General features: G+C 40.9%; 5 protein-coding genes across 12 annotated transcripts; 1 reads left to right on the top strand and 4 right to left on the bottom strand.

The window, feature by feature from the left end:
- Positions 1-2,340: 2,340 nt before the first annotated feature.
- On the bottom strand, positions 2,341-7,967 carry plvapa (plasmalemma vesicle associated protein a). 2 transcript variants are annotated; one of them, XM_040144514.1, is made up of 7 exons: positions 7,262-7,967; positions 6,697-6,766; positions 5,830-6,542; positions 4,633-4,910; positions 4,106-4,539; positions 3,335-3,392; positions 2,341-2,698 (listed from the first exon to the last, which is right to left on the bottom strand). In XM_040144514.1, the coding sequence occupies exons 1-7, from the start codon at positions 7,655-7,657 to the stop codon at positions 2,665-2,667; spliced, it is 1,983 nt and encodes a 660-aa protein (XP_040000448.1). In that variant the 5' UTR covers positions 7,658-7,967; the 3' UTR covers positions 2,341-2,664. The 2 variants fall into 2 exon arrangements, with proteins under 2 accessions (XP_040000448.1, XP_040000447.1); XM_040144513.1 differs by having other exon boundaries at positions 4,106-4,910.
- A 13,471-nt stretch (positions 7,968-21,438) lies between these two features.
- On the top strand, positions 21,439-29,376 carry nr2f6a (nuclear receptor subfamily 2, group F, member 6a). 2 transcript variants are annotated; one of them, XM_040144204.1, is made up of 5 exons: positions 21,439-21,905; positions 23,474-23,568; positions 25,031-25,365; positions 25,598-25,844; positions 26,843-29,376. In XM_040144204.1, the coding sequence occupies exons 1-5, from the start codon at positions 21,637-21,639 to the stop codon at positions 27,115-27,117; spliced, it is 1,221 nt and encodes a 406-aa protein (XP_040000138.1). In that variant the 5' UTR covers positions 21,439-21,636; the 3' UTR covers positions 27,118-29,376. The 2 variants fall into 2 exon arrangements, with proteins under 2 accessions (XP_040000138.1, XP_040000139.1); XM_040144205.1 differs by having other exon boundaries at positions 25,034-25,365.
- A 101-nt stretch (positions 29,377-29,477) lies between these two features.
- zgc:154006 (uncharacterized protein LOC563016 homolog) lies at positions 29,478-40,566 on the bottom strand. Its single transcript, XM_040144155.1, has 9 exons — positions 40,519-40,566; positions 38,933-39,489; positions 37,184-37,387; positions 36,944-37,105; positions 32,481-32,635; positions 31,353-31,613; positions 30,538-30,709; positions 30,200-30,241; positions 29,478-29,957 (listed from the first exon to the last, which is right to left on the bottom strand). The coding sequence occupies exons 2-9, from the start codon at positions 39,464-39,466 to the stop codon at positions 29,856-29,858; spliced, it is 1,632 nt and encodes a 543-aa protein (XP_040000089.1). The 5' UTR covers positions 39,467-39,489; positions 40,519-40,566; the 3' UTR covers positions 29,478-29,855.
- A 1,749-nt stretch (positions 40,567-42,315) lies between these two features.
- ocel1 (occludin/ELL domain containing 1) lies at positions 42,316-48,146 on the bottom strand. 6 transcript variants are annotated; one of them, XM_040142719.1, is made up of 6 exons: positions 47,963-48,146; positions 45,355-46,484; positions 43,493-43,680; positions 43,151-43,322; positions 42,858-42,908; positions 42,316-42,537 (listed from the first exon to the last, which is right to left on the bottom strand). In XM_040142719.1, exons 2-6 carry the CDS (start codon positions 46,474-46,476, stop codon positions 42,388-42,390), a joined length of 1,683 nt encoding a protein of 560 aa, XP_039998653.1. In that variant the 5' UTR covers positions 46,477-46,484; positions 47,963-48,146; the 3' UTR covers positions 42,316-42,387. The 6 variants fall into 6 exon arrangements, with proteins under 6 accessions (XP_039998653.1, XP_039998652.1, XP_039998649.1 ...); XM_040142718.1 differs by having other exon boundaries at positions 45,355-46,551; XM_040142715.1 differs by having other exon boundaries at positions 45,355-46,902.
- A 5,942-nt stretch (positions 48,147-54,088) lies between these two features.
- On the bottom strand, positions 54,089-95,743 carry kcnn1a (potassium intermediate/small conductance calcium-activated channel, subfamily N, member 1a). The gene is made up of 9 exons (XM_040144654.1): positions 95,672-95,743; positions 79,916-80,389; positions 76,842-76,937; positions 75,460-75,878; positions 63,385-63,526; positions 62,492-62,602; positions 61,585-61,712; positions 58,805-58,874; positions 54,089-56,305 (listed from the first exon to the last, which is right to left on the bottom strand). The coding sequence occupies exons 1-9, from the start codon at positions 95,720-95,722 to the stop codon at positions 56,000-56,002; spliced, it is 1,797 nt and encodes a 598-aa protein (XP_040000588.1). The 5' UTR covers positions 95,723-95,743; the 3' UTR covers positions 54,089-55,999.
- Positions 95,744-125,372: the final 29,629 nt, after the last annotated feature.

Genomic DNA, 125,372 nt, shown 5'->3' on the forward strand with positions numbered 1-125,372 from the left:
TTTACAGCTTTGGACCATAAAATAAAAACTACAAGGTCACCTTTGATATATGGTTTAATATCAGGCTCTGGGTACTGCAGTAAGCCCAAGAAAAGTTTTGTTATGTTTTGTTATAATGACATCACGTGCATCCCTGCAGCATTGTCCATAAAACTGAGGCTACATTAGGTATAGTTGCTCAAACAAAGGTTACATGAAGTCAAGCTCATCCTATTAAAGCAACTAAACTGACCCATGCTTTCCTTTCCATAACTCTTCTGCTGAAAGAGGTCAAGGTAAAAGTCAGGGTTGCGCGGAGGAACTTTAAAACAAAAGGACACCAAGAGCTGGGGGAAATATTGCCCCCCCCCACACACACACACAAACAAATCTAGTGTCTGCACAAGAGAAAGGGTTTTGCCCTCTGATGTCTTTACCAGCTTGGGCAGCCATGGGACTGTGAGGGAGGCCAGGCAGGTAGGAAATGCAATTAGAAGTCACAGTAAAAAGGGGACATCAACAGCCACAGACAAAAGAGGTCACAGTCCTGTAACCCCAGGTGAGGAAGGAGGTCGTAATCATGAGCACCCGTTCCTTTTCCTGCATTGGGAGGGGGAGGGAGGTGGCAGGGCAGGCTGTGACACAATGGCCCCAACTTTTTGTCAGAGGCCTCAGTGCTGTCCAGAAAGCCGAAGGTCAGGATCCCTGAGGAACAGCTGGAGATGGGTCTGAAACCAAAGCAATTTCATACCATATAGAGCACTTAACCCAGTGCTAGTTTTTAAAAAATGTTCAAAAAAAGTTCTCCTCCCTAGGTACACAAACTTTAGAATGAGATCCACTTTGTATTTGGGTCAAAACTTTTACATCAACCAACTTCTTGAATACCATTAAAATTCTTAGCACTTATTAAAAATGTCTCATTAGCCACCGAATGCATACTTACTTATTTTCCCCCTTATTTTAAAGGTTGGTATTACTGTTGTAATTTCATATATTTTTCTGCAGTAAAACAGTTTATCATTATTGTTGCTATTCAACCCTGTTGAAGTCAGGGATACCTTACTGTATAATTTATGTCTGTAGTTTAGTCTGCTGTATATTGTAGGGTCAAAAAACTGTATGTACAAATGAAATAATTCTTCATTCAATAATTATTTTCTACTGTGTCAGTTGAAAGAATGGTCGACTGCGTCATTCGGTTATGAGCAATACAGAAATGACATGAGTTGAAGGGATAGCGTGTTGAGATGACAGGAAACAAATTTGCACAGACCAGTATGGTCATCATGATTTTCCAGTAAAGTAGTTTTAGCACATCCTGTGTCTTAGTTAGTCTAATAAAGGGATTCCCAAAGACATCCAACCATCTGACCTTTAATGTCCTCACAGCTACTCCTGCAGTAAGCTGCACATCCCAAATGTGGAAAAACACTTTATGTTAAACAAAGGAAATCCTTTAGACGGGAAAGAGCTCTCCCTTCGGTCAAGTTTAAGTGATGTATTTATTAATTGGCAACAACACAATACACTTTTGGTTCTTGAATTAACAGCATGTTCCTGTCCTTTCACAGGGAAACGAACAGGATGTTTGTCTATTCTCATGATGGTTTGTTTCCCTGCTCCATTTTGGCTCCATAGTAATGTTGTTGTGGTCTAAATGAAATTACATTTGCATTTAGCTCTTCTATTGTCCAATATGTCAGTAACAGAATATAACACTCAATTACAGTGATGTAAGGAAAATGTCCCATTCATATCTCACGATTGTTCAAATGGGGGGGGGGGTATTTCTCCACATAAACAAACAGCCCTGTTTATATTTTGTCTATATTAATTTCCATTTCTTTTTTTTTTATTAACCAAGCAATCACCAAAGAGTAAGAATAAAATTTAGCTACTGTTGCTGTTTTTAGGCTTGTTTTGGGAAAGGTCAGAACACTCATCAGATAACAATACAAGCCCCATATTTCCCCCTTCATGTGTTCTTTATAAGAGATATATTAGGATTTAATTTTGGCTATGGATATCCGTGTTCTCTGCGGTTAAGTGACTCAGCATTGTTTTTAACAACAGCATGTATACAAGAGCGTTTCCAAAGGTTACTCCCATCTGCCTCCACCGGCCTGGTGACAGGTTAGCAGGTAAACATAAACATGCTGGATGGATTAAATGGCGTTGCCAGTAACTCTTGCCTGAAACATCACAGGAGGGGTCGGAAGAGTCATTTGTAGACAATTAGCCACACAATAGGTGACGCACACAGGGACAAACAGTTATTTCCGGGTCTGAATAGGGTTATATCTTAAATAGCTTTGTTTATAAAGAAGAGACAGCCACAGTTGATGCGCTTACATTTAAACAAAGCTTTTATTTTTATGTATTTACATTGTAAGTAATACAGATGCTTATCCATGATAAGTTTCTTACTGTGTTGATACAAATCATTAACACACAAACTTCACATTTTACATTCAAAAGTTAGCAAAGCAAAGGTTATTCAAATTAATCTTATAAATGCATATTGAAGTATAAACTGTCATTTAATAATGTATATTATATGCAACATTTATTGATATACAATACATGAACTCAATATGATGAGCTTGCATTTAGCTGTGTGTAATAGATGAAATTGAGGCTAAATCTCTTGATTTTTCATTGGGCTCATAAAGATAAGATGGACTAACCCAACATCCTAGAGAGATCTTGTTTCTCCCTGGAGAGAGAGAGAAAGAAAGAGAGAAAGAAAGAAAGAAAGAAAGAAAAAAGGAAAGAAAAAAATTAGTACATTGTTTCTTGCTAAAAAATACATGATTGAGCCACATTGTTGCACTGGATGATAATGTTCCTTCATTGCAAAGTCCATGGGCACGGTAGTTTAGTTTGATTCAGTCCCACATACACCATCCTGCTGCCAGAAATACTCAGTATAGAGCACCAAATGTGTGTTAATCCACGGCTGAAAATAGTTCCCAACAAATGCACTACTTGTGTTTGACTTGTCATTTGATTAAAACTGCAGTGCCCAGCTGTTTTATTACATTATTTTTGCCTTTTAAAAAAAAAAAAGTATATATTTGTGACCTGATTTTAAAATTTAGATCTCCAGTAAAAAACAATGCACTTTGCGATGTGAGCCACAAAGAGTGTAGGGAAGTCATATTACAGAGAGATAGATTACTATCTGTCTACTCTCTATTGTTTTGTCGGTTTCGTTTTTTTGTAGGATTTATTGACAATGGCAAAATATAGAATATCGCCTCTGAGCACACAATGTTCAGACTGAAATAAAAACAGGAGCAACACTTCCATATTCACTGTAAACCTAAAGCTGAGGATACTTCATACTCACTCTGGGCCAGAGGGATTGATGATGCGCTGCAGATCTTGAAGGTGCTGAGTGACGCTGACTGTTGGTTAAACATAAGAAAACAGTGATTTGTCATTACCTAGCCAATTGAGCTGCTTTTTAAGTTTTACAATATTAAAGAACTGCTAACATTTAACATTCCTACTGAGGTCCTACAGACGTTGCAAATCAGAGCCATTCATTCAAAGTTAGAAGAGCTTGAGGAATTATTAATTATTAATATGTGCAGTATGTACTGTCCTGGTTTGTGCATGTATGTTGCATTACTCATGATGTTTCTTTAAAGGGCCAGTTCAACCAGATTATCGGTTTGTTCCTTCATATAATTTGGGTTTTATTTACCAAGGATTGGATATTTCCATCGTGCCTGAGAATGGGGGTCAATGGACTTTTTTTTGTGCTCTCGGAAGCACTGAAAAATGAGATTTAAAAAATTCAACAGCTACTTGTCCAGTGACTCTGGGTAATCCATAGGCTTCCCTGTCAACTATCCAGGAGAAACCCTGTTTCTAGAAAGAATTTACTACAAAATCTTTGTTATTTTATGTTTTCAAAGCTTTGAGCAGCACAAATAAATTTCCATTCAGAAATTTACAAAATTATCTCCATGTTTGGATTCCACCAGAGGCATGTGAGATACAACTTGTTTTTGTAATCTGGGTAAGACAAACTTTATTTAAAAAAATTGTCACAGAATGGGAATAATAAACTACAGGTAGTCCCACTCCAGATCCTGCATTTATGTATTCTTACCTCGGCCACCTCCCTGTCCAGTTGTCCTATCTGCGCCAAATGCAAATCCAGTTCCACCGAAACTATTCCCACTTGATGTTCCTTTCCCTGTTCCACTTCCTGGCTTACTTTGTCCCGAGTTACTGCTCCCAAGGCCAAACCAAGAAAATCCGGACCCAGTTTTGCTTGTTGATCCTGTTGAGGAGCTTTTCAAACTTGATGTTGGCTTATTTGATCCTATCCCACTAGAGCTAAGGTTCGGATTTGACACAGTTGACCCAGAGGATGACCCAATGGTTGATGAGCCTCTTGCATTCATTGCTGGTTTATTTGAGCCTATCCCACTTGAGCTAAGACTTGGACTTGAGCCCACTGGACCAAAGCTTGAGGCAGCTCCCCCAGTTGATCCTGGCTTATTGAAACCTGACCCAGTGGAGCTCAGGCTTGGAACTGACCCAAGTGACGGGAAAGATGAGCTTGAAGAGCCAGTCCCAGTTGATCCTGGCTTATTGAATCCTGACCCAGTGGAGCTAAGGCTTGGAATTGACCCAAGTGACGGGAAAGATGAGCTTGAAGAGCCAGTCCCAGTTGATCCTTGCCTATTGAATCCTGACCCAGTGGAGCTAAGGCTTGGAATTGACCCAAGTGACGGGAAAGATGAGCTTGAAGAGCCAGTCCCAGTTGATCCTGGCTTATTGGACATTGATCCAGATGAGCCAACACTCAAACCCAGCCCACCTGACCCTATCCTACGCTGACCCCCAGCAGCAGAGCTGGATCCACCACCACCAAACAACCCCCATCCAGGCTGACTCTGTGTGCCTGTCTGGAATTAAATGATAACAATGTTAATATGGGAAAAACTGATTCTAAACCATGGAATTTATTAACATCATAGGTATTAACATCATACACTAACATCATATGATGCAGTAAACACACAAAACATGATTATATTGAATGATATTTTCTGTTTTAAGACACAAACCCCTGATTCCTTGATTAGGAGTACATCATAGAGCTTCATGTCAAGATTCCAAATTTGTCCTTATGAAACAGCAGACGCTTCACATGACAGACAGTTATTGCCCAGATCTCACCCTTCTGCCCTCTGTCTCTTTACTGTCAGACATTTCCTTCCTCCACCTCCTCCTCTGGACTGTATAATTTCCAATAATCTATCAGGCTGCTTTGATCTGATACATATTAAGTAAGACCTTAAGATCTATAAGAAGTTAGATATTCCCCTTGTTTGTACTTTAGTATTTCTGTAGGTGTTATACAAGCAAATTCCTGACACTGCAACCTGAAATATGTGCAAAAAATGATGCAATTGCAACACAAATGTATGCAGATCATTACATATAACGGGTTTGTTAGTTAGATTGAACAATTATGTGATGACAACCTTTAGACCTGTATATTAGAGCATTTCCACCAGCATTACTTTCCCTGAATGCAATATCTGCTGCGGCTGTCTAAAACTTGCAGTTAGTTCCCTGAGTGAAACTCAACAAAATCACTATTTTTATACTCATTTTTTCCCTTCTATCTGCTTTCATTGGCAAACAGCTTCAAATTTAAATATTTTATCTTAGTAATCGGAATGTCTCTTTGGTAATTAAAGGCTGATCGAAGAATACAAAAGAGCTCAGAAAGCCCAGTTTGTGGCCCCAAGGGGCCATGCGGCTGCTTACACCCCTGCAGAGCTGTTCATGTAATCAGTCATGGTACTTTTTTCTTACCTTAGACAAACAGGACATGTTGAGATGCTGGATTTGCTCCATGAGATGATCAACCTCTTTAGTTTTATATTTGACATTGTTGTCCAGGACTTCTATTTGTCCATTCAGCTTCATCTTATCAATCAGGAGTCTCTCCTTGTCCTGATCATGTTTCCGCTGAAGCTTGTCTAAGTTCTGTTTGTGCTCCTGGATCAGGCCTGAGCGGTTCTGGGTGCACCAGCGGTAGTCCTCAGACAGTCGCCAGTTCTCTGCCTTCAAGCGGCTGTTCTCAGCCTGGATGTCTGACACCTGGTTTCCCACATTGTTCAGGTAATGCTGGAGCTTGTCCTCCACTTCTCTGGACAGGCTGGTGCAATTGGTGCGGATCTGCTCCAGGTGTTCCCTCTGTTTTGGACAGGTGAGCTGGAAGGCAATGTGTGCAGGGAAGAGTGATTCAATCTTCTGTAGGAAAGCCTTGGAGACATTGGACACACTGCTCAAGGACTGGGAAAAGTCATCTTTACATTTTTGTCTATTGTACTGCAACTCCTTTTCTTGTGTGGATTTGTCCCTCCGCAGACGGATGGCCTCCAAGTTAATGTAGTCCCTCTCTTTGGCAATCTGGTCCATTTCCATCCTCGTTCTCTGCATTGTTTGGGTGAAGTTGGACTCCACCAACTCAAGCCTGGCTTTTATACTTGCAATAGCAAAGTCACAGTTACCGTTACCTGGAGCTGTTAATAAAAAAAATAAAATAAAATAAAAAATAAAAATAAAAGTTAATATCTTTCTCTAAAGTGTATCGACAGTTTAAACAAGGTTATGGATAATAAGTCAAATGTTTCATTTACTGTTGAATTATTTTTGAGTTTGAAATATCATACTTACTTTTTGGAAAGCAGGGAGGAGAAATACGTGTTGGGCCCTTGCACATGTACAATTCGTTATTGCACTGTTGCTGTTGATATTGGTAAAAGAAAAGTCAATGGTGTTTTAGTGATTTGTTCTAGACCAGTTTTGAAATATAAAGAAACAGGCAGAGCAATTGATATTTCATTAAAGTTGTTTTGATGTTAACACTGTCTTACAAATATGGGTGATACTTTGACTCATAACAATTATAACAAAAAATATCTGTTGTGTTGCATCTTGTTCTGAAAACAATAGAATAAGAGAACTACATTTTACAATCCTTTTCACTGAAAAACAACAAAATTACACTTAGACAGTAATCAGCAGTGTAAATATATTCAGTTTTTGAAACCTGACTGCAGATAATGAAACATGCTGACCCAAACATATCCACATCTTAATTTCTATAGTAGCTGAAAGGTTATGAGTTGGTTTCCAAAATAAGACATAGAAGTTAAATTGAACATTAAAATACTCAGTCATACTAGAGACAGAAACTTGCATATTAGATATAATGAAAAGGCTTGGCTCAATTTCTCACCAGTTTTCCGTTGAGGTCATGGATAATGAGTATTGAGATGTTGATGTAGTGGCGCAAATTGATCAGGTCATAGTCGTTACGGGCCTTATCAGTCAGGGTGGCATTGAGTAAGTTGGTCAGGTTCTTTCTCTGCTGCCTGAGTGCGACATTGTCTATGGAGAGTCGACTGAAGCTCTCCTCCAGGTCCTGGATACGTGCTGTGGAGGCTGAGTCCTGCTTCTTCCCGTAGACCAGAAAGAGCACAAGGCTAACTATGATAAGAGACTGAATGAGGGATGAGAAGAAGAAGACAATACGCATGTAGTAGCCACAGCTCTTGCCTTTTGAGCGGTATTGCGTTTTCTTTTGGGCCTCCAGTGTGCGCTTGGAGACCTGGGAGTAGCCACTGCTGTACATGGTTTCTGATGGCCAAAGAAGGATGAGAGAGAAGTAGTATAGTACAGTCCAAGGCTTGAGGATTACTATGAGCGGCCAGCTGAGTTCAAACAAGGTCCATCTCTATATCAGGGGACAGACACGTTCCTCCTCAGCCCTCTGCAAGCCACATGAACAGATATGACAATACTGAATTTTTTCAGACCAGCCAGAAGATTTCACGTTCCATTTCATGCTAAGCTTGTGCCCCTTCCTCTAAAAAAAAAGCCCAACACACCACAGATGTGGGCCAGACGTTTCCTCTCTGCAGCGTTGATAACAAGAGAAATGATCAGACTGTGGGCAAGGTGTAAACATGGGTAGGAATTTATAAACTCCTCCAGCCTCACACTTCCTATAATGGGAAGTTGTCCTGGCCTCAGTCTCCTCCCTCCATTGGCTATCTCCCTGCAGTATTGACTGCCCCTTATGCAGAGGTTATTAACAAACACACATGGCAAGTTGGGAAGCATGTACAGAACAAGCCTACCCTCTCACTCACGCAGACACACACACGCACCGTTGATTGAGGTCACTTTTGGGCACATTACATAGACTTGCATTAATTTCCCAGAGACTTACCCTACCCCTAGCCTTAACCACATACCCAAAAATCAGCTTTTTCCCAATTGCGGATACAGCTTTTGTCCCCAATTGGTCAAGCCATCCCAAATTAACTGGTTTTTATTCTGAAATTTGTCCCCAAAAGTAGCCTATGAAAGAAACACAAACACACACACACACACACATTTAAATCATTAAGGCATTTCAGTATTTTCTTGGAAATGTCATGCTCCCAGTAAAAGCAAAAAAAACATGAATTTAATTTTTCAGAATTCCCTCCCTCCCCTCATCTAATTTCATAAGCATTTAGTGTTGAGTAAATTATTTTGAAGCTTCAAAGCAGGTATGCAAAATAGACAAGTCGAATTTTTGTGTTATTGATTAGAAGACATTTACACTGACAACACCTTTTTTTTAAAATGTTCTTACTGTCCAAAATGGGCTTACTTGACACAGTGTGTGCAGCTTCTCCATAAATGTGCCAAAACCATTTTTTATGGGATCATGAGCAGTGTTTTCCTGTGCAGAGCCGGCTAAGAGGACAATGGCTCATGTTGTTCTGACGTTCTCATTCAGTGGCTCTTTGATGCCTTGAGTCTCAGTCCAACATGATGACGTGGGTAAGCTGCCCTCTGTCTCTTTGGAGAGACACACACGGAGACACTTAATTTAAAATGAAACTCCAAAGTCTGACAGCTACAGTCCCAACTTTTTCCTGCCAGGCATTGTTGACGTGCCAGGCCTCATCTTGTACGGAAACAGTAATTCATAGAGGAACTGTTGATGGCCAAACCTGCGGCAACTTTTAGGACAAGATTCCAGATAAAAGGCGTCAGCTAACACAGTATATCAGAGACATAAACAAAGCATAAACAGTCAGTGTTTATTTTAGGTTAATCAATTATATCTTCATGTCTAAACAAGGGTATGGGAGGTTTTTTTTTTTTTTTAAATTGGCTGCAATGCATTCAGACCCCCTCACTTTTTTTCACATTGTTATTTTACATTGCAGCCTATGCTTAAATCATTTAAAAACAAATTGCATATTTATGTTAAAAAAAAAAAACAAACAAATATCAGATTGACATAAGTATTCAGACCCTTTCCTCAGTAATTAGCTGAAGCACCTTTAGCCGTGATCATAGCTTCAAGTCTTCTTGGGTATGACTCGACAAGCTTTGCACACCTGGATTTTGGGATTTTCTACAACTCTTCTCTGCAGATCCTCTCAAGGTATCAAGTTGGATGGGGAACGTTTCTGAAAAACCATTTCAGGTCTCTTAGATATCCCTGTACCTTGCTATGTTTGCTCTGTATTACAGAGTTATCCTTTACTAAGGATATCTGTACTTTGCTCCATTCAGCTTTCCCTCATTCCCTACCAGTCCCCCTGTCCTTGCCGCTAAAAAAAAACACCCGCATGATGCTGCCCCCACTGTGCTTTACAGTTGGGATGGTATTGTGCCGGTTATGAGCAGTGCCTGGTTTCCTCCAGACATCATGAACTGACGCCAAACAATTCAATCTTGGTTTCATCAGACCAGAGTGTTTTGTTTCTCACAGTCTGAGAGTCCTTTGGTTGCTTTTGTGAACTCCTAGCGGGCTTTCATGTGTGTTTCACTGAGGAGAGGCTTTCATCTGGCCGCGCTGCCATAAAGATCGAGAGAGCGGTACAGTGACGGTTGTCCTTCTGGAAGTTTCTCCCATCTTTATCTCACATCTTCCTGGTTGATCCAAACGTCTTCCATTTAAGAATTGTGGATGCCACTGTGCTCTTGGGAACCTTCAATGCAGCAGAATTTTTTTCTGTGGTCTCCCCCAGATCTGTCCCCTTACACAATTGCGTCTCTGCTCTCTACAGGCAGTTCCTTCGACCTCATGGCTTGGTTTTTGCCCTGATATGCATTGTTAGCTGTGAGACCTTATATAGAAAGGTGTGTGCCTTTCCAAATCATGTCCGATCACCTGAATTTACCCCAGGTGGACTCCAATCAAGGAGTAGAAACATCTCAAAGATCATCAAGAGAAATGGGAGGCACCGAAGTGTGAGTGTCATACAGAAGTGTCTGAATACTTATGTCAATGTGATATTTCAGTTTTTCCTTTTTAATGAATTTGCAAACACTTCTCAAAATTGTGTTTTCATTTTGTCATTGAGTATAGATTGATGAGGGAAAAAATGAATGCAAATAATTTATCATAAGGCTGCAATATAACAAATGTGAAAAAAAAAGGGAAGGGGTCTGAATAATTTCTGAATGCACTGTGTATTTGCCTTTGGGTCCATTAATGGGATGTTGCCAACCTGACTGACACAGTGTTCTCAAATCAGTAAGAAAGGCTTTTTGCATAATTTATATGCCTCACTAATGTCTTTTATAAGTTAAAGAGTTCTCATGCAATAAAAGTATTATTTTAATAAAAGACTGAGGACAGTCCACTCAGCTCTACTACTTTATTGATTCCCCAGCAGACTTAAAAACTGAGCATGAAATAAAAATAATTTAAGTTTAGCATGTGTCTGTGTTATGCTTTTTAACAGACCTTCACTCTACACATGAATTTACAAATCCTACATTTTGTTGTGTGAACTGTTTGACTTTAATTGTAGTCCAAAATCTTCAGTGCACAGTTTGACCAGGAGTTGACTGTCAGATATTGAAACACACTAATTAAACCAGAACTTGTCATTTCTACATTTCTACCAGTATTTTACGCTAAACTAAGCTAAGCTAATCGCCTGCTGGCTATAATGTTAGCTTATGAGCTATTTAACAGACAGACATTAGAGTTGTATCAATCGACTCATCTAACTCTCAGCATAAAAGTGAATAAGCGCATTTCCAAAAATGTCAAACTATTCTTAAAAAATTATTACTGGCTATATTGTTAGTTTATTAAAAAAATAAAGAAAAGAAAAGAACAAATGTAGGCTTGTTACATTATGAAGAGCAAACGTTTGCAATTTTAACATCTCAAAGAAGCTGCGCTTCAGTCTATCCAGTCATTAAATCAATAAATCTATGCAACATGGAGCATGTTATGCCTTGTAATTGCCTTTCTTATTCTCTGAGCTACTGAGTAAAAGTATGGTCAAAGGTTTAGTGGTGTGTGCGTCTGGAATGGTTATATCCAGTGTGGAAGGACATACAGTTAGTGTATCCTGTGTAAAGGGTGGCAGCACTATAATTCTGCAGAACACCAGCTGAGTTCTCCTACACTCTGAGATGGAAGCTTGTAACAGTGTGTGTGCCACTACAAGTGTGAGATCAAATAGTCACATACACTGTTGCTCTTAAAAGGTCAGTTCACTCAAATGACCAAAATAACATATTTACATACCTACTCCAAGTGATGCTGAGCCATGCACGTAGCTTTATTTTAACCTGCTGGGGTTTTGTGATATTTCCCCCAGTTAAATGAACGGAGTTCTGTGTGAGACGCTCAAAGCACTGTCAAATGATGTGTAAAACTCAACAGCAAACAGTCTTTCCAGAGACAATGTCTAAATTACGCTGGATAATCCCAGACACCACTTTCAACAACTCTCATTAGGACGTTTGGTCCCTCTATATAAAAGCACACAGTTCAATGTGAAAGATACCAAACAACACAAAACACAGAAAGTACAATATACGATAAAAATTCCATTAAAAAAACTAATGAAAAGCATGTGATCATCCAACTCTACAAGTTTTCTTCATTTTAAATTTAAAATGATCCTATTTATTATTCATTTCAATCTCTGAGTTCCAAAGATTCTCTGTGTGTATATATACATATAATAGTTCCAGTGAAAACTGTTTATCTAAGCCAAATGTTTCCAAACCACCCAAATACTCTTATCAGAATCTCAATATGCGTGAGAAACAGCCTCATTTCACAGCACCTCACTGGAGAACAAGCAAGAGCTGTTCCCCTCCCAAACACCACCAGCGGCTGTAGGTGTGCAGCATCTGGTGCTGTAGCTGACGCTACCAGGAATGTACAGTTTGTAAAGCTCTGAGTGTCACCCATTACACCCTCAGTGGTTCAGGTAGTGAGGGAACAGAGCACTATTGTGTTGGTGGTGCTTAAGACATGAAATATTCTGTTAGACACATAGCAAACTGGAAGAGTGTTTAGAGGGATGGTTTCCTGTCAGCTGTGGGAGTCTATTAAGATTTTCTTGACCTGGTTCGGGCGCTCTGTGTTAGGCATGAACTATGTGCTTGACATCACTGAGAAGAATTCTTTTAATTTAACTGAAAAATAAAATGATCACAATTTACATGCTTTAACAAGACCATAAAATTCACAAGTTGGTTATCTTTCAAACTGACTAGGGGGTATGAAGTGGACAAGAAGGAGGTACTGCAGTGTTTGTTAATGTGTTTGTTATTGAAACTTGAAGACAAACCGAGTGCAAAGTCACCCAAGTGAACCCTGCGCTCCCCTCCATTATGCGCATGTTTCTTGCATTTGAATACAACATATACCCACACAACATCCACTGAGGTTCCACTGAGATCTGCTTGTGTTGGCTTAAAATGCACAATACTACTGCTTTAAATGGCCAGCTTAAAACAGGGAATTTTAGTTCTAAAACCGTCATTGACACAAGTAAACCTTAATGCCATAAAGGACTGACCTACACACAACTATACTCGTAATTCATTAGAATTTTACCAAGAATTCCATCAACAGACAAGAGGGGAAAAAAAACCCTGATAAATCTCATTAGGTGTCCAATCGTTTGTTACTGGCGAAGTATACACAGATACTAAATATAATTTCAGATATTTGGCATTCTTTTTTTAGTCTTCTAGTATATATTGGAACATATTAGATAATAATTTTTCAACTTTGCACTAAAAACTGAACTGATCTACAAGCAGCTGATGTATTATACAGCTACGGCAATAGACTTATACAGGCATTACAGCTACGGCAATAGACTTATACAGGCTTATACAGGCTGTAATGCCGTAGCTGTATAAGATAGATCAGTTCAGTATTTAGACTAAAATACCGATTTATATATCTATATAGAAACTATGCTTACATGCACACAAGAAACTCCATCATTTGGTTAAGACAGGATATTAGTGTTTAAATTCACTTTAATTGTAACCTGGTATCTATAAAACATGTTTACATGCAGCTTGTCGTGGAGGACACTGCCCCTTAGTGGGCACATAATGCTACAGCAGCTGAGGACTGTCTACTGAACAATGTAGTGGATGAACGTTTGGGAATGAGCCACCAGATTTCAGAAGTCAACGACCCTTAAATAAAGCAGTAAAAATATGCGATACATGGGAGACAAGATAAAGAGCTGTACAGGATAGATAATGTTAAAAAACTGTATTTTATTTATTCATGGGCTTTACTGTTTAGATCTGATTTTTCGTATTCAATATTTGATGGACTGAGTCTCCCATACAGTCTATGCTCCTGAATAGTTAAACTTATAACTACGATGCAAGTATTAAAAGTGGAAACTAACCCAGAATCTGTCCGAAATGTGCATTTATTGTTACTGATTTGAACACAGCTTTACTTAAACATTATTATCAAATATAACTCTTTATATTGTATGTTGTTTTGGTTGTTTTTTTTTAACATATTAGGCATAACAGGCTAAGGTCAACGAATGTTTATCAAAGTAAATTCTGTTTCTAGAGGGAATAGTTTGAGAAATTGTTTGGGGAAAAAACTAATGCAAGTTCTTGTCCTCAGAGTAAGATGGGAAGATCAGTAACGCTGGAGCCAGCAGCAAGTTAGCTTAGCTTCATACATGGACCGGAAACAGGTAAACACAGTTAGCCTGGCTCTGTCCAAAAGTTACAAATTCTACCTACCAGCACTTCTAAACCTCACAAATTAACACGACATAGCTTGGTTGTTTAAACAACCCAAAAACCAAAGCGTAAATGATAGATTTATGGTGGATATTGTGCCAAACTGTTTCTTGGCTGCAGCTACTTCCGGTGGTCTTTTTTGGTACCTCTGGACAGAGCAAGAGCAGCGACTTCCCCCTGTTAATAGTTTTTATGCTAATATAAGCCAAGCTAAGTGTCTCCTGGCTATAGCTTCACATACGCTTCAGATCACAGATATGACACTGGTATTGCTTTTCTCATCTAACTCTTGTCTCTCACTAATTACTGCATTTATTTAATCTTTAAAGTATAAAAATGACAATTCGCCATTTTAGCTTCTAAATAAGCAAACAGATAGAAAACTAATGGGAAAATAATCTAATTTTTATGTTCACTTTTCTCTCCAGCACTTCTCACTCCACCCACCTGCCATATTATTTTACCTTCCCTAACAAACCAGATACAACCAGCGGATCTTCCTTATGACGAAGTCTGAGTAACACAAAGAATCACACCATGAGGTTTCCCTCCAGAGACGCTTGGCTAATTGGTAACTTGCTCTGAAGGATCTGGTTACCCATATCACAGCCCTGTGCTATATCAGATGACCAGCCTGAAGAAACAGGTCTGCGTTACTGAGAGATACAGAGTTGGCAGAGGGGAAGTGGTAAATACCTTGGCTGACCATCAGACTGAACAGAGACAAATAAACAATGCGGTGCTAAATAATTGCATGTGCACAGTTTTTGTTCAGGGGAGAAAGAGAGTGGAAATGCTTTCTTTTGTTGTCTATGCTCCAGCTAGTGAGTGGGCAACATCCCATTGGCCGCGTTTAAATGATAATAATGACACTGTATAATTTATAATAATACTGTACTGCTTCAGCGGGGTTAAAAAAAATCCAGACACTCATTTATCATGACAATGCACGATGATATCAAAGCCAGAATTGTTCAAATGAATTTTCTCAACAGGCGCTGTGATGTGCAATTTAATTTAAAAATGAAAGACTGGCTGTGACCGGTTGCTCCTGTGGTGATGTGATAAGAAACACAGCAGCATTCATATCAAAGAAATTCCCCCTCATATTGTATTTATCTGCGTTTTTTTTTTTTTTTTTTAAATCAATTTTTCCCGCTGAGCCAAGGAGGCAGCTGAGGCGTTAATGGGTGAAATGAGGATAATTTGGGTCATAATGGTGTGGAGTACAGTGGCTTTCTGCCGGTTGCCATCAGGCACCTCTCATCAGGGTTGGCTGAAAGACGAAATGATGGCTACCCGGGAGTTAATCCCCCCTCTTCTCTCTGTGTCTTCAGCCCAGCAGCTGTTTTCCCTTCGACCTGCACAAAAGGCCTCTGTTTTTGTTTCCAGGCTTGTCCATTCCTTGAAGGTCACAGGTCACTCTGGTCTCAGGGTGAAGCTGTCGCTGCAAGTCTAAACATTTGACGGCCAACAGACCGTGATGAAAACGCCATTCCCGCAAGAAGGCTGCACAGACGCCTAATGATTACTTAAGTAAAGACCTGCTTTCCATATGCCTATGCGGTTGAGAGCACACTGCTAACACCCTGAGATTGAATTACAGTAGTTGCTGGGGATGCCTCTGGGAGAGGGTTGGCCTAACTTTAGTCATTACATTGGGGGACCGTATTTGTTATGTGATGGTCCTCTGTAACAGACCCTAAAGGTTAACTTAAATGGTTGAAACGTTAACCGAATCAATAGCTGAGCGACTCTCGTTTGGACCTGCCCAAAAATGCTGAAGGGTGGGGTTTAGGGACCCACCTTGTAATCTTAGCTTTAAAAGAAGTCTAACAACTTAAAGCCAAAGAAAACTTAGGATCATTTTAAATTTGACTGATAGGGCAACTGATAGGGTTTTCGGAACAGGGTTACAGGTTCTAAAAAGGGCTGATCTCACAAAATGTCACCAAATAGAGGCATTACAATGTAATGTTATTCATGTTTTTTGATGCTGTAAAATGTGCAACTACACACGAGGCCAACTGGAGTCTGTTCCAGGAAACCGATTTACTGTAATCTGGATTACTCTCCTGAGTAAAACCGAGAACCCCTCCCCTGAACTGAAAGATAGACAGATACAAAAATATACAGCATTTATCTGGTCGAACAAAGTAAGAATTGTGAAGAAATTATGAATTAAATATGAAAGCTCTAAGACAAGTGTGTTATCTCTGCACTTCTTAGATAAAACAATTGAGTGCACATAAAAATTTGAAATATTTGAATGACATATGAAGTTAGAAATGTAAAACTAGTGTATGGGTGGCTGATTTTAGAGCAAACAAAGGCCTCCATGAAAGAATGGCTTTGTCATCTTAGGGGTTGGACAGTTGACTAAAGGTTTTTACACAGCAAGGTTACAAAAAGACAATTTATACATATACCAGCTATGACAGAACAGTAGTTCACGTACTATTATCCCAATCAGGCATGCTCAACCTCAAAGAAAGGTTTCAAATTACAACCATTACTTGTTAATTATCTTCCTCCGATTATAAAACGAACTCGGAGACCTTTCACCCCAATAAAGCAAGTAACAGGCAGCTGAACAAAGACACAAAGTTTGGACAATGTCAAGCTAAGCTGCGTCTTCTGCGTGCTCTGAATACATCACAATGTTGGTGTTGCTCCAGTCACAGTATGTTGGCAACAAAAGCATTAGCCACAAAAAAAGATTATCATCAAGAAAACACCAGTGGAGGTGGTGCACAAACGATAACATAAAATCTTCTGGAAGAGACATGGACAAACATTGCAGTGCATGCGAATGTGTGTCTACCTGTGTGAATGTGTGTCTACACCCACTGCTGGTGGTGCATGAAGACTCAACAGGTGTGTGTAACCCTGGGAAACCAGAAAAAGAACTGTCTGAAAATGGCGGCAGTAAAAGAAGCCACCAAGGCTGTATCAGGATTTAATTAGTCGTTTAAAATAACAGGAACCAAAGCTAGCTCAAGATAAACACATTTATTTTTAAGGGGTTAATTACAGTATGAGATGGGTTTTTTAGTAATTTTAGTCTATCCATATTACTTTACATTGAGTGAAATTTAAAATTGTTTCAACAAAGCTAAACATTACACTCTTCATCAAGGCAGGATATGGCTGTTGTATTAGCACACAACACTGTTTTCTTAGACATTAATGTACTTTGGGGTATAAGTTGTTTATTTGACGGGAACTAAACAACTAATGTGTGTAAAGGAGCTATTCAATTTTGCGCTCAAATTATTCCTTTACTGAGAATTCAGTAATGTAAAAAATTGTAAGGGGCGGGGGTCAGCCACTTTTACCATTTTTTCTAGCGGACAACTGTGGTACTGCAGCTAAGATGAAAATAAATGTGGCCCAGAACATTTTTCATGCACAACCATTATAGTCTTAAAATTGTTGATTCTCCATAAATGGCCACATGCTCAATTATTACTATCAGTTATGTGATTTGGGTAATACACTATGTTTGGGCTAAAGACAGTCTCTGAACTGTCTGTCTGTCTGTCTGAACTGTTAAGCTATCTCGGTATCGGTGTCCATAACATATTGTATATTTGTCATGTTGGCAGATTGGCAGATATCTTTTGCAGTCTTGCATTTCTGGATTCCTCGCTCTGAGCCACCACATTCCTGACTGTCGGTTCAAAGGTCACGTCACGCCTGCCCCAAGTGGTATCTCTGACCCACACACATTGAAGTGGAAATGACAGACATTCACAGCATCTCTTTGAAGTTTATCATACTTTTTCCCCCTCACGTGAAATTTTCAGTCTATCAAATGCTATCTTAGGTATTTAAATAAATGACAAATTGTCAATATTCTTGTGGTTGTGTATATTTTTGCACTTTTGCACACAAATTTTTTGCAAAGGCAAGTTTCATTTCAGAAAAATCTGTTGTTGAAAATGTTCAATTTAGTATCTACAAGAAAGCTAAGAACAGTCTTTTTTAGGTGATGGTTAAGACAGAAAGTTCAGGAATGTGCCACGCTCATGTCATGATGTCAACCTGTTCTCAAACTACTGCGGTTTGATGAGCCTAAGCTGAATGAAAATCTACAGAAACACTGAGGTAGCTAGGACACGATTAAGTAAGCCTAGACTTGACTGTAATAAATGTCAGTGTGAATGCAACCCTCTGACAGCGATTGCTTTTGACACAGTTTCACCAATGACTGTGCTAAAATTGATTAATATATTCAAATATTACAGAAAATAAACACTAAATGTTAGAAATAAATTCTAAAATGTATTTATTTTTTTAAAATCATCCTTCAAAATGGTCTCGGAGATGTTCCTGTGAAGCTCTAATCAAACAATGCCACTTTGTATGATATCCACTCTAAAATTCCAATAAAAAGAACTAATACTCAAATGTACTGTTTTTCGGGTACACAAGTATTGATCAGCAGCTCTGTTGGCCATCCCATCTACTTATACACACACCGACACACACAGTCCTTTTACAAGCCCCCTTTATTTGACAAGCCTAATCTTTCCCAACACAAGAAGTGACAATAAGCAGGCACAGTGGCCTAATTAAAGGGATTTTCATTCAAATTAACACACACTCTCTCACACACACAAACCCCTGTGATGACCCATTAGATGCACAATGGCCAGAACAATGCTGCTCTGTCACACACACACACACACATTTCTGTCCCCCAGGGGTTAAAGCTGGGTTTAGATGTAGGAGTGCCATAAAAGTGTCTGTGGGGGGAAAGAATGCCTCTAAAATCTCTGCAAACGCTCCGAAGATAAGACAACAGGTTGCATATAGTGAATCTCTAAGGGCACTGACACTTTCATCTCTCCATATCTGCCAATGCAACCCCCAACCCCAAGGAGCCGCACAATTACAGGCAGATTCATCACTTATCTCTTAAAGCTCTTATCCAGGGTTGTTGTGCGTCCTCTCCTCTCCTTTATCTGCATTTGACCCTGGGCTTTTTAGCGTGGCAGGGGTGTGAAAGTCAGTTTGACCTCTTGGGGTAACCTCGAACACAAATCACGGTGTGCTCCACAAAGCGCTGAGACAGAGGCCCTTTGAGAAATGAGCAATGACCACAAAATGGTAACCTTTATTTCCAGCACAATAAGCTGTGCAGAAGCGGGCCGCTGGCTCGTATGCAGGATCAAAGTGTTTCTATCCAAGAGGGAGAGAAACCCTTTCGCTTTGAAAAATGAAGTTCACCTCGTTGCTGTTTTGCTCGGCTTCTTAAATTGTGCGCTGCCATGTGAAACTTTCAGATGCCTGCCCTTTGTCTTTTAGAAAGCTATCATTCGATTGCTTTCTAAAAGACAAAGGGCAGGCAGCAGATCGGCTTGCTTGTATTTGTTGCAGGGCTTTGGGGTAATCTGGTATTGTGATGGTGGTTTTCGAGGCCTTGGGGTCATGCTCTCTGCATCTCTGAGAAAGATCCTCCACATTCTCCCTGTGTGTATGTGTGTTTGTTTGTGTGTGTGTGTGTGTATGTGTGTGTGTGCGCGTATGCTGCCCCACACAGCCCACTCTCTTTGCTCTTTGACTCCAATGGCCATATAAGGCAGCCGGCACCATGGTAACCGCAGGGCTTGAATAGCAGTGTCAAATCCCTGGGAGCGCGCGCGTGCGCGCACACACACACACACACACACACACACACACACACACACACACTGCCCCCTCCCCCTCTGCACACACTCCCTCTCTCTCTCTCCCTCTCCCTTGCTTTGCTTATCTCTCCCTCACTTTCAAACACACACAAATGGGTTGGAGGAAGACAGACAGATACGAGGAAAGATGGTCGAGGAGGGAAAAAAGCAAATGGTGAGAAATCCAGCCTGTCTCCGGCTCTGGCCATTTTCTTGAATCATAATTTGATTTGTGGACTCTGAAGCTGGAGGGAGAGAGAGGGGGAAGAGGAGCACCCATCCCTTCGACCCCCACCTCCTGTTCGCCTGAGCCACAGGGAAAGGCTTCTCACACACACACACACACACACACACACACGCGGATGGAAAGCAGCACACAGGGCTAGGCTGCAAGTCATTAGTTCTCGGTGGGCAAGCACTGACAAAGGGCTGGAGGGAGAAGCCCGCATGAGTGCCTGGAGAGGAACCACAGGAACTATGGAGAGCTGAGCAGGCGGACGCTCTCTCCTGCTTTCTTGATTTTTTTTTTTTTTTTTTTTCCCGAAAGGAGGCAGCACAGAGGGTACTGTCACAGCTCTCGTGCTACAACAAGCAGGGAAGTGAGAGCACTTCCTTACGTTGAGGATCTACTTGTGTATTTTGGAAGCTAGCACAGGCGGTCCACGTCGCCTCGTCTGCTGCTGCCGCTGCAGCTGGCGGTGCCCTGAAGAAGCCCACGACCGCACGAAACTGATGTTCTTGTTGTTGTTGTCGTTGCTGTTGTTGTTGTGTGGACGTCGTCGATTTTGCTTGATCTGGAGAGTCTTCATCGTGGATGACGATGCTGCCGCGGCCGCTGAGAGGATCACAGCCGAATCGGAGAGCCGTGCCTGCGCTCTCATCCTCCGTGGATGGAAGGGAGATCTAGAGCGAGAGAAGGATTTGTTTTCCAGAGAAGGAAGCCGTAGACACGGCACGTTGATGCTCGCTCCGAGGTAAGCCCGGCATCATTTCTGCGAGGGTTAAGAGGTGAATATTTAGCTAGACGGCCGCCTTATGTGGGGAATAACTGGCGCGAGCAAAGACAAATTCGGTGTAAGGGCTACTTTAAGAGGGGTGGTCAGATCCTCTCCAGGCATGTGCTAAGGCGAGCTCCACCGGGGTCTTTTTTCGGCCATTGCTGTTGCTACAGAGACGGAGCTGAGGGCGTGAGAGTGAAACGAGAGCGCGTGGAGCTTTGCGGTACAAGCTTTTTCAACTCGTGTGGTTTGCTTGCAAATGCATTTTGCTCTTTTTTTTGTTGTTGGAGAATCTGAGCTGTACGTGTGACTCATTGTTTCCTGTGAAAGGTTCCCAGGCTGAATCCGTTCGACCGGGCAGCACCGGAGCAGGCTCCTCTTCAAAACCACCCAAGGGACTGGTCCAAAGAAAAGGGCAGAACGCAACACACGGTGGCTACGAGTCGGATAAGGGAAGAAGGAGAAAAAGGGTGTGTGTGTGTGTGAGAGAGGGACACTGAAATCCACAAGCTTGCTAAACTAAAAGTTGCAACAGCGAAGACTGTTTCCAGGTCATAGTGGAGTGGGAGGAGACTGAACTGCTCTTGTTTTTGCTACCAAGCACCCTTCTCCTCAGTGCTCTAGCCTTTTTTTTTTTTCTTTTCTCAGTGACATCTGCTCGTTCAGTCCGAGGACTGTTTTTTTTTTTTTCCCTCCCTGCTCTAAAAATAACCAAGAGACTCAATCAACAAATGAGAGCACAGGCAGGCCGAGAATAGCGACTCTCTCCAGGTGAAGGGAAACACACATTCGAGACTTTTGATATTTATGTTAACTTGACAGCAACCAGAAATCTTGGCTGGCTGTCCCATTTTCCTCGGCGGTGGTTCGGTAACCAAGCGATGGCCATGGTGAGTGGGGGCTGGGGAGATCCCAATGGGGGCACCAACGGGCTGGGGGACAAGGGCTACCTGAGGGGGGAGGAGGAGGACGGCTCTCCCCAGGCGGGGGGCAGCGACATGGAAGCCGGAGACGACGACAAGGCGTGCGTGGTGGACTGCGTGGTGTGCGGGGACAAGTCCAGCGGGAAACATTACGGCGTGTTCACCTGCGAGGGCTGCAAGAGTTTCTTCAAGAGGAGCGTCAGGCGCAACCTCAGCTACACTTGCAGGTGAGCGGGGCATTGTGGGCAATGTATTTCAAATGATGATGGCCCGAGAATTATAAACCGCCTGCTGAAACCTGCCAACGCACCACGTTGCTATGTAAGCGACACACGGTAATGAATTGATTGATGATAGTAAACACACGATGGCGGTTATGAGTCTTGTAATGCGCCGCAGTGTCTGGTTTTTCTGTCTTTCCATGTAGACGAGCCTCGTGTCGGTGCCAAAGAACAAACTGATGCCAGATGATTTTTTGAACGAAAATTTCTATAAACTGATGATTGAAATATACATTAAAATGATCTGACTTTGGGGAAACGGTGGTACAGTGACAAGGAGTAATGTGTCCCTGCTATAGAGCAGCAACAATTAGTCCAAATAATTTACCAACTATTTTGACAATCATTTTAGTCATTTCTCAAGCAAAAATGGAAAACACTTTCCTGGTTTCATCCTCTCAAATGTGAGGATCTTCTGCTTTGCTTTGTCCTGTGTGATAGTAAACTGAATGTCGTTGCATTTTGGACACAGTCAGATAAAACGAGTGGACTGAATATGAAACCTTCACCTCTTTGAAACTGTGATAGCCATGTTTCACCATTAAAAAAGATGAACAATAATAGGAACAATTGTAAGTTGCAGCCCTACTTTGCTACAGTGTTTGTCAGGCATGTCATACACAGATCTACTTACATAACATTCATACTAATAAAGATGAATGTAATCTAAACCTATCCATATCCAGTATTTCAGAGTTAAACAAAGACCTCTGTTGTCATTCATTTCCCTATAGACAGATAAATTGTCATATTTACTACGTACATTTTTTCCAATGTATTAACTGTGAATGACTCACCACTCACTACTATTTTAGTTCCATAATTACAGTCTTAGGGCTGCTGCAACTAATGAACATTTTCATAATCAATTAATCTACAGATTATTTTTACTGATTTCAACTGATTAATCATTTAGTCCATGAAATGGGGAAAAAGGGAAATACTGCCCGTCACAGTTTCTCAGAGCCCAATGGGATTTTTTCCAATTGCTTGTTTTGTCTTGCCAAAAGTCCAAAACCCAAGGATATTAAATTATTAATGGAGAGATAATCACAAAATCATATCTCTGACAAAGACAAGCAGCAAATCCTCACATTTGTGAAGCTGGAACCAGAGAATGTTTGACATTTTTGCTTGAAAAATTGAATAATTAGTATCAAAATAATTAACAATGATAAGACAATTGTCGGTATCAGGCTGTAGACACTTCTTTTGTGTGAAATCACGTTCATCACTCGCTTTCCTTTGTCACATTTACATTAGCCTTAGACTTGCACCAGTTACACATTTGTCATATGGTTTACCCTTACTGAAACTGAATCAAAGCCAGAAAACCACTTGTTGAAGTGAAAGCAGATGAGAGCCCACAGCCTGACACCTGCAATTAATGAGACTGTTGTTGCATTGGTGCAGAATGATTATTTACAAAAAAGAAGAGTTGCCAAAAATCACGATTGTGGGCTAGGAATTCTTTTATAAATCATGAATCCATCATCATTTGTATGTGTCCTCAGGTCAAACAGAGAGTGTCAGATTGACCAGCACCACAGGAACCAGTGCCAGTACTGTCGCCTGAAGAAATGTTTCCGTGTAGGCATGCGCAAAGAAGGTATCTGTCTATCCTGATCCATACATCCTTCATCCATTCTGATCCTTTGGAAAGGGTGGGAGACACTGTGGGACACACTGGGATCGTACATGTGCCATCTTGGAAATACTGCAGTGGAACTCTTGGGGAAAAAAAAGATATTTAGTTCAGTGAAGAGCCTAAGTGAGTCTTCTCATTACTTCCATCAGCTGCTCTTAGTCATTATCTTGCCTCCTCTGCACCATGAGCTCCAAAGAGCAGAGAAAATGCCACACATGGGTGTTTAGGTCCTATCATGGCTAAGCTAGCCATGTGTGTCAGCTCAATGCCATGTACTAAGTGGCTTAATCTAGTGCCTGTTTAAGAGTGACTGAGAGGGTTACAGTGCTAAGACACCTGCGTCCTGGAGCCTTAAGCCTCCAGTCAGAGCTGAAGCAGAAACCTGCTGACTTGATGGCTCCATCAAGAAGAATCCAATATGGGGATTTCACCTGAAGTGGTTTAGCCCAGGCGACACATCATTCAACATCCTGCCAATAGATACACGAAGAGACAAATAATGAATTAATACTTTCTTTATAGATACAGATAGAAAATGTTTCTTACCATTAATGTTTTTTTGATAGTAGTTAGATGTAGTTTGGAGGTTTGTGATCTTAAGTCGCTGAGTTGTTTTCCCCTCATACTCAAGGATCATAAAGCATTCTAATGAAACTCCCTACAGAGAAATTCCATTTGCGTGAGCACCTCGAGAGGGAGGTCAGAGGTCAGGGTCAGATACAGAGGAGGATTCCTCTGCCTGGATGGGATTCAGTGTCTCGCTCAAGGACACTGAAGCAGGACAGAAGCTTACCACATGAATTCATATCCCCAAATGAATGAGTCTCTATTCAGCAGGCTGCTCTGCTTTCTCAGTTTTGGCAGTAATGCTGTCTGTCACAGCTATGCTACTTTCTCTGCGCTAAGTGTTTCTCTTAGGGTGGTTCTGAGTGCAGAAGCACTCTTCTGTGTATAAAGATGAAGATATACTATGGTTACTGCAACAGCATGTTGTAATCCTCCCACAGAATTAATATTGAAGAGGTTTAAAATTTTAATGGAAAATAAATTCTTGCCTCAAAGTCTTTTCAATTCAGGCTAGATGAAGGTCATCTGCAGATGACATTCATCTAGCCTGACGAGAATAACATTATTTCTCCTCACTTTCACACTCTTGTTGAGGAATCGGTCTGGGCTCAACTGTGCATCCTTTTATTCTCGAAGAATAGTTTCCTAATCAAGTCAAACCTGTCTGCTGATAAACTCCACCACTGGATGAATTCAGTTTTAACTTTTCGTCCTCTCCGTTTTCATCTCCAAATCCCCTCCCCCTTTGTCCGTCACAATTTTCTCCTCTCGTCATCTTCTCTACTTCATTACCTCTCCTCTCCTCTCCTCTCCTCTCCTCTCCTCTCCTCCCCTTTGTCCCCCAACCAAACTACAGCAGTTCAACGCGGTCGCATCCCACCTCAGCCGAGCCTCAGCCCCTCCATCACGCCCATAGGTGGCGCCAGCGGCCTTGGAGGTGGTGAGTTTTACAATAACAACAACAATGGAGGAAGTGGCGGAGGTCAGCCGGTGTCAGAGCTCATATCTCAGCTGCTGCGAGCCGAGCCTTACCCCAGCAGTCGGTATGGGCACCAGTACAACCAACAGGCCGGTCCAGATAACGCCATGGGCATTGATAATATCTGTGAGCTGGCTGCCCGGCTACTCTTTAGTACCGTGGAGTGGGCCAGAAACATCCCTTATTTCCCTGAGCTGCCTGTTTCAGACCAGGTCAGTAGATTAAATTTCATTTAAACGTAAAACAAAAATAATGGTTTGATGTCGATGAGTTTTTCCCTTGTTATCAGAAAGCAAATATAGGATAGAAAGTATAGGAAAAAAAGGAAAGAGAGTGGAAAAATCATGTTGACATCAAATATAAATATACAATGAATGCTGTGAACATTAAAAATTGATGATAACAGTGTAGGGGTATCTGATTAACACTCTAACAAATCTACAGGTGGCCCTGCTGAGGCTGAGCTGGAGCGAGCTGTTCATCCTCAATGCGGCCCAGTCGGCTCTGCCGCTCCACATGGCTCCCTTGTTGGCCGCGGCCGGCTTCCACTCCTCACCCATGTCTGCCGAGCGTGTGGTGTCCTTCATGGACCAGGTTAGGGTGTTCCAGGACCAGGTGGACAAGCTGACCAGGCTGCAGGTGGACTCGGCCGAGTACAGCTGTCTCAAGGCCATCGCACTGTTCTCACCAGGTGATTGCCATTGCTCATCTGCTTTATCTGCTTTTATTGTAACACAGCGTACTGCAGAAACACCCCAGGCAGCCACTTTAAAAAGGTTTCTCCAGCGATTTAATGCTGCCCTTCTCCAAAGTTTGTAAGACACAAACTAAAACCAGAGCCAAAGTAGCTTGACTTTTAATCTCTAGTGTGGGTCAATCTACAAAGACACCGGATTCTACACTTCCCATAACGCAACGCAATTCAACAGTTTATTTCATCAGACCCTCCCTGCCTGGTGAACATCCATGTCTTCCAAGCTTCACTCTTCCAGTTTTTAACACAGGCTTTCTGTTTTGTAGTCTCCTTCCAGAGCCACAGAAGACATTAACCAACTGTTTTCACAGGCTGAGTGGGACTAGTAAACAGTTGTTAATGTGAAAAACCTTTCGAAGTGCCCCTATCATAGATAACCATGAATAGGAATTGAACATACAAGAAGTAAGAGTGTAAATGCGGAAGACTGAACAAACTAAACAAAATGTGAAAATGCTATAGGTAGGAGTGATTGGAGAACTATAGTGAAGTTATCTGCATTAATCTGGGAATTTACCTACTATGGCACCATCTCTTGGCTTATTAATGAAAATGCAGTAATGTTTTATGTGCTGTCCAATTAGTTCTGCAATTGATCATCAATTTGACTTTTAAGTCTTGTAAAGTGGCAACCTAAGAGAAATTGCTTATTGTGAGTGCCACCTCTAAAAGCTTTCAAATGTTTTTTTTAAGATAAATGACCATATCCTGGTAATAGTTTTAAGTTATATTTGGGGTTTGTAGTGTAATGCTTGAATAATGTGTTTTTTTCCCAGCACATACATATGATGAGGCACTATATTTGTATGTGTTCCCCTCAGGGGCATTTTATCATGTTATTTGCTGTGATTTAAACCTTCCTCTCAGCTCATCACGACTCTTTATGTAACCATCCCACACTATTAAGTAACTGCCTCCTCCTCATTCCCTCCCAGACGCCTGTGGTCTAACAGACCCAGTCCACGTGGAGTCTCTGCAGGAGAAGGCTCAGGTGGCTCTGACAGAGTACGAGAGGATGCAGTACCCGAGTCAGCCTCAGCGCTTTGGCCGCCTGCTCCTGCGCCTCCCTGCCCTGCGCGCAGTTCCCGCAAACCTCATCTCCCAGCTCTTTTTCATGCGCCTGGTAGGAAAGACACCCATCGAGACGCTGATCCGTGACATGCAGCTCTCCGGAAGCTCGATCAGCTGGCCGTATGTCCCAGGACAGTAGCCCCCCCCCCCCCCCCCCTTACGGACGAGGTCTCCGTCTGGGATTAGTGACGACAAGGACCCACAGGAAACCTCCTGACTCATCACTATCCATCTGTGTGGTTATTAAACTGCAGTGCCAGCTGGCCGTCATACGTACTGTACTGTAACCGCTCTATTCCCCCCCTCATGAAACGAGCCCTCTGTCTCCACACGATCCTCCAGAGAAGAGAGAGGAGCCAGTGCCAGGCTGGATATGTCTTTTTTGCCAGCCAAGTTGTTCTGATGCCAGGTCTCAGGTCAGAGACCAGCTCTACACGCTGGGCTCCGATATGGCCACCACAGCCAGTCATGTCACCACCCACATGCCATAGTGACTCAAAACACGACAGTTTCATGTAGAGGGCAGCAGCACCCTGCTACAAATACATCAAGAGGACAAAACTGTTCCGCCACTGAAAGTCAGCGGAGTAATTTTTCCCACACGGGGCTCATTTTCCATGACTCACCATTTGTGATACGCTGACCTTTTTATCACACAACTGAGTTAGAAACATTAGAATCATGGATATAATGACTCTAATTGAACAGTCTAAAGCATCAGAAAGCTTTGGTTGCGCTGTGAACTGCACGTAAGACACAGTAAGGGCCTCACTGTTGAAAAGAGAATTCTGAATTCACCACTCTCTTACCTCAACACTTGAGGAGGAAGCCAAGGGACTGCTCAAAAGCAACAGAAATGAAAATAAAACCAAGGAAAACGCACCAAAGTCTACCACATCATCCTCAGATGATTTTTTTAAAAATAAAATAAGTACACAAAGCAGAGAGGAGACGAACGGACTCTCGTGACTGCCTGACCATCAAGTGAACAATGCACTTAACTTCATTCACAGGGCTCACTGTTGCTGTAGTTAGAGAAGATTTAAAAACAAGAAGCCACAGTTATATGAGAACGGACTAATACCTCACTAGACATCAGAATGCTTTAGTCTGATATTTCCTAAACACAAACCTCTGTAAATGTCGTTCACCAGAAACCGCCTTCTTTTTGACAACTGCCTTGCTATTCAGCATGAATTTGGGGCACCTATGAAATTTGAAATCAGTCTTACGAGCGTCACAAACACTTGTCTTGTATCTTTTTTAAAAATCCCCAAAGTGATTTTCACTTCTTTTTTGAATGAGTTTGACTGCCTGAATCTGGTGAATTCAGCTATTAAACACTGCTTGGATCATTTTTGTTGTTGTTGTTGTTGTTGTTTTTTGTTTTTGTTTTTAAATTGAGAAATGGCCGGCTGACACGTAAATTTAACTCGGGTTCAGGTGCAACAAACAATTGAAGATAATAACAAATATAGTTGGTGATTAGACAGTTTATAACCAACACTACCAGTCAATCAGTGCTATTTCTGGAGGTAATGATCCCTTGAACCGTATTGAAATGTGTATATATATTGCAGCCAACTTCGTCTTTTTGCATGTTCAAATGTTGTTTTGGATCTCTGCTAAGTTGACTGTTTCCCTCTTTTACATTATGTGATTCAAGATTCATTTGAAGTATTGCTTTCTCTGTTAGCTCCTAAATGTTTTTTTTTCTATATGTAATTACATGAAGAATACCTCTGTCATCTGTTCAGATGTCAAAAAAGAAGCTTATCTTCATGCCATTACAGCGGATATGACAGAGATGTTCCTGCTCTCATCTCTAAGCATTTGAGTGAGTTTCTACTGTTGTGAGTGATTTGAGATGGTATTGTAGTGAACGAGGATGCACTTGGAGGATATTCAATGCCAAAACATCACACTGTCGGAGATGAGTTGAAAGAAGATGGGCCCTGATTTGCTGGTCCACCAGGATTTACCTCACACGGGTATTTCAAGTGGCGAGTTTACAAAATCAAAAGTATTTTAGGTATTTTAAAGTAAAGAATAAAATCAACTCTAAATACAACTTATTTCAGCATTTATTGATGAAAACCACAAAATCAAAGGATTTAACTCTGCTTCTTGACCTGCCACCAGGGTTTTTGAAAGTTATTTGTTCTTTTAGGCAGCAACTCACACAACCATGTCATGGAGAAAAAAAGTAAATATACTATTAATGTTTTCTTATCTTTGTGTTACTGAATTCTTAAGTTTTTAAAATTTCATGTGTATGGCAACGTTATAAAAAAAAAAAAAAAAAATCAAAAGATAATGTCTTTTATGTTTTTGTTTTTTCAAACTACTTGAAAAAGTGTTGTAATTTACATCTGTATGAAGAATGCCAAATAAACACTGCAACATGTACCATAAATGTATGTGTATTCATGTTAAAGTATTCATATTTCAACAACTGAGGTGTTTTGTTACTTTATTTACATGATTTAGTCTTGTCTTACATTATCTCCATATAAAAACTGACATTCATTATTTCCCAAAAAAAACAATATTCTTTCATTAAACATTGAACCAAAATTCCTTTACCAAGGAAAATCTTACACAAGTTACAACAAATTCGAACGTGAACAGTGCCAGTTGTCAAGCAGTTTACTACAAGTACAACTTGTCACTCACTAGATCTATTCAGGCAGCTGTGGGAGTAATACAGTAGTTGTTAACATTAGTGTCACAACCAGAGTTGAGGTATGAGGGCGGCGTTGGTAGGGACTGAACTGTTAGAATTCAAACAGTGGAAGTGTTATGACTGAAAGGAAATGCAGGTCACACCCTGTCAGTGTTTCATCCTCAGCTCTTTGGACAGATGACTGAGACGCACTAACAGAGACCTTGGTCATAGATTTTTACCAAACGTTTGATGTGGAAAAGCTTTTGCCGCAGTTGTTTGCTCTGCCTCCTCTTTGCTTGATAGTCTTGCGTCTAGAGGAAAGAGAAATTTAAGCAAGCAGATATTACTAGTAGAGGTAATACTAGCAGTACAATAGCTCGGCTTTTTGAGAAATATGCTTATTCACTTCTTTGCTTCACAGTTATTGTACAAGCATTAGAGTCATATCAATCTCCTCATCTAAATCGTGGCAAGAAAACAAATAAGAATGTTTCCCAAAATGTCAAACTACTCCTTCAATTTCACATCAGGGTACAGATTTAATTGCACTCACCCTTTTAAGTTCTTTCAGTCGGTTATACTCCTCTGCCATGCCCTGAGAACGGAAATCCAAATTCTATCACTTAATTGTGCTGACGTTAAAGTACATTCTGAAAATGTAGCACAACAATATATGATGTTGACCATCTTTAATTCTAATGAACAAAAACACACAAAGAATAGATAAATAAATAAATTACCTATACATAAAATCGAGTGAAATCTGGCTTGGTTTATCTTCACTACTTAACCTTTCTATGGCAGTCCAACAGACTGGGTATAATTAAAAGCCACGGCTATGACTGCCCCAAGTTTGTCCACTCTGCAATCCTCCCTCCTGTTTTTCCCTACCTGGTACTTCATGGAGCCTTCGTCCAATGTGTCCAGTTTTCGGCTCAGCCTGTGCATCTGGTCGCTGATGTCATCCATTTCGGCACAGAGGCTCTTATAGCGGGCCAGATCAGAGTCAAACTCCTTTTTGTACTGCTGGCGCTGCTCGTCTGAAGTTATCTCCGGATACAACCTGGAGTGGGAAATGAATATGAAGACATGATTGATTATTAAATTGAAACAGTTATTCAGGCAGTGGCAAATACACAGGGGCAGGAGCTTTTTGTCAGTCTTCTTACCAGCATTAAATTGAAATCATTTCAACAGTTTGCCAACTTGCCTTAGACACTGGTGACGATTGCCAGCGTTTGTGGTATTACAGACTTTTTCTTCTGAAATAGTATGAACACTGTCTGTTTCAGGGCAGGGCATATTCAACCAGTCTTACTGTCAGATTGGTCTTAAATACTTTAATTTGGGTTCGACCAACAGAGATTTGTAAATACTGACAATGACCCTGATTTTTCTTGCCTCAAGATACTGAATCAACATTTATGCTGATATTCACAGGCTTTAAATTCTAGCATTTTGCTGCCTAAAATTACAGAAATTATATAATAAAAATTATACTCAATTATTTTTAAAAGAGAGAGAGCCTTGGAATGAACAAGCAGACAATACAGCTCTTTAGTGAAACTCATTAATAACATTGTACAGCACGGGGAAAATTGACTTCACTTGCATTTTATGCCCATATGTCTTTTTTTTTCCCTCTACGTTTATGTTTTGAAATTTTAAACAGCTTCTACCTAACTGGCAGCAGAGTAGAGGCCCACCTGTAAAGGTAATCTGTGTGGTCCCGGTCCAGCTCATTGCCAGTGTCTCCGGTGGTGTAACCAGTTTCATACTGGGACTCCACCATCTCCTGAGCAGCAGGTCGGGGCTCTCGGTCCTTCCTCTGTTCCCGCTCCACGGGATAAGGGGGAGGTTTCCGGATTCTGTCAGTCTCATCTGAGGAGCTGCTAGAGTAAACTGTTACGCTGCCGTTCTGGTACAGGGGCTCCGCACCCCGACCATTATTGTTGTCAGCAGAGAAACTATGGAAGATACACGATGTTTGTTTGTGTATATGTACATACTCTATATGCTTGGACATCTACAAACACAATAATATATATTGGTTTTATTAGGAGCTTGAGCTGCAAACTCAGGAAAAAACGTCTGGTGGCTCTGGTATCGCCTAGTTGCTGTAATGAATTGCAGATGCATGTCTACACGGGCCACATATATGACATGCTAGTGCTCCAGTGTCGGCAGGTTGAGGTAAATGCAATTCTGACCTGTTGGTGGCGCCAGAGGGAAATTCACGGAATCAACAATGTCATAAGGTTTCATCCTCTGGGCACTATGAATGTTTGTACAAAATTTCATGACAATCCATCCAGTAGCTGTCGAGATATCTCAGTATGGACCAAAGTAGTGGACAGACAGCCAAACAACAGGCGAGCATTGCTATTCGCCGCTAGCATGGCTAAAATACCCATGTTACTTTATCCAAGTATCTGCATATTCTAAAGTGATTTTATCCCCAAGTGGGTGCACTGAGTTTAACAAATGAAAGTTTCCAAGCCCATTTTCAAGTATGAAACAATATTATGACATATTGTTTCACTTGCCCTCAGAGCTTCAAAATCAAAAAACAGATCACAGTGAGTGATGACTGATGATGTGTTTGATGATGTGATTACAGTATGTGTTTCTCTTTTATATGGATTTAATCATTGTCTGGAGAACAAATTAACAGCCAAACATTAGGCATCAATCTTTTTCCTCACAGGAAGTAAGATGTGTGCGTTTCAAGGTTCGGGACTGGAACGTGTTTTCTAATGTGTCCTGTTGTTTGAGCACAGATCATACTGTGGTGTTCTTGCATCATGGACTCATCAGCTGCGATCTCCGCTCACCTGTTGCTTTTGTCGTTTCCGTCGCTGTGGATGCTGACTGTTCCGTTGCCATAGGAGACCACGCTGTTCCCCGCCCTGAGGTCAAGTGCTGCTCTCTGTGATACAACAACAGTTGGTGCCTGCTGTGTGCTGCGCACCTCTCCAACGTGGCTCACCTAGGACAAGGTCAGGGAACTGGGATCAGAATCCCTTCATTTGATTTCAGGGTTTGTGGTTTCTTGATCACATAGATGCAGAATTTCCGTTTTGTTTTGTTTTTTTAATTTTTAAATGTTCCATCATGGTGCAGATGATTTGATTCTGTGTATGTGGAGATGCACAAAATAGAAAATGAACAGTAACAGAAAATACTAATGATGTGCTCTGTATGTCTTTCAGCATTCTGAAACATAATGCCTTATTTCACATTATGACAAGAAAGTCCTTTGGACTAATCAAAGGCATTTTTTAATGCTGGAATGAAAGACCCTTTTCTGTAGTAAATCTGTCACCTAAGCAGCAAACTGGAGAGTGATGTGATCAAAAACACTCTGATGAGAGAGGCTGTGTCACTGCCAGACATGTACTTATGTAGCCAGCCAGATACAAGGACAGACAACCACACACACACACACACACACACACACACACACACACACACACACACACACACACACACACACACACACACACACACACACACACACACACACACAATAAAACACACACACACACAATAGCAGGCCACAATGTGACACGCTGCAGTAAAATGAATAGCAGCTCTAACATTCATCAACCCCAGAGAGCAGAAGTCTCTTCCTCCAGGTTTCCAGGATGATCAGTATCTCACCTCAAATCCTTTCTTTCAACGACTATCAGAGCCAATAAATTGGAAGGAAACACACTAAAGCAATTTTCTGAACTGTTTCTGACATGAAACACATGTTACCAGTGGAAGATCGTCTGTATCATTGTTAGCACACTGGCAAAGGTTGAGACAGGAGTGAAATCAGTGGAACAAACATTTCTTGCTGTTCCATCTTTCTAAACTATCAGGTAAACATGCAGCGGAAGACCAGCGCTCTTTTCTCTTTCAGTAAAGACAAAAAAAAAGAAAAGCACAGTGTGCTTATCAAAAAGAAAATGTTAACACATGTTATGGCCCTTAACTGCCGCAGAAAGTGGAAAAATATTTAAGTACGGCACCACAAAAAAAAAAATTAAAAAAAAAATTGCATGGCCAAAAGAAAACACCCTCGAATGAGACACAGTATTTCAAACACTAAAACTGCATTATGACTCATGTAATCTGCTGTCATACTGTATAATGCATCATTAATGACTTCTAGTCTTCAACCTATTTCTGGATCGGACTGTAGTCACACAGGATGAGGATCTAGTGAGCTGATGCGAGTGTCTGGAAAAAGCAGCCTGTGAAATAGATCTCATGAATGTGCAGTCGGAGGATGATCCTCTATGTGGCAAAACTCCCAGAAACTGCAGGGAATCTGATACAGTGCAGTGGAAAGGCTATGTAAAATTCAAGTGTTATTATTTGCTGTGCTGTTCAGTCCAGTCAGTATATGTGAAATTGACAATTTCTGCAAAAGCTAAAATTCAGAGAACTGAGACAAGGAAATCTGGAAGTGCTGTAAATGGTTGAAGAAAATATTTATTCTGCTGATCATCAGGTTGACTCATCATGTCAGCCTTTTTTTTAAGTTTTAAGTTCTGCAACATAAAATAAATCCATATACAAAATATCTCTCTGTGTTTTTGCATACACCATCTTGAGATATTTATTCTCTTTGAAGGAGCTACATACTTGCAACCTCATCACTTCATGTTTATAGTCTTAGCTCTGTTCTCCTCTTTGACTTAGCTCATGGTGATAAATATTAATTGTGATGTCCTATTCAATGCAAGCAACGTAGAATTTTCAAAAATTGTTTGTCTTTAATCTAGTTATCCTACATTCTTCTCTCAGTTAACACAGTTTCCCCTTGTGTTAAATGAAAATGTAGCACAAAACACAGGGAAATTAATTCTTTGCCAGGAGTCTAATCTGCAGCAGAGTGTAGCAGCCCCTTCGCAAACTGAATCATTTAGCGCCACCATGCTCTGTAGGGATTCACACAGCAACACATACGCAACTCTTCCCTTTTCATACATTATACATGCCACATACATTATATATGCCTCCCTGCAAGGCAACCATCTTCACTGCGATACAATGGCACCCCAGAATAGGGCCTGCATCTCGATTAAGTGACTTGCAACGCGCTTTACGGTGATAGACAGTATGTAGGCCAGGGCCTCACTGGATAAACTGGCTGAATACGTCTCTTCCCTTTCCATAATGAGTCATGGTTGACATGATACATTCATAGTACACTACTACTCTAGTAGATTAATCACTGCTAAATACCACATGAGGCTACTGCTGGGAAGTACAAACAGCACAGCTTTCGCTGGGCTCTACAACCATGAATACCCACTAAAGGCTGGAGCACTGATGCTCTGGGACAGTAGTTCCCAAACTGGGAATCCAATTTGAAATGACAAGGTATTTCTGGCACACAGAGTCATGCATATTTCTTCCTCAAAATGGAGCTTTTTTCTTGGGAAATATTGGATAGCTTAACCTCTTCAGGCTGCAAAAAATGCTTCAAATGAAACAGCCAGTGAAGGGAAATCCTTCTTTGGTTAAACTACTCACAACGCATGTCCACAGTAAGGCCATAATCTGTGAGGATGGGTCAGAAATAAAATGAAATGAACTGCGGTCTATGGACTCAAAGTTGGACACTTTGACCACCCATATCGGTTGACAGAATAACAGATACTATCATTTTTTCCTTCTGAACATTAACATATGTTGTTTAATCAAACGACCAAAGATGTTTTCTGTAAAGAAAAGTCATTATTCACACTGCTGCAAGAGGTTGCTCATCAGAAGAATATAAACATGGGTCATTTTAAGCATCTCAACAACGACTAGTCCTCTCAGTGTATGGTGAAGAGTCCTCTGGTGAAGAAGTCTCTTTTTTTAAAGCCACACTTGCCGGTACCTGCAGGATTTTTCTTTACTTTGACCCACTCCCAAGATTTTTGAAACTGTAATGAGTTGCTATAGCTGTGTTACTCTCTCATTTTCCTAAATGATTTTTCAGTCCTAAATGATAATTTATGTAATATACTCCCACAAATGTTGTTTTGATGTTATAAATACATAGCTCTGATATACTGTATATGGTTTATCTAAGCCACAATGTGACCACAGGGGGAAAAAAGTAAACTGAGAAATTGCAGCAGGTTCCTAACCAATATACAGATGCTCATCTGGACCCTCTCGATGTATTGTGGTATAACTACGGCACCACCCTGCTGCTCAACGGGGATGAAATTCCAAAAAATACCAGACAAATCAAATACAGAGACAACTGCAAATGTGCTGTACTGTATGTGTGTAAGGTATAAAAATCTGTCAGGCTAAAATCCTTAGGTGTATACTGTACTTTACGGATGTTTTTGGTTAATTTTTGGTCAGCATGTTATGTTAACATGCTGACGTTTAGCAGGTATAATGCTTACCATGTTCACAAATACAGCTGAGTCTGATGAGAGTTTAGTAATGACTGTCTTTGCTGAAATATATGTTACAACGTGTCTCAAACCTGCATGGATCTGTGTTCAGAAAAAAACTGGTTTTGCAAGCAATGCTTGAGTGGGAAAAACTGACAACTAGATGACGTTTTAGTTTCTTTGTTAATTTGAAACTCCTACAGGATTTTCTAAGCTGGTTTCATCATATAGTGCTTATTTCATTTAAGAACAACTGTTTCTTCTTTGGTTGAGAACACAATGAGCCATTTACAGAGCACTTTACCATCATTTAAAATAATGCGTGATCATGACTGTGTACAGGGAATGTGTGAGTGATAATGTCTTTTCAAACAACCTAAAACTTGGCTCTTAACCATGAGTTGAATTTCTTTGGAAGAGTCTCCTGACCTCTTTCCTTTCACAGGAGATCCTATTATGTTGCTTGTCAGTCATTTTCAAACGGTTTCTGTGCAGGTGTTATCACTAGTGAGGTTAATGATTAGTCAGAGTGAAACTTGGGTTTGCCAAAGATAAACACCAACATTCTCTGATTCAACAGCAGCAAGTAATGTGAGCCGGTGAAACGTAACAGTCACAAACAAGAAATGAGTATCGTAACGATGTGTCTATATCAGCCCTGAGACGTCACGCTTACAGGAACCTAGGAAAGACCAAACATGAGATTGTAAGCAGCGATGTTGCTCTGGTTTCTGTTTCCATATCTGTCAGCACCAATATTGCACAAATAAACATAAGCCACATGGCTTCCAGGTTTTTTATCCACTCGTTGTTAGTTAAAATTTTGGGTCAACCGATTTGTCCTCTGTTAAAATAAAACAAGAAGAAATAAATAATGAAGAGAGACAGATTTTACTAACCCAGTCCTGCACATCGTGCCCCTCTGATGGCCTGAGCAGCGGCTCGTCCCAGTAGATGTTAGCTTTGCCGTGGCGCCAAATCTTGCTGCGGGTCTTGTAGGCGTAGTAAGCTGACAGGGAAAGGGCCAACACCACCATCAGACCCAACACTAATGCTACCGCCTGAGGAGAGAAAGTAATTATAAATCAGAATGGAACAGAACACACAAGACTAGAATAAAACAGAATAATCCAACTAACCTCTTCAGGGTCCATGTAGCAGTAGTGGTGCAGGTATTGATTGTACATGGGGAACCCTCCAGGAAAACCGGCCCCCACGCTGCCGCTGAGGCTGGGGCTGCCCTGGATGTTCTGGCACATCATCAGCATGGGGTTGTACAGCATGCTCTGTGAGCTCTGAGACATTGGGTTCACCCCAATCACAAAGATAATGTCGATGATGCCCTAAAAAAGAGAGGTAGGCTCAATCGCACTATTGATTTGATTTGATTTTGTATATTCTCACATAACATTACTTTAATTCATACAGTGTAGCAGATACTAGTTCATACCCCCATCTCACCAGTCAGTTGTAACATTTTCCTGCCTTAACGTCTGAACTTTAAAGCTCCCATAAAATAGTATCATTACGTCTCTGTGATGTACAGTAATGCAGTAGCCGAGTGATGAATCAAGCTTTAGTGTCAACCCATGGGATATTACTTATGGACAGAAAAGCAGTGTGATTTGAAGGGATTGACAGAAAGTTGGGATTGTTGACCTAGTTATTTTGACTCTTCTGGCTGAACCTGAAGTTCATAAGGCCATTGCATGGGACAGTTAAAGCAGATATTATCTATATTTTTACATCAACAATGGGTAACATGACTACTTGTATGTAAAAGGGGTCACTCGTAATGATGAACCCAAACAGAATTATCACCTGGGTCTGCAGATCCACTCAGCTCAGCGGAGTGTTTTATCTTTCAGCCCACTGTTTTGCTTCTTACAACCCACAACTTTACATTTTTTGTTCATTCTCACCGCTCCCGAAACATCATTTTTGGCCCCAGTATGCAGCTGTTTTCTGTGAAAACCTTTAAAAACTGACTGTACATGACCTATCCAGCACCAGATAGTTAAGCTAATGAGCTAATGAATATAGTGGAGCATGTAGCAGCTAATGAGTCAGATAGTTCCTTTGAGTTGATGGAGACCAAAGGCTAAATGGAGAGTGAATGTCGGACGTACATTCATCAGATGACCAGAAACACAATTCCAAATGAATGATAATGTTGCTCTGTATTTTCTGGAGGTGTAACTGGGCGACTGTTTGCAATGTTGTTCGTCATATCAATTTAAGAGACTATAATATGTCAATGTTGTGTCCAAATCTTGTTTCTTCTGCCCCCAAATGGTGGAAAAATAAATTCTTTTATGTTTAAAGCTCCAAAAATCACTCAATGAAATGACTTCCTTAATAGAACTGCTAATCTTACTGACATCACCTCCAAACACTATACAGCTTTTAGTTCCTGTCAGCTCATAGTTTAGCCTTGCTGCTCTTTATAGCTGACACATCTTTTTGACTGGTGTCTGACAGAGTCACAGTATTCTTTTTAAACCAACCATTTTGTCTAATCATACAAAGCAAAACAATCATGCAAAAAATTCATCCTAGAGGGGGCAGAGATTGGGCACAATAGACCAGAATACAATACAGCTACATAATGGCCACAAGGTGTTTTGAGTAAGGATTAATACTCTAGAAACTAGAAAGACTGGAAATACCTTATATTTCTCCCTTTTATTACTACTTTTTACATCACCACTATTTCAAATGACATGTATAACCTGTGAGTGCTATTGAAAGTCAGTCTGGGAAGTGGAGGAAATCGTTATTTTACTGATGATACCACAGTGTAAGTTTATCCAAGTGGAGACTCTTTATAAAAATAATGATTACATGACTTGATGGTCCTACATTTTATGCATTGTGAGCAGACTCACCTGAAGGAAAGCTAAGATGATATCACAGATGAACACAGTCAGGTAAAATCTGCATCCCCTCATTATACGGGACCGAGAGAAACTCCCCACCAGGAAGCCCAGTGAAACCAGGAAGTTGATGGCTGCCATGGAGATCATAGCCGACTTGGCAGACTGTGGTGTCATATAGGAGCTCCCATAGCCGTAGCTGCCCCCATAATATCCTGACCCCATCCCTGCGACGCCCCCTTCAGCTCCAACACCGTAACCCCCGTACCCAAATCCGTTCATGTCCCACACCAGGGTTGAAGCCACGCAGGCGAAGATGAGGAAACACATGAGCACGGTGGCTCCCTGGAAGGTTTTGACAAAACCAGGGGGAGAAAACCAGCGGTAGAAGTGTTGAGGTTTCTCCTCCATGTAGTAGGAGTCCGGAGGGAGATTGTAGGTGTGAGAGACATTCTGGCTCTGAGGGGAATGGACGCTCCTCTGGGGATAGAAGCTTTGGGAGGTGGTGCTGTAAGGCGGACTGTACACAGGGGGGCTATCATACATAGTGGATGTTACTGCAGTTTTAACTGGAGGAGGAAGGAAACATAAGATTAAATTAATTTGGGGTAAAAGCAATGCCTTCGTTACGTGCGGTGATTTCACCATGTCATTTAATATTTGCATTAAACAGCAGCTTTGAAGGTGCCAAATAGTCAGATTCTAGCCTCATGTTGTCTCAATCCTCTGATGCCTTGATGAGTAAACTGACTCTTAACATTAAAGACGTGAAAGCACAAAACGAGACAACCTTCCTCCAAATGCCCGTTCCTTAGTCCGCTCAGGGCTTTTGTTAACATGCTGTAACTCAGTTTTAGCTTTTAAACACTCCGGTCTGCCCTTCGTTCACCTCAGCCCATCCCTGAACTTCTCCACCCGGTATCGCTGACCCACTCTTCATCGCCCCGGAGGAACTCAACCCAGCAGGCGTCAATAATTCAGAGCGACGGCAGATTAGAGGCGAGCCGGGGCGGCCATGCGTGGTGTTTACTGCGGGGGGAGAAGCACAGACCTGCCTCCCTCCCTGTGCTGCGTCTACTGTGTTCTACCTGTGAACACCTGCTGAGTGTCACACGCACGCTGAGAGAGGGGGCATTGGGATGCTTCAAAATAAGCCCGGTCAGGCGTGGAAGAGCTGTTTGCCTTAACGAGCAACTGTATAGTTTATTTAACTTTGCAAATCTAAATGAGAACATGAGAAAAACAACAACAAAACAAGATCACACCTCACTTTCTTTCCTTATTGTGTCTCCTCGCTCTCTCCGCTTCATTCATACTGTTACACGTGAAAACAAACTGAGATGAAATGCAGCCTCAGTATTTAGCCCCTGTCCGCTTTCCACTCGAAGTGTAAGATCTGACCACTTTATTCGGAAATGGTCGTGAACGTGTAAGTCCCTGCCGAAAGCTTTCAAAGTCCATTATAAATGCTTGAAAGTCTTCTCTAAGCATCCAGCAGCCCGGATTATGAACAAATACGATAAGAAAATATTCATTCAAATGTTCCCGAAAACTTCAAATAAGCAACCAATAAGAGCCTGTATGTTACATAAACTTACCCAGACACTACAGACACCGCTCTTCAACTTTGCGCCAGTGCGTCTCGGCGGCCCTCATATTGCGCCTTTCACGTGACTCTCCTTTTTATCAACACGGTGCCCGCTTTACAGGCCCATCGCGTGTCCACGAGAGATACTTTGGCCTCGGGAAAAGGGAACGGAGCTTCCCTGAGTCAGCGTGGGCCCTGCGGAGCGGCTGCGTGTCTCCGCGGGGACACAGTTCACCTGCTACTCACCTGCTGCTCCCACATGCTCTCCGAGAGACGGCTTATAGGCTGCGGGCTACAGCTACGTTCAGGTTCCAGACGAAAGTCTCCATAACAAAGGTACTTGAGTTGATTGGGTACAGACCAGTTCATGCCACACACTGGAACTTTTTATAGTTTATGACTGCTTAGATAAACAATAACATATACTAGGATATTTAAATGATGACCTACAGCTTCATGGTAGTCTACACCACATCGCCTCATAATATCCAATAATAATAATAATAATAATAATAATAATAATAAGTTATTTTTCAACCAAAAAAATGAAAAAAATGACAAACAATACCAAGCTCTACCTTCTCAACCGTGAGGATTTGCTTCCCCTTTGTCTCGTTTAAAAGTATACAGAATATTTTTGGATTGTTTAAACAAAACAAAAAATCATACTGTACTGTACTGGTTTTTTTCATAGAGATTAGATCCAGATAACTTTACACAGCTTTCAGTCTGCAACAAACACCATTGTCCTTAATGCTGCTGCACTAGAACGTCCAAACGACCAGAAGACCTGGTATCACTTCCCACACAACAGAGCGGGAAGGAGGGGGAAAGCACTTTGATAATGTTATCTTGATAGGCATTGATGTATGAGGGCAGCTGGCTGTCACTGCTATATCCACATAGTGAGGAGTCAGCAGAAAGCTTTGATGACAATGTTCACAAAGGTGTTTTTATAGAGGGGACACAGCAAATGGTAATAGTCAGTCAATGTGGGCGACTTTGGACTGATAGCAGGTAATTCCATAAGATAAACAAGATAGACTATTGTTATGTCACCATATTACCAAGATGTTTTCTGTCAGTGTCTGTAACAAATCCAGTCTGAGACATATCAGACAAATCCATGACTCTGTTGTATGTTGTTTAGATAAAAGAAAACACAAACCACGTGCATTCTTCAAAAATTCAAGTCAGTTAGTTGTGGGAGGGTTTTGACACGTAACCGAAGACTCGTTTTGAATTCTCCAATACTCAAACCCAAACAGTGATCAAAACACATCTTTAGTGTTTTTCTACTACAAAGTTGCTTTCTGTTTGCTTTGCATTAAGCAATTTACCAGAGAAACCAGATTTATACTGTCTGTGTACTGAGCTTTATACAGTTTTAAATTAACAGTAACAACCTAAATACTTAACTAAGTGCTGAGAATTGCAGCTTTCAACACGCAGTCTTCACTTAATTCTGCAACCACATGTTGTTTATCCTCCTGCTGTTTGAGGAAATATATTTTGTGCTAATGTCTATAGAGAAAATTACAAAGCAAAAGGACAACGTTAAAAAAAAAACAGTGCTTACCTAATGACCATTTAACAGGAAATCGAGAACAAAAAAAAAGTAGCTCACATGGGTAGTAGGTTATACCAACTGTCAACACAGGATCAAAAAGAAGTTGTGAAAAGAAAAAAAGAAAACACAAAATGGAAGTGAAAATAACAAACAGTAGACAATGAATTTAAGTAAAAAAAACTTTATTGTGCAAATTTTCACAGCATTTTTTTGTAAAAAATTGCAATCTTTGGCAGCTTTTAAAATTTAAATTGTACACTGACATCAACAATGAACATATGGCAAAAGCTGATTTGTTCTGACTGCTTATCAGCTGCTGCAGATGTTTCCATCTGGTCTTCTTCGTGTCTGACCATTTCCCATGGTCTCTTGGTCAAAAGTGCGGATTCTGTTTTTGATGTGGCTTAATTTGGCTTTCAAATAGTCACAACGTTCCTTTTTATCCAGGAAGGCAGGGTCCTGTAAAACACAGACACACAAAATAATCTAATGATTAGCGGCTGCAAACTATATAGCCTAAATCTGTCTTCTCTTTTTCTCTTTCTCTTTCCCTCTGCTAGCTGTTGTCTTTCCTGATTCATTCTGTAATGTAGCTGCGTTAAATGAGAATTTCCAGAGTTACCCACTTTTCATGATGGAAACAGTGGAAAAAAGCAAATATTACCTGGATGTTTACACAACAGTAGCTATTCTAAGAACTGCCAAATCTTTTTTCAGTTGTTTCATAGCGAGCAGAGAGAAAGAGGGGACCTCCCTTTTTAACAAAGTCAGTCACTTACACTTTTTTTCTGCTGATACTCTGTCAAAATGCTTTGAATCCTCTGTTGATCCTAAAAGGAAAACAGAATAATATCCATGTGGTCTACACAGAATATCACATAAAACATACAAGAGTCTGTGTCATAATTTCATCATGAAAAAACAAATGTGTAATCACAGACCATATTTCTGTATAATTTGGAGACCAAATATGACCTTTTGACCTTAAATTAATTCCTAGAGGCTTGTCACAGAAATGGTTTATATGGTATATGGTAATAGTTAAATACAGTTCATTATATATCCATCTCACCTCCTGGCTTTTTCCATCTCTGAGGAGTCGTGCCATCCTGGCATCCAGCTCTCTGAACTTATTGAGGGTGGTGCTGATGTCTCGGTGAAGGTCTTTGTATTCCTGATACTGGTCATTGAAAACAGCTTTGTACTTTTCCCGCTCTTCCACACAGGTGATCTCTGGATACTTCCTACAGAGAGAAGTGGCATGACATGGTGAAAAGAAACTTATTCTCCCCTTTGTTCCTGTAGAGTTGTCAGTATGTGTCAAGTATGTGTAGATCGTATCTACATTAGTACAATGTTTCTAATGTGGATAGAGAGATCTTCCTCAACATGTATCATCTAAATGTTCACTCACATGATGTAGTCTGCAATGATGTGTGTTTTGGGGGTGTATTCGGATGCTGTGTGTCTGTTCAGACTGACTGGGTTCTTATAGTTCCAGGTATAATCTTTACTCAGAGACTTATCCATTTCATCCCTGAAGGAGATGCGTTTTGTTTTGGGGGGGTTTAGTGGGATGGACTGGTGAAACTCCTCCTGGGGCTAAAGGTCAAAGAGAAAGAGTATTATTCAGAAAATATAAACCAACAAATGAATGGTGTGTGTGGGTTGGTGTCATCATTACAAGAAATTCTCTAAAAAAAAAGCCTAGGGGCAAATTTTAGGTTAAACGGAGCATCAGAGAAATTAAAAAAAAAAAAAAACATAGCCAGAGGAAGGAACTGCCCCATTCTTTTGCTTTGACAAGCTAAATCTCTGAAGCTGCCTTCCCTCGGCTGGGAGATGGCATTATTATGTTCACTCCTGGCCTCTCACCCTTTCTTATTTGACATCAAATATATTACCTGACCGTGCTGTTTCTCGCCCATAGGTGGTGGCTATGATGCTCGATAACATGGAATCTATTTGCAGACAGTAATTAGCTTGGTAGCGGTTGAAGGGAATAATCAAGAGTACCTGAAGCGTAACAACAATACCATGTCTGTTTTACGTGCTAGTTCAGTACACTGTAGAAATCAACTGGAGTGAAAAAAATAATGGAAAAACATTCATAACTCTCGTTATGTGTGCCAAAGCCACTTTTGTTACACGTGTAGGCAGAAAAAACAGCTTTTACCAGCAGCTGACGCAACCATAAATAGACATCTGTCTAGATGAATGCTTTAAAATATTGTATTGGATGTGTACTGGATTACTTATTTGGCATAATGTGCTAATTAAATTGGATAAGATGCCAGTGGCCTCTGCCATGTAATCCCCATTGTTAGCTATTTGTTTTAAGCCATGCTAGTGGTTCTAGGGATATCAATGTTAAATGCAAACTTCTCACTGAAGATACCAGCGGTAGTGCCAGCATTTAGGGTTGCAACTGTGTTCCTCATAATTCAGTATCCGTACAATACTGCCAGACCTTTTAAATGCTATGTTTGTTTGGTGGCATTAGCAATGATCCTGTTGACAAAGATTTTTGAAATTATTATAAAAGCTACATTCACAAAGCATCAAACGGCAGAACAAAGAAGTCTACTTCACCTTTAACTTAGTTATCTCTGGCACGTTCATACAAAGAGGACTAAATGGCCAATAAAGTCAAGAAAAACAGAGTTTGCAGCTTTGGGACAAATCCTGGCTGACTGCCATGGCATCAAACAGCAGACAAAGCTGACATATCAATACTGACAACCAGCATGCTCACATCAGATTGTCTTGACTGACTTTAAATTTCATTGGATTTGGTTTTGCCACTGTTGTTTTAGCGCTGTTGCAGGTGCAATTGCAATCAATTATAGTATCCCATACTTTTGGCTACAATAAATGTGGTATTTGATATGACATGAATACTTATAATAACCCCAAAAGATAACAAAAACAGGGCCGAGTGATGCCCAAGCTTCATTTTGACAGCTTCCTGTCTCACACCTAAAAGGCAAGCAACAAAGACAGTAAAAAGAGCCCACAAGAAAAGGAATAAAGCATGGGCCGAATATATACAGAAGCTGGGAGAATAACCTGTCAGAGTGAACACTTTAAAGGTGAAATTTTCACGTTTTCCATACGCCCTATATAGTGAATCGAACCATACTTCTATACTATTCATACTATTCAAAAGGAGCACTTCCCATATCCAGCTTTGAAATTTATTTCCCTCCTACTTTGAATGTAGAAGTGATGAGCTTGTTTTTCATCTAAAAATTCCATAATATTAATGAACTATACCTTGTTCTCAAAGTACTCCCTCTCCCTACGTGCAGCCTCATGCCTCCACATCTTCAGACATACCAGGAAGCTTCCCAGATACATTGTCATGTTGATGAAGATGAAAGCTGTTCCCGCCATCTGGCCCCCATCAACCCGACACAGATTGGCCATGATGGGGTTAACACCTATTGTTATGTAGCACAGCCCCCCGCGGTTCAAGTCATTCAGGTATACGACCCCTGCTGCCATGTAGAGCAGGAACAGCGCCACGTTAATGAAGGCCTCCGCCAGAGGCCACCAGGGCGAGTCGAGGAGGATGGTGCGATAATACATAGTCATTCCCATCACCAAAAGACACAAGGTAATGATCCAGGAGACTCCAGCTACAGCCAGAATGAAGGGAGTCATAGGGCCTCTGTAGCTGTATCCAGACATGCCAAACCCATTGTTATAATTACTATTATAGAGTCCGTAAACGTTGGACCACTCACTGTCTTTCTGGATGTAGGCGATGATACAGGCAAAGACCATGCCCCCAAACAGGAGCTGAAGTCCAGCAAGAAGTCTGAGCAGGCCTGGCCAGGATTTCAAATAGGAGTACTTCTGGTTATAAACTTCAAGCTTCTCTGCGTAGTACTCTGCGGGGTGGATGCTGGTGAGTAGAGATTCCTCTCCTGGGCCTTGAAGAAACAGCTCATCAGTGGGGCTCTCCCTTAAATAAGGCTTATGGGAGTTCTGGTTGGAGTTGCCCAGTGACTCTTCCCGGTTCTTACGCTCCAGCAGGGGACTTACAGGAGGGCTCACCCTGGTCCCATTGGGAAGGATCTGGATCCGACTGGTGCTAGGTTCAGAGTCATTAAAACTGTCACTTCTCCATTTAGGGATGATGCCCCCCCATGATTGAGGGATGAGGCATTTCAGTCTGTCCTTAATGCTCCCTTTCTTGTCTTCATCCTCATTCTCTGCATACGGTGGAGTGCTGGATGTGCGGCCAGTAGAGTTTTCATCATCCTCCGTGATATTATCTGGCGTGGGTGTGTGAGTAACCCACACAGGCACTGGTGGATCACTCTTGCTAGACGAAGACCCGACCACACTGTCAGACTCTCGTCTCTTGAATTTCCTGCTCCAGCTTTTCATGCTGTGTGCTGATTTTGGTAATTCATTGAAAAAGAAGTAATCACAGAAGCCTTATGAGACATTGAGAGGGAGAAACTGTGCAGCGAGAAAAGATAAATCATTAGTTTTGTATATGTTTTGTAATGTTTCTCATTTGATTAAAATCAAAATAACTGTGCAAGAGTCAGATTCAGATCTTTACCTGTATATTACCTTCCATAAACCTGTCAGTTGTACAAAAACAAACTGAGACATGAATCTCTGGATTTTACTTTCTTCTCTAAATTAAAAATAAAAAAATATAAAATATAAAAATTATAGAAATCATCTCCTTTTTTTGGCAATCTAAACTTAAAGAGCCATATCTGTGTGTTTGCAGTTTGCACATTTGTAATGACCATTTTCAATATAGTTTCCCAATCATTCCAGGTAGATTTCCTTTAATTTCTGAAAGATATGAAAAACAATTAGTGGACACTTTTATCTGGCAGTAACTTTTTTTTGGCCCCCGGGGTGCTGCAGAAAAAAGCTGGCAAAAACAACACTGACATATTATCACTTCTTAAATTGATATGGCAAACTAGTTGGCAAACAGTTACCTATTTACAATCCAGCAGATCTAATTAGAGTTTTATTTGTGTCCACCTTATCAAAGTCCAGTATTCCCTTTCTTTTTTTTAATCTTTGTTTTAGTTTCCAGTGACTACTGAGGGTTCTGGCTGAGCAGATTGCAGTGAGAGTGAAGCAAAACATTAACGTTGTGGGCCATAAAACCAGAACAAAGACACTAAAACACTGCGTGGAGCTGAGGCAAACTTTGGCATTGTTGCTATGAGAGAGCCCTTTCACATAAATGCAGTCATTTGATCCATTGTTTGACTAACACTATTATTTATAGCAGCTTTAAGTTGTATACTCGAAAAATCTGTTACTATAGAAACAAAGACCCCTTACTTTTTAGACAATCTTCCATGGTAAAGCAGTTGAAGTGCAGATTGATTCAAGTCTTAATAGTCTGCTAAAAGATTTTCATATTGAATGGAAATAAAGGGAAACTGATGGATGCGTGGAATGGAAGAAAAAAGTAAAAATTTCTAAAACACGCCTGCACTGTTTGTAAGCTGGTTAACCGCAATGTAAAGCGTGCACTGTGTGATTTTCAGCACACACACCTAAAGAGTGCAGAACCCCTAGATGGATCCTCTAAAAACATTTTGCTCACAGAGTTTGGAACAGCATCTGAAATAGGTCAGATTGTCCCAGCTACAGAACAACTCAGAGAGGGACCACAACATGGCTACAGTACAGCTCCGACTCCGACTTTGACTAATAACAGAGGAGTTTAAACTGAGCTGTGACTCACACCAAACTGCTGCACAAGCTCTTCACACACAGCAACTGTCATGGCAGTGCCACAGTATATCAAAGGGGAAACACATTACTAACATACAGCATTTTTGTTTTCAAGACAATAAATAAAATCTCAAAAACCAACAGCTTTCCTTACCTGTTTGACCCCGACTTGTCTGTCTGGTCAGGTGGGTGTTAGTTTCTCATAGGAGTGACTGTCTTTAAGGGAACAGGGACTGATAACTACTGTAAAATGGCCACCGTCTCCAACAGGCCCACTCGGCTCACCCTCTTCAGTCTCTCAGGTGACTCATTCCTGGTACTGGACGCTCAGTTCCGCATACGCAGGGCGACTGGGCAGTGTGTGTGTGTGTGGAGGGGGGAGTTAAAGCTTAAACATTAAACCTGAACCGCCCCTGTGCTGGTGCTCAATGGCACTACTAGGTTAATCTGTGGGGGAGTTTGAGTGAGAGAGAAATGAAACTGCTGACATTCATAAAACCTGAAACGATGGCCGTTTAGGCTGCTTGGGCTTCAAATTATTGATAAGAAATGTGTGAAAAGAACTCATTAATATTGCTTCAGGGGCTCTTGTGAACATATACCAGCCTGGCATTGTCTAGTGGTACTTAAGGTATTAAGGATATCACTTTAGACTATCAAAAACATGCAGCAGATAACATTTATTTTTAGAGACAAGCATGTGTTTGATATCAGCCCTACATGATCAATTACATCTCATATCTAAGATATGCAAAATCCTGCTTTATCATCCCGTCATTTATGAATAATTCATTCTCATCCCGGCTGTGTCACATTGTTTTGAAGCCACAGAAGGAGCTGGAGTGTTTGGCACTAGAGGGCAGCAAGCTCCTGCGCTTCTCACTGGCAGCTCATTGCCACCTCTCTCTCTCTCTCTCTCTCTCTCTCTCTCTCTCTCTCTCTCACTGAGTTCGGTGTGCCTCTCTTTCCCACTTACTGTACCTCTTCTCTTTTGCATTGTTTTCATTCCTGGCCTGCCCCTGTGAACATCAACTAAAATCTGTGTTCTAATGTCTTTTGACCATGTTTCTTCAGTCACGTGAAAAGAACAGAATAAAATAACAGCTAAATTTATAAGATGCACACTGATTTTGAGATATTACGTTTATTATGTTTCCAAGGAGCAAATTTAATGGAACCAGTATCCAGCCTTACTGCAGCACTTACCCTTTAGCGTCGACAGTCATGGCTTCTCCTCAGCTAAGATTTAACCCTCCACATCTGACTCCAGGAATCATTCCTGCTCTATTATGTGACGTCAATCTGTGCCAGTGATTCTTCCAGAGCAGCGCTGATTTTCATGTAGAGAAAGCTCAGGGCAAGGACATCTGTAGCCCCCCCCCCCCAACCACCACCACCACCACCAGCGCCCTCACCCCTTTCTTTCCACTCCCACATACACACACTCTGCAGTACTTACAGCCAATACAGTACAGTAAACACATAATGCAACCCACTCTCTCGAGTGAGTAGTGAGTCCCACAAGTGGCCTTGGCCCGGGGCTACGTCATCTGGTGCTGCCGAGCATGTCCCCTACGGCCGGCACAGGTGCCCGCTCAGCTGCAAATAATATGTGGAAAAAATGCAAAAGTCATGTAGAAGGAGGGTATAGATTATATATACAGTATATATAAAGCAAAAGCCCAATATTGTATGTAAAAGTTACATAAATGAGCAGGAATACACAGGTCTCGCAGTTCTGTGTAACATAAATTGAATGTTTGAAATAAGTAATGAATCAAATGTTTAAATTTATTTCAAACATCTCCTCTATTAAAAATAAATAAGTAAATATAGCACAGATTAAATGATGATATTTTTACACCTGTTATCAAACATTGTTATATGTAACTGCATGTATGAATTGTTGGAGGTTTTGGGAAATACATTTATTTACTCTCTTGCTGAGAGTGAGACGAGCAGACTGATACACTCTCATGTCTGTAGGGTAAACATGAAGCTATGCTTAGTTTAGCATTTACAGTGTTTTGCTTTTGCTAACACTGTGTGTGGGGTTATGGCAAGAAATCCTTTAAATTCCTTTCAAAGGTGACACTCTCATATCAATCAATAGCCTGACTCTGAGTGTCTCATTAAATGGTGACGTACTGGATGATCAAGCATTAACAGATGAGGCAGTGATGAGTGACATCGTTCTTCAGTACAAGTCTCAGTTGCTGTGTAGAGAAACTTAATGTGTATAACTGATAAAAACTATGCTTGATGTGAGATGTGATCATAGATCTGAATTTCTATCCTTGCCTGAAATGTTTCTGTCAAGTGGAGGACACATGGTAGGCTACATGTATACGTTATGTGTGTGTATCTGAGTGTGCAGATGCACATACACACTGTGGATACACACTGTGGATACAGACACGTACACTTTCATGCTTGAAGTCCTGACACATGGCTTGAGGGCTCTGAAAAGGGCTTTTTTTCTTCCTCCGCAGCTAAATGAGGCAGGGAAGCAACGGCAGCCTCCAACAGACAGCCTCATTTGTATCAGTTCATTCTGCCTCAGATCTCTCAGAGAGAGAAATGGCCAGCAGAGGTAGAGATACAGACAGACAGAGATAGAAAGACAGAAAGAGGAAGAGAGAAATGATGGATGCTGAAATAAATGATACTCGAAAAAACATTTGATGGAATGAAAAGGCCCTTCACACCCACTCTCCACCACTACAACACAGTGCATTAAAAAAAGGACAAAAACTAAGATCAATACTCCTATTCCCTCTGATTTCCCAAAGTGTATACCAAACCATGTTAGCTGAAAGTGATAGGGGGTGCATTAAGCATAATGCAGCTGCTAGCTATTAGCTCCCAAGGAAGAAAGGGAGAAAAGTGGGGCCTGTAATAAATTCAATAAATGACTTCCCCGCCTGCCGCAAGCTGTCCCTGAAGAACTTTTTTGCACTGTGAGATGATCTTCAGCATCCTGCAAGCTGATTCCTCCCCGTGTCCTTCCCCAGTCTGAGGGTCATCTTCAGTCCTCTGCAACCTGCCTCCCTCTCTTTTCTTTTCTCACCACGGGCTGATCTTCTGTACCCCCTATGGGAGATCCCTGCCTCTTGCCTTTCTGACTTAAGTGCAAGAATAAGTTGTAAAATTAAGTGTGAATTAAGTGAATTAAGTGTGCTCATTTAGAGCCTGACATTGTTGCAGAGGGAATAATGGAAGGCTTACCTGCTCAGGAGATTATCTTAACTTGGTATCTGTAACTAACCTGGGGTGCAGTTTTTGCTCTGGCTTGCACTATGAAACAAGATTTTGATCTATTAGTGCATGCTTGAAATTGTAGGTGATCATTATCATATTACAGGATCAAAAACAATCTCATTTAACTATTCTATACTCATGGGAGGGAGACGAGGTGTGCCCTGTTTCCACTGTTGCATGTCTTTGGGGTTGTGTGACAACAACTACAGGGTGACTGACTCTGCCACTCTTGCAGGATATCGGTCTGTTGCCAAGTCCCTCCTGATTTGGCTGTAATTAACCAGGCTGAGCCTTGTTTGTGCATGTGGACATGAATAGTAGCTTGTTATTTGACCATTAATGGCTGTGTTTGTGTGTGTGTGTGTGTGTGTGTGTGTGTGTGTTGTGTACAGCCCACAGTTCACCTTGGAACAGCGCCTCAGCAGCTGTGTGTCCTCTGGAGCGGTGTTTATGCTTGTATCAATACGTCCTCCTGTAATCATGTTTCAGGTCGTCCCTGCCTCACAGTTTTAAAGGAAGAGACATGTGATGTCTGTATCTGTCAACACATTTGCCAACCTACCTTTCAGTGTCACAGTTGGCTTTAGACTGCTGCCATTTCCCTTTTCTTAAGGCTGGACACTGTGTGAAAAAGCTCCAGATCGGAGGACATGCATGGCAGGAGTTTAGACTAATTTTGTTGATTTAATGGGAAAAATAAAACATGCAAAATTATTTAAAATTAAAGGTTTTGTCTACAGCTGCCACAAAAAAGAAGAGAATGATGTCATAGCTGAAGATAGTCTTTAATGATTTCACCTTGGTGTCTCTCCTTGCTAGGACAAAAGTTCACCTGCAAAATGAAGGAACAGCGAACAGTATACAGAGAATATGTTAAACCCATTTGCCATCCATTAAAAGTTGATTTATTCCAGTGCTACTACGTACATTATGCATCATGTGGCAGTGTACACAGAACAATGATTGGGTTACATTTGTTCACTTTTTGGGGTTTTTCATTCTGTTATTGTTCAGTAGAAGTGTGTTCTGATGCCTGCTCTATGAGGAAAGCCTACTTTTTCTGGATAATAAAAGACTTTCGGATGCATTTATCACTTTGACTCATCTACCATCATCAGAATAACATCATGAATGTCCCTCACTTCACTACGAAATACTGTGTATTTTTTTTTTTCTAATGGAGAAAATCAGGTCACTATTAAATATTGGAGTGGTGTTTTGGCAGGTCTTCGTTGGTGACAGGTTAAGGACTGAAGAAAACAAAACCTTTACAGCTGGATAAAAAAACAACAGAACCTGATCAGAACGCCATCAGCAGAAGAAAGAAAACATGTGAAAGTGATAAAATGGTATCCTATTAATTTGCCAAAGTTTCAAACCCTTCATATCCTTTCTAATATTTCTACTGCATACCTGCAACATGCTGTGCATTGCACCCAGCTACCTTTACCCCTGTGGTTCACCATTTGTCCCGTTTACTTGGCGACATCTACAATGAGGTCATATTTACAGGACACCCACTCTTGCTGTTCCAAAGCCCCTGAGCCAAAACAGACGTCTGTCAGTAAATGAGCTATGGCTCTCATTTTTCACTTCTCTTCAATCTATTCTTTCTTGCTGCCTGATGAAGGATGAAGTCCTTAACACCAGCACTGTCGTCTCTTTCTGGGAAAGACATTCCAGCATCTGTGATCCATTCTGGTGTAACTGAATATTACACACTGAGTGCAACATGCAAAATGACCTGGGGGTTCCCCTGCTTCTTCCTTTCTTTTTCTCTGTGTGTTTTTTGTTTGTTTTTGTTTTTTTCCTTTGAAACCAATCAAAGGTCTTTGCTGCAGGCCATTTGGGAAGCCTCTTTGTGTGGGAGGACTGATGCTCTTAATGATGACAGATGACAAACGCAAAAGCTCCGATGTAATGAAGAGGTGGAAACCTTAGATACGAACAGGCAGGTGAGGTCGTAATCAAGCATTTAGTCTTCCATTATCCGTCCTGACTCATTGGATGACACTGATTGAAACAGAGACTCTAATGGCATGATAGATCCCCTCATACTCAAAGGGTGGAGTGTAGCAATGTACGAGAAGTGGCTAGAGGTGGGGGCAGTAAAGAGTCATGCTTCATCAACTCAAGTTGAAAAGGAGAAAAGCTAATATTCATGCTTGATTAAGTTCCGCTTGTAGAAGACTCTGTATGTTCTTGAATGAAGTGCTCTCTGGCCAGTCCGGAGCCTGTGGGAGAGTGGACTTAGACCCAGCTCAGCCCGAAGCAGCTTGGAAATAATTAAGATCCAAGAAATAATAATCATCCTATATGTCTGTTATCTTAAGGGGCCATAAAGATGATTTTTAGCACTAACACCCTTTCAGGACTCAGATTTTCTACCATTCAAACTACTTTAGGACAGCATGCTAGCCTTTCAACCCACTGACTTCCTGATCTGCCTATTATATGTGCTTCTGAAAAAACACTTTCAAAATCCTGAATATTTCTTTTCAGATCAAGAATTTACTACTCAATACAACTCTAGGATGCATCATACACCATGCCTTTGAAATTTAAAATTTTCTAATTTCTCCTTTGTCACAGTGAATGTGTTTTAGTGTCATTTATAAACATACCTGACATTGTAATGTTAAAGGAATAGTTTGATATTTTGGGAAATGCACTTATTCGTTTTCTTGCCAAGATTTAGATGAGAAAATCGATAACACTCTCAAATCTGTCCAGTAAATATGAAGCTACCCCTAGTAGCCAGCTAGCTTACCTTAGCATAAAGACAGAAAAAAGGGAGAAACAGCTTCTCTAAAGTTCACTTATTAACATGTTATACTACTTTGTTCAATCCGTACAAAAAAGTGTATAAACAAGCTAACTATTTCTTGGGGTCTTGTTGTCACCATGAAGTGACTGCACTATTTACATTTCAGCTTATGTACGGTTTAAATAAACAATATGTCATGTTAATTTTGGACAGAGCCAAGATAACTGTTTCTCTGTTTCCAGTCTGTATGCTAAGCTAAGCTAACCAGCTGCTAGCAGTAGCTGCATTTTTACCTTACAGATATGAGAGTGGTATTGATCTTTTAAGCTAGAAAGTGAATAGGCATAAGTCCCCAAAATGTCTAACCTTTCCTTTACACTTGCTGAGGGAACAATTCACTGTTCTGTAACCATCAAAGCTTCTTCAGCACTTTTATTTGTATCCTTTAAGGATTCTTTTGTAATATCGGTTTTTATTCACCTCATATTTTAGACAGGAAATGCACTACAGAATCACAATACTGCAACTCTCTAGGTTCTGCAACTCTAAAAACCCTAGGTATCCTAGTTAATAAAAGGAAATTTTAGTAAAAAAACAAAAGAAAGAAAGGCAACAAACAAACAAAAGTAAACATAACAAAATCAAAATCATGAAAATCATCATCAAGCCATCCACGGAAGATTGTGTTCCATTGTCATTTTTGCACAGAACCATGCAAAGGGGCAGGGTTGGTTTCTCAGTTCAACCAGTGATGTGTGCCTGTGTGGCCGTATATACCAGCAGACCCCAAGCCATGCCATTTTCTGAGGACCACAGGAAGCTCTAATTAGTGGTGGTGTGGAAGGTAGACTACTACATATTTCATTGTTGTGTGTATGAGTGTGCAGCATTGAGCTAAAAGTGAACTCGTTCTCTGACAAACACACTCACAAATATTCCCTCAGCCTGTCTCACTTTCACTTACCCTCTGAACATTTTTCTTTTTTCATGGTGTTAGTAGAAATAGAAAAAAAAGGTTTATGAAACATTTAGAGTTGCTGTATAATGGAGGCAATGTTATGCATTACATTAAGACATTTTCTTTAAATTTTTGGAGAGGAATGTATCTGAAAAAGGAATGCAATGCTGTATTCAGACTGTTAACATCGTAAAAAAGCTCTGAAATTAGTAATTAAATAACCCTCTACTATTTATACATTCAGGCACTGAAAAATCACATGTCAATATGTAACTAAAAAAGATAGTCGCTCTCATTTTTTCCTTGGTAAGAACAAGGAAGCTGAAACCTTGAAGTTGGCAATTGTGTAAATTTTTCCTACCCAGTAGTAATGCCAAATGCATCCCCTTTGCTCTTCTTTTGTGTGACAGTTTCCCATCCCCCTTAAGTGCATTTTAAAACACTGACCTGAAGTCAGAGCTTTCATAACCTCTCCTAAAGCTTTCACCCTAACCTATGGGAAAGAATCCATGACACTAGTCTTTTGAAAGGGAAATCCAATGGTTTGTCTCGCTCCCCTCACCGGACAAACAGATAGACGGACGAATGGTTGGACGGATGTTGTCCATGGCCTCAGAGGGCCAGCAGGTGAGCCGAGGCCCTCAGCTCCACAGACCAACATTTCCCCCCTCATGGTTAAGGACTCTCCGGTGTGATAGCCAGCTCTCACCCCAGTGACCCTGAACTCAGTCATTTTTTAACTATACAAGGGCTTTTACAAAAAAGCTAACTTGAACAGCCATACAATGGCTAAAACATAAACCATATCTCTACTTTATCTCGGTTTTTCAGTCATTTTTAAATTTTTTTTCTCTTTTTCTGTTTTTGGATGCATTTGTGTTTTTATTTGATTTAAGTCTTCATTTGCCTTTCTTTGTTCTTTTGAAGTAGCTCTGATCCAGTCCTGTGCTGAGAAGCTCAGTCACAGAGGAATTGGATTTTGGGTTTGATGTTGGGCGTGGAGGAAGGAGAGAAGGGATGGATTGGGTGGGAGGGTTGGGGGGTTGGGGCAAGGATTAGGTCAAGGGTCAAGATATGGATTCTTTATTAGTCCAGACATGGACTCTCCAGCAGTTACAGGGATGGGTTTGGATGGGACAGAAGGCTGTGACGAGTTGGTTTGGGAGAGGTGGGGCTCGAACGTGACTGCAGAGGGTTTGTCAAGGTTATCCGCTATCAGAGGAGGTGTGTGGTGCTGTGGAGGGTGAGCGTCGCCTACGGGCGGTGGAAGTCCAGGATCGCTCAGAGCGTTCAGAGCGCTCTGAGGCTAGCGAGGCGGGCCGAAAGCGGTGAACAAAGCCGTCCAGGAAGTCCTGCTGCTGCTGGGTTATGGCTTGGGAGATGAGGCAGGGCAGCGCCTGCAGGCTGCCCGTCACCGAGTCCAGCTTGTCCTCCAATGTGCCGATGCGCTTGTCCAGCTCCTCACTGCGCTCCTGCAGCTCTGACACCAGGTCATACATCACATTCTGGGTCTAATAATGGAGAGGGGAGGTGCAAGAACAGGAGGACAGAGAAGGAATAGTAGGACGGGACAAGAGAAAGAAAAAAAAAAGCTGATTTACAACTTAATATCCATATGGAGAGATGCAACAAATGAAATTAACATAAGATACAATGTGTATGCATTGCAAAGGAAAAAGCCTTTCATGTAACAGTCCATCATAGATTACATAAGTAGACAGTTTAAATCCCAGCTACTCGGTCTGAAGAGAAAGAAATGATGACAGGAAGCAGTATGCAGGGGAGTTGTACAGTTTCAGCAACTCAGCAGAGATTTTATCTTCCCACCGATTTAACAGCCAGCTTCTCCAGTCCATTTATAGCCAGAGAAGGTCTTTAATGCTTTATGCATTTGCTTGACATAACTCATTCACATCAATAAAAGTGTTTTTTATTATCTGGGCATTTATTGTTCCAACTGCAGATGCAATGGAGCCAGTGTTAATGTATGTAGTAACTACATGTAGCTCTTCTATTCACTCTATGACAATTTTATGTATTATAAAATAAAATGTAATATATTCTATTCAATTCTTTATTTTGACATTGTGATTCTCATGTGACACACGATTTAATGGGAATACAGTGCCATAAAAGTCACAAAATATAATCATACCCACTTAGGGCCTTTTTCAGGCATTTGTGCACCTAAGAAATCAAAGGATTTCTGTCTTGTGTAGTGGACAGAAATCAAAGGGTTACTTCTCTATAGAGCTTGAAAAAGAGACATTGAGCCGTTGAACTACCGAAGGGTGTACACAGATAGATCTGACCATCAAGCAGAATAAGGGCAAGTAAACATACATTAAAGGAGCTGGCCTTAAAACCTTTTAAAATACACACTGGAGTGCAAATGCCAACCACATCACATGAGGCTGCAGTCATGCACCTCCCTTTGAACCCCCTCTCTGCTGTGCTCTGGTGGGTCAGCTGACGTCTGCACAGCGGGACAGAAGCTGCTGAGGCATGACTGTAGTTACCCAGCTCTTATAGCCAGACATTGTTTACAATGTGTGGCTAGGTTCAGGTTCCTCAGACTTTTCAAAGTGAGTAGATAGTCTTGCACCAGGACCCAGGCTCAGCTGAGTTAGCTTAGATGTTAACAAAAACAGGTTTTCAGTCCATGCGTACATTTGGTATCAACAAAAACCTGAAGATGCAATCTTCGGGGATAGAACAGTAATGCCTCTGACTGCTCCAATATTAGCTCTGGTGATCTCAGGGCTCAAACAGGCCTACCAAGAATGAGACTGTTGATCTACCTTGAACATTGAGACATTCTTAAAGACTACATAATTTAGACTATGTATCTAGTTCTGGTTTAACATACCTAAAACTTTAAAGGTCATGGTAGCATGAGGACTTTGCCATGACAAATTTGACTCTAAGGGTAATGTTCAATTTAGACCACTAGAAGAGCTATGGAGTAATGATTGGGTCCCAATTTTTTTTTAGGAGCTTAGGCATACATACAAGGATGTGATTCAGAGTCTTGCCAATGGTTTTGTGTTGGTTGAGGTAACTTGCCAAGAAATGTAAGAATGTGCTAACCAAGGCAAGGAAGAAGAAGACTGCCAGCTAGAGAACATGGAAGTAAAGCAGGTCTCAAATTCCTCCAAATTCGGCTTTGCAGATGTTTAATAGGGAATTAAAAGGGTTCATTAGGGTCAAGGATACATGTTGGTGAGAAAAAGTGAATGTAAAAATAACTTACTTCACAGGGTACCTTTAATCTACATTGAGCTTCACACAAAATAGATTCTTTCTTGCCTAAATGGGCCTACTTTCGAATCTTTATGTTACTTACTTTTTAAAAATTATTTCCGGTATCTTTGATTATATGTGACACCAGAATGGCTGGATCATCAGCATACCAGTACAAGGAATTATATAAGCAGCATTCCTGTTATTTATGTAGATAGCATAAAGTCCAAAGGTCCCAGCATAAAACCTTAGGGAACCACACATCTTACATATGTGCATACCAGAAGCCTCTGAGACAAACCTTCCACCTGCTGGGACCTTCCTGATAAATGAATATCCAGTCATTTAAAGGCTGTTCCTCCAGCCCTAATGGCCTTCAATTTAGATAAAAGAAGAATACTGATGCTCATACAGTCCACATCAAACCCTCCAAAGAATATATAGACCTGTAGCTATTTGGATTTAAATCACATCACTGAATTCCTTAATTCAAGTAAATGATTTAAATTTAAACCTGAAATAATTAATTTTGGCATTGACGTGTTATGCGTATTAGCAAACAGTGGCTTATTTACACATCAAACGTCATTGATTTGGAGTCATAAAACAGAGGCAAAAGATGCTAAAACGCTCCATAGTAATTATTCTCTGTGGGGTCATCACTAAAAATGACCCCTTTCCTTTAGCTTTAAAGTAAGTAATACACTTTAAGTAATAGTTAAAAAGATATAAGATTTTGAGATATAAGATTTTTTCTTTAGACTTGCCTTTGCCAGGTCCACCAAGGTGTTGGCCTGATCATTGAGTTTCCTCTGCTCCATCTTCACACTGCGCAGTCTGGGCGGAGGCAAAGAGAGGGGGAAACACGAAGAGGAGGGAAGGAGGTAGTGGACAAAGGAGAGAGGGGAGGAGGTGAGGAAGAGTGGAATAAGGCAAGAGGGGGGAGGAGGGTGGTTTGCAGGAAGGAGCATATAGAGACAGGTTGTTTGGGGTCATGAAGGGGCAGAAAGGGCCAATAGGGAAGAAAGGAGGAGGAGGAACAAAACATTTTTTATCAGGAGTGTTCTCTCACTGATGACATTGAAAAGAGTGAGGACAGCCTGCATGCATCATAAATGTATGTAATTCACATATCTATATATATACATATATAGAAATACATATGTATATATATACATATATATGAGCATTCCTGGTCTTGGTCAATGCAATACCAACCAAAACATGCAAAATTGTGGGAGCATACTACGCTCATTTTGGAAAAAAAAAGACTGTGTTTATGATGCTTTATCAGGTTCTTTTTCTTGTAATAACAAGATCTTTTTCTCATAATGGTGCAATTCTTTCAGCAGCAATTTTTACCATAAATAATTATATATTTTTCACTGCAGTGAGGAACAGTCTTGATACTGAGAGATGATCTTGTTACAACCCAAAAAGAATCTGTTTTTGAATAGGAGGGGCGAAATCAAACACGATGTTTTTTCCAGCAAGAGTGCAATATGCTTCCATACCAGAAAACCCCTGAATCTATTTTTGAAATTAAAACATTCCCATTTCTCTCCATCCAAAAGTTAGACATTAAGAAAAGGAAAAAAATGACATGCCCTTTGTCAGTGCTACACACAGCTCAGTGGTTGGACTTCATATATACACACTGGTCATTCGGTAAGCGTGCAGTGACTGTGATTGACTTTGTGCACAATGAAACATGAGTCTTTCAGTGCTCGATTTTGTGTGTGTCTGTGTGTGTTTTTTTGCTTTTGTGTCTGTGTGTGTGTTTGTGGCAATGCTGATGGGCGGGTGTATATGTGTGTGGATGCCACAGATAAAAGATGAAGCTTGCCAGAAATAAGCTGTCTAATGACACCATTGAACAAACTGCAACATAGACATTTCAAATAACTTGCGCAATGATACATTGGACATGTTTTGTGATGCCTCAACATTATGCCTCCTTATCTCTAATCAAATACATTTTGGCAATGTAAGAACTGTTAACGCTGATGTGAATAATGTGTCATTGTTAGCAGTGGCATCACACAGCCATCATCTGGATGTGTGAGAGGAAGAATTTCCCTGTTCAGCAAATTATGAGACAGGATGACATTCAAGGGCATTTATTCATGTGCAAATCAGTATATCACAGCAGAGTGAGACTGCTCGCTTACGGCTCTATCTCTGTGGGAAACCGTTTCAACTCCTATGTGTCTGTTTGCTCGGCTTTGTTATCCCTTATGGCTGTTGAAGAATTGGGGCTAAAAGCCTAACGTGCTACTTATTAGTGTAACACATTATAGTGCAATTTTATTCTACAAAACCCCAGCCTATATCTTGTGTCTTGTCTTTTTGTCCTACTGTATGTCATTAATGTCAGGTGCAAGCTTTGGTGTTTGATCTCATATAAGAAAGGGGAAAAAAAAGAAATCAAAAATCAATATTAGAACAACAGCAAACATTTCAACCTCAATAGAACTACAGTACATTACAGTGTGTGTGTTCACGTCGGACAAAACCATCAGGAGTGTAGGATGGGTTCTGTTGATGCAGGTTAATATAGCCTCCAGAGCAGCTATATTAATCATGGGCAACATTATACAGTACATCGTAGATGATTATGAACCGCTGGCAAGGCCAGCAAAGCTTCAAGCTCATTCTGTGCAAGATGCTTTTTCTTTCACACGTTCTCGCCAGACAACCCTCCACTATTGACACCGGTGGCAAAATGTTGATGCTTGTTTTTGTTTCATTCCATTCAAGGGGGGATGGGAGGGAGAGGGAAGTAAATGGAACACTGAAGTAAAGAAAAACCAAAAACAATTCAGCATTCAGCTTTTTTTTTTTTTTTCGTATCAAACGCTTTTTTTTTCATGCATGTCAAACGCAGACATGGAGAGACGAGAGTTGGAGGATGTTGAGGAAACAGTAGGAGGAGGATACATAGAAGACTCAACTTACTTCTGAGCTCTGCAGTGATAGAGCAAAACAAAGACAGAACACAGTACAGAGTTTTAAACCCACAACATTCACGAAACGAGTGAAACCATTACACTTCTCACTGTAAGCACAGGGTAAAAGGGGATCGGAGGAAGAGGGGGACGGGAAGGGGAAAAGGAAGGACCATTACACTAAATTGCAGTGTGTTTGCTTGTGTGTGTGTGTGTGTGTGTGTGTGTGTGTGCATGTGTGTTTGAGAGTCTACATGTGTGTCAACATAACAATCAAAGGAAATGGTACTCTAGGAGGACATTGTAACAAACGCTAGAGGTGATACCACCAAATACTCACAGCTACGACTACTTTTCATCAGTTCAATAGCAATACAACCATTGATAATACAGCCAACATATCTTGTACCACAAACAACATTAAAGACAATCACATGGATTGAATATCTTAAGAACTATTTTTCAGTAACATACTCTAGTTTTAGTTTTTGGGCATGCTGAGAGAACCCCCTTGGTGGTTGTACGTGAACAAGCCATATATCTGTCAAATATTTTATTTTACATTAGATAACATAAGACAAACACAGTGCAGGACTTACTGGTGAATGGCTTGGAGAAACTTGCGCTGGTGTTTCCGCACCTTGGCATGATCTATCTTTTTGACCAACTTGGTGTGTTTGTAGATGAGCCATGTTTCCCTGAGTACATTGGCAGCTGTGTTCTTTACCTGTGAGCCAAGGCGTAAAATGACGATCGGTGTTAACAGTACGATAACACGGTATGGCAATATACAAGCTAACAATACGATACCATGAAATACAACAAGAATTTCATGAAATGGTCAAAAATAGTGAAATTAAACATAAGTAAGAAATAAAACAAAACAAAAATTATCAACATGATGCCAATGGAGTGGTAGTTTATAAACAATGCCAACCTATACAAATCTTTAAAATGTTTAAAAAGTGTAACAGAACCTAAGTGGATCGGACACTGACGGGGAGTTTACAAGTTTACAGCACTGACATTATAAAATAATAGGATTAGTGTCACCGTTGGACATTCGCACTGAGGACACTGTGTAAACCAGTGGCTCCCTAAGCTGGGGTTCAGGACACCAAAGAGATTGCAAAATAAATCTAAAAAATAATAATGGAGGAAAAAATGTTTCTGTTCTGTCTGTTCTCAGTCTTTATTTTCTATCTAATTTTCTCACAGTCACATTTTACCTCTGGATAGTTTTAGATTTTCTTAAAGCCTCTGTTTTGAGTGCTTGTACCCCTGTATACCTGGTTGCAGGTCTAGGTTTAGTGTACTAAGTTTAGTACTTGTTTATGCATCTAAAAACTGGTCAAATTACATTGCAAAAAATGGAAAATCACTCTTTGGTTGAACTTTTGACCACACATACAGCATCCTCATGCAGCCTGTTCTGAGGGGTCCTTGTTGTAAAAATACATCGTAATATATTGGTTACTCAAAATGCAGTAATATGAAGTGACTCACTCGTTTGCAGAGTTGTGTGTCCATCATGAAGTTGTGGACGTGCTTCTCAGCCTTGGTCAGCTCCAGCTTCCTGGCTACCACTGCAACTACCAGTGCAGTGCAACCAGCTCCCTGTTGCACAAAGACACGGTCAAACAACATGGCAATATTTTGCTTGTGAGTTTTTAAGATGCAATTTGTTAACTTTACTACATTGATAATTAAAAGAAACTGAGATCCAATAAAGAGAGTAAACAAAGCTGCTCATGTCGGACAACCTATGTCGAACAAGAAATGTGTCCCCTTCTCCTGGAACAGTGAGTTGCATTTGGCTGGTTTCACTTAAATTTTTAGTGAAACACCAGCTAAAAGAGCAGTGAAATTGTGAAGTGCTTTCAATATAAACAACTATGTATCAAGCAATTTCAGGTTGTTTTTTAGTTAAGTAGAACAAAATAACTAAAAGAAGCCGTGTTTGAGTTCTTCAACCAGAAATTGTCCAGGCAGTAACAAGTTGAATCTGAATGGTAATAACTTTGTTCCTTATAAAACTGTCGAGAAGACTAAGGTGAGTTCAAACACCATGATTTCTTTACAATTTTACATTAAATTAATTCGGGTTGGACAACTTATGTGGTCTTTGGTTCTTCAGTTACATAACATTCAGTCATACACTGTCATGACTGTCATCACAAATTGTTCAAAATCTTCACATATTGAGAAACTCTATTAAACATTCCAAAAGAAAAAATTAGCTCAGACTTGTGTTTCTTTTTGCAGTAAGTTTAATCATGGAGTGTACATGGGAGTGAGTGTAGAGTGTGGAGCTGAGGTTTGGTTTTGTAACTGTTCCAGTTAGAGTTGTCCTATGAGAATGTTATGTATTTATCTGAGTGAAGAAGAGAGAGGCATACCATAATCCCTGTAAGCAGACACACGCCTTTCCCACAGTACGTGTGAGGTACCATGTCCCCGTAGCCAATGGAAAGGAAGGTAATCGAAATGAGCCACATGGCTCCTAGGAAGTTACTGGTCACTTCCTGTTTGTCATGATACCTGAAGTAATGAAGATAAGCAGAAGTCGGAGACACACAGTCAGAAAAACGGCACACAGTTACTTGAATGTAAGCATGCTGGAGAATGATGTGGTTCAGTGTGAACAAAACAGGGGTGGTTGGTGGAGGAGGTGGAGGTGGTGAAGATCGACAAGGAGGAGGAAGAAATCATGGCGCAAGTTTTTACACCTGTTTCGTAAAGCAAGTTTGGCACATGGTCTTCAAAAGGCATCAATGTCCATTGTGAGTAAGAAAAATGAAGAAAAATATATATTCAATGGATTTGAGACACTATACTTAATTTCTATTGTTTTTTGCCTTTAAGTCATTTCTATCTTAAACGGTTTAATGGAGAAACATGTTTAATGGTAGGAAACTTAAACTGACATGTAGGCAGAAAAAAGCAAATAGTGTCAGTTTTTTTATAGAATTTGATGGAATGATTTCAAACTGAGAGCAAAACCACTGGACAAGTGTTTCATGTTCAGTGTCTGTCCATACAAAAATTAACCATTTGGTGAGATGAATGATATGGAGCATTAAAATATTGATCTGAGGCCAAATCACTTACTCTTGTCGTACATTGGCATAGAAATTACAATTTCAGAAAACATGTTTCAAAGGACAAAGAGACAGGCCAAGTCGCTGTAAGTGACTGGATAAATAGTACCGCAGGTCAGACTTGATTTGATTCTGACAACCCAACAAATGTAATGTCAGTGCATCCAAAAATGCATATACTGCTGCAATTAAATCAAGCTAACAATTGGTTCATTGGACACGGTTTGCTGCAAATCTTCCTCCATAGAGTTTACGCTGCCCCCCAGAAAAGGTTTGGCAATGCAAATCATCACTTCAAACATGTTGTTTGCTTAAAATAGCTGACAGCCATGCTTGAATTGTCGGTCCAAGGGCCTGCAGTGCATATGCAAAGATATTTCTACAAAAAAACACATTGTACAAAGCTCGATTGATGATGACATTCCCATACCTTTTGCAGCAAGACAAAAGTCCATCACAGAGGCAAATCTGCCTTATCCACCCACCCTCATTCAACTCGCCTGATTATTCCCAATGGGCTGTCTAGGAGGAGATCAGATAAGATTTAATTTTGGAGTTAAAATCAAATATTCATTAAACACTTCGAGACAACATCTTGCTAACATCTTTCTGACAAGACAACGGAGATGGAGTCTAATTTCTTGGGATTTTGTCAAGGCTTTTCTAAAGGGGATTCTCACTGGGCCAATCATTAATTGTTAACGACTTCGAACTCTCCAGCAGTGACCCAGCATGTGGACTCAAAATGGATGGAACAATCACCTCTAATTAGAGCACAAGTACAGACTGGAGCACTTGGGGCCAGACTATGAAATTCTTAAGTTTTTCTCTCTACTAGAAAAAAAAAAAAAAACAACCCTGAGCTGGTTTTGCAGAAATGCCTGCTCCTCCTTCTCCTCCAAGACAGTTCATTGTTATCGAATATCATAAATGAACTAATCATGCCCTCTGCAGTTCTTAAAACTCCCACTCTCAAGTTTCTATTCATGCTCAAAGTCCGGGGGAAAAATAACTATGAGCACTTATTTTCCCTCAGAATGACAAAAAAAAATGTGCGGTCTGTGGGATTCAAGCTTCTTAAATGACATGCAGAGAAGCAGTCTGTACAATACCATGCAGGAATAAAAAAGATCTGCAACCTGCATGCTTCAAAGCCAGTATATTGAGAGCAGGGGAGCGATGGGCAAACCTAGGGTCCATTTACAGATGAGAACCACCTGACAAATACTGCAGTATCACCAGGTGGAGGGGGACTGTACGTCTTCTCAGACAGGCTTTCATTTGTAAACGGTGGGGTAGGACTGGATGAGTAACAAAGGAAGAAGCTCATCGAATTTGACACCCCTGTCTCTTTTACCTGCATCCCAACACTTCAGCAGCTGCCCTTTGATAGCTGCCAGGGGACTAAACTTGATCAGCTGGCTAAATATTGTAATTACAAGTGACTAGTATGTTAATTTCATTCATCTTGTCATCAAGGCGTGATTCATGTCTTAAAGGCAGGCAAAAACGTGCTGCACCTTTTAGCACAGTGAACAGAGTTCTACATTGTATTACAGTGGCCTTCTCTCTGTTGTAAACATAACCCTTAAATACACTTGACAATAATGCAGGGCTTCATTTTGTAGCCGTAAAATGCTTCAGAGAATGCTTCCTGTTTTATGATATGTTTTTCTAATGGTGAATGTGGCAATATTTTCCACGCACATATTTCAATACTTCTCTACTCTGAAAAAGAGTAGAAGACAGCAATACGGGAACAGAGACAGAGGCTGAATGGGGAGCTAATCAATAGCATTTTAAGGCTCTCAATATACTGTGTCAAGTTTTGGAATAGCATGGAGAAGAGCTGGCACCACTTTCAACCTATTCCAGGACAAGAGTTATACAGTGTCTAGAGCAGATAGTTTTATCCCCCACTGTTAAATTCTCCCTGACAGACACTCTGCAGCAAAAGCAATACCCTGGCATCACGTCCTCAAATATTTCAGAAAGGACATTATTTGCCCATGCTGTATAAAATAATACAGTAATTTACGTCCAAATGAGCTCTGAAACTTTGCGTCTGTGGTGGGTCAGAGGAGTACAGCACAATTCACACAACATAAGACAAATAAGGAAACGTCTCCATGGTTAAGTTTGCCTCTATAAGTTTGCTTCTTTATCAGTTTATTCAAATGATCACCAATTTATGAAACTGAACTAGTCTAGTCAGCCCTGCTCATTAGGAAAACTTATAACCATCACTGGGATGTTTTCTGTTTTCGCTGCCATTGTGTATAGGTGTGTTTATGATACATAGGAAGAGTCCCGAGGAAATACAGCAGCCAAAAGCTAACAAACCAACCTCTGAACAAACAGAATAGTAATGATGGATCCAGTGTGAAAGAGCCACACACTTCCCTCTGCCAAAATACACACACACACACACACACACACACACACACACACACACACACACACACACACACACACACACACACACACACACACTCACATAAACCGCCAGGAATATTGGAAATATTTGATTTAAAACACTACAATATAGACTATTCTGATTTAAGAACAAAAGGAAAGGCTTTGTAGACACAGTACTTGATAATTAATACCAACGTATCTACTTTCAGTCTCAATTCTGTTAAACAGAAAGTGTCAAGTACTTGCTAGCTATCATTTTAAAGATTTAGGTGTCATTTTTAGATTCTTATTATCTTGGTTTTAAGTGAATCCCCTCACATACATAAAATCTGAGAAAGCATCAGGCCTTTGCTTCAGTATAAAATATATCTGGTAAAAAGTAAGAAACAAATACATGTGAAACCTGATTCTACAGCAAACTGTATTTTCAAACTTCCTGCAGGAGAGCCACAGCCTTGCTTCTGTTTCTACTTTCCTCCACTGGTCAGTTGCAACAGCAAAGCAAATGACTTCCTCCACATTCAAGAGATACTGTTTAACATTCTGCAGCTATCGCCTGCGCACAATAACAGCACTTTCCCTCCTCCTCCTGCATTTTGGTTTCACATCATCAAAAACAAATTGAAAGGATTTTTCGATGAGTGCAAGTCTTGTTGATATAAAGGAATTTGAGCTCTGGCTGAGATAACTTGGGGACAAATATGTTGGGATGCTCCTCGGGGAGTGTGTTAGTTGCAGTAAACATGAGCAGATTAAACTCAAAGTGATGATGACCTAATTAAAAAACTGCAAACCTAACAGTGTTTTTTCAGTGCAGCCAATATGCAAAGCAAGCAAGCAAGCAGCAGTAGCACATTCAAAGTGGACTGTGCACATATCATAAATTGAATGGACAATTGTATGATTTGTGCATTTTTATAATATGTTTCCTTGTCTAAAAGAAATAAAAAGAAACAAAATACAAAATCGATCCAGTTAGTCAGTTATTTTATCAAACTATTTTTTATAATATTTTAATTTCAGTACACTTTAGATAAAATGATATTGTATTATACCAAAATTACGATATATAAAACTCACAATTTATTAAAAGGATGAGTCCTCTATCTAACCCTGACTTTTCCAATAGCACGACCATGAGGTTCACATTTGTGGTTTTGAGTAAAATGTCTCAACAACTACTGGAAAGGTTAGCCATGAATTTGGAACACATGTTAATTTTCTCCTTCAGATGAACTGTAATAACTTTGGTGATGCCTTTTCATCTAGTGCCATTATCAGGTCAAAATTTCCAGTGATTTTCTATTGCTATTACTTTGTTTTTTTGGTTAAATACTCAAAAAACTATGGTTAAACAGTCGCAAAACTAATGACAATCCCATCAGTTTCAGCTGTACTAACCCTTACCCTGATTAGCAAATGTTAGTGTGCTAACACGCTAAACCAAGATGATGAACATGATAAACATTATACTTGCTAACCAGCAGTATGTAAACGCTGTCATTGTGAGCGTGTTAGCATCCTGGCCTTAGCATTTAGCTCAAAGCACTGTGCCTAAGTACAGCCTCACAGAGCTGCTAGCATGGCTGTAGTCTCTTAGTCTTGTCACAACTGATATTTCATCTTTCAGGAACCTGTAGTCTAAACATAAGTACACAAGGAACTGTTTAGAAAGTTACACAACGCGCTTTCTAGCTTGAAAAAAAACCAAAACATTTCTACTTAGAAAAACACAGACTTTGAGTCACCCCACATCTTATTTGCATGTGTACTCTTTCCCTGGTTTCCCTGTAATGTGTTAACCAAAAAGCTTAACTATACTGTAAGGAAGGTTTCATTATATATATGTGAAGTATCATTGCACTTGTTTTCCATTAACTGCAATTCAAACATATAAGCAGGGGACCGGAAGTAGTATCTGCAGCCATCTTCACCTCTTGGCTTCGTGCCTGAACTTGAATGATAACCTGACCAGGCGAGGGCCTCAATGTCACAGGAAATCAAACATGGGGGAGTAGCAGTCTTACAAGGTGTGTTGTAATTGTATATTAGCCAATCAGCATAAAATATAAACCAAAAGAGAGGCCTGCTGTGTGGCAGAAACCAGACGCCAGCTTTCCATTAAGTGTGATTCAATGAGCCCTCAGCTCTGTAGGATGATATCACTCTCTGTTACACCAACTGTGTAATTGTTGCCAGGAACTAAATTATTTTGTTTTACCAATGGTAACATGATTGGACTTTATTAATAAACTATGCTTAATGTTATGCTGTCAACCAACTAAGATGTGAATCCAGACGTAAAGACCTGCCTGGATTTGCTGACTTGAAGTTTAGGCAGCGAGGCAAGCTTCAGGCTTTAGTTGCAAGAAATGATCAAATGTGTGTTTGTGAATCTCAATCAGACTTATTAAACTTCCAAAGTGTACACCACAATGGTGTAACTGGTTAGATATCTTGCAAGTCATTCTATTACAAATGATGAAGTAAAAGATGTCAGCTAAAGTAAGCCCCTGACACAATCTTGTGGCACTACCCTCTCAAACTTTCATATTTAAACTGAACACTTCAGTCAGGCCCTTTCTTTGACCTGCTGCAAGTGTCCTTCTTAATCTGCAAGGCCACTAGACAGGAAGCGTTGTTCACAAAGCCCCTTAATCTTAATGTTTCAAGGCTGGAGTCCAGTTATGTCTCTAGGGTTATCAGATAGCGAGTATTGTATTACAGATGTTCCACTGAATTAGGCTGGAGACACCTGCAAAAAAAACTCAGCAGTAAGTAAGAATCCCAGCCCCTGCCAATCTCAATACTAAAGACAAATGTAAACAAACCTGTGCTCGTGCTCAAGCTGAAAATAAATTCACGATAGTCCCCATGTAATTTTTAAAAAGTTATTTTGCTCCCAGAAGTAATGTGTTCAATGGAATTCATCATATACCCCGTAGTGTTAAGGTTTACTTTGCTGAGAACCATCCAACCTTCAGGGGAGATTTTGATACACCACCACTCCACCTCCACTGCCAACTCAGTGCATTTAAACATTTTCTTTTATGTTCCCAGTCTTCCCAATGCACTGTGCACTACACAAAATATCTTATTTGCTCTTCTTTTGCCCATAAAACCAAGTCTGGCTTTAAGGTTGTGCTTGCACCTGTGGGATTACCAACTGACTTCTTCAAATGAGCCCCCATACAGGTGCCCCATAAAATACTTGCCCAAAACATTTTAAGGTTTTCAATTTTTTAATTCCTTCCTTTCAATTCCTTGACCCAACACTGTCTGATAAACTGTTGGGGGTATATAAAGGTTTTATAGCACTGATTTAGTCTAATTGCCCGGTATCACATAAGGTGTCTTGCACATAGCAGCATTACAGCATATATAGGAAACCAAGCATTTCAATAATAACGGTATAGAAATGAGTCCTGTGTCTGACTACCATTGTCTGATCTATTTCTCTGTTCCCCCCGACTCACAAGAACTGTCAGCACATTTTGTGACATTTATGGGCTTTTCAGCTTGTACATATTAACAAAACAAAAGAGTCAGAGATACTGTAAATGCAGGAAAGTGTATTTGGTATTATAAAACTTTACTGTATCTGCATGGAAGTGAAGGTCTGAGGCCGATGAAACAATTTTGATATGATGTTATCAGCAATGGCAAGATTTTAGTTGGTTTTGTTACAGTTTGTCAACGAGGGCATCTTCTAAGGTATAAAAAGACAAGGAGAGTTGACTCTGCAAAGGCATTTGACATACTTTATGGCTTAGTTGAATTTTTTTTTTTGAATTTAACTTGGGCTAAAAGTTTTATTGTCACTCAAAAGTTAATAGATAATAGATTTTACCTAAAGTAAAGCTTGCAGGGATTCAGTAATCAAAAGTAAGCTATCAAAAACACTGTAGTCATGCAGTTTAAAGGCATGCATTGAAATCAGATGTTTAGAGCTACTCTTGGTATTACCATATTTGCTTGTTAATAACACCTACACCATTAAACATCTTTTCTTCTCTGCCATCGCTCAAATTTCACATGAAAACAAATCTAGAGAGCATGAGACCCCGCATTAAGTCAATTTCTGCCGTGAGACATCAACAGGAAAATTAAAGCCTTCTTTCAAATCTCAGACTAGTTTAGAAAATGCTAAATTTGAAACAAATTCTAAAGTAGTTATGCTCACAAGTAGATGAGCACAACTACCTACCTAGCAACTGATACATTAGGCAGATGGTAGCACTTCATAGTCACAGCAGCTACGTCAGAGTCATGATTCTCTTAAACTGGTAGGAATAATGTTCTCACTGCTAGTATGGCTTTCAGAACACTTTTTGTAACTTTCAGAAACAAAAAAATACTATTGCTGAAACTTAATGTTGTGCTAAGTGTCGTTTATCTCTAAACCAGACTAAAAAAATAATAATAGTAACATATAGAGGAACCTTTTATTTTAAGCTACCACTACCTGTCTTTTAAGCAAAGAACAGCACTGGTTCGGCTCATGATCCTCAGTGCATATTCTGATCATATCTTGGGATGTTTATCACTTTCACATTCCTTGTTATGCAAACATGCTTTGTGGGCTATATATGACTTTGCCATAGGCTGCAATCAATACTATGCCTGCTTAGCATGCATAGTTAAGACCACATTATCAGATCAAGTCATCAAACCATAGAGAATCCCCCTGTCATTGAGGTTGCAACAGTTTGCATAGGATCTGTCTGTCTTTGTGGAAGAGATGCACATTTTAAAGATAATCTTGTGAACGAGGGTAAAAGTATATTAGAAACTTAGTCTGACAGTGAATAAGGTACTATATGTATATATAGACAGTTAACTTTGTGAGCCTTGGGGTTCTGTCTTGTTTTTGATCGTCTTTTAATGGGGAGTGTGTTTGTTCTGCAAACAGATTTGTTGGTATTTGTTGACAGAAATGCTTGGAGAGACTCAACTTCTTGGAACTAATGGATACATTTCAGAGTTGTCATCATCCGTTAAGCCGGTATAATCAAGGTGGCACTTTCTGTTGCCACGAAGGAATGTAATGTTGTTGCATTACATTCTAAATATGAATCTACTATAATAACCAACTAACACTATCACTGTCAGATTTGTGTCCGTTCAGTGACAGATCAGTGTGTTTGCACTGGATGTGTGTTAGCCTGGAAATCGCAAAGTTGTAAAATTTACCTGAATATTTAATGTAAACCTGGGGTTGGTGTGAGAAAGTTCAAGTTGCACTGGTGTGTGTTTCCCTGGTTGGACATTTGGACAGTCTGTTCTTGGCTGGCACTGTTTGTATCTTGTGGCTAAGCGAAGACACAATCTGGGTGTCAGACCTTGGTTGTGGGTTTAGCTGACTAGTAGCTCAAGCCTGATAGTCTGGTGCAGCGCTCTGAGGGAAAGTTAGCTAAACTTTCTGAGAGCTTGTCTTTTACATAGCCTACGGGTCCTCACTGGAAAAGCGAGGTGAGAAACAGCAGTCTCATATCGCCTTGAAATAGAGCGTTTTGTTGCAGATAACAGAGTTAAGACAGGAGAGAAAGAAAATTAGATAACAGTTAAAGAGAAAAAGGAGCGAGAAACCAGGGAGGCAGGCAAGGCATGCATGCACATGTGTAACTGAGTTCTGGTCGGATTGGGCCTGTTTCTTATGGATAAGGGAAGGCAAAGGGACAGGGATTCAGTAGTAGGGAGAGATGAGGAAAAACTGCAAAGCATGCCACGTAAGATGGGTACAGTAGGAGATCTTCAAAGGATCAGTCAGGAGTGAGAGAGAGAGGGAGGGAGCCTTATGTTAGTGAGGAAGAAACCAAAAGAGCTTAGTTAAGGAGCTTAGTTGAGGTAGGTTAGCTCTGAAGATGGGCTGTATCAAGAAAGAAGGAAAAGGCGGCCAGTGACCAGCGTTTAATCCATCTACTATAATATTAGCATCCTCCCAACTCCATCCTCCCTCTACCCCTCCATCCCTCTCTGTTCCACTGGTTATGTGTCTTTCATTCCCCCCATCTACGCATTTTCCAGGTAGACTCCGTGCTCGTCCAATCTCACATCGTACTGCCTTTTGATTGGCTCAGGAGCGTGGTCAATGTGACAGTGTAACGGCGCATTTAAAAGAAGACACAAAAGTCACACACAGCACTTTGGGAAACAAGCGCCTCTTTTTTCCCCTTTTATTTTACTTGAAATGATGGGATTAGATAAGTAAACATGGAAACCTGCATGCTGTTTCGATGTTTGCAAAAGGAGAGGACGAAGGGGGATGGGGACATTCGATTCATGGATGTAAACAAAAACTGGAGACACTGCTTTCAGCACAGAAGGAACTCCTCCTTCAGTAGTGTCTCCATTAAAGAAACTGCAACAATGAAAAGCAATGCCTTCATTTACCTGACTAGCTTTGAAGTGTGTAACATTAGTCATACTTAGTTGGTGACCAAAATCATGCTGTGCTAGATAGTAAGACTCACCCCAGACCAAAATGACACTAACTAGTACGCAAAATGATTTGACATTTGTCCTCTACTTGGATATCAGACCTTCTTTTTTGCTACAGGAGATCATTTCTAGAGCAAACCTTCGCAGTAGAAGCAACAAAAGTCTGTGGAAAACGCTACAACACTCTTCAATTAATTTTGTGAAGGGAGACACATAATGGGATGGTAATGCGTGAACACAAAGAACAGAAAGGCTTTTGCTCCTCGGCAAATCTTTGGAGTTGCTGTTAAAGACTTTTTGTGCAGTATAGATCTATAACAATTGCATAAGGAGAGGGAGAGAAAAAATGAGAAAAGACAAATTGCCCTCTGGCAGACTCATGAAGGTGACTTAAAGGAGCTGCTCCGTTTTAGCACAAATTTTCTCTTCCTCCTCCTCCTCCTCCTCCTCCTCCTCCTCCTCCTCCACTCCCTACTGGCCTAACATACAACAGTTAGCAAAGAGACGCTTGCTTCAAAGTGCTGCTCACACCGTTGGTCTTTGCTGTCCTCCTATAGCAACTAAAAGCCTGTTTTCTTAGCAGAAGGATGGTGCCATTTTCATGCCAACTAGATGGCCTACTTAATCCTCCTTTGCCATACTGAGTTTGGAAAGGATCCTCGGTTAATTGTTGTAGAGGGGCTGCCCCTTCTCCCCACTACCACCCCCACCCTCCAAACCCCACTCGGGGCAGCAGTGGCGCCAGCTCGGTGCAAAATGATAAGTTGGTTTTTCCACGGCTGGAGAACGAGGACTCACATGGTATCCCTATGGAGCAGCATAGTGGGGAAATAGAAAGTACAACAAAACATTATACAAACACACACACACACACACACACACACACACACACACACACACACACACACACACATGCACACACACACATGCACGCACACATGTGCATGCTTGCACCCATCCGTAGTAACACACGTAGACATACGTACACAAATCCACCCATCTGAACACACGTTAATCTGAAACTGAAACCAAGGGACTAACGGCATGCACTGCTCATGGAAAGTGAGTGTCAAAGAATGTGTGGATGTGTGTGTGATCAAACCAATCTACCAAGACTCTATCAGAGATTCTGTGGTTCTCATCTAATCATCTATTAAAATCCAAATTTCCAAATTGACACCAGCGTACTGTGATGTGCAGTGTCATATGTCCCCTGTGGTAGTTTTTCCTAGTGTAAATCATATGGAATTCCTGTCTTATATAATGAGGTACTAGAGAATGAATGTTGGCAATATGATCAATTGGGAATAATAAAGAGAGATAGTGAAAGAGAGTGTGTAGCAATAGCCATGAACGGGACTGTATAGAGACACTACTTAAAGTATTAAAAATGGCCATTGTGTTGTTTTGAAAGGATGCAGATATCAAGTTTATTGTGAACTCTGGTGTCTGTTACACCTCACTGTCCTGCCTCAGCCTTCCAGTGGAGCTGGTGTCAAAGATCAGCCGATTGGGCTCCCCCAGTGAGGTTTAAACCCACCAGCCAACAGTTAGAGGTGCTGAGGGTCAGAGAGGATCCAGGGTCGGGCGTGCGAGGGGGGATGGTTAGTGACAGGTGTTAAAACGGGAGGGGGAAGTTAAGAAGAGAGGCAGAGGAAGGGAGGGGAGGTACTTAGTAAAAGCAGGCGAGGCAAGCTGCAGGAGGACACTGAGCATCTGTAGACAGGGCCTGGCTGAAAGACTGAGAGCAAAGCCTTCCTCTGAGCTGAGGCTTAACTTTTACAGTGCAGCACATGTACAGTATCACATTGGGTCTGACAAGAACTGCTGCTATAGATTTTCCACTCTCCACCCACCCCACTCAAGTCCCCTTTCCAATCCAACTATGCAAAAATGACTTTAAAACATCAAAGCTGGCATTAACGTCTCATTTCCCTATGCAAATCCAAAACGAGAAAGGAAAAAAAAAGCTTTTCATTCCTCCCTGCCTCTTTCATTTTCAGTGAGAATTGTTGCTGCCCCCTTGAGACGAAGCCCGATGCGCAGTTTTGGGAGAAAACGGGTTAGGGGATCCTGGGGGCTGCTCTGCATTACTAAAACAAACCATTCAGCAAACAAACAATTAGACACTCATGAATTATGGACAAGCCATCTAAAATAGCAATAAAAACAAGGAGTGGGGAGTTGTGGAGCAATTGCTGAGCTAATGAAACACATGTCAGGGTGTTTTTAAACACTCAGGCAGTGAAATAGTATTTGGGTGTATCTGTGTATGCCTTTCTGTACACGTGTACAGTATTAACATGTAAACTATCCTGATGATTCCACACATTTCTGTGGACCAGTGCAGATGAGCGACAGAAACAAAGGTAACACTGAGAAGCGTGGGACAAAACGGTGACAAGAGTGAAGGAAGAAAAGGTTTCTAGTAATCCACAACGTGTGATTGTGCATCAGCCATTTAGTTTTTCAATTTGGCCATTATTTGGCCATTATTGACAACCCTGTGTTTACCTCTCACAGACGCGCACAGTCCATGCAGCAATGATCCAGGAGGATATACTGAACACCAGCAGAACAGTTCCTGGACAAATGGTCATGAGGGTCTTCATGACAAAGCGTGTGTTGAAGTTGATCTTGTTGAGGGCGCCAATGCTGCGAGACGAAGCGTCCGTGAACAGCTTGCTGTGGAGTAACATGACCCTGCCAATCAGGTAGAGTCTCAGGAACATGGGGATGGAGAGGATGATGTCCACGTCAGCGTCAGCCACCGACGGAGTGTAGGTAAAGGCCAGTCGCGCCGTCCAGGTGAACACGTACTGGCCAGGGATGGGATGGATGGCACACACCAGCAGCTCTAGCACGATGAAGAAGATCCGCTCATACGTCATGGCTATCCTCCAATCGTCCGCACCATTGTCGACCATAAACAGCTGAAGAAAAACAAACATACACCAAAGACTTGTATTTGTATTTGTACGTTCTTCCATATGCAAAAATTTTGTTTGTTGTTTGAGATATTGGATTTTTTTATAGCATTTCCCCAATTTTTATATCCTCTACAACTGCACTGACGTGTGTTTATCGTAACAAAGTCATGTTGGGAGACCAGTGCTTTTTGGACCAAATCAACAGATTTTATTTAAAATTCTAGTCAAGCTCTCCTGGGGTCATGCTGAAATTGGATAAAATGTGTATAAACGATGGAGTAGACATCTAGAAAAATATCATTTTGTATAATTTAACCATAAAAAGTGGCATCCAAGATTTGGATCTTTTAATTAAATGTGATAAGTTTGACGCAGCTCAGATCAAGCAATAAAGATTTATACTGAATATGGCATGTAAACCAGAGTAACTTTAAACCAAGCTTAACAACAAAACATAAAATGAGATGCAGTAAAATGCTGGAAAGAAAACAATCCTCATAGCATAGCATATGAATCTGGTCCACAGACTCATTGCTTGTGTGTTTTACTACTTAAATAAATAGATTTATATTTTAAGTAACAGAAAAGGAGATGCTGGTCTATAAACAGTGCTTTCTAATAATTGAACAAAATGCCCCTAATGTTGTCACTGTGTCATCACAGTCAATCAAATAAATGCATTTAGACGGGTAAGATCCTTTTTTTGTACATCATAGATGCATTATTATCCTCTCCTCTATTATTATAGTTCATTATAATAATTAATTCATTTTTATAGCGTTTCCTTTTTAGCATAACAAAAATAATATTTCAATTAAAACTGTTTTTAGTTAGGCTCAGTTGCCAAATCAGAAATCCTCTTCCTCCTTCTTATCATTATTGCTATCATCATTATCACCACACTGATCCCAAAAGCTGCTGGTATAATGAATAAAATGAAGTTATTTTTTTCTGTGGTGGACTCACCTGGATTTCCCGGGCATGGTACATTATTATAAGACCAAGCAATATAACAGTGGAAAGGCTGATAAGGCATTTCAGTGCAAATGAGTATGAAGATTCCTATGGTGAGAGAAGAAAAACAGGAAAAAATATTAGAAATAGCCATGTTAAATTAAAGCAGTCAAGACATTTTTTATTACAATATACAATCTAGTCTTAAATATAGGAATAGAAAGATAAACTGTTATTTGCATTCACTGACAATGTGCATTTTCCATATTTTCAGATTCTATATTTAGCCTCAACAGATGGCAATAGTGACCGGTTTCTGATGTTTCTTTTGTATGGTACTGCAAGAAGGTGAAATGAGTAGTTCAGCAAAATAGGTAGAATTCAAGTGAAAGCTGAGCGAATATACTGTAACTCAACATTTCATATTCGATAGGTTTAAAAAAAAAATATAAACGTGTAGCATAAATGTCCCCAAATAAACATGCATACACATAAGCACATTTATGCAAAAGTACACACAAAAAGACACACACACATGCACACACACTACTTATTAGTCTAGTCTAACAGAGACCATATAATGGGGTTTTACACACAAACAGTGCAGTCAGGATAACACTAAACAATGCATCTGCAGGTGTAGGTGCAGGCTGATATTATCAATGGACGTCCCCCACCATCTAAACAACCAATTAATCAAAGCCCAGCACTAACAGGGGGACTTTCCATTTAATGGAAGGTGCAGAAAAGGCAAGTGTGGCATTAAAAGGGGGGCCACCACGATAAGTGTTGCCGGTGATAAATAGGCCAGCCGGATGCTAATGCTGCAGTGTGCGTGTATGTGTATACATGGGGGCCATAGATCTAGGAAATGAGAACCTGTACTACTCAAGTCTCCCCATCTATGTTGCTAAAGTGCCATTTGATAAATCAATTTATCAACTATCGTGTAAAAATGCCGCTCTGCAGCAGGCTAATGATCATAGGGTTGTTATTATAATAACAACACCAACAAACAAATGACTAAAACAACACGTGGAAGTATCGTTCATAATCGTCAGTGTGATGACAGTGAGAGCTGCTCGGTATTACTCTGTCCTTTGGTGGTCCATATTACAGAATGTATTTTTAGCAATCAACTAGATTGCTTTGCCCCTCAGGTCGATGACATGTTCACAAGACATTCTAATGTCTGAAATTGTTTTGAGAAGTCCCTGGTGAAATAACACCGAGTAAACCAATTAATCTACCTGCCATAGGTTCAAGGATTTTTCAGTCCCAGTGCTCACTGCCTCTTAACATGTTTCCCTCCTTCAGGACTCAGAAAATCTTCGCAGAGCCTCAAGTGTCTCCTGTCTGATGTGACCATCCGCAGCACATGCTACCTGTCTGATATGGGCGGCGTTGCTGTGCCACTCAGAGATGGGAGGTAATTTCCATTTCAGCTAAAGTCAACTTGATGAATGGACTGAACCCCACTTAGTAACAGTCACAGACAAACCTATTGACTTGCTTAAAACCCCATAAATCATCCTATAGATTACGACACCGACTTGCTATATTATGCCGACTCACACACACCAATGTGTAATCGAAAACACATTTGAAAATTCAAATACATCTGACAGACACAACTGGAGAAAAAATATATGCCTCATGAAAGGAACTTACCAGTGGTTTTCTATGTTTTAGCCCTACCCTACAACTCACATACATAAATTAATGCTCAAAATTTTCTACAGCTCACCAAAAGCTTTTATTTGCCCCAATATTTGAGATGTCAGCTGACATACAACATTTTTGACAGTATAGATCATGAATTAAAAGCTTTTTGGCAGGTTACTCTCAAATTATGGATGTTAAAGCATCCTTGAAAGCACCAGAGTTTTGAAACTGGCTCCTTCTCACAGCTGCAGCACCACGTGATAATAATATAACAGACAACTGTTTGCTAACATGTTAGTCATATCGACTTTATAATTCCATGATTCGTGAAATGTGTGTGATGATATTTCAACCCCAGGCGATCAATAGTTCTTAAAAAATACACAATTTGTAGTTAATGGGCTCACGCATGCAAAACCACCATTGAGATCCTCAGTTCAGTTTCTACTCATATATGGATTGTGCCAATAACGAAAAAGATGGTCTTATTTCCAGAGATGAAAGACAGCTGTTCTGTGACCTATCATATACTGCAGTGTACTGCAATGTCAGCTCCCAAGTAAAGAGCCCAGTAAATGCTGTAGTAGAAGCTGCTCTGAGTGCACTGAGTCAAAGATATTCTGCCATAAATACCCTGACACAACAGACCTGATTGACTGACAAAAAAGGACAATAACAGGACAAGGGTTGGTGACCTGGTCACCATTACTCTGAATCCAAACTGCTTGCTAGTGTCCTTGCTCAAGAGTCCAACTTGTTCCTATAGCTTGCTGTGTTGTCTCCACTCTGATCTGCTAGGAGTAAACGATGCCCTCGGGCAGTCTGAAACATCTGGAACTTCGTTCCCATCTTTTATTCCTATTGACCTTTCTCTTTATCTCTACATTTCTACATGCAATCTCTCTCTAAATCTATATACTGTATATATATATATATATATATATATATATATATATACATATATATGTGTGTATATCTTCATCCTTTTTCCTGCACCATCCTTCACTCCATCTTCCTCTCCTGCTCCGGCTGTGATTTTAGATGCTGGCCTTTAAAGGGAATGACAGACAACCCCAGTGCTATCAGAAGAGGAAGCAATCCTTCGGCTAAAATCTAGTCTGATGCCAATAATGAAAATTTTCCGCTAGTAAAAAAAACAGGTCTACAGTCAAGAAATTACTGAGCAGAATATTTTGTGCAGGATTTTGTGCAATTCATTGTGCAAATCACATGATACTTCGTTTTATTTGCATTTGTGCAATATTCCCAACACTTTTGTTAGATAATGTATGTCAGCGTCTGTGCTAACAATCCCTCTTGATAAATCTGACAGCTGCCAACCCCACACAACTCAAAAATTAACAATAGCAATGACAACATACAAGGCTCCCACTCATGCATCAGACACATGCACAACCTACCTTAGTGTAAACCCCCCATGACAGTTCCGTCTCTGTCACCATGACAACAATCCCAAACATCCCGAAGATGAGTGCGTAATCGCTGAGTCGCTTTCGCTTTTCAAACAGCGCCCTCCGGTGGCCAAGCTTGTAGCCAATGTCCCTATTCTTCTTTTGCGGCGCCCTGCCTCCGCCACGCCCGCTGCCCTCCCGGACCAAGCTCTCGTTGGATGCCTTGCTGGGGTCTTCGCCGCCGTTGCCCTTGGACACCACCACCTCCAAGCCAGAGCTGTGCAGCGTCTGCAAGGGCTGCGTCTCCGAGTCGAGCTCCGCAAGGTTGCGGCGCGACGAGGACGCCAGGCTGCCCACTAGTGGTCTCACCACTCCGCCATTGTACTTGCAGGTGTTCATGGCTATCTGAGGGAGTCGGCCGGTGCTCTCGGAGAGGGAGGGCTTGGATCCAGCATGGCTCAGCTTCTTCTGCTCAGTAGTGGCCTGTGAACACGAAGGAAAGTGATAAATACAATACTACCACAACAAAAAGGGTGTAAAAACTGACAGTAGGTTGAAGAGACACACACACAGGTAGACTTTAAATAGAGCGTTGATGTGGGAGTTATATCTATGTGGTTATGGAGAGGGCAAAGAGAGGGGAGGATCTTGCAAAACAATTTTGGTTATAAAAGCAGACAGTTTTAGTGCTCAGGAGGACATGTGGCCAACATACAGTATGAACCCACAATATCAACAGTTCTTGTTAGAAAGTCCCAAATACGCAGGGTTTATTTTCCTGAGAGCTGGTAACAGAGGATTGGTTGCCCATTAAGAATCCTGTGTGGGTAAGTGTTGAAAAAAAAAAAAATTAGTAAAACTAAAACAGTAGTTTTACTGTAAAACTACAGTTTAACTTGAGACCTCCCCTTGTGTTCTTCCTTTATTGGACAGTATGCTTCATGTGTACCAAGTTTTCCTTCAAGAAAATGGCATCAAATTTAGATGGCTCAAAAACAAATGAATAATGAATTGACTTTGATGTATAAATAAAACCATATAACCAATAGTGGACCATACAAAGTGCAGAAAATTGAATCTTTGCGCTTCACAAATTTAGATATGAATGATTAATGTTCGGCATGACCCTGTTTCCTGTCAGAGAAACACTCCTCCCCTGCAGAGATGAGCGGCGGCCTTCCCAAAAGAGAACACAGAAGAAGAAAATGTGGAACCTCTCTAATCAGGCATGCCACAGAGACAAAATGTGAGATTCCCACTATTTTAAGAGGAAAAACGAGGGAAACTATTTTGAAACTCAAAGGATACTGTACACTATATATCTTGTGTTGAGGTCAAGGGCACCTTCGGAGCAAGTTGAAGAACACGTGGTGATGCATGCATATGTTGGCATATAAATATGTGTTCAATCAATAAATTGTACAGTGTGTATATAATTTCTAATTTGAATGAGATAGGAGAGAATACATTACACTTATCTGACTAAAATCACCTACACATTTGTTTTCCAACCTGATGCCGTGGAGACTCTTCTTACATTTAGTCTTCTATCGTTTCTGCTCTTCCTGGCAGATAGGAGTGAGTTTCCGTCCCGGTTACACAGACTGAAAATGTTCTATCCATGCAGAGGCTGTAGAGCAGTCACTAAAGAAGCATCTATCTGCCTGTCTATCCCTTGCCCTTCAGAGACTCGAGCAGATTATCATAATGGGTTATGAAAACTTCACATGGAACAGTGCTTTTTCCGAAACAAGTCGGGGGTGTGTGATAGCACTGCTGGCCCTTTTTATTAGCCTTGACAAAGCATGCCTAATGCCTTTAAATGTGCTGGTGGGAATAAAGAAAGGCAGCCCTAATGGAAATTTACTAACTCTGGTCCTGTGATGCTATCGTCTTTCGCATATTGTGGCTCCATGAGAACAGGACTAAAGGTTAAGGATTAGTGCAGCCCATAGTGTTTCTAATCCCTTTTTATGTATTAAATTGCTTTTTAATCTGTGCCATTAGGACCCCTCTACACTTTTGAAGACTGTGCAGTGAGTGAACTTTTGGTTTGAATGACAGGAAATACTGTAGTAAAAGATACTGATATGCCAATAGTGGTCAAGATGCTGCTCTTTAGAAGAGGATAAAAATAGAACAAAAAGTGCTGAATTTTGCAAATTTGATTTCAGTTCAACAAATCAAAATAACAGCAAGTTCCGTAAAGATGCTGAGTGCCTTGCGACTCATATTGTACATTTTGCCAAGGTGAATTCTTGCAGTTTACAACTTACTGGAGTAAGAGATGCAACAACCAGAATCAGTCACGACGTAATTTTATTTTTCTCACCATCCCGCAAAATCACAGGTTTTCCAAAATACCACTGAGCATGAAGCACAGCTGTGCAGAGACAATGATAGAAGAAACAACAGCATTGCCATATCATCCAGGAAAATATTGCTATTATTGTAGCCAATGCATGTACTGACTAAGCAGCAAGATAGTGTAGAAATATTGTTGGATTGAACTCAACTGGTGTAAAAAATCAAAACTGTCTAGGTCATTTAGTAGGCTACTTTAATAAGTTTTGGTAAATGTTTCTAAAGTCTTTACTGGTGCGAGAATAGCTTGATTTTTTCCTGCATCTAGATCTACCGTAGATCAGCCTGTCAGTCTTTTGAATGTGTTGAATCCACAGCCAACTGGTTCGGAGGAACTACAAAATATCCATTATTCCTTTGGTTTTGAGTGTCACAACATGATGTCATTCATTCGCAAAAGAGAATTTCCTGCTTTTGTGTGGGAAGTAAATAACTCTGTGGTATTTTTAGCTGCAGTCAAACTCACAGAGTGGTTCTGAGATGCTTGATGTGCAAATATGGGTCCTGGACTATAATATCTGAGAAAAAATCCAAGACAACTACCTCAAACAAAGGTTGCGCATGTTTGTAGAAAATGTTGCTTATATTGTTTAGTGCATTTGTAAGAGTATAAGTGTATCTTTACTGTTTGTCCTACTACTGTCTTACCACAACAGTGGAATGTTAGAAACTACCTTTGACAGGGGACTTTCATTACGTCATTAGTTTGAGAGAAAACTTACATTTTTCCTCACACGCATTCACAAACACCAGGAACAATATGGGATGCAGTATCCTGCTCAAGGACCGAACCACCAACCCTATGATTAATAGCCAACTTGCTCTATCACCAAAGTTAAAGCCATTAGTTGTGATTGGTCTTTCCCAGACCGTTTACTGTAGTTATATCCCAAGATTTTTGTCAAAGATCATTGTCAGATTGAGCCATTTTTGTTTGTTTATAAGATGTTCTGGTGCTAGTTCAGGGCTTGTCTGACATACCTATCCCTCGGTTTTTTGAGTGCACTTGTAGCATTTTATGTTAATATTTAAATTTGAGAACAGAGTGTAAACCAGGCTGTATGGCATTTATCACACATGATGGTCTTGATCATTTTTATATTAAGTTTCCCAAGTTAAGAGACAACAGCGAGTCAAATAACGTAACACACCCAAAAATCATGGGTCTAATGATGACTGATAGGTCTGTATTACAGTTAGACATAAATCTTCCCTGGTCCAGACTGGACAAACACATCACACACCATATGGGCTCTCCTTGATTTTCAACTTGGATTAGCAAACCAAACACTAATATCTACAAAAATGTATTTAAATACATATGAACCCATGTCATTGTAATCTGGCTTTGGGTTCCTCCCCTGAAATATATGTAAAAACCAAATATAATATAAAAACCAGAAGCCTCTAAAAGATCATTTCCCCTTAAAATGTTTAAACCTAAAAGATAAAAAGTGAGTCACAAAATGAGCCCGTAATTTGGTTTCCAATAACCAATTACATGATGATAAATCAGAGTGATATAGCCATGTTGTGACATCCATGGGACAAAGTAAGAGCCTGAGATGTAAAAGGAGAACATCCCGAGAAGTGTTGCTCCAGTATCGTAAATGAACGGGATTGATGACGGACGCCGAGAGTGCAGGGCTGCTGTTACATTGTCAGCTTTAGTTACCTGTTTCTGGTGATCATTCGTCACTGAACCAGGTCAGGACTGACACAAATATGGGCAAACTTTCCATCAGTCAGTTTGTGTGAACACTGACACATGTTCCTGTTTCTGTTTATTCCAGATAAATAAAAATAAGAGAGAGAATATCTGCACAGGCATATTGAGGAGAGAGAAGTAAAACACAGCTTACAAAATACTATGTTGTATGTATGACTTTTTCTTCTGTAAAACTATAGAGTCCTTCACAGACATTGCAGCAGGAGTCCTCACTTACCATTCCAAAACCTCAAAGCCCTCAATCACTTCCAAACTCTCGCCCACTTAGCCAGCTACCCAACCCAGCTTCACAGTGCGGGAGAGGGGCACGGCGGTCCAGCATTGCCCTTGTTGTCCCCTGGTGCCACCACAGAGGACACACGGGGAGGTTGCCCATCCAGTCGGCCAGTGGCTCACTTTGATTCTGAATGGCACGCAGCATTCGGGCTCTATGAAATGGAGCCTCATAATGAAATTGAAAAGCCTCAGTGCAGAACAGTTTAAATGAGGGTAACTCTCTGCCTCGCTCGCCCCTCTCTCTTTTTGTCTCTCTCTCTCCAGCCAGCTCAAATCTAATAGAAAACCTCATTCTTTAGTCTTGTATGGGGCTACTGTGCTGCAGTCTTGAAGGCTTATATACCCTAAAAACAGAATAGTGCTTTATAAAATCAAATGTTTTCAATTCTGTGTGTGTGTGTGTGTGTGTGTGTGTGTGTGTGTGTGTGTGTGTGTGTGTGTGTGTGTGTGTGTGTGTGTGTGTGTGTGTGTGTGTGTGTGTGTGTGTGTGTGTGTTTGTGAGTTCGAGCATGTGGATGCCAGTCTGTTTAATTATGTGTGTGTGTGTGTATGTGGGTGGGAGGATGTGTGCATATGTGTGCTAGTTGAACAAGCTGAGCCTCAGCCAGGCATTGGATTAGGTTGGATATTGATGCAGACGAAACAAGCATGAGGAGGAATTGTTAAAGAAGATCCATGTGTATGTGTAAAATCTGTGAACAGTGGACAGAAGATGACAAGGCTGACATGAAAGGAGGATCACAAAAAAGAAAAAAAGGAGAGGGAAAAGCGACAAAATACGGCAGAGATCGAGAAATTGAGGAAACATGAAAGATAGAGGGGGTGAAAGAGAAAGGGATAAATGAAAGAGAGGGAAGACAGCTCCCTGTGGGTGTCTCTGCCAGCCCCTGGCGTGATTGAGAGCCGCAGGCTATACTCTCCAGTTTGTCCCTGCACACTAGACGCTGTCACATTTCTCTGACAGGCCAGCAGGCATCAGGGCTCCTCTGTCCATCTCTGACCAGCACGTGGATCATTATTCAGTGCTGGTAAAGATGGAGGAAAACCAGAGGCTGCAGCCCCACATTCATAAAGGAAAATCCTCCATCCTTCCATCCTCCGTGTGCTGCGGTGATGGAAATAAACAATACATACTTAATGAAGAACCAAATGAATACCATAGGCATTCATTTCATGTAATATCACTTTAAATTAAAGTTTTTAATCTTTATCAATGTCTAACTAAAAATATAATTTCCCTTGCAGTAGTAGAAAGGTTGAGTCTCTGTGCACCCAGTATTATCGCCCCATACTTTATGTCCTTATGTCTTTGCAGGGATGCCTGCTATTAAAAAATTTGCTGCTTCTGTGGGATAAGTTGAAGCTACTGTAAGTGTTTCACAGAGACACAGCAGTCCTAGGGATTGAGGAGGCAGCAAATGTTCAAAGAGTTTTCAACTTCACATGTCTGGTAAGGTCATTAAGTGTGTGGACAGCTGCATGATGTGCACTGAGGTGAGCAGCTTGTGTGTGTGGACAGGTGCGTGTGTGTGTGTGTGTGTGTGTGTGCACGCGAGTGTGTGGGACAAGACTGGAATATGTGTGTTGAAACACATGAAAAGCACATTGCAGAATGTGCATGGTGTGCATGATTTTCGACTCCATATATTTATTCAGACTTTTCCCGTCCCACATCTACTCATTTCTGATTGTGTGTATTGTACACCTTCAGACCAAAGTGATGACTTCACAATACAGTGAAGCACACATCTTAAACAGTTGGCAGTTGGCGTACTTTACCCAACTGTCCTGATAGAAGCTGTGCAGCAGTATCACCAACATCGCATTGATTGTTGATTGATTATTGATTTCATATTGATACTGTGACATGAGACTTGATATTATCTGTGTTTTTACCATCACAATATTGTAATATAGTAGGGTTACTACTGAAATTCAAACTAGCTTTCAAATGTTCAAAAGTAAAACCCAAAAGTTCAATCTTTGATCATCTGTTCAAAATCTAAATGAACAGTGTATCAGGACATCAGACTGTGCTTTGTGCTCCAGAAGAAGGTGTCCCTAAATTCGCTGTCCATCTGCCCCGTTGCCCCATCAGTAATCTAGGCTACTGGTCTCTTTGCTAACACAAAAAATGGAGAAAGTCATAACACCATCTGAGTAGTAATGCATGAAGAATTTTATATTCAACATGACAGATGGAAAAATTGTGGATAAAGGTAAGGCTGTTTATAACTTTGTAAAAAAAAAAACAACAAAAAAACCTGCTTTACCATAACATTAGTTTGCACCTTAAGTGAGGCACTAGGGAGGCAGAGGAGGCACTGCAGAGAAAAGTTCATTGTATAATGTAGGGTAGGATTTGGCTACGTGGGTTTGTATTTGAATTCATTACAGAAAAGGACTTAATTTTCTTCCTCTTGTGGGTGAAATGAACAATGGCCTGTTTGGCCATATGCACATTTGCTCTCAGAGATGATACCCACCCTTAGTTTCGATTATATTTTACAGATAAGTCCATAACCATACCGAAAATACTGTTGCATTATCAATACTGAGGTAGTGAGTCAAAAATATTGTGAGATTTGATTCTGACCCCACTTATTTTAGAGTGAGCATTTTTTTTCCCGACTTTATAGCTTAATAATTATGTTCATAATTTGAAGTAGCAAGTATGTTATGTTTTATTTATAGTTCCCAACTTATGTTTTTTATCATTAGATGAGGAAATGCGCGCACTGCAAACTGCTGTTGTATCTGCAATGCCAGCGCAAAATGTTCACACCAAATGTTCGTGTCAGTTTATTTCATTTTTTCTCACTACAGTTTATTTATTCGTTTATTCATTTATTTATATCAGATTTGTATGGTTATATTACGGTAACTCAAAGCACTTGGTTAAGGTAACAGTTGGATCATTGTGTTGGTTTTATACTGAAAATGTCAACACTGACTGGAAGCACAAGCTGGGCCACGAAGACTTTTTCAATTTTCAACCAAAACCACAATCTTTCCCTCAGCTTAACCAAGTGTCTTGATAACCTGAACTTACAAACAGGAGGGATGCAAGACACAAACGCCGACTTCTACTGTCAAAGTCCTGTGCTTTGAACTGATGATTTTTGTTACTGGAATGGTCAAAGGCGGTTTTGAAAGTAGTGAGTGACCTTGCTGGTAAAACTTTCAAGACCACCACCACCAGCTAGCTTAAATGCACACTGTCATTTAGTGAGGACGATTAGCTGCAAGTGGTAGAGGTCTGCTATGTAGTGTCTATATATATCTAGTGTCTAATGAAATCCCCAGGGTGAAGACCCAACCCAGCAACTCAGCTAGAGAATAAAAAGCAACAATTAAATCTACACACAGTAAATTGTGGCAACATTTCAAAAATCAAGTCCAGCACTGCAGTCGCCTCAGGGATGCTATAACCTTTACTGAGGCAAAGAACTAGACTAGAGAAAATATGGGACAATGGCATTAACCCACAGCAGAAAAAAGATGAGATTCTTCTACTGTTTAGCTAAGTGTTGGCATCGTTTTAAAGAGCACATTCACTCTTTGTATGAATTACCCGAAACATGATGTAGCCATAATTAGTTTGGCCTTTGTATATTTATGCAGTGGTAAAAATATACAGTAATAAAGCAGAGAAAAATTATCCTATTATGTGCAAATTATATTAAAAAAGAGGATTGAAGAGGATTCTTAAAAAAAATCCATCAAAAACAAGTAAATAATGCATGATAAAAGGGCTGTGGCTACATACAACAGCTACTATAGATATTTAGAATTAATGCAAAAAATATAACAATATAATATAAAAATTCTGTTTCAGAATCACTGTCTGAACATTCAGTCTCCACACAAGCTGCAGTTAAAAATGATGGTAGTTTGATAAAAGAGTCAATTATTGGCTTCTAGCAAAGCTCAGCCTGCCTCGCTTTCCCTCTTTCTTTTATTCTTCAATTAGAGATTTTAAAAAAACAGTTGCCAAAAACAAGACAAAACCTCCATGGAGAAAAAGGACACAGGTACATGCCTGTGGGAATGTGTTATTGTTAGGACTAATAACACACTGTGTTCAACAGAGACACAGTGCTATTATAATTAGGACCCAACAAGGTTACTCCATGTGTGCTCATGTGAGTGTGTGTCTTATAAACTAGGTCCTGGGGAGATTAGGCTTAGAACTGAAGGGGGGTTACTTTCCCTGTGGGACACCCCTGCCTCATTAGGAGCAATTTTAATTTCCAGCAAATTAAAGCAGGGGGTTGTTAGAAACTTGATTTGTGGATCAGGGCCATAAAGGATGGACTGATCCTGGTAAAATGGTTAACAAATTGAACCTGAATGAGATCAACCTCTAAACACTACCATGTATTAAATAGTATGTTTATACTAGGATAAATAATAGTAAGGTGTAAGGTTATCCATATAGTTGCCATGGAGTCTGTTAGGACAGTATACAGCATACCTCCTGTTTACATCCTCCATGGGGGGCGAGAGGTGTTGTGGGGCTCGGAGTTGTCTCAGTTTTGTCTGGAAGGGGATCACAGTGTCAGACTTTGAAAACCCCTGACTTACAGCAATCAGGAAGAAAGGCTTTGCAATACATAATTATATATAATATAATATATAATCATTGCTATGCTTACTAATGAAGCAAGAGTATTATTGAAAATGTGGTTATTACATGAGTGAAGTGAAGGCAGTGCTTACTGTTGCATAATATTCCGAAAACCAGTAAATGTCACTCAACCAGTGTTGGTTACTCAGACAAAGACTTATGACTTGTAAAATGGCCAGTAGGACCACTCAAAGATCAGTTAGTTTGTTTGCACTATTAGTGGTAAAACCCACCGATAGACGACATAACTCCAGAGGAGGCCATGCCGCATGTAGGTGAGTATTTTAGGCATAATTTAGGCATCAGGCAGAGTGTGGATATTCAGGGAAAAAAAACGAAAGAAAGTAAAAAGAAAGAAAGGACCACTCAGTTAAAATGGATTTAAATTTATTTCGGAATGGACCACTTTTTCCACATGTTTGATACATAATGGGTATTTATTGTGATTAGGCTGCTGTTACTATTGGTTTAATCATGAAGCATTTGCAGTTTTAGTTAGTTTAATTTCCATGACTGTAAAGAGTTACTTTCAAATTCGTGAAATCTTTGCTTTACTGTTCTCTTGTTATTTAATATAATTTTTTACAAAATTTATCTTTACCAAGTAAGAAAATGTGAGAAAATTACAATTTTTAAAATCTAAAGAACAAAAGAACACAGAACTTAAAAAATATTAAACTGGAATTTAAAAAGAGGCTATTCCAGGTTAGATGGGTGATGGCTCAGTATAATGTCAGTTGAATATCTCAGATCTGATATCTCCGTGTTAATACTAATGTGCGAATGCCTCCATAGGTTTGACATTGTACGTGGAAAAGGGACTAAGAGAGATTTTCAATGTTGAACTAATCAGCTCTCTAAAGCATCCTCTTTATTTTAGCTAATCAACAGTATTGCCCTATTCGCCTCCATAGACTTTCCTTTTGGCTGATTGCTTGATTGTTGCCAGATTTGTGCTGATAACCCCCTCATAAAGAGGCAGACCCAGTCCTAGACACATTCCCACACAAATTCCGAACTCTTACTCGATCTCACGCACCTCTGACGTGCATTTGGCCAAAGCGACATACATGTTTTGCATACACATTCATTAGGAGCGGTGTGTCTTGCTTAAGAACACATGTGGACAGGAGGAACTCAGGAAAAGACATATCAAACTTGCAAATAATGGCCAACCCTCTCCACCAACTGAGCTCACATATACCATTATACCCTCTATAGTAGTTTATGAAAGACAAATATCATTTAACATGTGTGTGTATATATATATATATATATATATATATATATATGTATATATGTATAATTTTATAAGAAACATAACACCAAAAAGTTCAAGAAAATATGTTCTGCCAACTTTCTTTGAAGGTGTGTTCATAATAAACATACAGTGTTTTCTGCAAAATGTTCACAGTCAATATTTTTCCTCTCCTGACATGGAGAGTGTGATTTTAAGAGTTTAAAGAGTTTTAAGCATAGTGCTTGGAAACCATAACAAATGGTTATGTTAAGTAAAGAATGGTAAGTTATGGTTAAATGTAACTAGCTCAACCACATAGTTAGGAGATTAAGAGGTCAATGTTGACTTGAAGCATGACACGGGATACAACTCCCCTCCCTATGACTTCTGCAGAGTAAAAACTTCCCATTGTTTTCTGCATTGGAACAAATTGTTTCCAGGGAATATAAAAACACTATGACAAATTAGTAACATATGAACATAATTCGTAGATGATAGGATTGGAAGAGAGATATACTGTATCGTTTGAGCGAGACTGCGTAAGAGAGAAATCACAACGTATGCTGGAATGGATAGCACAATAATAGATTAGCAGTGGAAGTGAATGAGTACACAGCTGTTCGATGTGAGGCATTATGATAGTGTACGGTATGTGAAACAAAACAACAGTGTGTGAGAAAGAATGGCAGTGAGTGTGAAAAGATAGTAGTGTACGGATGAGATACTATAACCGTGTGTGTGAGACTGATCGCCTGTGAGAGAGAGAGTCATTGTACTGTATGTGTGACAAATAATGATGGTGTATCTAAAAGAAATTTTATGAGAAACAGTGTGATTATGTGTGTTTGAGGACAATAACCTATGAAAGTGTGTGACAAATAGTAGTATGGTGGAATGTGACTGAGGCCACCTCAGTGTCATGTACATACCATCCAGTATCGTTCACATGTACAATTATCCTCTCATATGTATACTTTTATGGTAATGTCTGAGATCAGTATATATGTGTTAGAGAAAATAGTGACAATGATTGTGCATGTAAGATGGTACAGTAGTGTGTGTATGAGTGTACAGTGTAAAATTATATTACATTATGGTCCTGTGTGAGAGCAAGCATGAATTATGACATAAATGGCCTCTCATAGTGATGTCCTTTTTCCAACTAATCAAAAAGACCAGTAATGCAAGTGGTCAGGGATACAAGATGCACAGAAACACACTCAAAACCCCAAACACACCAAGCCACAAAAGCTTGAAATATAGCTTAGTCTATGTGGACCCTGAAGACTAAGCCATCTTCATTAGGTGGCTGTTCCCCTGGCAGCTATTTGACATCCCAACAGGACCGCAGTGGCCATATATTCCTCGCAGAGATTATCACCCGTAAATGCTCCATAACCCACTCCACAATCCCACAATCTTTACCTCCTATCAAGCTGCATTCATTGCTGTGAGAACCAACAACGGCATCAATGTATAAATGCCACTGCCTGACAATTTCTATTTTCATTGTGAGGTGATTGTAAGTCATTTGAAAACCAGCCCTCGGTAAATTTAGGCTGAGGCAGTTTCTTTCTTTCCCCGAGGCAAAAACATCAATAGCGGAGAGAGAAGCCAGGACAACCTATAGCATAGGACAGATCGATAGCGCAACAAACTCAGTAAAGATTGACTGGAGAGTTGCCTGGAAACGTCCTACTTGAGATTTATGATGGGAGGAGGACACGAGCCAACAGGAGAAGCTAGAGGACAAGAGAGGGAGAGAAAGAGAGAGTGATGGGGAATCAGGGGAATTCTCATTTGGTAGCATTTCACCAATGTCTTAAGGAGAATATATCAATTTTAAATGCCAATGAATAACATTGATAGGTTTCTCCTTTGCACTTGTGTGGAGTTTTCCTCTGAAAACAAACATCAATTTAAAAAAAGGTGAATCTCAAACTGTGTTAATCTGAAATCCATTCAGTTTTATTCCCCGTTTTCTAATTATCTTCCAATTTTGTTTCTGAAACGAGAACTTCCTGTTGAGAAAGGGGGGAAAAATGATATCTAAAGAAGCAGACAGTATATGTTTGACATTCCAATGGGAAAGTTACAGAAACAGTGACAAGATGAAATGAGAAGATATCAGGTTTCATTATTCCTCCACTCTAACAGAGAGCCCTTACCACATGTCACCCGGCTCCAGTATGCTCCGACTGGCGCAGCGGTCTTCCATAGACTCAAGCTAATTGAATATCCTTATCGGGCTCTGACCCTCCCACCCCTTTTTTCTGGTGAAGTGAAACTGAGGCCAGTTGGAGAAACAGCACATTTTTATTCACCCCCATAGGCTTCCAGAAGAAATGTAACACAAACACAAAAAAAACACACACAAATACCTACTGTACTTTAGTGCACTGTACGTAATCTTGTTTTCATGTAGGTGAACCATAACCAGACCCCACACTGTACTGGACTACAGTCAAGAGTAGCTGTCTTTAGTGCTAGTCTATTATGTCTCACATGATAAAAGTTCTGGGAATTGTGCTAACAGCCTCAAGCTACAGTTTCCCTCCGTGATTTTTTTTTTTTTTTTTTTGGTTATGAATTAAGTGCTGCAGTTTTCTAATGCCCCTTGGGCCCTTTAATGTAAATTGATTCTATTTAAAAAAAAGCTTTTTTTTTTCCCCCCAGCCTGACAGAGAAGAAGAGGTGGCTGGGGAGCGGAAACAAGTAATCGAAAATGGACTCTCAAAGAAAGAGAGGAGAGAGAGATGGGAGCAAGCTTTGTTCGTGAAAGGGTTAAGGAGAAAATGGTAGTGACAAAAGGGGAAGTGCGCAGACCACTGTTCCATTAAGGGGTTAACAGTCAGAGGGAGGCCAATAATGGAAGCTGGCGCAGCTGTATAGGAACTACAACACACAGAGAGCCAAACACCATAGAAACCACTAATATAAACCAGAGAAAAACACAGGGAGATGGATTGAGGGAGGAAAACAGGCGCTACATTTTTCTCACGTCAACGTGTCAGCATTGTGTGAACACTCAAAAACCAAATCTGATGAATAAAAATAGCATTCCTATGTTGTTATAAAACTGATGCTTTTATCCATTCACCGCCCAAACAGTACTGGAAACACATGCACACCCATTAACACATTCAGCACATGCACCTTCTTTGTAAACACAACTGCAGATGCATAATTAAGCACGGAGCCCAGATGCTGTGGCTCAAACAGGAAATCGTTCTTAGAGAAGACTACAGTGCAGCAGTTGAGTGGAGGATTCCTGAAGAAGAGGGTCTTCCATATGATTAGAATCTGCAATGGAGTTAATGTGGCCTTTACCATCTGAAGACAAGACTGTGGCTTCCACATAATAATGATATACTAAAGCTATCCTCCCACTCATTCACTCACTCACTCTCTTTTTCCTTTACACATAAACACAGGTACAAACAAACATGCAAATATGCACAAATACACAAAGCACATGCAGCAGAACATACGCCAGAAAAATGCCCCATGGAACAGATGTTTTTCTGCAGTGTACAGTGCCTGTAGTCCACTTCAACAGAGCCGCAACTGTTTTATCCATGAAATCTGTTTCATATTCTCCAGCTAGGTGATCTGAGGTAACATTTGAGGGGGGGGGCAGAAAAATTGACAAAGCTGAAGGAAGCCAGCTTCCTTCAACCCGTCTTCTGTTTCAGTGTGTAAGCTTGTGTGTTGGAGAGGAGCCACTATGGCTGTTGATAGGAAAGGAATCGCACAGGCACACAGTAAGTTGCATGTATTAGACAAATATGTAGTACACATACCTACACAAAGACCTCCCGAGTAGCGGCTGGGCTCATTTTTTTTATCCACATAGAACATTTTTTGTTTGTATAAAGGTAACAAAGAGTACTCAATTTTTTTTTTACAAACTGCTAAAGGCAGGGTAGGTCTGACTAGATGCGAATCAGCAAAGGATTTTTGCTCTTCACTGAATATTTATCAGCTGACAGAGGAGGCTGTGGTTGAGTTTTACAGGGGAATGCTTTTGTATCATGTTCTGTAAATTCAGTAATACGGCGGCTCAGGGGATCAGCAGTCAAATTCTGACCTGTGGGCATAAAGACATAATGAGAAAGAAAGGGGGAGAAAGCACATACAATGAGAAAGCACAGGCAGTGCAGGGGACTCATCATGAATATACGCACATGTATTAACATGCACGACTAGCGCACAAATACTGCCACACAAAGCAAACACTCTCGGTATGGAATTTCACAATGGCAGGAGAAGCTTTCCAAACTTACATTTTCAAGGGCAGGCTGCAAGCGAAGCGTTGGTCGATTGTATGAGTAAAGTATGATGAAATCACACATCTCTCCCATCTCATTAATGCACTCGGCACTCCTACCAACACTGTGTTTAACAAACATTTGAAAACAGCCAGCAGGCAATGCTGAAATGACTCAATGAGCTCACATGTTGACAGTTTCCTAAGAAACAGTATGTCGAAAGATGCAGGCACACCCACACCTGCACATTCACACACATACAGTATGAAGCCATCCTTGTACATCCGAAACCCTCCAGCTTTGTAATGATTGACAAATATCTGCTTACAGCTGCATTACTCATACTCTGATACTCCTTTGTGTAGTGATCATGCCCTAACGCAGGAACAGCCTCAGATCAATAACCTAATTAGCCATAAGGCATATGCATTGCAGTGATACATTATATGCCTGACATCCCTTGGCTAGAATCTCGCAGGAATTACCATATAAATGAACTGCGGTCATTTATTAAGCAAAGAGCCGTGGTGGGGACTTGGCATGCTCCGAAGTAAAAAAAAGAAAAAATGGAAGTTTCAACACACATTAGAAAAAGGAAACATCACGAGAGGTCGAACATTCAAGTTACAAATTGCACTGACTGCTGGCAGAGCAAAAACATCTGCCATGCTGTGACTCTACCCCTGGAGTAAGTAGGCAGTGAGGCTCACGGCGACTGAGGAAACCCCCCCCCCCCCAACACTCTTTCTTTCCACTCTTTGTATTCAACTGGACTGCAAGTAATTTAATACACCTCTCCTTGTGCAGGTTCACTCAAATGAAACGCAAAGCAAATGAACTATATCAAGTGGAGCGGTATTTGAAGACCACTTACAGTAACACCACTGTTTGTGTGGGCTGCCCTACAGTGTGTGTGTGTGTGTGTGTGTGTGTGTGTGTGTGTGTGTGTGTGTGTGTGTGTGTGTGTGTGACGTGGACATGTGTGGAAACCCCTACTCTATGTGTGTGTTAAAAGGCAACTGTGAAATGAATCGCAAATCCAAAAGATAATCTTGTTCTGCACATGATTCCTTGACCAAACTCAATACCCCCGAGAGAGACGGCTACACAATACCGGGCTGATCTCTCCATAGCAACACACATGGTAACACAAATCTATTTCAGAGCAGGAGCACAGCCTTGCACTTAAACACAGCGGACAAAATATAAGGAAAACAGCAATCAATTATTAAAAGAGCTTCATGTTCATACTTACTGCCTGTGTGTTGCCAGCTGCAGCCGAAACTAAGAGTCTCCCACAGCTCATACCTACCTCCCTTCATACAATTGAGGGCGTTATCAGCGATCTAAAGCAACGCCACTCCTTCGTCATATGCACAGGGTGTGAGCTGGGATCTGCCCCTTGTCTGACATTTAATTGTTCAATGGGATGTGTTTACTTTCAAGGTGTTGGCTGCCCTCATTGACTCGCAGAAGGCAGTGGAAACACGGACGCCTAATGAGAGAAAAACAAACGGAGGCCCTGTAACAACAGCGGAGAGATGACCGATAAAGAAAGTTTAAATCAACATAATGTTTCTTCTGGCATTATCCTGCTAGTAAATCATAAGGTCGTAAGCAGATCTTTCCACATCAATTGTTCCAAGCTCCAGAATCCAGCGTTACCTCAGCGTTATTACAGCGCCAAAGCAAACACACAACTGATAAGATAAAGTACTTTTTTTAAAGTTCCCTCAGCTTTTTCCTTAATGTAGACAGGAAAATAGCAACAAAAAACACAAGCGCTCTGGTAGGATTCGCTTAAAGTAAAGTTATACAGTTATAAGAAAAACTGAAGACTGAGAAGGAAAGCAGAAAATATTCCAAAAGATTTTCAAAAAGGAAAAAGAAGAGTTTGCCTTGCCTTTCTTTGTAGGAAACACTTACTCTGCTGTTCATGTTTGCAGGGAGAGAAAGCATTCACACTCTACTTTCCAAAGCTTTTACACACAACCACCACTAAACACAACCATGCTATATCCTCCAGACAGGGTCAAAGAGACACTAAGTTAGGTGAAAGTGCCACTCTGATATATGCTGTGCTGACCTTTCTAGATCATATAGGGTGATAATAGGCGTGTGGGACTGCAGTTTGGCAGGAGCTGCACAAAAGGCTTTACTGTAACAGCTCTGCTCCTCCGTCATGCCATCCATTCTGCAATGACACATAGAACGTCATGTTCTCCAGAAGGGTGTGCTGACACACACACACACACACACACACACACACACACACACACACACACACACACACACACACACACACACACACACACACACACACACACACACACACACACTTACAGCTAACAGTTGGACTGTTAATCGGACAAAAAGAAGTTATTCGAAGACATCAACTTAGGCTTAGGAAAATGGTGACAGACGTTATTCACTATTTTCTGATATTTTATAAGGAAAACGATCAATTGATTCATCAAAAATAATCAGCAATAAAGCTGAGTAACAATCTGAGACATTTTCTGTTATCTTGTTGTGCCTGGTAAGTTTTTTTCTTTTAAAATTTGTAGTGCTGAAACAATTAGTCGACTAATCCATCATTCCATTAACTGAAGACGTTTATTGTAAGCATTTTTGATAATTGATTAATTTTTTCTTTAATCACCATTTATCAAGGAAAAAGGCCAAACTTTCTCTGGTTTAAGCTTTTCAAGTTTTAGGATTTGCTCCTTTTCTCTAATATATATAATTGAAAATTTAATATTTTAAGGTTTTGAATGGTTGGATTAATAAAATGAATCATATGAAAATGTCCCACTGACACTGTTTTCTAACATTATTTATGTAATTATCAAAATTAATTGATTAAAGAAATAGTCAAACATTTCAACCTTTCTAACTGTTGGCAGGAAAGCGAATAAGCCAAAATGTCAGCCTATTCCTCTATTTGCACAACTAATCAGCAGATTAATCAATAATGAATGAGTTGTTAGCTGTAGCACTGAAACACCAGTCCATTTTGCCACCCACAATGCACCAGGAAGGACTCATCAGGCTTGGGTTTGCAAATTACAAATTGCCTGTACTGTCCCAGCAAGAGACAGAAGTCACATTAATGTAATTTTAAAAAATGTGAACAGGCGTAATGTGACAAAAGAAAGTGCACTTCCTACTACTTAACTATAAGCTTTGCAGACATTTTATTCACTTTCAGAGTTCAGAAAAGCCCTGTTCATATCTGGCCCTGGATGCCATCAAATCTGACAAACTGTGAGTAATTAATCACAGTTTTTTGCTAAACATGACATCTGTGTATCCTTAAAAATCAGCCTCGTTAAACAAGAGAAAATCCACCAGTATTTATGTACTGCAGTGTCCCTGCAGGGCATACCACCATAGCAGTAAGTGGCAGGTATTAGAGTACTTACAAAGCCTATCACAATAGAAGCAGCACTGCACCTTTCAAAGCACAATGTTATTGAGGCAGGACACAATATCATACTACCTGCCATCAGTTCAGGGGACTAGCTATTGAGTTTCAGGGGGTGCTGTGGGCTACTGTAATCGTATACACTTTATCGGGCTTGTTCTGTCACAAGTGTTTTGTTTAAGGGATTTCAAATGGGAGTGGGGGTAGGGGCTGTCTCATTCAGGCCGAGTCAATACGATGTAACCACGATCCCGCAAATATCCGTGAATAGGTAAGCATGTCTCGCCGTATCAAAATACTTGGCACGCTTGGATCTGATCGAGTGGAAAAGGTTTGATACTTAGGCAGAGTCGTGCATTTGTTTTCTTTCAGATTTCCTGTTTCACAACTGAAATGGGATTATGTCAAACTTGTGTGATAAATAAACGTGTACAGTAGTCCCACTGTAAACGAGAGCAGTAGTTTACAGAGGGACTTCAATGCTAAGTATCTGCAAAAGAGAGGAGATAATTATAAAACAGAAATCAAATGACCATTTTGATCATTTTTAGCAGTTATTTAAGTACTTTAAGTTGTAAGTTTCCTGCTGTATATTGACAACTCATATCATTTTCAGGCTTCTAATTGCATGTTAGCCTTCAAACCAGTTTGGAAAAGACAACAAAATCTTCGGGTATCGTAATCAGAGTGGATTTAAAAGACATATCAGTCCCACAGCTTGTTAAAATCCCAGCTGCTGTAAACAATAATAAGTATCCACTTGGACTATTTTTCGACCTATCAAAGAGCCTTTGTAGTGAGGTTTTACCCTATGATTAGTACAATATGGGCTTTCATTCAATAGAATACAATATTAATAGTGTCACAACATCCTTGTGTTCTTAACAAACAACATTTTAAATTGGTAGTTACCTATTAGGCCAAACAAAGTGAAGGTGATAGCTCTGTGATGCCGTGTAGGCAGCAGATTAGGAGAAATGCAAGCCCTGGAATGTATGGGGGTTGCCTCCCTCCTCCCAAAACACCTTGTGATTCTCACTTGTGAACGAATGGTGGCAACTTCAAGAAAAAAAAAAAAAGTTTACTTTCCATTCAGTCATTTGGTCATTTCGCTGTTCTGCTGATGCTTCAAAACTGAGCCAAGTTCAGAACAGTCATGTCAAGGTGGCTCGATGTACCACCTTTTGTTGCTGGTGCCAGCTCAGCCCCTGAAAACAGCTGCAGTATTTTAAGAAGGAGTCTGGTGCTCTTATTTAGACGCTGCACCCTCATCATTGCCCCCAGTTCCTTTCTCTCTCCTGTGCTGCAGCACAAAAACCTCACCTCGAGTAAATGCTGGGGGAGGACAAACTAAAACAATGGTGGGGACTAAAAGAATGATGACTGGCGGCACTTTGGGAAAAAAATTGATAACGACATTTTTGGAGGTGTTATCAGTAAGATTCAACCACAATGTATTTTAAGACCTTGCTTTTTTTCTGGTTTACTTTTCTCTTTAAGATCCAAACTGTACCAAAACAATTTGTTCTCCCACTCTGGGCAGCCACTCACTCATTTAACAATAAAATACTGAAAGAATGTGCATGACAAAGATCTTTCATGCTCAAAACCGCTTTCCCAGATTTCCCAACTATTTTCTGTTTTCTGAAAGATACGGTAAGGATCAGTGGATGTTAACAGTCATACTGCCAGTAAATCTACATCCTTTAAAATAGAAATAGATTTTACATCATTTGAATCAAACTGCTCTAAATATTTCCTAAGAATAACCTTTTCTTCTTTGTGTCTTCTTCCTTTCTCTTTTTTAACACATACATCCCGACACGCTTTCCAAGTTGTCACCATACTTGAACTTATCCTATGACTTCATTTTCTGCAGGCTTATTTTAACTTATTTTACAACCTTTGCTTGACATTTTGTCCTCAAGATGTTCATCAACGCGCTTATCCTCTCGATTTAATTGTTGTCATGTGTTTTGTCCCACGTAAAAAGCCCTGTATAGTTTTTTTTTATTGCCACAAAACGTATTTACTTCTATGTCCTGTGTAGGCATATTAAGAAAATCCATTAGAATAGGAGAGTTATGTGCAAGACTGCTCTCCAAGCAGAACATACAGCACATAAAGCTGTGGAAAGTGAGTTCGGAAGTATGTTGAACACCAGGCAACAGCTGCTCGCACCGACAGGTACAGGCCTACCGATTTAAAGCTAACCATTATGATAAAAAGGGTGTCTGGAAGCCAAATATTAAAATTCCCCCGCTCAGTCACCCCTCTGTTCTGTGGAGACAACGGGCGCTTTGTTTCTAATTCAGCTGCCAGGAAGCGTCATTTGAATTTTTTCACTGGGCTAACAACAACAACAACACTGCAACATGGAACAGGTGTGTGGTGCGCGTGCGGGCGTGCTTCTGCGATCGCGTTTCTGTGCGTGCACGCGCGCGCTCGTGTGAGCATATGAAACAAACAGCAGGTGAGGGGAGAAATGTCACGCGCGGGGCTACATTTACGGTAGTTGCAGCGGGGCTTTTTGGAAAAGCTGCCAAACATTGAATGACGATTCAAATACCCCACCTTGAGACACACACACACACACACACACACACACACACACACTCACGCACGGCGCGCGCGCGCACCATACACAAAGGCGAATGTGCTCTTTCAAAATCATATGACAGGCGTGGTCATTGAGTGAAAAGGTTTAGGGCACTTTGTTTTTGTCAATGGAGGCTAATTGGCTGCGATGCCGCCTGAGAAAATGTGAAAAATCCACGCTACCTTATGGAGGTCGATGCGTATCCTCTCCTCCCCCTTATGCGGGCTCTCTGGCCACAGGTGATAGCTCGAGCCGTAGTTGGGGCTGTCTTTGCTGCTGTTGCTGCCGGTCGCAGACGAGTTCCCCGCGTATGCCTGTTGTGTTACCGGGGGGGTTACGCGGGAGTCGCGGCTGTGTGGCTGCGCCTGATCGCCCTGCACGGCGATCCTGCCAGACTTATTGCGGTCTTGTTCACAGTGCTGCGGACGCTGGGGACAGAGCCCCAGTGCACCTTGCCGCTGCTGCTGCCGCTGCTGCTGCTGCTGCTGTTGCTCTTGCTCTTGCTGTTGCAGCACTGGAGCCTGGTGAGTCCTACATAGCTCTCCTGAGCCGCTGGCGCAGTAGTTGATAGGCAAGCTGCTCCCCACCAGTAGCTGTTGCTGCGCTCGTAATTGTGGAATCTGCTGTTGCTGCTGCTGCTGCTGCTGCTGTTGCTGCTGTTGCTGCGGCTGCAGGTCCTGAGTCTGAGACTCGAATGCTCTCCTGGTAGCCTCCGTTGACTCACATACATTTAAAGAGCGCCCTTTCTGCGAGTTTGCACGGATTCCTTCAGGGGAGGGGTCCCTCTGTTGGAGTCTTAAATGACTGTGCTGTTGATGCTGTTGCTGCTGCTGCTGTTGCTGCAACAACTGCCTGTGGTCTCGGTGCCCTCCTGCTCCTCCTCCTCCCCTGCAGCGTTCCACGATGCTTGCCTGTTGGTAATTATTGGCACTCCTTCGGAGACGATCCCCCCTTTTAGATTCCCGGGAAAACAGCAGAGAGGAGGAGGAAGACGTTGGTGGCGGTGGTATAGGCGGCGGAAAAGGTGGGGAGGGCTGCGGTGGGAGAGGATCGACAGGATGGTGCTGATTTTGAGCAAGGCTCGCCTCTTGCTCGGAAAAACTGCAGTGGCAGCCTGGAAAAACAGGCTGCTTCCCCGACTGCGGCGGCGGCTGCTGCTGCTGCTGCTGAGAGCCGGCCGGGGCCCAGGGATCCTGCTGCAGGTGCGCTGGCTGCCCGGTGTTGGGTCCAGTGCCTCGGTGTGAAGGTCGCTGGGCGGTGTCGTAGCTCGCCAGAGGTAGAGGGTCGCCGCTGTGCACAGGTCTCCGAGTGGGCTGGCTCAGACAGGGGAGCTCCTGGAGGCTCTGGCGGTGAGCGGCGCTGGTCGAAGTGCGGTCTCGGTGGTGAGAAGAGGGCGGGGGCGGTAGACTGAAAACAGGAACGTCTGGGACTCGGCTCTGCTTGCTGCTGCCTTGCTTTTCGTCGGGAATTTGGTGCTGATGGACAGCTCCCGCGTACCGATGCCGCATCCCCCTGATCGCCTCGTCTCGCTGTGGTTGCTCCTTTGCCGTGCAGAGCTCCGACACCCGTTCATTGCGATCAGTCCCAGCAGAATAGGACCGACTTGTATCATTGGTAGGTTTGACCAGGACCTGCCTTAAAACGTCACTATACAGCCAAAACACCGCCTTCGACCGAATATCGGTCCATTGCCTGCTATGCGCACAGGTTGCAGCGGATCGATCGCTCCTTAAGTGTGTTAGGCTATTACAAGAATGGGACTATCGAGATGTAGAAAGGTGTTTAAATCCAGCTCACATGGTCGATCATCTTAATCCACTGTGGACCCGGTAGATCGACTTTGTCAATGTTGCCATAACCACCCTGCATAATCAGAAATCACTTTTACTGCTACGTCACCCAAACAGATTCACAGGCCTGTCAAACATTGTGCTTGGCTGAGATGTAGCCTGATCCTCTCTGTAGTTTATGATCAACTCTGGCTGATACCTTCCCTCCAAGCTGGATGTCCCTGAAGTATCTGCATTTTTTTTTTTTTTTTTTTTAAATCATGAGGGGAACAAAATTCACACTCCTGATATCTATTTCCAAAGCATAGTTCCACTTGTTGGCCCACGGAAAAGCATAAACTGAACAGGGCTGTAAGGATTACCTCGTGACACACAGCCTGTGCCTTGCAGTCTGCTATTTAATAATTTAGCAGAATATGCCGGGTTTTGTATTACCAGGCAGAAATGTTTAGAATGGGCGCTGCATGCGGAGCCTGCAGTCGGCTCGCGGCGTGGTGTGTGTGTGTGTGTGTGTGTGTGTGTGTGTGTGTGTGTGTGTGTGTGTGTGTGTGTGTGTGTGTGTGTGTGTGTGTGTGTGTGAGCTCGCTGCCCACCGCCGTTGCATGCTCGCAGTCTAACACGGTAAAGGCTCTCCTGTCACCGCAGCCAGGGGACCGGCTAGTTGGAGACAGAGAGAGAGAGGCCGGACGCAGACGGCGCTGTCCGCGGTGCTGAAGGAGTCCGGACGCGCATCGTCAGAAAAGCCCCTGCTGTGGTGTCCGGTAGCCAGGGGACGGACAACTGTCCATCAGGTGTCCATGAGAGATTTCCGGCAGTTTTGAGGATTGTTCATTTGATAATAAAGAACTTGGGTCACAAGATAAAATCAAATCAGATTTTTTTTTTTTTTTAAGTCTGTCTTAAAAAAAAGTTTATAAAACAATACTCACATGCCCATAGTCACACTGAAAACGTCAGTACTGGCCACGTCGGGAAAGACTGTAAGACTGAAATATTGTGGACAAAATCCACAATCCCCTCTAGGTGTTTCCCCAGAAGGAGTTTCCTCGCTGAGCTGAATTCAGCACTAAAAAAATACTGTAACCTTACAGACACCCCCTTGATTTAGTGAACCCAGACTGCTGAAGCCCCCTAATTCTATTGCCTCAGCTGCACTTTCAATCAGATCTCTCAGATCATTATTATAATACCGTTAGATAAAACAAAGATCCCAGGGAATGGTGGTTTCAGTTGCTCTGGTCCTAATCTGTGGAACAAATTGCCAGATGACCCGAGATCTATCACAACTACGTCCATATTCCAAAGCAAACTGAAAACCTTTTCTGTTCTTTTGTACATGTTACTTGTTGGTGTACAAATTTTAATGTAAGGCAGGGGAGAGCATAACCCTTTTACATCCTTTTTAACTTCACGCTCTATAAGAATGGTTTAGTATGAGAAAATAGAGGCATAAACAACAGAAAGATTATTTTAGCGCGCGAGAGAGAAGTATAAGCTGAGAAAAAGAGAGAGGATAGAGATGGAGAGGGATCCAACTTCTACATCATACATTAGCCATTCTTAATAAATAATAATCCTTTCCTTAAAGCTGGCTCAGCCATTTGGAGTTTTGATTGGTCCAAAGACTGCAGCGGTGGCACACTTTGCCTAACCACTGGAAGAAAGCTGCAGTACACTCTGTTTTATAGCTACGTGAAGTACTGCAGGAATCTGGAGTAGAGCTCCAGCCAGAGCTGCATTAGAAACCTGATCATTTTCATTAAGTAATTGGTCGCTGTGACCTGTGTGAGTTCCTTGACAAGATGGAGTTTCATTTGCTAGTTTGGGAAGCAATGTTACTGCTTCCCCATGAATAATTAAATCAACCTTTACAACTCCTGGACACACACAAACACTCATTCACCAACCAGACATGTGCACCAAAGCCCACATTTTCTCTGTGTTTTTTCTGTCTCTGTTGGCTCCTGAGGCCAGAAGCAGCGGAAGATCTGTGACACTAAAATGGTAGAAGAGGAAACATGGAGGAGGCCAATGGCTGCAGCACGTAACATAGGAAGTAGATAAGGAGCCTGTAATTACAGAGGAAGAGAAAACCAAGCAGGGCGAAGCAGAGAGATGTGTAAAGTATTCGTGTGTGCGTGAAAGAAAGAGAGGGAGAAACTGATAGTGTGAATACTCGTGTGTGTGTGTGTGTGTGTGAGTGAAACAGGACAGAGAGGGAGAGAAATCTAAAAAGAGCAGGTGCGCCAACACAGAATAGATCAAAAGGGTTCAATTGAAAAGGCGACGAAGACAGAAAATGTGTTGTACTATGAAGTAAACCAAAAATAATTACACACAGGTACAGAGATTATCTTCTTATCTTAACACTGAAAGATATGTCATATGTGTTGCTATAATCTCTATTCCTGCAGACAGTTGTATTTTACTGTTCTTACTGTATTCTATTTAATGTGTCAATCAGGTTTTAATGAATATCAATCTGAACAGTACATTTACATGATTAAATTAACTGGTTTGACTCAGACTGAATCGATAGGGCATTGGCGGGTTCAAACTGGAGTCTGCCCACTTATCAGACTGTCTCTCTAACCGCCAGACCACCAGTCATGATGTCACTACGACACGAGTTTCTGCTCTTCTAATAGTCCATGTTTGTTTCATGTTGGCTCAGCTTTCTCTCATTATAACACTCATACATATGTAAGAAAGCCACCAGCCTGTTGACATTATCAAGGGGGGCTGTCTCTGTGTTCACAGCGTTACCTTAAGAAATATATTTCTCCTAATGATGTCATTTAGAGAGCAACTGTAAAAGGGCTGTTAAAGGGTTTTTCCTTACCCAAATTTAGGGTCTAAGAATAAAGGGTATGTTGCAATGATTTCCAAGCCCTCTGACACACATCAGCGATCTTTGGTTCTATAAACAAAACTGACTTGGGTATCACAGTTATCCTCTGAAGACCACGTTATCTCCCAAATATCAGCGAGCAAAGAAAATTTTCACTGTTTTCAGCTTTGTGATTTTTTTTTTTCAGATATTCCATTTTTAAATGGTTTATTTTACTTAAGAAGTAGGATCATTTTCTCAACCCATAAAAGAACATTTAATTCTTTTTCAGTCTATCTGAAAAATCCGAAATCACCAAATTTGTCATAATACGTTATAATACTGTACTACTGCTTATTACATGCTCGTTTGCTTATTTACACCTTGAAATGGTCTTACACCATAATATCGTGACTTTCAGAGTTTAACTGAGTGCGAAAGAGCTTGACTTTTTCTTCCTTCTACATTACAAACACAAGTTCATACTTGTTGCTGAATCCCTCCAGCAGAACAACCAACAGCTGTGGTGACGACAGAAACGTACAATATAAAGAGAAACACAAGGAAGAAAGAGACAAAAAGTATACGAGTGCTGCCAAAAAAGACACACCAGAGGTTTTCAAAAACAATTCCTCTTGGCCCTGAGTGCCATCCAAAGCAAAGTGAGAACCTACATTGTTTTTCGTTGCCTTGCTGCGTGATAGCCATGGAGTGGAGAGCAGCCATCTTGAGTTAGTTTGTCAACTCACTGCATGTCAAGGCTATGGCTATGATCTCACTTAACTATGACTAACTGGAGGGATGCCTCAAGGATAGAGTGAGTTTGAGACTGCAGGAGTGTCAGTAGGCCTTGATACAGTGTTATGAGCGGTGAGTAATGTGACACTTATTCAACTGGACCGGTGCGACTGGCCTGCATTAACACTGATATGCTCTACACACGATAAACAATCTGCGATCCTAGAGATAAGCGATGAGTCGTGACTCAACCCAGGGTGCGGCATCACGGCACACTCAGTGCAGCCGGTGTGAGATGATACCGAGGGCAGGCTTGAGACAACTCGTCTGGGAGATACAGGCTGCCAGCCACAGCAGCGGCAGCCTGCACCCAATGCTGGAATTCATCTCTGACAGCTAAGATCATTAGTTAGATTTGCTCCGGCTACTCAAATGACTAAGCAGCTTTGCCATCATTCAGGAGGAGGCAGGTACAGAAGGAGTCACTGTCAAATATCAGCTGACATGTTAGCGTCCCAAAGTCCCGTAAGTGAGTGGAAAGACCTGTGCAAGGCGAACGCCTGTGATGGAGTGTTTTCTATTCCCGCCACAAGCAAAGCCAAGGTGCAGGGAATGATAAAGTGGCACGTGCAGGAAGCAGCCGTAATGCACAAGCATGCCAGGTAACATCCGAGATGTGATGTGATGAGATCCCATTGAAGGAATAAGGGGATACTCAAGAAGCATCCTGGGTAATACTGAAACACAGTCCTAAGCTTAGACGAGCACAGGAGTGAGTGTTCTCATCCATCTCAGAGGATGAACAAGAGGGCAATTAGTCCACACAAAACACCCCCCCACCACACACACACACAAACAGACACCACCACCTTGTTATGGCGGTTTCCTCTTCAGCTCGCTAAAGGAAGGGCTATCACCGAACAGTTCTGTTCATTTACTACAATATTACATTTGCTCTGGTTTATAATTATGAGATTACGAATGACAATTTGAGGAAAATCTCATTGTGAGTGGCAATTACTTCCACAAGAATGACAAAAATATTTAGCAAGAAGCCAACAGTAATACAGAAAAATAATATCCTAAAACCATCACATAAAAACAGTGAAAAAGACCATTCCTTATAGACTGAAAGATTAATCAAAGATTTGTTTTTCATTTGACTGTTCCCACTTTCATTTGCCTTGTTTGTTTCTAACTGAGACATTATCGCACAAGCTCTAAAACGTCATACATCATACTTTATCCTACCTTTAATCAAGGTGTGGCAGTGTCAATGCAGCAATGACAAAAGTGGCTCTGGGTTTTGTACGCTGCTGGTTGTATATGACGTCCTCTAGCTACACAGCAACACGACACTCGCCTTGTTTTCTCTGATGTGGCCTTGGCAGAAGCATTGGACCATCAACCCTCTGTTCACAGAGCACAATGATGTCACTGCATTATATGGAGCAGTTGATGATGAGGGGAATTGAAGTGGACAAAGAGAAAGAGGAAAAAAACAGGGAGAGGTCCATTTATAACGCAGTCTGGTGTGTGTTTGTCTGTGTGGATGACGGGCAGTACCCCTGCTTGCCCCTAGCCATCTTTTTAGGTGTAAAGATGGTTATGACGCTATGCTTGTGTGCGTGTGTGTGTTCAGAACATGCACCTCCGAGTCTGTGTTTGTGCACATGTAAACGCATGTGCTTACCTGTGTGGGCGGAAGAGACAAGTGTTTGACAAGAAAGGCTCAGTTTGCCCAGTTGTAAAATATGGTGATGAGAGATAAAGAGAAGAGAAAGCTCATCACTAATGCAAAGGTTCAAAGACTCGGCCCCCTTCTCATCATCAGAGCCGCAGCCAACACAAAGGAGATGACCAACTGACCCTCTATATTCACCACCAGCAGGCAGAGATGGACTGTACACTATTCTATAAAGAGCACGTCTTATGAAACGTCCTTTAGAAACGTCTTTCCTGCTTAAATTGGTCACCTCGCACCATCAGCACAAGGACAAAAAAATTGAAATACTGCACACAGGCAACATGGCATTATCAGACTAACCTAATGCAGGGAATATCCCTTTATTTTCCAAACTGCACATTAGAAACACAGAAATGGTCTATTTCTGCTTCTTCAAGGTGTAGCTGTGTCAGATAAGAAAATTAATCTCTCCAAAAAAAAAGAAAAGAAAAGAAAAGAAAAAGTCAGGCACTGCTGCTGTTAGGTGTGAAAATGCAAATGAAGTGGGCTATAAAGGTTATTAGCTACAGACATTAGACCCTGCAATTGCAATTTCATCATGCAATCTTTCCATAGCCCTGTCTTTTAACTGATACTGATAGACAAGAGAATGAACTGAAAGGCAAGGCAACGAGGAAAGCAACGAAAAGGAAAGGAATAAGGAAAGGAAAGGAAAGGAAAGGAAATACCTTTTCTCAGATGGAGGTTGCACAGGCTCTCTGCTTGTGGAAGACACATCGACAATGATTATAAATGACAGCAAGACAATCAGTAGTCTCTAAGAACAGGGGCTCTCCCAGTCATTGCAGTCTCCTGTCGCTTGTAGCAGGGAATAACGGGGAATACACGCTCTGAATTTTTGCAAGCACATGCTCAGCTTATTGTTACAGCTATTGGCTGCTCCCTCTTCTTTCTTTCCTCGTGTCTTTTCTTCCTCTCCTCCACCTGTTTGTGCGCTGATAAAAAAAAAAAAAAAACAACCTCCTGCTATGTACAGTCCTTTTTAAAATTCGTATTTACTTAGTTATTTATTCATTTATTTTTGTTTTGCCCTGAGTCCGCAGTGAAATCTCATTTCCACCTCAGTGTCATGAAATTAATTTTAGGAGGGGCGTTAAATTTGATTTACAGGGGATCGATACAATTTGGACTTTGATCAATTCGGGACGATAAAATAAAATGTGACACGGTGCGGGTCTCGGGGAAGAAAAAAACGCTGATGGGAGCTGTGACAAATCAAGAAAAGCACTGGAGGGAGGTTTTATGACCTTGTGTGCGCTGACGTCTCCCCACCACCAACACCTCCACCCGCCTCCCTCGGAATTGATGCGGGGATTCCTGATGCTATTTTTAGCCTCCTGGTCGTGGAGAGCCGTGCGTGGGTGGAGGAGAGAAAGAGAGGAGAAAGCAGCGGGAGGAGGAGGAGGAGGAAGAGGAGCAGCAGGGGGATGAAGAGGAGGGATAGATGGGAGAAAAGGGGGGGGGGGGGGGTGGAGAAAGAGGAGAAGGAGGAGGGGGGATTTCTATGGGGGGGGTTCCCATGCGGACTTCAGCTGCAGCAGCATCCACACAAAGCTCCCCGCTGTGAGGGCTTTGAATCGTGACCAGACAGCCAGGAAAAACAGAAAAGGGAGCGCCGTGTCATTTTCTCCACACAGGACGGTACTGCTTTCTTTGATTTAGCATGGTTTTTTTTTTTTTTTTTTTTTACACCACTCTTAAATTACACAGCTCTTTGAATAGGATGGTGGAGGAAAAAAATCATGCAGAATTACAGGGTGTATAATTATATTGTGGAAAATGAGAGGGATATGAGGATGCAGATCAGGGAGACTGTTCAGCAAAAAAAAAAAAAAACCTGCAGTAATAAAACCTGTGATGGCATTTAGATTTATAATATGCTGTATTTTCACAGCTATTATTACTAATGCAGGGCTATATATCATATCTATTTGTCATTTAGAGGACAGATTTTAGACCTCTGACGTCCAAAATCTTTTAATGAGATTAAAGTCACCATTCAACAATATAATATTTATTTGTTAGAGGTGTGTGTTCCTAAGAAATGAATTTAAACAGGCTATATACATGTACACCTGATGGTGACTTCCCCATGTGTCTACAATTATCATGACGCTTGTACTCGGCATTTTAAAAACTAATCAAGATTTCTTTAAGTTGTGGGGTTCCCTTTTCTAATCCTCGTAACAGCTCAACGGGGTTTTCTTGTTCACAAAGGCCAAACAATACATTTCTTGACCATACGTACCCTACAAGTTAAGTCATACGATTAGCCGCACGGTCTGGATTCAGGAGGAAAGTAGAGGGACGCTGGGCATATGGGGAGAGGTTTTATTATTTATCACCAGCGGACTATTTTTAGCTCATGCTGCCATGTTGGCGTCGAGGGTTTCCGGGCACATTGATGGCAGGTTTCCCCGTCACCTGCAGGTCACACGGCGGGGGGAGACCCAGGCATAGCACACCACGAGGGGAAAAAAAATAAATAAATAAAAAATAAAACCAAACCGCAGGCATCAGAGAGGACTCCTCCAGCTGGTCGCATTATTCACCCAGGCAGTTATTCAGAGGCGTACAATTGCTGAGAGAAACGCGAGCGGACGAAACAGCCGCAGAGGGGACGCAGTGTAGAGGTCCGTGGGATGAAGGAAACATTCGGGAGAAATTACAGAGCCCATAGTCCCGCACCTTGAAGCCACTTCGCGTTTTTGGCGGCAGGCTGCTAGACAAAAAGCACACCTGTGACCGCACAGCAGTTAATCAAATGGGATATTACTGCACCAAACAAAAGTACAGCGGGTCGTGGTCAATAATAGCCTATTTAAATATTTTAAATGTTTTCAGTTACATTCGGCAATAATTCTCAATAAATGTGTTCGGTAAACATTTTATAATAAGGCTATTGCTTTGCAGAACAATAGGCTATTTAATGATTCCTAATGATTATCACTCATTTAAAAATCTTGAACATCTGCAGCCAGATTTTCTTCTCCCTAAAGACTTAGAGTGTAAAATCATGAGTGGCTTTATTGCTTTTTGTGTGCATATGCCATTAAGCCTTACAAACAATAAAAAGGCGTACACACTGTAAGGTATCTACTGTTTCATCATTGCTGCATCTTTTGCAAAATTGCTGAAACTTCAGGTTCATTGCTTTGCATTTTAAATGGTTGAGGTAGAGGTAACTGATCTCTTCAGGTGCTTTGACATCACATGGTGACGTGGCAACCCTTCCTGGATATAAAGAGATATACAGCTTTGTTGTAGTGCCACAAGATAATTAGCCCTCGTGTCTGGGAATGAGCAAGGAGTGTGAAGAGGAAGAACGAGAGCAAGAGAGGAGTAAAGCAAAAATTAAAAAAAAAAAAAACAGGGTTGTCTGATTGAGTGGGAGACACAGGGAGAGGAGAAAGAGGGGAAAGAGGGAGACAGTGCATTATAAATGATTGGAGGGGGGCACGATAGAAAGAGTGTAGTGGATGGGGTACATTCAGATGTTCTGGATGATAATGCTGCCTTGTGTCCTCATGAAAAAAAAACAGATGCTATCTTGCTGCTGGAAAATGCTGGGCCTCTTTCCCTCTCTATCTCTCTCTCTAACCTCAGTGGGGAGTATAGCCACTTTCTTTGCTCTTGAAGGGCCCTAACTCACTAAACACAGTGGGGGATTAGCTTCAGCTTCTCCTTTACAGCCTAAGTGTCCTCGAGGTGTGGAGAGGCAGCAGGTTTGTCCCTGCTGCCTGTTGTACTGTCTACCCTCCATCTACTCTGCATGACTGTCTGGATTTCCTCTACCCTGCTCGTCTTCTTATTGATCAGTCTCCATGTGTATGTCAACTCGCCTGTCTGTCTTTGTCTGGCCAGCTGTTTGTCCAGTCTGTGTATTCTTTGTATTCCTTGTGTATCTTTGTGCGGGTCCAGCTTTTTCTCTGTCTTCCTCCCTGACAGCCTCCCTCTCGCTGTCTGCATGTTGGCACTCTCCCTATTTGACTACCTCCATTTTGCTGGACGTCTTCACTGCTCGCTGCCTCTTTGCCTCTGCTCTGCTTCGGAAAAAAAGTGTAGAGGGGTGCTTCAGCCTCACCCAGAAGCAACAATACTTTTATTATTCACAAAGCAACATTCGTTCTATAAGTTTACGGTCTGACTGCTCTGCTTCTGTAAATTTGGGTAACTGTGGCTAATTTAAAATGGAGCTGAGGGAAGAACAACAGAACAAGAACAGAACAATGACACAGACACACTTCTAATTAAGGAATTAAAGCAGCTTAGGTTTAATTTGTAACAAGGTCTGTTCATCAGAGAATTTAACTACGTACCTTGAATTGGCTGTTAAAGGATGCAGCTCCAATTCAAAAATGACGTCATGTTCATAATCTGTAGTGGAACAACTATCAGCTATTAGCAGCAGTGTTTTAACCTTCGAGGGACACAGTGACATTTTAAATTTTGCTCTGTTTTATTTTTTCACTAAGGCCATAGGGCTACAGAGTATTTTTAGAAGTTGCCCTAGGGAGTCACTGTCGCTACTATTACCTTTTTTCCACTTTTAAATATCATACCATGCATGCAAACAAAATTAGGAAAGGGTTGAAGGCAACATAATGAAATGATTTTACACCTGAACTCTTTATGGGTTTATATGTGTTGAACTTTTTTTTTTCATGGACACTGTTGTTTCGATAAATCAAAGTTTAGTCACAGGTAGTGATTTCTGGCCATTAGAGGCCAAACTGCCCTACAAAGGCAAAATGCAGTAACTACATATTTCGTTAAAACTGAGTTAGGACTTGGATCTGTTTCAGCATTTGAAAAATATTATAATATTATATAATTTATGTCAAAACAGCTTATTAAAAATTTGCTACCAACAGCTAAAGCAAGAGAGCTATATGAAAGCTGAAAGCTAGCTGGGGTGAGAACCTCGACTAGCCATAGCTAAAGCTAAAACTCAATTTACTCATAGATTTTTCCCTACCTGAAAATGAAATATATACCTTTTAATGTAGTGTCATTTTGGTAATTCAGTTAGTTATTCCACATAACTAAATGGATTAGTTGTGTAGCTAAATCTCAGCTTAACCTGCTGATAGTAATTATTTTAGTAGATTTCAATAGCTGTTATCCCAGCTTTTCACTCTGGTGGAATTCATGGTAGCTGCCTTTAAATCACATAGTTAAATATACTGATATTTAAAGTAATTAATTATATTTATTTCAAGGTAATTATTAATAGTTGAAGGAAAGACAAACACCTGCAATATAGAGAAAATTTTGTTCCTTTAAGCAAAGAACAGAATAATCAAAATAATGTTTTTTGGCTGGACCACAACAGCGGGGACACCTCGTTAAACACGAATTTCCATGAGTGAGTGTTAAAGTTACACTGCTGGTCGGCCGGCCCATTGTTGGAGTTTCCCCATTGGTCATAGCTCTTTCAAAATGACTTGGCACAAACAGTTTCTATTGCATCATCACAGGGTCGTTTACAGGCAGTGCTGCCAATTTTGAGCTTTTGTCACTAGGTTTTACCAACTTTTCACATCCTTTTAGTTACTTTTCTTCACAATAGCACATAGTGACAAACCTTCGCTACTTTCTGTAGAAGAGAATCGCCAGTGTTGCCTCGCAAGTGCGAGGTCAGGCTTTCCCTCCGCATGCACAACTCTCCATATGTCTCTTCCCATTGACTGCATGGCAGACAATAAATAAGTGAATGAGCCTCTAACTTTCTCTCTGAGAGAACATTTTATAAGTATATATAGTCGAAATCATAGCACAGCCAGTGTCTTTACCTTGTGCGTGTGGTGATTTTGTCAGACAATGTTGTGGTTATAAAATCACTAATTTAGCCGTGCAGAGCAGCCGCTTGGAAATAGCCTGGAAGTGGCTTCTTGTTAACATGTAGTCTTACTGGGCCACGTTTCAGTCACTATTTCATACTTGATACTTCCGTTGTCTGACAACAGAAACAGAAAAAGATGTAAATGAGAACAGCTTTATTGGGAATTCGGCTGTATATGTGAGTATAGAGAGTAGGAGAGAAGCAAACAGATAAAGGGTGGTCCAGCCATTTACTGGGTTTGACCTAGTCTTGTTTACCTATCCAAATCCTGAGTGCGGCATCTGCCTTTTTAAGCTGTTATGTTGGTTCTATGGCAATGATTTCTGGGGGTAAAAGTAATTACCCCAAAAAGGCATAAATGCAAGTCTGCCAGCCTGAAAACTTTAAACCCTTTTCCCTCAACTTCACTGCTTTTGTTACCACACCCTGCTTCTGTGGGGCAGACTATGCAGGTGTTTGATCTAAGATGCAAAGTTGTTTCCCTCATAGTAAATTTAAAATAGAAATGTATGTGAGGCCAAATTTTGGTTAGTAAGGATGTCCCTTATTAAAGAAAATGCTTACTTTAGACACTACAAAAATCAGCAGTTTAACTGGACATAAAATAATAGTGACTACCTGTTTTTAGTCGACTGAAGTGCAGAAGCCTAATTCTCACTACCGTGTTTTTGGCCTGATGCTGTTCGTTGGTAATGGGCCAGACAGATGTGCTTGCTATCCATCAGCCCACAACATCTTCCATGTGTCACTAACAGTTTATTTCCCTGTGGTGCTGCCTCTCTTTAAAGTGTGTCATTTTATTGTTCTGATTTCTCTCTTTTCTCTGGGGAGTGGAATATGATTTCACAGAACATTAAGTGGATGGGATCTAAGGGAATAGTGTAGGGACTGGGGATGGTGGTGGCTGTGGCGCTGGTGGAGAGCAGCAGTGATCTGGCCTAATTAAGCCCTCTCTCCATCTCCCTCCTTCTCTTCCACCTTCATTCCCTCCCCCCAGCACCACCTACCCCCCAAGCTCTCTGGTAGGTTGGTGACTTTCACCGTGGAGTGTGAAGGGCGAAGGAGTATTCCTCAAATCGTAATCCGTCTGATTTTGGATTAGTCTAGCCGTAGCCTGAGCAGCCTTGCAAAGGCACATGCATCAGCATCCTGTGTCTGTTTAACCCTATATATCATCTCTAAAGATGTAGAGAGGGTATATACACATATTATGACACCAGAGCACCTTCATGGTCTTTGTGGGCAGAAATTATATCAGGTGATGAAGCCCCAAATCAAAGCAATGCACAGCAGCTAACCACTTTCACCTTAAGTGCTGTATAATGTAATCTGCTGTCGGTTTATTCGATGCTCCCTTTCTCGGCTATACAGTTAGGGTTTATATATATTTAATGTGAAGGCATACACCTCATGTTTCCTGAATAGCTGTGACCCAAGTATCATTGCACGGGTGAGTGGTGCCAGGTGGGTCTAAAACAACCATGTTTTCCCCATGGCCTGCACAATTATTACCCAATCATATCCTGTTATTAAAAGCCCTGAGTAATCCACAGTACTGAGTCGGAAAAGAAGACCCACAGAGGTCATGCAGGGACGAAGGCCCTGGATACCAAACCCACGCTCTAAATGCACCATTCAAATGACGAATGACTGTGAGCACTGGCGTCACCATCATGGAGGCACAGGAGAGGCGGAGGGAGGGAGTGCGTGGTTGGAGGGAGGGAGTCCTGCAGCTACAACACATGCCCCCTCCTGCACATCGGGCATGGGGCTCGGGCAAGCGTAGGGTGATTGATAGCGGTGCCAAGACAACATCTCGTCAGGGGCCCAGTGCACAAGGGTGCCTAGCAGCGCAATGATGGACGAGCCCGTAGTCGCTACATAAAAATCGAACCCGGCATATATAACACATTTCCAGCTCCCTTTCTTAACCTGTAATGCATAGTGATAGAAATTTGTTTCGCAGTCCATTGCCGCAGACAGTGATGGATGCCAAAAAGAAAGAGAGGGAAAGGAGAAGAGGGGAGAGGGGCGGGGAAGGGGGGTGATCCCGTTGTGTGTATGTGTGGAGACACACTATGGGAATCGGTGAGGAAAGTCCTCTGTTGAATGTTGTACTCTTTGTTTTTGACACTCATTCACAGACATGTAAACATATGTGTAGAGCCTAGGAAAGCTGTTGTGTTATGCAGTGCCAGTGTGCAGTCATCTGTTTTAATCATTTGCTTTACCTTCTCTGAGAGCATTTACTGTTTAGTAAGACTGATATGGAGGCATTATCCCATAAAGTAGTCTCAACTTTGTATTATTAACCACAGAGTGTATACATGTATTTGCATCTTTCTAATGGCTCAGTGAGTTTAGGTGCATGACATGACACATTTTAAGTTAATCTCATGATCTTTGTCACATGTTGCCCTTATCATACTTAATTACTACGTCTATTAATAAGAACAGAGTGAGAAAACAAATGGAACTTGCCACATTTGCAGTTTCCTTTGTACAAAGACTGGGTTGATGCTATTTAGAAATAATCAAGTGGTGATGTTGTCATTTGTGTACCATACATGAGAACAGCTGGCCATCCGTTTACACTTGAAACAACAGCACACGTGTGCTGTTACATGAACTATCATCACATGGCATACTCTCCCAAACACATATGCGCTGAAAGACTTGAGTGTGCCTTTGAAATTTATAAACTTGGTATCAAATTGAGGTGTTGTATGAAGTAATTAAGTACATTTGCATTTAAAATGCTCTGTAAAAAGAAATTTGTTATAAAATTATTTAAATTTGCTAAATAATAATTGTAAGCTATTATTGAACATTTTAAATGTTGGGCTATTAATCACTTTATAATGTCTTTTCAAAATGTTTTTTAAATGGTATTGTATATATTAATTAACTGATTGTAACTAACCTCTGAAAAAGTCTGTTTTTATTCTGGTGGCACACCCCAGCCTCCATGCACATGCCCTCCCATGTGTGTACTGTTTATACCTTGTTAATGTGGACTCACACACCTGCATGTGCACACAACAACACCGACCACCTCGGTGCATCGTTAGCCTATCAAATTGACTTGTCGTCACCAATCTCCCAGTAGCTGATGAATATTAGATGGGAGCAGATAATACCTCAACAGAGGAGGCCTCCCCCCACCAAGGCAAGAGAGGCTGCACACTCAGCAGTGAAGTGCTGCCCGCTGAGACCAAATTCAGGTGGCTGAAAGATTTCCTTGCAGTTGTGAGCAGGATCCTGTATAATTGTGGGTGGATTTCATGTAACACGGAGTGAGAGGAAGTGTGTCCGTGTGCAAGTTTGTGTCAACATTTGTGCATTAGGGATGATGGAGAGAGGCATTTATCTCCATCACTTTCAATAAACCCCCAATTGGATTTTACAGCAGTTGCTTCTTCATCATGAACTGCAATGGATTGTATTCCAAAGCCACGGCTGTAAGAGGAGGATTTCAAGGCTTACGTTTTTTTAGTTATGTGTGAGAATGACAAGGAAGAGAGAAAAGCTATGCATCAGAGATTTTGTATTTACATATGTATGCATAGTTCTTGAATACAATCTGTGGATGTGTTGGGCTGCCTGTATGTGCACACATGCAGTTGTGGACATGAGGATGAGTAACTGAATACAGAATTACTCAGCATATATTTGTCATGGGACAGCTTAAGAGCTTCTTTCTCGGGTTTGTCCATTTCTTAAAACCACAACCTGTGATATAAATGTAAACAAATGGGTAACCAAACCACAAAAAACTGAAACAAAAGACTGGAACCTCCTATCAATCTCAAATTGACTGACATATATTTTCAAGCAAGGACTGACTCTAAAACACAGGTAAAACTAATTTATTATGCCTCTCAGATGCCATAAAAACTGTGATTAAATAAGAAATATTTGTGTTAAACAAACCTGTATTCTGAATCCAGATCAGCTTGGAAACATCTGTAACTCTTAAATGATGCATATGGAAATTCTTCAACGTATATAGTCGGAAAAATGACCGATTGGGACTTTCAGAGAATAGTTAAAGATTGAGGTTGGTTTGACAATGTTCCCATTACGTCAAGTCAGTACTTTTTTTAGAAACTGACTAAAGCTCTTGCTGGAGATTTGAATAAGCAGAGTGGTAAAACTGCGGGAAAACATGGATTGAAAGAGAATCTACATACACAGTATTATTTATTTAACACGGAGAAGTTAAATTTTGATTTGTTTACATCATTGCTTTAATTTACATCAAGATCAGGAGTATTTAACAAGAGTTTTTCATTTTATATGACTGACAAGCTGAGCAAATAGCAAAGTATGATACAACCCCCATGTCATCCACCCATATCCAGCCATAATGCAAGAAACTATACAGCGTTTATCGTACCTCAGAGAGTAGAGGGTGGGCTGCCTACTTCTCTGTATCATTCCGTATTAACAATCAGATAGCATGACTTAAGCACTCTCACCTGAGCTGTAATAAAGTCCTGTTTATACCATTAAAGGAATAGTTCAACATTTTGGGAAATGTGCTCATTCAATTCCTTGCTGAGAATTAGATGAGAAGATTGATATGACTGGTAACACTCTCATATCTGCATGATAAATATGAAGCGACCTCCTGGTAAAAAAAATCTGCCTATCAGCACCTTTAAAGCTTAGTGATTAACATGTTATATTTCACATGTTTATTTCATGCAAAAGTCTGTGTAAAGCAAGTGTAAAAATGACAAGTAGTAGTTTTACTGGGTTGTTATGTGCCAAATTATAACCATTATAATTTCCAGGAGTCTTTTTTGGTTCCTTTGGACAGAGCCAGGCTAGCTGTTTCCCTGTTTCCAGGATTTATAGTCAGCTAGACTAACCGGCTGCTAGTGGTAACTTCATATTTACTGAACAGACAACAGAATGCTTTCAAAAAAGAAATTATGAATATGTCATAATATTTCTTTAATGAGAACCTAAAATGTCCATCAAGTCACCAAGGTAACCATCCATGCTGACAAAAAACATAAAAATATGGACATTTGTTTTTGTGAATCAGTTTTAAATATTACAACCAGCCACAGCGTTTGCTGACATTACTTTTGTATAACAAGAATAGGTCAAAAACTAGTATATGGCTGGACCATCCTTTATCTGTTTGCCTCTCTCCTACTTGCTTTGCTCACATATACAGTATTTTAATGCAGCCGAATTTCCAATAAAGCTGTTCTCATTGACATGTTTTTCTGTTTCTGTTGTCAGGCAACAGAAGTATCGAGTATGAAATAGTGACTGAAATGCTGCCTTTTAAGACAACATGTTAACCAGCAGTAATTTCCAAGCCATTTCCAAGCTGCTGCTCTGCACGGCTAAATTCCTGATTTTATAACCGTGACATCTTCCGACAAAATCACCATACACATAAGTTAAAGACAACGGCTGTGGTGTGATATCTGCTATATTTACTTGTAAAACGATCTCTCAGAGAGAAAGTTAGAGGCTCATTCACATCTGTGTCAGCTGCTGTGTGGTCAATTGGATGAGACACATTGAGGGGTGTGCCTGCGGAGGGAAAGCCCGACCTCACGCTCAATACTGGGGACTCTCTTCTATGGAATGTAGCTAAGGTTTGTCCAGAAAGTCCCTCGATTTTGTCACTAGGTGCTTTTGTGAAGAAAAGTAGCTATAAGGGTGTGAAAAGTTAGCAAATCTAGTGACAAATGCACTAAGTTATCAATACTGCATGTAAATGCCCCCCTTATGACGCAATAGAAACTGTTTGGCCAATTCATTTTGAAAGAGCAACGGCCAATGGGCCGGCCGATCAACATAAACTCAGTCATGCGGCATTCGTCTGACCAATGGTGTAACGTTATCACTCAGTCAGTCAGTAAGTCAGTCAGTCGGTCATGGACATTCACGTTTATAGGTTATAAAAAACTACCTACCAATATCTCAACCCTATTGAAATTCTGCACACAAGGAGTGCATAATTTAACTTAAACAAGTGTGTTGTAAATTCCTACTCCTTCTAAAATTAATCCTGCCCACGAAAATCACGAATTGTGATGGAAACACTCCTGCAAGTAGACTTAAGCCTTCAAAGCTGAAGACCTGCACCAACTATGGCATAGTACATGAAGTACACGAGGAGGTTTCTACCCGCTGCAAGACAAAATAATGTAACGTGTGGAGTGCTCTCTATTCAGGCTGCTCCACGCACTGCCGGATGAAGACCCTTGTGGTTCATTGTGTATTGTTCTGTGCTTACTTCTCTCGTTTTCTGCCTAGCAGGGGAGCTGTAGCAAACTTTGTAAAACTGACAGACTTCAGTTTGTTCCTGTATTCAAAGTAAAACACATCTTGCATCAGATTAAAGAATGTTCCTCTTTTATGGATGGTTTGGATGTTTTTTTGGTTTGATGAGCCTCCTTCTATGGTCCATTTTTTGTTCTCAACTTTTAATTTCAAAAAATAGGGAAAACATTTTTAGTACACAGGTACTTTTCCAGTGATATAGAATACATTTTTCTGAGTGAAATCTGGCTTCAAAAGAAACGTAACATTATCTAACATCTTGAGGTTAGGTGACCTTAATTTCTGTGAGGTTCGACTTGACGTGTCTGTTTAGGTTTGTTCTTTTCTACCAAATGATCTCGTAGCCACAGTGCTTCTCTCCCAACACTACTAAACACTCTCTTGTTCTCTCAGAGGGAGTATATTTGAAGTGGGTCCGAGTTGTCAACACGCTTTTTTTTTACAAAGCCCCACTGATGCCATCACATTTTTTCTGATCCTCATATTGTGTCCGAGCTCCTACAGTTGTAGTGTTAAACTGCATAGCGAGGTCCAGGCAGTGGGCACATGGGTACGCTGCTAGTGTGTAAAGTCACTGGGAAGATGATTCAGGGACACAGGAAGAAAAATGTGGATTGCAGCCATCCAATGAAAGACCACCATTTGGATGACATCATATGTAATTTAATTTTCTCTGTTTTTGTCAACAAAAGTACAGAGAAACGTCATTAAAGGTATTATTTTGAAACTCCATTTTAGTCACCTCTTTTTTCATCAACAATATTGTTTGGAGGTTTAGTCACAGTTTTAGTGACATCAGTTTCATCTCATCATCGTTTCATCTCTGTATGGGAAAAAGGTTGTTGACGAATGTATTTCATCACAGTTTTCACCAACAAAAATTAAAAAATGAGTAACCAGTAAGAGGAGCTCCAATCCAAAATATGTACTGATTCTGATGACTCAGCTCAGCCTGAGTATTCTGGGTTAAATATTTGGTTGTCCATGTACTAAACACTTGTACAAGTTCTCATAATCTTCATAGATATACAATGCAAATTTATATCAAAGGTATTGATGCTAGAAGCCAAGGTTTATTTATGTGAAAGACAAAAATATCCCTCACTGAATAATTGACAGTGAGTTCACACATCTATAACGTTGCCTCTCAAGGAAGGGGTTTACCACAGGTTCATTTTTATATGTAATAAATTCATACGCAAATCCAGCTTTGACATAGTAGATCTCCCCTATTCGAAGACACTCAACTGTAAATAGAAAAGATTACCACAACCTAATTAGCATATCGCAGGATCTACCCAACAGATGGTCTTGGATTATATTCAAGGCTTGGCTCAGGTTAGTGCAATGGAAATGTCTGACAGGAACTGCCTCTCTGTGTGCTCATGGCTACTAGATACATGTTATAATCCTGAAAAAACACTTACCTGATCTTCAGGAAAGGTTTTCTTTGGACAGACTCCAGTAAAGACAAGCTAATGGTTAAATTTTAGTGGGTTTGTATTCTGTTGCAAAGAAAGATTTAAGACTGAATTATTTTTTCTGTGGTGCCTCAGAGTGGGTTGTGACAGCATCTTTGCTTAAGATTCTATATACTTTCATACAATCCAGACACTTGGAACTACTTCATCATGCCTAAGTAATGAATCATTGATATCCTACCCAAATGTCGGCTCTGGCTGAGCAGCCAGGTACATTACCAGTCTAATTCCTGTAAAGCCCTTAAAGCTGGTGACAGGGCCACCAGTGGGTCAGTGGTACAGTAGCTGCTGGAAAATGCATTAGCTGATAAGATGGAAAACCTTGTGTAATAGTAATAAAACAGGATACGCTAACAAGCTAGTCACTCATCGTTTCTAACTGTTACATTAACATGGAGACCGAACCTGCGAGCAAATGGTATAAAGTCAAGAGTTTAAACAGCTTCACAGATGAAGAATGATGAGGTGAATCTGTTGTCTTATGTCTTCATATATTGCAATGAAATGAAGTAAATTTTGAATTGCTGACCAGCCAAGCTACCACTGAACACAGAGAGACTAAACTGATAAAGCAGCAAACAAGCTGACAAACAGAGATTCTTAAATTCAGTGTTTCTGTAATCCATTGTATTGTGGAGTCAGAATGTAGGAGTGAAACTGAGAGACCAGGAATTTGATCCAGTGTTTTTACTTGCTGGATAAATGAAAAAGACATGAAACTGAAAGAAAGAAGGAAGTCGGATACTTCAAACTCATTAACATGCACATTAACATGGCATTGGTCAGTCCCTAAGCATCACCTTGTCTAACGCTGGAAGACAAATACACTGGCTGATGGAGCTCCTACATTGTGTATTGATGAGCGTGACTGGATAGGATGACAGCGCAAAGTGAAACCAGAGACCCTTCAAAGAATGAGGCAGGGAGGAAGGTGGTGACAGTGGTGGCTGTGGTGGTGTGATTTAGCATTTTAACATTATCATTTAACAAGACAGGCCTGGCACTCGGCCCCAGTGTAGGCCCAAGGAGAGCAGGAGGTAAGGGAAGTGAAAGAAAAGGAAAAACAGCGTACTCCAGTGCTCCCAGGCCAGCTTTACCTTTCTTATTCCCAAGAGAGCAAGGAAGGACAACAGAACGATGTGGAGAGAAATGGCAGAAGAGAAAACCGAGAAAGAGGGAGGAAGGTGGGAGGGTGCACTTCCACTAGAAACTTAATTATGCATGGCAGGGCAGCTGGAGCAAAATAGAGGAAGAGAGATGGATGGAGAGGGAAAGAGGAGAGTACCCACCTACGCAGAGGAATGAAGGGGCAGGTGGAGAGGAGGGGGAGTAGGAAGGGCAAAGGAGATAAAAATTAGCAAGAGTTGGTGGTGGTTGGGGGACGGGGGCGGGTGTGTGGGGATGTTTCTGTCATGCTTAAGGGTGGTTGTAGGTGGTGAAAGTTGCAAATACACAAGAAAGCCACCTTGTGTGCACTGAGCTTCAGGTGGTTCTGCATTAGCAGGAAATCTGTTCAGAAAACAGAGCAAGTACATAAGGTGAAAATGAACATGGGTTACTATTCAGTAGTCAGTCTGCAATGACACTCACAGACATCTTTACATTAATAAAGTACTTTCTATTAAGACCTGTGAAAGAATGCTCTGCAATACATACTAGAGTGAAAAAGACGCCAAGAAGCACCATTGGTTCATTGCTGATTGTAACAAGACAAAGAGTCTACAGCCCCGTTAGCTTAGCTTCTTATGCACAGTGGTGCTTAGTGCTAAATGCTAACATTAGCATACAAACAAGCTCACAATAGCAATGCTTACATATCGATGTTTAGCAGGCATGTTTACCATGTTCATCGTTATAGTTTAAAATGTTAGCATACTCATATTTGATAATTAGTATCTAACAAAACGTACAGCTGAGGCTGATGGGAATGCCACTGTTTGACCTGATGATGGCACTAGATGAAAACTTAAGGGATCACCAAAGTTATTACAGTTTATTCTGAGGGAGACTTGGATGTATGAATCAAATTTCATAGCAATCCATCCAGTAGTTGTGGAGACAGCTCCATCAAAATTCTCTAAAGGTTGACAAAAATGTCAACCTAATGGTGGCACAAGAAGAGAAGTCAGTAGGCTTCATCTTCTGTGAACCAAAGGTATCTGTACCAAAATTAATGCCAATCCATTCAACAGTTGTTGAGATATTTTGGTCTGGACGAAATTAGTGTACTGACAGACCAACAAACCATCCCTAGAATCACACCACTAGCTTGGCTAAATCCATAAGATGGACGAAAATAAACATTTCAAAGACAATCATCACAACCCTAAAATAGAATTTTCTTAAAGTAATTGGGTGGCAACATTTTGCAAATAAAAATCTATTTGTTTTAGTTATTCTGTGGTATTGAGTGCAGTTGAGTACCAGTACATTAACCTGCTGTAGGGCTCGACCATACCAGCATTTAAGATAGATGCCAAATTTGGGACCAAAGCTCCATTTCAGTGTAGTTGCTCTGATCATTGAATGCACTTGTTGAAATGAAGTATATTTGTACCGAGCCTTTGAGTGGAGTCTAACATTATTGAACTCTGACCAACTGCAAATTGTCTTCACAGTGTTGAACTTCTGGGTAATGGAGAGTCCAAAATGGAAGAATATATATTGGCTGTGTTGCACCATTCAGTTTTATACAACCTTGCTCTGCTGAATGACAGCCAACACAAATAGAGCTTTCCTCTTCATATCCATTAAGCCACAAAGAAATCCAGCTACAACCAACAATAGCCACTGTTTGACCTGCACCAAGCTTTCAGCATAACCTGTTTTGTGAGTATGTGCATATACATTTAACTGTGTTGTTTTGATGAAGCATACAACTAAATCTGAGACTATTAACATGTCTAATTTTTGTAGAGCAGAGAAATAAGACAACTTTTTGTCCCCCACCCTCTTCTTCTTTTGCACCTGCCAGGTTCAGGTGAATCCTCTTTTAAGGCACATTGGCCACAGAGGGGGCGAAATCCTGAAACATTAAGCCTATGTATTCGTTAATGGGTCCCCTTACTGGAAGTGACAGAGAAGCAGCTTTTCAATTTCTTAAAAATATGCCTCACTGTACTAAGATACTGTTCCTGCTGTTGTTCTGCCCTCTGGGCTTAAGTACCCCACTGAGTCACACACGCACACACACACACACACACACACACACACACACACACACACACACACACACACACACACACACACACACAAAGACACACACACACACATGGAGAGAGAGGCAAACAAAGCCCAAAGTCTACTTTACAGCAACACAAATTTACACAGAATATGCATGCACAGTCTGAAACACACATGCACATACGCACCTCAGCTTGCCAAGAAACCCATGCACTGTCTTCATCATACAGCCTGATGGGGTGGAGAACTGGAAGTTACACAAGCAGCTGGCTCTGATTAGGTGAAGTGTATTGAATGGACTGCTCATGTTTTAACAGCAGCCTTCCCCTAAGATGGACCCATCTGATAACAGTGACAGGAATATCGAAGGAGGCAAGCCAACAAAACTCAATGTGTGTGTGTGTGTGTGTGTGTGTGTGTGTGTGTGTGTGTGTGTGTGTGTGTGTGTGTGTGTGTGTGTGTGTGTGTGTGTGTTTCCATATACGGCACTTCCTTGGGCCATGAATATGTTTGATTTCGCTTTACAAAGTTGGGATATTTGTTTTGAGTGTCAAATATACTAAATAAATGTTTAAACATTGCAATACATATAACAAAAAGTAATGGCTATGACCATAAAAGCAGTGATTCCTCCACTACATTAATTAACTCTAACAATGTTTTACCATTGCATCAAGTGTAATTCTCTCCTACATCTTCACAGCAGTGTCTTTAAAATGCATGACATGGAAAATATTTTCCACCACAGCTACGTACTACCACTCAGGAGTATTTTGTTAACATTACGTCAGCTACAAACAGCCCAGTCACACATAAGTGTATGGAGGGATGAGATGGTGGGAGTGATGGACGGAGAGAAAGAGGTGCAATGGAGCAATTGGGAGCAGCTGTGAAAGAGCAGCTGGAGTAATCGTTTTTCTGGGCCTGCCCATTGCCGTCTCTCCCCTGTCTCGTTTTTCTCCTCTTACCCTTTCCGTACTGACTCATTTATTCACGCACTC

This window comes from Xiphias gladius, chromosome 14 (assembly GCF_016859285.1).
Source record: "Xiphias gladius isolate SHS-SW01 ecotype Sanya breed wild chromosome 14, ASM1685928v1, whole genome shotgun sequence".
In the NCBI taxonomy this organism is placed as follows: domain Eukaryota; kingdom Metazoa; phylum Chordata; class Actinopteri; order Istiophoriformes; family Xiphiidae; genus Xiphias; species Xiphias gladius.

Excerpts from the sequence above, each read along its gene's own strand:
- plvapa (XM_040144513.1), bottom strand. The coding sequence starts at position 7,657 with ATGTACAGCAGTGGCTACTCCCAGGTCTCCAAGCGCACACTGGAGGCC. Across the intron at positions 6,767-7,261 it reads ATGACCTCAACGGAAAACTG|CAACAGTGCAATAACGAATT; the intron begins GTGAGAAATTGA and ends CAATATCAACAG. Across the intron at positions 3,393-4,105 it reads TGGACAGGGAGGTGGCCGAG|TCAGCGTCACTCAGCACCTT; the intron begins GTAAGAATACAT and ends TTTAACCAACAG.
- nr2f6a (XM_040144204.1), top strand. The coding sequence starts at position 21,637 with ATGGCCATGGTGAGTGGGGGCTGGGGAGATCCCAATGGGGGCACCAAC. Across the intron at positions 21,906-23,473 it reads AACCTCAGCTACACTTGCAG|GTCAAACAGAGAGTGTCAGA; the intron begins GTGAGCGGGGCA and ends ATGTGTCCTCAG. Across the intron at positions 25,845-26,842 it reads CATCGCACTGTTCTCACCAG|ACGCCTGTGGTCTAACAGAC; the intron begins GTGATTGCCATT and ends ATTCCCTCCCAG.
- zgc:154006 (XM_040144155.1), bottom strand. The coding sequence starts at position 39,466 with ATGTATGATAGCCCCCCTGTGTACAGTCCGCCTTACAGCACCACCTCC. Across the intron at positions 32,636-36,943 it reads GGCACGATGTGCAGGACTGG|GTGAGCCACGTTGGAGAGGT; the intron begins GTTAGTAAAATC and ends ACCTTGTCCTAG. Across the intron at positions 30,710-31,352 it reads CACACAGATTACCTTTACAG|GTTGTATCCGGAGATAACTT; the intron begins GTGGGCCTCTAC and ends TTCCCACTCCAG.
- ocel1 (XM_040142719.1), bottom strand. The coding sequence starts at position 46,476 with ATGAAAAGCTGGAGCAGGAAATTCAAGAGACGAGAGTCTGACAGTGTG. Across the intron at positions 43,681-45,354 it reads GGGAGTACTTTGAGAACAAG|CCCCAGGAGGAGTTTCACCA; the intron begins GTATAGTTCATT and ends TTTGACCTTTAG. Across the intron at positions 42,909-43,150 it reads GAGATGGAAAAAGCCAGGAG|GATCAACAGAGGATTCAAAG; the intron begins GTGAGATGGATA and ends TTTTCCTTTTAG.
- kcnn1a (XM_040144654.1), bottom strand. The coding sequence starts at position 95,722 with ATGAGCTGTGGGAGACTCTTAGTTTCGGCTGCAGCTGGCAACACACAG. Across the intron at positions 76,938-79,915 it reads CATGGGGGGTTTACACTAAG|GAATCTTCATACTCATTTGC; the intron begins GTAGGTTGTGCA and ends CTCTCACCATAG. Across the intron at positions 62,603-63,384 it reads GTCTGCTTACAGGGATTATG|GGAGCTGGTTGCACTGCACT; the intron begins GTATGCCTCTCT and ends TTTGTGCAACAG.